We start from the raw sequence: 144179 nt of genomic DNA on the forward strand, positions 1-144179 counted from the left end.
CTTAGTGTAGTGTGTTTTTAAGGTAAGACCTAATGATTTTTCTGAATTCCATTGATATCTACTGTAATATCTTCTATCTCAATTTTAATTTTATTAATTTAGATCCTCTCTTGTAGTGGGAGCTGCAGGCTGTGTTCCTGCCGCCCCAGCTCCCGGTTGCCTGGCTGGCTTATGCCCCGAAATAACAACACACAAACTGTATTCTTTTAAACACTGCTTGGTCCATTATATCTAGCCTCTTCTTGGCTAATACTCACGTATTAATTTAGCCCATTTTTAATAATCTGTGTAGCACCCCAAGGTGCACTTACCAGGAAGATTCTAGCCTACATCCATCCTGGGTCAGAGTTTCATCGCGTCTGCCCTGGAGAGCAGAGGCATGGAGTCTGAGCTCACTTCCTCTTCCTCCCAGCATTCTGTTCTGTTTACTCCACCCACCTAAAGGCTGGACAATTAAATGGGCCAAGGCAGTTTCTTTATTAGCCAATGACCTTCCTCCATTACTCTCTCTTCCATTCAGTGACACACGCTTTGCCAATCTTGTTTATCTTTTAAAGATCCAACTCTTTGTTCCAGTGATTCTACTGTTTTTGTTATTTGTTCTCTCCATCTCACTAACTCCTGTCCTACTATTATTGATTTTGTCTGTCTGCCTGTTGAGCTACACTTAGTTTAATTTTCATTCTCTAGGGTCCTGAGCTGCACCATTAGGTTATTTATTTGAGAACTCTCTTATTTCCAGGACCTTTCTATGTAGCCTTGGCTGTCCCAGAACACTCTATGTATTAGTTAATAAATCTGAAAAAAGAAAGAAAAGAAAAGGAAAGAAAAGAAAGCATGACATGCTGGGGAGTTCAGCACATAGTAAGTGTGGTAGTTTGAATGTAATCTCATAAGCCAATAAAGTCAAAATACTACTCTGTGTGTGTGTGTGTGTGTGTGTGTGTGTGTGTGTGTGTGTGTGAAGGAGGAAACATAAAGGCAAAGAAGGAAATTAGAAAATGAAAAATCATTGCCCCTAAAAGGAAAAAAAATGCATGAACAAAATTAGATGAGTATTGGATGTGTGTCTGTGAGGGAGTAATGAATAAAGCATAAGAATTTTAAATACAATAAAGTAAAAATTCTGTTAAATGTGCAGAAAAAAAGAAAATGCTAAGAATCATATAAAAAATAAAAATTGAAGTGTTGAAGCAGCTTTGCTCAGTGCCCTCAGGATTCATGAAAGGTGTGTGTACAGAGAGAGTGAGTGGACTTCTAACCTTCCTTTGGTTTACACTGCTGCTGAGTTATATTGGGCAAGCACCCAATGCTCACTAGAGCTGGTGGCTGTGTATCCAGGGCTCTGCTGACCACATGTAACTCTTGCCTTCTCTCTCCTGTTGCTACCAGGCCCTGAAATGGCTGTTTTTGCTAAAGGGCACCTCTCAAGCACATTGGGATGTCAGAAGCAATCACAGCATTGAATAGTTGAGACAGAAGACCTGCCAGAGTACTTTCAAGGCCTCTTGAGTGTTAGTCACCCACAGTGGAGGGACGCCATGATGGGTATGATGTGCTAGCAGGGAGCTCTCTTTAATTGACTTGTTGTGAGTACTACCAAACAATTTCAGCTACATCCCTTTGGTGAAAACTGTGTCATAAAACACTGGTTTGGGTAATGAGCCCAAAATGAAGTTTTTGACTAGTCAGAGACAACCCTACGCCAGCATCCACAGACTGCTTTGGGAGTGGTGCTACTTGGATATCCCTTCCTCTGCAATGATTAAACTTGCAGTGAGCAAGTCTTGCAATGAGTAAATGCATCTAAAACCACCCCACGTTCTGAAATCAACACTTTCAATCTCTTCTAAAGGTGCCAGAACATTTGGAAAACAAAATTGTCAAGTGTTGCTTGAAAATAAGTTGGCAGAAACTTTTCTTAAGGCAGAAACAGAGAAACCACAAGGGGTGATATTGGGATTTCCCCAAGAAAACACAAATTTTAATACTGCCATTCACTAGTGAGCACAAATCTGAGTATTTCCAAATTGGAGTTGTGCGTGCTTGTTAGGGTTACGGATGCTGACTTCAGCTAAGAATAGTTTGGTTTTGCTTTGTTTTGTTTTCTAAATTATCTGAGGGAGATAAAGTCTACAGATGCACAATCCCTTCCTCACAGTTATAAAGGAGGAAACATCTTTGAAAAGCTTAGTAGTAAGTTGCATTCTCCTGTTTAGTGGGAAAAACTGACTCGGATTATTATGGTCTACCTGTCATATTTATCCCACTTGTCGCAACAGGCCATGTGCTGACTGTAGAAACAGTAATAAACTTGATTAGGATTAAAAGGTTTCTGTATCACCTCTTAAAAATAAAAAAAAAATGCACTCAAAAATATCTTCCTGTACATCTGAGTTCTGGGAGGAAAAGATTTTATTCATACACCAACCTGTTCCCAATTTGAAGTGTCCGAGAATTCTGGTTCTTGAGAGCATTCACCGAGTGACAGAACACTGGCTGTTTTCAATCTTAGTAGTTGAGCTGCTCCTTCTGCTCATGTACACATGACATTTTGGTTTGGTAGAAGTCAGATACCAAAGCTCCATGATGCAGGCAGGTATATGAGTTTTCCCCTTCCTGTGGGTCTGCGTCCTCTCAGCTTCCGTCCCACTTATACATATAGTCCTCTATTAAGTCTCAAAGCCTGGACAATTGGCTGAGGTGCCTATTTAACAGATCAAAGCGAACCTGGCTGCCAAGTTTCTCCAGCATCCCTCAGTCCTTACCTGTTGACATACCCATCCCCTATCCTAAACTTCTCCAGTCCAGGGGCTGGGCTGCCCTTCCCCCAGAGACTCTTCCCTATATAATCCAGTCATAGTTACCCACCCTTTTAGTACCTTTGGGCCTCCTGGCTGCTGCACCTGGTTCTCCACTCTCCCTCTCCAGCCTCTCCTCACATGACTCAGGGTCAGTTCCACTCTGGACTCTCCCAGAGGTCCCTGTCTCTGGCTGTGCACTCTTATCTACAGTAAACTTTCTCTTCACCATACCTTGGAGCAGACAGGTCCTTTTTTATTTTTATTTTTTTATTCACTCTTAACTTCAATCCTATAAAAAACCTCTGACCAAACATAGCCGTTTCCCTTTCTTTAGGTATATTCTGGCAATTCTGGCCTCCATGTCTCTTGTAGAACGTGCCCCTGGCATCTGTCTTGGTGACTTAGTATAAGTCATGCTGCTATTTCCCAAGTAATTTCCTAGCTTCCCATCTTTCACGTCTACCATCAATGTCATCTGCTAAGAGGTGCCTCTGTGTCCTCGCTGATGCATTCTCTGTGCTGCTGCAGTGTTTTGTAAAAGGCACTCACCGACATTTTTAATTATGTATTTGTTAGCTTGTCACTTGTCTGTTTGCCTCTGGATTCTAAGGTCCATGAAATCGGAGATAAACCACATGCTTATTCATTGATATCTGTGAACAGCAACCGCTGTGCCCAGCAAATGCTGAGCTCCCCAGAACTATAACAAACTCAAGGTTGCTTTTCTTCCATTCTTTTCTGAGAACTTGTCTATACTTTATCTTTCATTTTGCTATTTCATCAGAAAGTTTATAATTTAAAATATGCATACCCAACAAAGTGCTAGTCTAGCCTACAGGTAGTAAAAAGAGTAGTCTAGCCTACAGGTAGTAAAAAGAACCTACCTGTATACTTACATCAGCATTTACTCCTCTTTAGATATTTTCTTACCATGACTGCTCATTAAATATATGTGAATCCAGGCCTACCCCAGTTATTTACTTCAGTTGACTGTAGAACAGGGGCAAAATCTAGAAGCCGGAGAGGGTGCTCATACTCTTATTAAATGAGCCCCATGCCTGTGGTCACTACCTGTCTGACAAAATTCTAGTGTTGTCAACCTTCTGGTTTACTGAAGGTAGGCCCTGCTTATTCTAATCGTCTTGTAATTAATAATATTTGTTCTCTCATTCTCAGAGTCTTGTTATAGACAATAAGTAAAATAGTAACCCTAGCTATAGTTTTGTTTTCTTTTAAAGGTGGTCACATCTTAATACTAGCCAAGCCTACAGACCTTTGCGGGGGTGGGAGTGGTCTTGAAGAATGTAGGCACTTCGACACTTTTTCAGGCTTTAGTGGTTTTTTTTTCTTTCATCTCTTGACTCATTAGAAATTTAGCTGGCAAGGAATTGTACAGTGAACACGTTCAGTTCACACATAAGTATTAGTTAACTTTGGGACTTTACATTTGCAATTACAAGTGTTGGATTCCTTTAACATTTTTATGTTTAGTTTTTCAGACTGTCTTTATTAGAAAAGACTGCAGCAACCCTACTCCACTCACAACCGAAGAGAATCAAGTCTCCCAGCCCACTTAATTTGAAAGCCTGCCAAGATAGGTGAAAAACCTTATAAATATGTAAAGCAGGAAGTTCAAATTACAGTCAAGTAAATCCCTAATGATTGATGTTCTTTTCAAAACAATTAAAAGAATTTTTAAAAAGAACAAGAAAGCAGCGCGTTTCCTAGACACCCCGCTAGCACCCACACCAAAGCGTGGTCCGGAGTTCAGATTCAAGGGTGTACTTTAGTTTTGTATTTATTTTGAATTTTCACCACTTCCTGGAGGCCGGGTGGAAGGATCCAAAAAAACTGGGCACCTCAGCCATTTTGTTTGTAAGGCGAAGCAGTAAAACTGGGCCGGCCAGGAAGGGGTTTGGAAGCCGTGTTGAAATGGGGTGGGGGACGTGGGAAGCTGAATATGGTTTCAACTAAGGTCAGGATTCGGCTACTTTAATGCAGGGACCGTGGCGCTCGTGGCTGCAGGAGGCCCTAGGGGAAGTCACACCGAGCACACTCAGACGGGCTTCTCTTCCAAATGGCCGCGTCCGCATGCACATCCCCCACGGACGCCGTCTCGCGTGGAGCCTCCCCACGCGCCGCGCGTAAGGGCGTGCCCAGATGCTCCGAGGACGCGGCCGCTGCCATTGTTGTGCTTGTCACTTAATCCCGAGCCTCGACTCGGGCCCGGGCGGCGGCGCTCTCCCGAGCCCGGTAAAATGGCACAGTCGTGCATTCTTTCCGAGCTGCGGGAGGCGGGAGCGAGGAGCGAGCTGGGCGGCCGCCAGCCAATCAGCGCGCCCGCCCGCCCGCCAGCGCAAAGTTGTTAACCCCGAGCCTCCCGCCGCCGCCCGCTCCGCATCCTCCTGCTTGCTCCAGTCCCTCGAACGCCCTCGGATCCTGCGGCTGCCCGCCCCGCTCCGCCGCCCTCCATGGAGGAAAGTCTCACTTTTGATTTACCAAATATTTTCAGGATGTTTGAAGATCCGTACGCTACCCGGAGGCTGTTTTTTCTGGACAACCCAGTCCCCAGCCTATATTGTTACAATTTTTTTTTGAGGACTGGTTGCTGCTTTGCCTACACTGATGGTAAGTTTATAATTTTAAACATTCTTGGTGTTACTTCTTTGAAAGGAGAACCAGATAAGAGATTTTCATTGTGTTTCTTCTCACAAAACCAGTCTTTGTATTTTTCTTTAGCTTCGATCTGTGCACGTTCTACGTAATTTTGTCTGGTTAATTTTACCAAAAGAAAAAAAAAACAGTTTTTTTTCCATTGTTAGAGATAAACATATATAATGAAAATTATACTTTAATTGCTGTGAACTACAGGGGAACTCAGATGTTTCAAGATGGACTTTTTTGTGTGCCAGCAATGTTGGTAGTACCAAATATGTACATATCCTCTTTATAAAAATTATCTATTGCCTAATTTGTACTGAGTAAATTATCAACAAGCAAACTACCGTTGTAGTTTTTTGTTTTTTTGTTTTTTTGTTTTGTTTTTTTTAATAGACCTATTGTGATCCTCTTGATGGAGTACTTGAATACAAACTACAGAAAGCAGCTCTGGTATAGTGAAGGTGGAGATTGACATAACCGGGTTTAAGTTATGGCTGTTGCTAAATAGTGGCTCTTTTATTGCTGAACGGATCTAACTTGTGGTCTAGGATGTGATTTCTCTAAAGCTCTTTGTGATTCATCTCTGTAGATCTATCTTATGTTTTCTCCGGAAAGGTACATTTGGGAGACATTTTGTAATTTTTGGTATTTTTCTAGTTTTCTTCTTTTGCACACGGTGGGAGATTCTTTTTTTTTTTTTTTTTTGTTCTGCACTGATCTGTGTTGGTGGCGCTGTGGTGCTCCTCAACAATTTGTCAGTTTTACTAAAAGAAAAAAGGAAGAAAAAAGGTGGGGCAAGATTTTATCTATTATCCTTTAATTTTCATAAAGAAAGTTCAATTTGGTCAGCTATATTATTTAAGCGTTTTCTGTGCACTGTGCACCATGGTGAGAGCAGACATGTCGTCACATCCAATTCGGAGGACATTATGGGCAAGCATGCAGTTGGCAGTTTTGTTTGATCTGAGCTGATTTATTATCTCCACCAGATTCTTTAATAAAAAGCTGGCGTTTACCCTCTCTATCCTCACCAGCATTTGATATTTATATTTTTCTTATATTACAAACCGTGCCCATTAGTACCTTTCACCTTAACAAAATATGTGAGTATTAGTTCCTTGGACATTGTAAAAGTTGAATTTCATTTTGAATCAAGGGAATTCTCAAATACCTATTCTGAGCCTGTCTTGAAGATGTTCTAGTACCTTGTCTTGTTCATTTTGTTTTGAGCTGCTCCTTGAATTGAATTTATAGATAGCTTTGTTGTTTGTTTTTTTTTAAGCAAATATTTTTGGAACTAAGATTTTTTTTAAGAATATTACACACCTACTTTTAAGTTAAAAATATCGATGTGCACACATGTAAGGATAGGTTACATCTTTGTTCTTGAGAGTTATCTGATTAGAGAATATGGGATTTAGGCCCCAAGCCTGCTAGGAACAAAATATGTCACAATATGACATTGGTTTAACTGGTCTCTGTAAACATTTAGTTGTTTGTGGAGATAATAGGGGATGCCCTCAGTTCAGAGAGAAAGTGGGAGGAATTATACCTTGAAACGTATTATTTGCCAAATAAAATAAAAACAACTAAAGAGCATCAGGGTTCTCTGATTAATAGGTTCTGTCTTGAGAGAGTGACAATGTCGGGTTGTTAAATGTCTTTATTTACTCTGAAATACATACGTGCCTTTCTCGTTACCCTTTAGCCGTCTGGAGAGAAAGAATGTGTGAAATGAGCAGAAATCGTATTTCCTAGAATCTGTTTATCTCTTCCCTTGAACTTCAGAATGATTATGCCCAATGCCTGTATCTTGTTTATACCGTGCTCAGAGGTTTGTCCGCCGACCCATTTCCTCTCTTTTGTAGTCTAGATGCAAGCGTGGCTTCTGACAGTATAGATTATATATGGAATGAAATATTGCAGGTGTAAATGTGTTATTTAACCTGGTTGTGCGCAAGACTTTAGTTCTCCGAAGTTGATCAGCTGAATAAAATATACCTTCCAGCATATTTATTGCTAAAATATTCTGTTCTCCATAATGCAGCAATTTTTCATTTTGTTCAGGTTCTGAAACTAGCAATGTTTGCCTAATGTCACCTCTTTTAAGAGCAAACTGAACTGGGAAGTCCATCGTAGCTATGCACTCCTCTTTGTTCTCCTGACTATTACATCACTGATTATGAAGTAACCATTAGAGTTCAGTCGTTACTTCTGAAAATACCCATAGACATTTCTGTCACTCACACTCTCCTAGATGACCTTTTCATCATTGTGTGAGTAAAGAGCTTTAAATCTGTGAAGTAAAAACAATTCCCTGTTTTATATTATTCTCCATTTTAAAATGTACCTGGTGCTTCGTTTTAGCTCTGGATTCTTTGGGAATTAATTCTTCTTAATTGATGACATTTTATAGACATTTAGTGCATGAGTTTGGTGTGGTTATGCTTTCAATTATAAAACCAAATTTTTCTTTTGATCATTAAAAAAATCTTTATAAAATTTAACAAATAGAGAACTAATTAAATTTTTCATGACAGTAATTGCTAGATCATGGGCAATCAAAAATATTTTTTTTCAAAATTTTGCTATGTCATCTCAGTCAAATTGATACTTTTGCACATATTTTTATCAGAGACAGTAGTAACAAGTAACAAAATTGATTCTATTAAAATATCTCTGTGTGTGTACGCTGCCCATCCCTCTTGTGGAGGGAGAGATTAATGAACAGTGAAATGGTCAGGAAACAGGTTGCAGAAGGAAGGATACAGAAGACAGGGACAGTCTTTAAGTTGGATTCTAAACAATATAGCTCAGAAAAATGAACTTTGAATCTTCAATAATAGGAATAAACTGAAGATTATATTCAAATTTAATGTACTGAACCAATATAGTTTACTAATTCCTTACGATGTGGTCGTTGGTGTTCCCAGGCTAGCCAAACCCCTAGGTAATAGGTAATGGTAGGATGAAGCAGCAAAGGGAAAAGGTGCTGCCCACACTAAGGGCTAGGCTCCCTTAACTGGGGGGAACTTTTTAAAGGAAGACTATCTACTCTCTGAATCCACGTCAATCCAGGTCTGAAGCTGCATGTCTTAACTGGGGGGGGACTTTTTAAAGGAAGACTATCTACTCTCTGAATCCACGTCAATCCAGATCTGAAGCTGCATGTTTTAAATGCTGATGCTCTGTCCTTCTTGTACATACTCGCCTCTTCTCTGTTATTTCTTGAACACGCTGCAGATATTCTACAAAGGCAATCTACTCTTCTTGGCATGGTGTTGCCAAGGAAAGAAAAATAATATGCAAAATGGGTGTGTTGTGTTCTGACTTGGTTTTGATCTTTCCACAATGGCCCTCAAATGAAGACGCCAGGCAGAACATAATGCAGAGATAAGGATTTCATTCTTGAAAAGATAAACACGGTTTATGCATGCTGTAACACTGATTTCACCAGGGGTTTTGGATGCTCGAGATCAGGCTCTCTCCATCTATAGGACAAGATGTTGGGCCACAGTAGTGAGAAAGAGAAGGGAAAGATTCCTTCTCTTATGCACCCGAAAGCCCAACATGGCTCCCTGTTCTAATGATGGTTTAAATCTGAGGCCTTAAGTATGGGGTGTTCCCACTTGGAGCCACGTATAATTTCTAGAGGAAGAAAATGTTTAAATTTCGACCTGTTTGTATGGATCTGAAAAGGAACATCATTTGGGCACCACGTATTCACAGCCAGCTTACGGAGCTGGTCGTGGACCTTCATGTTTTAGCTATAGCACAGACAGATAACACAACTAGATAACAGCCTCGTGTCCTTTCCCGTTACAAAGCACTAAGTCCAACATTGGCTTATTTGTGTGAGAAAGCACTTGAGAGGATTCTCTGGTAGGAGGAGTTTGGGGTGTGTCTCTGAGCTCCATTACTTTGTTTGTTTGTATTGATGGTCATGATTCAACCCACAATCCTACATGTTAACTTGAAAAACAAAAACAAAAAACTGGAGAGATGGCTCAGTGGTTAAGAGCACTGACTGCTCTTCCAGAGGACCTGGGTTCAATTCCCAACATCCACATGGCAGCTCACAACTGTAACTCCATCCTACATTCCCACACAGACATACATGCAGGCAAGACACTAATGCACATAAAAAGCAAACAAAACAACAACATAAAAAACTTTTAAGCTGGGTTACGGTGACACAAGATTCAGGGTTTCAAAGCCAGCCGGGGCTTTAGGAAATCCTGTCTCAAAAAGAAAAGAAAGAAAGAACCCAAAACCAAAGACAGCAGCAACAAAAAGATATTATATAATGATTCTATTTATTTATTTATTTATTTATTTATTTATTTTCAAGACAGGCTTTCTCTGTGTAACAGCCCTGGCTGTCCTGGAACTTGCTCTGTAGACCAGTCTGGCCTCGAACTCATAGAGATCCTCCTGCCTCTGCCTTACTAGTGCTGGTATTAAAGGCGTGTGCCACCAGTCCTGGCTCATGATTTTTATTAAATGTATTTTGTACATTTTACTCACATAGCCATGACTCAAACATCACTGTGTTGGTTATCAACCGTTACAGTGTTATAGACAAATAAAAAGAGTAACCAAATACCACATTAGAATTCCAAATTTTTGAGGCAAAGTCTCTCACTGCAACCTAGTGTTCACCAATTAATTATTCTATGCTGGCTGGCAAGAAGCCCCAGGGATCCACCTGCCTTAGCTGCCCTCCTGTTGCTGAGATTCCAGGCACATGACCCCCTGCCTGGCTTCTCGTAGGTGTGCTGGTCATCTGATCCGAGGTCCTCATGCTTACACAGCGAGCTCTCTACTGCCCGAGCCGCCTCAGCACTCCTTTTAATACGCACTCCTATTTTTAAATCTTCTGTGGCAATCTCTGACATACAACAGGAATTTTAAAGAGAGAGAAAACAATTATTTTATGAAGTTAATCCATTAGACATCTAGCTGATGTTTAATTTGCCGAGCAACTGTGGAGCAGGAAAAATCAAATGAATGTTATTTCTGCACAGACAAACTGCAGAAAGAACAGTTAAAGAGTTGTAGTGATTTAAAACAGCAAACTTAGTTACAGAACCAGGTAGCTCAGTACTATAAGCTATGTTAATCACCTAATTTGTTTTGGTACTAACATTTTAACATCTGATAACGACGTTAAAATTAGGTGCATTTATTATTTAACTAAGTAATCGGGAGGAAAGCCAGCTCTCGGTCTGCCTGCCTAGCTCATCTATTTTATGTACCTTCTTGGGGGTTTTCTCCTTTGACATCAGTGATGTCAAGATGGGCTGCTGAGATGCAATCATCAGTCTGGGATCACAGTTTTCATAATCAGGAGACTTTCTGCTTTTGCAAAGAGAGATGTCCGTTCCCAGAAGCACAGAGGTCACTGGACACTCTTTACCTGGTCACTCAAGGAGATGAGACGAATTCTTAGAAGGTGGGTGCTTGCTGGGTGTCCAGAAATTAGTGTCATAAGCTTGTATTTGCTTTGTGTAGACATAACTGTGTGTACACTCTGGAGTGATGAAGGCTCAGTATCATCTGTGTTCATGGTGACCAGACTAGTCACAGGTGAGCTAATTTGAAAATGAACAGCCAGGGCTGGAGAGATGGCTCGGCAGTTAAGAGCACTGTGACTCTTCCAGAGGACCCACGTTCAATTCCCAGCCCCTATGTGGCAGCTCACAACCACTGTAACTCCCATTCCAGGCATTCTGACACCGCCTTCTGGCCTCCACAGGCACCGCCCCATACCTGGTGCACGTTAAACACGAACAAACAGCAGCAGCACTCAACTGGAGTGTGTGTCCTGCAGCTAGAGTTCTCTCTAAACCTCGCACGGAGTAGGATAGGACAGGTAAACCCACTTTTATGGAAGAAACAGGCAGAGAGAGTGGCGCACCTTGGGCTTGGCCCACATTACCTAGTAAATGAAAAACTAGAGCTGGTACTTACACACTCACCTCTTCCCCACTGCCACGTTAGATAGCTGTAAATTGACATTTTGTGAGTTGACATATTTTAAATGCATGATATGCTATAACTACATAATTTTCTAGTGAATTTATTTGTTATTTTATAACCAATAATCATTTCATGAGAGGAGTGATCCTCATTTAGCAGTGATATACATCTGAAATTTTCTTTAAAATTTTTCTTATTTATTACTTTTGTGTGCATGTGTGATTCCTGGTATGTACGTATGGAGGTCAGACAACAGCTTGTGGGAGTTGGTTCTCTCTTTTCATCTGGGGTTTTGGAATCAAACTCAGTCATCAGGCTTGTGGTGCAAGGGATCTTACCTGCAGAGTGAGCACCCCGGCCCTACTTCTGATGTTCTTTATGTTGAGTTAGTTTAAGGTACCCTTGTATGACGTCATTAAGCATATCTAATGAGATTCTTTCAGAAGCTGATTTTTACAAATTTTAAACTTATGAAAATGAATTACATTCAAAAAACAAAGAAACCTTCTTGAAATAGGAAAATTCACTACTCTTCAAATTAAGTCTAGATAGAATGATGGCTTCTATTTTATAACATATAAGGCCAGATTTAGGTTCTAAAATAACTCATCGGTTAAAGGTGTATGATGCACAAACCTATGGCTTGGGTTCGAGTCCTGGAAGACACATGTGGATGAAGAGAACCAGCTCCTGAAAGGTGCCCTCTGCATGTACACATGCTCTAGCATGTGCAATAGTAATAATAACTTAAGAAAAAAATAATAAAATGTTTCGGTCATTTGCATCTTCAGGTTATAAGAAAGCCTTTTCCTGGGGGACATTTTTGGGAGGATTTGCAATACTTTAGGTCAGTGGGTGTTAAATTTTAGCACCTGGGTGGTTTATGAAAATACAGAGTGCTAGGTTGCACCCCTCTGGTTCTGTATTCAGGATGTAGCGGGTGTTCTTTGAGAATCTGCTCTTTAAGCCAGTTGCAAATGACCTGTATGCACTCCTTCGAGGTACACCTTTAGAGAACACTGCCTGCCTGTATGCACTCCTTCGGGGTACACCCTCAGAGAACACTGCCTGCCTGTATGCACTCCTTTGGGGTACACCCTCAGAGAACACTGCCTGCCAGTATGCACTTGTTTGGGGTACACCCTCAGAGAACACTGCCTGCCTGTATGCACTCCTTCGGGGTACACCTTTAGAGAGCACTGCCTAGTACATTCAGGCTATAAACCGTGATATTTAATTAGACCTCAAAAAAAAAAAGTCACAAACTGTTATTTTAAGTGGCAGACATAATGAATGAATACATGTTGCTGTATTAAATAGGGTGGGCAGGGCAGCCTCAGGAACCACGATGGCTGACAAAGACTTGCTGCATGTTGATTTCCCAATTGGAAAATGTTTGGCTGCGCAATTCTCTCGCTTCTGTTGCAGCAATGGGGGGGGGGGGGGATCCCAGTCTGGATTGCCGCTGAGATTTATAAATTCATTCTTGCTCCCTCAAACTTTGTTAAATTAAAAAGCATGACATTTTTTGAATTTCAAAAAAGCAACCCACAATTTACAAGTCACTTTGGAAATCAGGTAAAAGCAGCTTTACTGATTTTGTTCAGTAGGAAGTTGCAGTGGGAAGAGTCCTCTCTCTGCCATCTCCCTGGCTGTCCTCATCCTTGTATCCCACCAGCCATGAATAACCCCATTCATTGATAGGACTTGGTTTCCAAGTGTCTGAGAAAGGGAAGCTGTCATTGCCAGCGACCTATATTTAGCCCTGGAACTCAGGCTGACTCCACAGATCACTGGAAATTCTATCTCGTCCAAGGCAAAGGTCACAACCCCCAGTTGCAAAGCACTGTATTGTGTCAAGGATTAAAGAGGACTTTAATCACCTTACCTCTCCATTAGGAAGCTCCAAAACTTAAAGAGCTTTTAGCTCTGAAGACCTTCACTTTTTAATTTCTACCTGAGTGGGGAGAAGGAGCAGCTAACTCACGGTCCTTACTTTTCCTCAGAAGCCAGTAGAACCTTCAGTCTGTCCTTCCATTCTGCTGGAGTTCTTGCCAGGAAAATGATGTGACCTTCAAAGAGGTGTGAGTAGTGTGTCCCAGAATCTAGAAGAGTCTGAGGACAGTGAGATGGCTTAGCGGGTAAAGGTGCTTGCTGCTAAGTCTCATGACCTGAGGCCAATTCCTGGGACCCACATGGCAGAAGGAAGAGAACCTGTTCTCCAAAATTGTCTTCTGACCTCCTCATGCACAACAGTGTGCTTACTGATGTGTACATGTGTGCGCAGTCACGCACAAACACAAATTCATCATTAGTACCCATTTAGTAATAGACTCGACTCACTTAAAATGGCATAAAACTCACGGACTGTGACTCTCCAGTGCACTAGTCTGCTTGCTGTGTGCATCTATAGATGCCTAAATTTGAATTAATTTAAACTTCGAAGTTCCAGTTTTTCAACTGTACCACCTGCATTTCAAGTGGTTACTTAGTAGTCACTTCTGTACTGGGCAGCAGGACTATGAAACATCCCTGTGGTTCTAGAAGGCTCTCTTGGGTCGCCCTGGTCCAGAATGTGTCTGCATCCTCCACACTGTGGCAGATTCACACTGTTATCAATGCTGCTCATGTATGTGCGTGTGTTTATTCAGTGTGTGGTGCTGAGGACGGGAACCAGAGCCTCGTCCTTACTAATGTCGGGGCTGCCCTCTCAGCCTGATGTCTACATGTGGGTCACCCAGAAACGTGCAGATCGAATGCCTAGGCCTTACCTCAGGAGATCCTGAGTTTATTGATCTGTCCAGGAGCCAGGCATAGCGTTTCCACAGGTTTTCATGGTCTAGGCAGCGAGAGGCTGAGGACCTAGATCAGTAAGCTAATGACTGTTAAAGCTAGCCGCGAAGCCGGAACTCCGGAACAGCTGTGAGTGGACCAGAGCTGCCACTCTTATCTAGTAACTAGATATCCTTCGCACAGGAGGTGGAGATGGAAAGGAAGGAGAGGAAGACTGCACAATCCAGCCTGTTGTGTGAAGGGAAACAGTAAACAGAAGGCCCACACCACACAGACTTTAGCCAGGGGAGAGACACATAAACTTAGTAGGTGTGCCACCTAAAAGTGTAGTGAACCGACCTCCATCCAGTTCGTCATTACCAGTACAGCGCTTTTCAGTGAATCACCTAGGAGCTGGGCCTGGGGGCACTTGGAAGGTGGAGACAGACAAAGGCTTGGACATTCAAGGACTACCTCAGCTACGTCGTGAGTTCAAGGCTAGCCACAGAAGACCCTGTTTCAGTGCATTCTAAGTCACCCTGGCTTGCGGTGTGCTCAGCTCCTAAGGAAACATTTATACCCTCGAGTACAGTCCCTGGGAGTTGCAAGCTTGCTGGAATTTGATAAGCAGAGATTTTAGTTAGACGATAGCTACAAACTTGTCCAGGACTTCGGAGCTATGCTGAGTCTCCCTTGTGTTCACTGTGGTTTTTAATTTAGAAGATAATCCAGAAGCACATTTCAGTTAGATATTGACCGGCTTTTTACCTATTTTTAAAGAAGACTAAAATCTTCCTTAATTTTTATTTTATTTTAAATATTCTGAGACATGTTCTCATTATGTAGCCCAGGATAACCTCAAACCTGTGAACCTCCTGCCTCAGTCACAATGCCACCATGCTCAATTTGGACTAGAATTTTACGGTCTTCACACATTGACAAATATTTGGATTTTGCCTTTCTTAATCTTTTAGAATATACAAATAGTGTTTTATATCAAAGCCTCAGAGACTTTTTTACTTCTTATTTATTTGTTTATTTATTATTTTTTGTTTTCAAGACAGGGCTTCTCTGTGTAGCTTTGAAGCCTGTTCTGGAACTCACTCTGAAGACCAGGCTGGCCTCGAACTCACTGAGATCCAACTGCCTCTGCCTCCCAAGTGCTGGGATTAAAGGCGTGCGCCACCACTGCCCGGTGCCTCAGAGACTTTTAAACATGGCTTCACCTTCTGTCTTGTAGAATAGTCAGCTCTTGCAGATGCAACACATACCTAGTGGACTCTGAACATCGCATGGGGCTTTGTCTGACTGTATGGCCACATTTCCAGAGAGCCCAGCTAACAGGGTAGTACAGAAAAGCCAACTAGACCCCTTCCCTTCTAGCTGAGAATGCTATCCAAATGAGTCACCCCGAGTGTGCTCACCTGTGTTCTGGACTGCACCCTTTACACCTGGATTATGTCAGGCCAGTCAGATATCACCCCGACCCTCGGTTTCCTGTGACAGGTGGTGTTGCTACCTCATGTTAGCAATGTGAGAGCAGGGAGTTAAAGCATTTGGAGCACCTAAGCCTACTGCTGGCCCGCAGTAAGCTCTCAATACATTCTGTGAACTCGCTTTCTGATTGCAGATGTCAAAACTCTTCTCCATGCTTTTCCCTTAATCACACAACAAATCATCGAAGATAATTAACTTGTAAAGTCAAAGAATTACTGGCTCAGTTTTAGAGGGTCTGGTCGCATCACTGTGTGGGGTCCATGTAGTAAGGGTAGGGATCCTCCCCCATGATCTAAAGTCCTCCCACTTGGCCCAATCTCCCATCTCCCCAGAGCACCACTGTGGGACCAAACCTTTAATGACTGTAGGAAACTTGAGATCCCAGCTCTAGGAGATAAGATGGGCACTAGAAGATCAGCCCACGTCTGAGCACTTAGCTTAGTGAGAGCACTTGCCATCCCCACCCTCACCCCCACCGCCTTTTTTTTTTTTTTTTTTGGATTTTCAAGACAGGGTTTCTCCATAGCTTTTGGTTCCTGTCCTGGAACCAGCTCTTGTAGACCAGGCTGGCCTCGAACTCACAGAGATCCGCCTGCCTCTGCCTCCCGAGTGCGGGGATTAAAGGCGTGCGCCACCACCGCCCGGCTTCCCACCGCCTCTTTTAAACACGAGTTTTCAGTATTAGAACGGCTCCTGGGATGGAGCGCCGTCTTCTCCAGGTGCTTTATTACAAGTCACTGAGGGACTGGGAAGATGGTCCGTGGGTAAGGCACATGTGCTGTAGGCATGAGGATGGCTCAGATCCTACCACCCAGATGAAAAGGCTGTAGGTGCCTCTGGCCTCAGTGTTGGGTGCTGGAGACAGGTTGAGCCAGCCAGCCTAGCCCAAAAGGCGAGTTCTTGTTTAGCCAGAGACCCTGTCTGGACATTCAACGTATTTCTGTGGCCTCTGCATTTGCACTCTCAGATGCTCACATGCACAGACTTATATGCAAGCACCCCATCCCACCCACACCCACTCACTATCAGCAAATGAACAGACTTTTCAAGAATTTCTGTATTAACTCTTTTCACCTATTAAGCAAATCTTTATTGAACTTCTACCACGTTAAAAAAAAAAAAAAAAAAAAACCAACCTGAGGTTTAAAGAGAAAACAGAAAGGGCAGGATTTGGGCATGGGGTAAGCTCTAGAGAAGGCAGCTTTGACTGGAGCCCTGTGGGCTTTGTAGACTTTGTACCTGCAGAAATTGACAAAAGGACATGCCATGTAAAGAAAGCAACATGAACATAGGTAAGACAGAGACACAACGCCTCTGGAAAGAACTAGAAAACAGTGGAGTGGTACTTGGGCAATGGAGAGAACTCAGTGCCCCCAGAACAGTCCAAATGTGAACCCACAAAATGGTAGAGACAGAGAGGAAAAATTGCCTGTGTGCATCACCATTTGCTCACCGCTGGCCGTGGGTTGGGAAGCTTCCAAGTCCCCGTCTCTGGCCAGTTTTGATGGAGGAGTAAAGAGGTGGGAAGACTAAGTAAACACAGGCACGGGCAGCAGCGGCAGCGTGAGGGCGCCAAAAAGTTGATAGAATTTGTAGGTTGTTTCCCTACCATTTCTTGTCAACTGTGAGTTTATATTTCTTTTTTTAAAAAAATAGGTCTTTTTTTAAGATTTATTTATTTTTTATAATCCACAGTGTTCTGCCGGCATGTATGCCTACATGCCAAAATGTAGGGCCCGGGTCTACCCCTGCTCCTGGGGTTCATCTTGAGGACAGTTTCTGCTCAGCCAGCTAAAACATCCTGTTTGTTCCTGTGCTCCCTCTGCCCCGCCTGGTGATAGCTTTAGGGCATTGTTTACTCCATCTTGGGTGTGGCAATTTCCATCTGGGGGGGGGGGGAGTTCCTTGTGCAGCAGTTAGGTATATAAGGGTTTCCCCAAAGTTAAATAGATGGCATTCAGCTGATCTCAAATGACCCAGGTCTCTTGTGCGTTCTTTCAATATCCAGGCCCTTGCCCAACTCGCGTACAGTGCAGTGGCGCGCGAACTGTACCGAGAGGGTAACACAGAATCGGGTGTTACACCCAAAGAGGGCTCCGAGCCAACGTGTGGTTGCTAGGAATTGAACTCAGAATATCTGGAAGAGCCAGTGTTCTTAACCTCTGAGCCTCTCCAGCCCCGAGTTTATATTTCTAATACAACAGCCTTTTTCCCCAAATGAATAAAAATTCACAGGTAGTAAAATATTAGCTTAACTGTGCTAGGCTAATGGCAGAGCAACATAGATGTTTACCTTAGAGAACAGAAAGCGTCCTGTGCCTAGGAACCAAAAGCTTCACACACGTGTGTTTCAGCTGCAACACACATTTATATGATTCTAAGATTTTGTCTTTTAAAATGAGTTTTATTTTCTTTTTATGTATACATGTATTTGGTGGGAAGGGTGCACATGTGAATGCAATTTTCCTTATTGGCCAGAAGAGGGCGACGAGTCCCGTAAAAGTGGGGTTAACCTGTGCTTGTAAACTATCAGATGTGGGTGCTGGGAACTGCAATCAAGTCTTCTGGAAGGGCAGAGCGCTCTCTTAACAGCTGAGCCACCTCTCCAGCCCCAGATCTTTCATTTTTCCAATATTCAGCTCCACTATTAAAAAAAACTGAATGGGCACAGTAACTCTGAAAATTAAACTGCAGGTTTTATTACTAATGAATTGAACCAGATGTGGCGGTCACGTAACTCCAATCACAGTAGAGGTGCGACCAACAGAGACTCAAGTGAACTTGAATTGCATGAGAATCTGCCTTAAACCCAAACGAATAATTCACTTTTAAATTTGTATGTACATATTATTTTACATAATAAATACATAGAATTCTAAATTTTCAAACATGTAACTGTGCAAGTTTTTAGAGTTATTCTTGACTGTTTTATACAGCATCTCACTTTGTAGCCCAGACTGGCCTCAAACTCAATTTCTTCAGCCCTCAGCTTCCTAGAGTGTACTGATGATAATCATGTGCCACTGTAGTTGCCATTTGTTGGACTTTGAATGAAACTTCTCATAATATCTACATTTAAAATTGTCTGTAATAAATTTATTCAGATACTTCCACTGAGATTCACCCGTGCTAATTTTTTAAATGTTTGACTAATTAGTGATGTTAGCTATAAAAGAATGAAAGTTTCCTCATATACCTTTAAAAATTATCTTATAAACCTATTTATTCGTGTGTGCACGTACGCGCAGGAGCACCCGCACGTGCGTATTTACATGCAGTGCTGTGCATGTGGGGGAGTTCTCTCCCTGCACCACGTCAAGCCCAGGAGTCACCTCAGGTGTTCTGCCAGGCTTGCCCAGCCAGTGCCCTCATCCCTCTCCATTCCCCCACGATTCTTGGCACCCTGCACCCTGCACCCTGCCTAGGTTTGGAGGCTGTCATCTCTGCGGGCTTGCTTTGCATTCTGCGCCATGTTTCTGTGTTACACCTTTCTCTGTGTATTGGAATGCTTCATATTTAACTCTTTTAAAGACCAAATCAATTAGTGCCCTACTACTCTGTGATTATTGAATATTGATTTCTAAATTTATTAAAGAGAACCAGAAACAATAAATATACTTTTTTGCCCAAGCTAGATATAAGTAAATAACTTTTGCTCATGTTTTATTTTGATAAATAATTTTGTAATCTGGAAGCATAAAGATAACAAACTATACCTTTCAAAATAGGTTATAAAATAGTGTAGCCTGTTTATGTGAACAGGAAATTAATTTACCAAGCTCAAAAACATCTTTTCCTTTGTTCTCCCCCCTGGTTGTCATACAAATATGTTGGCATGGGGTAGGGCTTGGTAAACAAAAAAAAAAAAAAAAGACCAGAACATCTTATTATATAAGACATAATCAAGCTTTTTTGTGAAGGTTTAAATTGATTCTTTATATATGTAACACTTGGTGAAGTGTTTATATCGCTGTTGTTGGTTTCTAACCTATACTACTGTGTTCATTGTTTTCTCAACCTATTACAAGGAAATTCTCCATCCTTTTTTGGGAAGAATATCGCACTAGTTGCAGATTTTTTCCCTCCCTAGACAAGTTTTTTGAATCATTTCCGTGTCAGCTTTTATTATGAGGTCTTTGTCATTTTCTTCATATTAACCCCATATCCTTATTCTCTACTGTTAAAGATGTGTTTGTGAGCTGCTTGGATCCCTAAATCACATTTGCACACACAGTGCAAAGCTACATCCAGCTGTACTATAGGAACCTTTTGTGGGGCAGGATGAGTACTTAGCATGCAAGAGGCCCTGATTTTCATCCCTAGTGATGAAGGGGAAAAAAAAGAAAGAAAGAAAAAGAAAACGAAAAGAAAATCAAAAGAAAAACCCTTTCGTCTGTTGTCAAGTATTAGGGGCTCCTAAGGCACCCTCTCCCTTGACTCAGACACTGAAATTCCTGCTCCTGGAGGATTAAAACTCTAAACTACTCTTTGCCCACCATGTAGATATACATACTAATAGCAAATACTGAAGGCATAGTTTCATTACAAATCACATATTATCTCAAAAGCTTTTTAAATGTTTTACTCATTATTATTGTGTATGTGTGTGTGTGTGTGGTGGGGGTTGTGTCCTGACCTTTGGGGAGCTGGTTCCCACCTTTGCCTTTATGTGGGTTCCCAGGGTGGAGCTCATGTCGTCTTGTTCCCATGGCCACGCCCTCCACCCACAGGGCTGCCTCACTGGCACCTGAACGTCTTTGATTAGCTTTTCTTCTGTTTTAGTGAACTAGAGTTGGGGATTTTATTAAAAGAATAACACAAGGCTTAGAAGGAAGAGGTACTCGAAGACAGGAAGGTGTGTTTGAGAATGTGGGCATGGCTTCTCAAAGAATTCTCTGTGCTTAGCTTCCTCTGTATTTCATTTTTTTAAATTTATTTATTATGTATACAATATTCTGTCTGTGTGTATGTCTGCAGACTGGAAGAGGGCACCAAACCTCATTACAGATGGTTGTGAGCCACCATGTGGTTGTTGGGAATTGAACTCGGGACCCTTGGAAGAGCAGGCAATGCTCTTAACCACTGAGCCATCTCTCCAGCCCCTGTATTTAATTTTTTATATGTCATTTTTTTCTGTGAACTGCAGGAGACTAGCATCACCCCCAAGAATTCAGCCTTTTCGGGGAGACCGAGGAGACTGAGGAAAGAATGAGGGTATGGGTAGCTCGGTGGTCACGCAGGAGGGTGGCATGAACAAGGCTGTAGGTTTGGTGCCCAGCAACACGGGGAGAGGGAGGAAATCACACAGCTGACTGGCAGCTTTAAAAGAAGATGCTCATGGATAACCACGAGACAAGAAAGGTAGGACTTTAAAGACTAAGTTTTAGCTTATTCTTGCGTCAGTTCTAAAAGAACGTTATGTGGCTGGAAATGCCCTCTACTTCTTAAGATAAGTCATTGAAACACAGCAGGAGGAGGTCATATAATGAAATCATGCTCTTTTAACATGTTTTTCTCTGTTTTTATTTGTGTATTTTGCCTGCTCATATATCTCTGCACTACATGCATGCAGTGCCTGAAAAGGTCAGAAGAGGGAATCAGGTCACTTGAGTGATGTTTGGGGTGGTTTTGAACCATCATGTGGATGCTGAGAGTCGAGCTTGACTCAGTGGTCACTAGGCCTGTGTCGAGGCATGACATTATGGCAGTGAGTGTGTGATGGAACTAAGCTGCTTACCTCATGGCTGTCAGGCAGCACAGGGAGAGGGAGGAAGAGCATTCTCTTACGATAGAGCCCTCCCTCACAAACCTGTTAATGTATGAACCATTGGTCCTCTGAAAGACCTGCCCATGTTCATAACCACTGAGCCATCTCTCCAGCCCCATGCTCTTCTTTTATACTTACATAAAATTATTCTTTTATTCCTACTGAGAATTAAGAATTTGAAGCAAGACAATTTTGCAGCGTCTGTTCCCAGTTCATTAACTTCAGAACATGGCCCTTCCCATAGATTATAAGCTTTCAGTGATCTGGAAAAGCATTGGAATAACTCAAGAAAACAAAGACAAGAGAGTTGTGTTATGACAAAGGACCCCTAGAAAGGCACAGTGCGAGCGTGGTGTTTCCCCAGATCTGGTGCATTAGTATTGCCTCAAATAAGAGGTTGCATCCAGGAACTAACTCTTGCTGGAGTACAGAATGCCTAACAGGCACAATGCCATGGGTTCCATCCTTAGTGAGGGAGACCGAGGGACAGAAACTGATGGGGAGGGAGAGAAGCATGAAGGGTGCAAGAGAGAGAAGAGAGAGGCTTAAAATTCGCAATTTGTGTTTAAGGTCTAGAATTTACAGTTTTCTTCAAGAGAAAGGACTGAATAGCTGAAAAGGTTAGTATAAATCCAGCCCGGCATTTATGTAATAATGAGCTTGATTTAGACATTCTCTAAAATTGTTTTAAAGATTTCATATGAAAGGGAAATGGGTGAGGGAACCTCTGTGCAGGCACTGAGCGGGGCATGGATTTACGCTCTGCTGTGTTATTCTGAGGGCTGTGGGCCCTTACTTCCCAGTTACCATGTTCACATTGAGTTGACTCATCTGCTCTTCCTTACATTGGTATGGACTTTGGAATCTGGAGAGATGGTTCCCACTGTAGTAACTAGGAGAAGAGCAGCAACAAGGAATGAAAGTAAAGCTGAGACAGTAAATGGGTACAATACAGGTGTCCTTTAAAAATAGGTGCTGTGATAGGTGGTGGTGGCACATAGGAGGGTCTCTGTGAATTCGAGTCCAGCCTGGTCTCTAAAGAGCAAGTTCAGGACTAGCTCCATAGCTGCTGGGAAACCCTGTCTCAATCCTCCGGCCCCAGAAAAAAAAGGAGTCTGTGAAGGTGGGCACTGGGGCACACACCTGTAATCTCAGCCTTGGGACAGCTGAAGCAGGAAGATCACTAGTTTGAAGCCAACCTGGGCTGTATGATAAAGTTCTAGGCTAACCTGGTCTACACAGTGAGGAGACCTTGTCTCAACAAAACAAATAAATAAATAAAGCTTGCTCGGGTCACTCTTTTGCATGAAGTATGTCATCAAATCCTTGGAGCAGCCTTACTGATAGGTTTATGATTCTTAGCTTTTGGAATGAGAAAGAGCAGCTCCAAGGGCTTAGACTAGAGTGAAGCAATTTCCCATCCGAGTTCCCTTTGAGAAGTGCTGAGGCTTAAATACAGTTGAACTCTTTTAGATACAGGGTGTGGAGTGTAGTGATCTGCTCCAGTTTCTGTAGGAATTCTGTCTTGTTCTTTGTTTAAATGTCTTAGCGCTCAGCAGTTACAAACACCTGCTGCTCTTGCAGAGGACCCCGTTCAGTTCCCACTTCCCTTGTGGGGTGGCTCACAGCCACCCCTAACTCAAACTTCAGGCCGTCTATGCATTCTTTATGCTTCCATGGACACCTGTGCACATAACACACATAACTAAACATAAAAATAAAATATTTTAAAAAATATCTTAATCAATGGTAATAAATATAATACTTTATGATTGTATACGTCTTCAAGGTTTTTAGAAGTTTGTTTATCAGGCATCTTAGATAATTAGATGCATAATGTGGTTAGAAATTTTATTTCCTTGAGTTCTCTTGACTAGAATTTGCTAGTGTGCTATAGGTACATTCAGAGACATTTGAGATATGTTATATTCTGCATTTCTTTCTGCAGGCTGCCTCTGAGCCTATACATCATGAACCCACAGCTTTTTAAAGGGCAAGGTGTAGTCCGTACTAATTTTCATGTGTTCTTTTATTTCTTTAGAGCCAAGGGTGGAACCAGGGTCTTTAGCATGCTATAGCATGCTAGTCAAGTATTGTCATGGAGCTACTCATCCAGTCCCTGCTGGCATTATATATATGTAGTAGGAGCTGCGGGCTGTGTTCCTGCCGCCCCAGCTCCTGGTTGCCTGGCTAGCTTATGCCCCGAAATAACAACACACAAACTGTATTCTTTTAAACACTGCTTGGCCCATTATATCTAGCCTCTTCTTGGCTAATTCTCACGTATTAATTTAGCCCATTTCTAACAGTCTGTGTAGCACCTCAAGGTGCGCTTACCGGGAAGATTCTAGCCTACGTCCATCCTGGGTCGGAGCTTCATCACATCTGCCCCAGAGAGGAGAGCTATCGAGTCTTTTATCTCAGAGTATCTGGACTGGTATATTATAAAAACATACTTTTGGAAAATGCCAAATTAATATCTGGAAAGACACGTTAGTATTTAAGACCAAGGGTTTTTTGCCCAGCTATTCAAGATGAAGAGCTGTTATCAACCGTAGTTTTTATAGATACAGAGTCATCTTTATTCAAAGAATCACACATTCAGTCTTTTCTGTCTTAAACCATGAAAAATTTTAAGTCATTTTTATAAGTGTTCTGTTAATATTATATGTGTCTGTCTGTCTGTTGAGACAGGGTTTATCTTTACAGTCCTGGCTGTCCTGAAACTCACTACGTAGCCCAGACTGGCCTTGAACTCTCAGAGATCCTCCTACCTCTACCTCCTGCCTACTGGGATTAAAGGCGTGTGCCACCACCGCCTGGTCTTATCTGTGTTTTTTATAGTAAACAAGAGTCAGTGTACGTGAAGGGTCTCTTAAGAGGCTAATGCTTAAGAAAACGGTGGTACATATGGTATATACAAGACTGAACAGAGTTAGCCAGAGTGGGATACTGTGGCAAGAGGTAGCAGTTTGAGGCCAGCTTGGGCTACACAGTGAGATCCTATCTGAAAAACAATCAAATACTTTTAAAAGAATATTTAGTAATAATGGGACATCCTCAAATTGTATGAAGGTACAAAGGCCATGAAGCAGATAGTAGTAGTGTTATCAAGAATACGTAGTGTTGTTCTGACAATGTAAAACAAGTAAAGAAAAAATAAAACCAAAAACTAACAAAGCAAGCCCAAAAAGATTGGCAGAAATGAAAATACCAAAATGCTAACCTTGTGAATAAATCGATTAAACAAATATATTACCACATCTCAAAGTGTCAACACAGCCCTACTTGTCTAGGCTTTGGGCCTGTGTCCCATATTTGGGAAACTCAGTTGTCAGGAAGTCAGATCTGGTTGTGCATCTGCAATTCCCGGAGGCAGATGGGTGTTTGGTGCAGTAGCTCCTGCATTTTTGGACCCAGAAGGAAGATGTACAATGCATGCATGTATGGAATGCACCCTTTTAATGCAAGAAATGTCATGAGGGTAAATGCCATGAGAACCGCGGGCTAGGGCCTCAACCTGAACCGATATTTCCTTTCCAGTTCTTTGGTAGGTGAATGAATCAGTTATTTTTCTTGTTGCTATGACAGAATGGCAGACAGAAGCACTTAGGGGAAGAACAGTTGAGAGGGAAAGATCAGTCTTGTGGCAAAGACATGGCTGAATTTATGGTAGCAGGAGCTGGTTATGTGGCGCTATCCAGAAGCAGAGAGCCACTCTAGTGTAGAATCCTCAAACAGTCCCGAATTATGCCTGCCAGCTAGACCCCCAAAATTCTGCGATTTCCCAAAACAGTGTCACTAGCTGAGCCCAAGTGTTCAAATGCTTAAGCCTGTGAGGGACATTTTAAATTCAGAAGATAACAAACTACAAAAGTCTAAATGGGGGGGCGGGGGGGCCAGGAGATGGCTCAGTGGGTGAGAGTGCCTGCTTCCCAGCCTGACAACCTAGTTCAGTGCCCAGAGTCCATAGGTGGAGAGAGTCCTGACAAGTTCTCCTCCCTCCAACACTAGAGAAATACATAAAAACTGAAGAAAATCATGATAGAACGGCACTTGGAAATGAGTTGAAATTTGCCCTCTGCTCTCTGGTGACAGTCTCCTTCCTTTGTTCTCCTGATGAGCTCAGCTTGTCCCTGGGCTCTTCTTCCCCTGCTCTCTGGACTCTTGGTGTTCCCTGGGGCTCCATCCTCTGCACTTGTTCCTCTTGCTGTGTGACTCACTTCTGACACCTGCAACCTTCCCTCTCCCTTCTCTCCTGTGGAAAGGACAAGGAACTGGATGCAGAGGGTATATGCAGGCGACATTACTCAGAGTGTCAGTCAAAACAAACACAGTGGAAAATAGCACTCTATTTTGCTGAAGTTAACTTATTTGTTGACAAGAAAAACAGTCTTGTACCCAGGGTTGAAAAGACACTGGAAAACATTCCATCCTGTTGCAGAAGCAGCAGCAGTTCCGTGCTCCTCTCGTCTCCCACCCGTCCAGACCCCTGTCTGATCACTCGCTTAGGGCATGACTTTACTGGCGGCTTTTTTGTTCCTTCAGATTTCACTCTGTCACCCCTCCTGTGCCAACTGTGCCTGACTGGCTCACAGGTGTGTTCCTCAGGAAACGGAGCCCGAAGCTTGTTCTCTGAAGCTCAGTCTTCCCCCTGCTCTGACTCATGGTCCTTCCTGGACCCCAAGCCTCTTGTGAGCACCCTTGTGGGCTGAGTGAGCCAACAGTAATTAACACAACTCGTGTGAGATACACTCTGCCAGATGTTTTGAACACAGTTTAATTCTTACATTTTTAAATATTTTTCTAGATGGAATTTTATTCTTCTGGGCCACCTAGTTGTTCAGATCCGTGACCTAGAAAGAATTCTGGTTTCTCAGCTGAACACTAAGTTGCTGCCATTCACGCTCAAGTTTCAATGGTTTCCACCCTTCTCCAGCTATTCTAGGTAAACACCCCATTAGAATGCAACCCAAGGGTCTCAGTTGCCTGCCTGTAGGAACTGAAGACAGTCAAACTCACTCACCCTTAGAGGGGTAGAAGTTCTGATTTTACAAAATCTGCAGTGGTGTTAAGTGGGTTTTCTATGACTTTAGACTGTAGTTTACGTAATAAGATGGACTGGATGAGATTTTTTTTTTAATGTCCATCTTGGTGAGATCACTTCATAAAGTTTTTAAATTGTAGGCATAAATCACAATGTAGATAACTCTGCATGCAGATATGATACTTTAGTAAATATATTGTAATATAAACTGTAGTATTTCCTTTCTAGCATTTTCTAGGTTAAAAAAAACCAACGTATCATAAAGGGTACTCAGACTAAATTTTGCTAAGTGTTAGTTGGAAGAATTATTTACTGTCATTTTTTTGTGGCTTATTGTGAAAATTAAAAAACAACAAGTTAAGGGAAATTATTGCCTTAAATAAAAACATGTTCATTCAATACTGCCTCTTTTGCACATTGCTCATTCTCGTTTAGTCCATCCATATTTAAAGATATTATTTTCCTATTTCCCCAATTACATGCAAAAGTAGCATCTCCCTTTGAGAGGTTATACATACTGTATTTTCTCATTTTTCTAGCACAGACTGCTTTGCCCTAACTCTAAATCAAATAGTTGGTAAATAAATATTAAGTGCTTACAGGAACAGCTAACTAACCTGCTATTGTGATATTTAATCTTGTTGTCCTATCAAAGAATTTAACTCTTTGTATTACTCTCCATTGCTGCTTTCACGTCTTCCTTCTTATAATTGAGAAGATTGTCCTAAAGTTAGTCCATCTGTACCATTCTTTGCTTTCCACCTTCCTAAAGAACAATGCCCGGCATGTTCTTTGCACCCTACTATCCTAAGGAACAATGCCCGGCATGTTCTTTGCACCCTACTATCCTAAGGAACAATGCCCGGCATGTTCTTTGCACCCTACTATCCTAAGGAACAATGCCCGGCATGTTCTTTGCACCCTACTATCCTAAGGAACAATGCCCGGCATGTTCTTTGCACCCTACTATCCTAAGGAACAATGCCCGGCATGTTCTTTGCACCCTACTATCCCTCCTTCCCCTTCCTGTTCTCCCTCCCCACTTAAATCTTATTTCTGAGACTGCCCCTCTAAAACCAAGATAGTAGAGATTCTGTTCTAGCCTCTGTAGTGTCTCTCACCAGCTTCGTGACAGTAGGCAGCTCCCCTGCCATCTCTAACCCAGCAGACACATCAAGTAGGGATAGATTGGAAGGAGTGGAGTATTACTGCCAAGAGTGTAGTACGTGTGCAGCAAGCAGTGGGCATTATTCTTGTTGATCAAAGTGGAGTTGACTTCAGAAAATGAAAGGTTCATGTAGGCTTAAGGATCTTTGAGTTTATCTAATTCCTTGTTTGGTTTTCAGATTAGAAAAGTAGAGTTTAGATGAATTAAGTTGTCAGTTTATGGAGGAGGTGATATTGAGTTGGATTTTGAAGGATAATAAAATTTTTCTTAGTAGCACTTGAAGGCAGAGACAGAAGGATGGAGAGTAGTTCACACCAACCTGAGTATGTAGGGAAAACATCTTTAAAAAAACAAAAAACAACAACACCAAAAAAAAAAAAAACAGGCAAAGAAACAAAACAAAAGAGAAACAAGGGCTGAGGATGATATATGAAGCTGAGTACAGAACACTGGGCGTGCGAGGTCATTACTTCCATTCTCAGTGCCATCGAGTGCAATAACTTGTATCTACAGACTGTGCTCTGTGGCCGGGGACCATTCTAAATGTTTTCGTGGATTGTTTTGTTCAATCTTCAAGACACTGTTGTAAGATAGAATTTCTGAAGGTAGTCTCGCGCTGGTCAAGAAGGTCTAAAAGCATGAGTAAAAACCTGGAGATAGGAGAGCTGTGCTGATTGCTGGAGTTGATGAGACTCAACAGGGAAGAGCTTGACTTGGGTAATAATGGGGAGTAATGTGAGCAGCATTACAGGAGGTCTTGACTTGCATCCTAAAACCAACTTAAGCTTTCCTTATGGACAAAATATGGAGCAATTACAAACACATGACTTGGGTAAAGAGGACATGAAGTAGAAGTTGGGTTTCAGGCAACTTGACCTGTGGTGTGTACTGTGAAGCCCTGCTAAAGGCACAGTTTGCACTATGTTCATAATATCAGGATGACAATATTATAAGTAATTATTATTTCCATTGATTAAAACTTGCATCTCATGGTGGGATGTGGGGGGCGATGGATAGACCTCTAACACTTGTATCTTAGCACTGATGAGGCAGAGGGAGGAGGATTGTGAGTTCCAGGCCAGCCTAAACTTCATATCAAGACCCTATCTGAGAACAAACAGCAAGAGCACCTGTAATCCCACTCCAAAGAAATAAGTATCTCTTTACTTTCTACTTTGATACTATCCTTCAAATGTGCTACTTCTACTTGTTACTTTTGTAACAAGATTGTTGCAGGTGCCTCCTGCTATCCCCTAGCTGAGTAACTCTTCCATTTTCCTGAGTACCTGGCAATCACTCCTCCCGCCTTCCTGTTCATACAGCTCAGCTCCTCCACTAATACCTTTCTTTCTTCTACTGTGTCATTCCCCTTGGCATCTTTCAGAATCAAGTCCCATACTGCCATCTATGATGTTTGCTCATCTTGTCTGCTGCCACACCTACAGAGAAATAGAGAGTTGCTGGCTTGCTTGTTTTTTTTTTTTTTTTTTTTTTGGACATGGTCCCCTACATAGTCCACGCTGATTGCAACACAGGAGGATAGCTCCTGCTTGGGCCTTCTGAGTGCTGGAATCCCAGGGGTACACACCTGCCCTGACTGCTTTCTTCTGCTGTGCTGTCATGTTTGTGTCCCCACAGAGATAGCCCATTATCACCTCTTTAGTATCTATTTGTGATATGGATTCTAGCTCTTTTGACGACAAATCTCTTTTCAAAGATGTTTCCATTTGAGGAAAATGAAGTGTATTCAGCATATAGCACTGAGAATTTCATATCGCTTTTGTTGGGATACTTAGAAAAAGATGGAGGTTTAAGTGAAAAATGGAATAAAATGTTAAAGATAGTGCGGGGCCCATGGTTTTTCCTAAGGAATCTTTGAGTAGGAGAGCTAAGAAAGATTAGATCTGAGGCTTCCTCACTGTCCTGCTTCTCAGGACAAGGATGTATGGAATGAATGTGGCAGAGGAGTGGAACTCCAGGGTGCTGGGACACCGAGAAGGGCCTGGACTTGGATTGCAGGATACAAGGAGATGGATGGAGGACTGGTTCGAAAACAAGTGCTCCTTAGCAGGCATGTTGCATGTAAAGGGCACACTGATTTGCATGTAGATCTAAGTTGGTTGTGGATGATTTGAGAGTTTCTAGAAAACAAAGAGATTATCTCAGCCATGCCCATTACTTATGGTGTAGGAGGTGGACAGCATATAGCCACAAGCTGCTTGGCAGTTTGTTTTGTGTTGCTGGGATTGGAACCCAGGCCCTCGTGCATGCTACCAAGGGTGAAGATTAAATAATTTATTTCCTTGGCTCAGTCAGTAGACACTGTTTTGTCTTCTAAAATCTTATGTTTCCCAACTATAAATTCTCTGACTAGGATTTTTAGTAACCTAATATTATAGGCCTGGGGACTGCTACCATAATGTTTAGCCAATGTTTCCCTAACTATTGAACCTAGCTAAATACAGAAGTTGTGTTTCACGGTGAATCCGGCAGTTCTTTGGGTTCCCGGAATGTGGTATGGTCTCCATGGCTCTGAGATCTGTCTATCCCTCCCTCTCTTCTCCCCTTCCATAACACATGCTTAACTACGTGATCTCACTGGGATATCATCTCCCAAACCTTTTGTGAATACTTAGAGCCTCACCCTAGGTTGCAGACTACTTCTTCCAGTTCCAATAATAGGCACTGGTTTTCATCCTAACTCCTCGGGAGAGGCAGTTAGCCAACCTAGATGCTGGAGGAAAGGCAGGTGAACGTCCCACTGCCTCCCAGAAATGATCTGTCAGTATTGGAGTTTTAGGGTAATCTTGGAGAACTGCAGTCTGTATTCTGCTTGTCTGCTTGCCCCTGGTCTAGTGTAGCAAAGCATGTTCTTTTAGGACAAAGGTCGTAATTAATGTTACATAGAAACAAACCTAAGAGAGAGTGCCTGTGCACGCTAAACTAATTAACAGTTCATATCAAACCCTGTATTTAAGTATGGTGATTATTTTTACTATGTAGCCCTCAGGGACTTACAACACGTTTTTAAATTGTGATGAACATTTGGAATTTTGCCGCCAAACTTTTAAAATTCACCCTAACAGCTTTCCCGGTTTATAAAATATCTCACTAAAAAGAGGTATCTGGATGCTTATTTTCATGTATAATACAAACCAAATATTAGAAGTCTTATCAACACCTTTTTTTCAATAAATTAACTTTTACTCTCCCGTTCCTGGTGTAGCCACCGAACTGCCACAGGTCTTTGATTCGATTTTACCAAGTTTCCCAGAGAACAGATGGTAAGAGTGTGAACCTACGGCTACATTGAAGTAACGTTTTTCTAATACAGCAGAAATGCACAAGCGAGCTAGCAATATTGGATTGGCTCTGGGATTTGCAAACTGTTTCACCAAAGATTGTTACAATTTGCGGTAATTATTCTGTTTGCTTCAACTAAACTAAAGGGGGTGAATAAAATGTAGGATTGGAAAAAACTACTTTGCAACTGAATATATCAGTAGGATGTATTTATAAAGACCCCTGGGTGGGAGATTGACCAAAGATTTGATGCAGAACCTGATCAGAATTATAACTCAAAGTTCGTTTGACTTAAGAGTAAGCTTGTGGTTTCGCGTGCATTTTTATTTCCAAGTTCCTGGACCTCCCGCACTGCGCTGCGCTCGCCCCGCGCGGCCAGCTCCGCGGTGACAGGTGCCCGCGCCCGGGACGCAGGCCCGAGCATCCCGGCCGCTCTTGGCGGCGGCCTTTCCAGGGCCCGCGGGGCGCCGAGAGCCCGGCGCACCTTCGCCCGTCCGAGGAGCGCGCAGGGCAGCGCGAGGCGGCCGGGCGGAGCCGGCGAGGCAGGCGAGGCAGACGAGGCCGGCGGCCGGCGGGCCGGGGGTTGGCGGGACGCGCGCTCCGTGCCGCGCCGGCGCCCGCTCGAGCCCGCGCTCCCCCCGCGCGTGCCCGCGCCGCTGCGCGATGCAGTGTGGGGAATGGCTGGGGTTGGCTGAAGAGCGCACAGTGGAGTTTTAATGTCCGCCATGTTGGCCATGGCGTATTGAAGAGAGCGAGCGAGCGAGGCGCGGAGCGGCACAGCCTCCCACCCTCCCGGCTGGTGTCAGGGCCCGGACGGCGGGCTTGCGCTCCGCCCCCAAGTCCCCGGCAGCGGCAGGCGAGTGGAGACCGAAACCCCGGTTCTCCATGATCCCGCTGGCCGGGGCCGTTTCCCCAGAGCGGAGAGGTATCTGCTGCGCCTGAGATGAGTAAACTGTCGTTTCGGGCGCGGGCGCTGGACGCCTCGAAGCCGCTGCCGGTCTTCCGCTGTGAGGATCTGCCCGACCTGCACGAATACGCCTCGATAAACCGGGCCGTGCCGCAGATGCCCACCGGAATGGAGAAGGAAGAGGAGTCGGTACGTGTTAACTCCCCTGTCCGACCCGCCGCCAGGCCCGCGCCCTCCGCTGCCCGCGGCGGCGGCGGAGCAGCAGACCCACACAAAATGGCCGCCATCTTCTCTCCGCCGCCGACTCTCGGTCGCCGGCCGGGCCGGTCCCCCGCCTCCCCGGTGCTCGGTCCCGGGCCGCTGCGGCCCGGCGGGGCCCCCTCGAAGGCCTTCCGCCGACCCCGGCCGCCGGTACCCGGGTCCCGCGGAGTTCGGGGGCCCGAAAGGCACAAAGGGGTCACGTGACGAAGCCGCCGGCAGCCATTTTGTGGTCTCAGTTCTTGGGTTGGGCCTTGTGCATCCGGAGAGGGAAGCGGGCTGGGCGGCGGTGGGGGTGCAGCGCGCCGGGAGTGGGCCGCGCCTGCAGGCCCTCGTCGGGCCGCTGGGTGGCGCTCCGGAGCCGGCGCTGGGTGGCGCGGCTGCGGGCGCAGGCTCCGGGCGCGCCGGCACGTGGAGCCTGCGAGGGGTCTGTCATGTTGACCGAGTCTCTCCCCTTCCTGCAAGTACCTGCGGAGGGTGCGCCTTGTTTGCCCGGACGCCTTTACTTTTAGAGAGGCTACAACTCTTGCTTCCCGACGCAGGGCTGGTTATCCTGGTGGCTTGAAATCAAAACAACGCCCCCACTTACTTTGAGACAGTGTTGCAGATTTGTTTACAATACGGAGGGGAAAAGAAAACAGTACTGTCCTCCCCCACCACCATCACCTACTTTGAGACAGTGTTGCAGATTTGTTTACAATGCGTAGCTCTCTTTTAAAGCCTGCAACTTTTTAGTTGTTTGTAAGTTAAATTTAGGTTGGAGAAGACCTGGTTCAATAACTGTTAAAACTCTGAAATTTTGGAAGAGCTAAAGTTGAATGAATTTTTCACAGACACCCTAACGGGTGGGCTGCAGTAGTTTCATTATTTATACAGCTAATAATAGATGATTTACTATAGCCGTGGCCTTTACTTTGCTGTAGAAATTGGGTCCGGACCCCGAGACAAGAGAATCTTCCTCTCATTTCCCCCAGATCTTTTTTTTAACATTATAACGTGATGCCCTCTGATTCTAAGGAATTGCATACGTTGGTTTCCAGGTCCAGCCACTTATACAGGGTGCAGTGTGTTGACAGTTCAAGGAAGTCGAGGAATCCCATGGACTTGTATGTTCCAATTTTGTTGTGGAAATTGTACTGTAATACTTCTGTTGGCACTGTAAGAATTTTCTATTCTCTGTAATGTTTTTCAAAATAAAACTCTTTAAACTGCTTGGGTTGTTTAACCTTTTAAAGTAAAATAGTTTTGGTAGTCAATTGTGACTTTGGGGAGGAGGGTCCCAGCGAGTGCTAAGTGTATGCAGTAGATGAGATGTGTGTGTGGGGGGTAGTGTTCTGACTTCTCAGGAGCTTACTGTCTGTGAGAGCAGTGCTCTGATTTTGACCTGTATCAACTTAGAGTAGATTGGCGCCATTTGTTTATTTTTAAAATAAGCTATTTGTCTTTTTTCTTTCAAAAAAATTAAAGTACTTGTGACTGCAGAATCTTGTCTTTTGGTTTTATTTTTGTTTCTCTATGTAAGTTTTACAGATACTATCGGGGTGCTGGTGTTACCCTGCTTGAGGAGTTAATTTGTAGCTCTTGTGCATCTGAGGTGGAAATCATTAATTAGGCAAGCGCAATACCCACAACAGTACACTTTAGAAGCTGAGTTAGGTCTTGCTTCTCTGAGTCTTTTGGGCAGTCCCGAGAGCTACAACCTAAAAAGAGCTGAGTTCAACCGAAGGGTCTGTCCGTGCATGTTAGCATTTACAGGTAATTTGTTCCCTGAGACAGTATTGGTGTTATGCAGTGACTGTCACTGGGCTTTAACAGGTGAAGGTACAACTTTTGTTAGATATGGGGATTTCTTTTTCCATCATCTGTTTAGAATTTTTCAAGTCACAGCCAACCAAAACTGTGTATGAGTAAGCCTAGGTCTCTTGCTAGAGAAAGATGAAATCCTTGGTAAACAGACTACTCCACAGTGTTGTGTTCAGCCGTTGGTGACAGGCTCTGTAAGTCACGGTGTTGGGAATAGTATGTTGTGCAGTACTGAAAAGTACCAAACATGATGTAATTTGGAGTTAATCTTTTGTACTTGCAAAAAGAAGAGTTAAGTTAAAGCAAAGTTCAGCCATGGGGCATGTGCCTCCTACCAGCTCCTATAGCCTAGAACCTGAATTGACTGTGGAGTTTAGAAAAGGGTGTGTCATCTTAATTTCGTGTCAGTCTTGAGACTATTAGAAATAGGATTTAGTTATCAAATCCAACTTCATGGACTACTAGGATTCTAATTAGACAAAACAGGTTTAGATGAGAGTGGTTTCTCACTGCTGAATAAGAAAGCATTTCATGATTAAAAAAATACATCCACAGAATTGTAGTATGGCATGTATCTATCTAAGGATATAATTGTTGCCTTTATAATATTTTTGGAATTAAAGAAATCTAGGTCTTGATCTGACTGTGTAGCCCAGGCTTGCCTTAAATACACTATCCTCCATCCTCAGCCTCCTGGATGCTGGGATGAAGTAAGTGGTAGTCACCATGTCAGGTTAGAAATCTAGCGCTGAGAGGATAACTTCTTAGTGTACTCTTACTCTGCCAGTTTTAGCAATAAAAATTGAATAAAGCTGTAAACCTGGTAGCACAAATCTGTAATCAGGCTGAGGCCAGCCCAGGGAATTTATCAAGACCCTGTCCCCAAATGGATACAAAAGCAAAGGACTAGGGCCCTCCCTGCTTTAGTGATAGAATGTTACCTTGTGTTAAGGCCCTAGGTCCATCTCCAGTACCTTTAAAAAAAAAAAAAAAGATGAATGTATTGGCCTAATTAGGTATGCTTAATTTTTTAAGGAACAAAATAATGTAAATGATGACACCCCCTCCTTTCCGGGAGGCGGCAAAACATCATTACTCCATATAAAACCTTTTTTAATGTAGAACTAAAAATAACGATTGTAGTGCTTGAAACATTTGACTAAATTGTAAATGTTAGGGATTAAATGTTTCAATTGGTTCAGTGTAATAAGTAGCAACTTGCTAAGTCAAAAATTAATAGTTAAATTGGGCAGTGGCGGCACACACACCTTTATTTCCAGCACTCAGTAGGCAGAGGCAGGCAGATCTCTGAGTTTGAGACCAGCCTGGTCTACAAGATCTAGTTCCAGAACAGACTCTAAAGCTACAGTGAAGCCCCGTGGGGGAGGGGTAACAGTTAATGGAAATTTTGTATTTAGTCACCTTAAATTTTAAAGTCCAGGGAAACAATAGTAACTTCATGAGGAGCAGTGAAGCAGTGGGGACTACAAAAAGACAAAAGTTTATCAAACAAATGAGAGGTGGATGACGTGTTACCATTTAGCATCTCTTGAATATGTAATTTCATTATAATACTTGAACTCCAATTTTACTTATAATTGAAGGGTACCTTTCCAAAGAGATTAGCACTATTAGATGGGTTTGTTACAGGTGACTTACATGATTAAAATGGGGACTTTACAGTTTTCTTATATGGAAACATATTTGCAGGTCTTAATTAACTGGTTGTTTTTAAAATGGTGTTTGACAAATTGGAGTTACTTTTACTTTTCCTGAGGGCATAGGGAACAGGCCATTATTTATGAGGAGTGGAGACTTAGCCTGTGTCCTGGGTTGACTGGGATAGTTGAAGAAATTGGAATGCAAGTGATACCACGTTGATATAAGCCACACTGTTAAGACTGGTAGAAATCTATCATAATCCAACTCTAAATTTATAGGATTCTAACGAGACACAACAGTCTGATAGTCCTGCCTTGTCTCACCTTCGTTCTGGCCTGATATATAGTAGTGTTACCACACCCATGTAAAGAATTCATAGACAGTTTTGGTTTTTTTCTTCTAAAACTTGTTTAACATAGGGGAAATTTGTAAGTATGCACATATTCCTAATATAAAAAGTTCTGCATTTAATTTTTTTAACAAAGATCTGGATTTTCAGTTTCATAAAAATAAGTGATAAGCTTGAGCTCTGAAGAAAAGGGGTTTTTGCCCTTAATATGCTAAGCCAAGTTTAATTTTATCTCTTGGGTCGAAAGCTGTAAAACTTCAGCCCGTTTTTCCATCCTGTTAGTGGTCTTGCAGATGAAGTGAAGATCTGTTGTAGCAGAAGCAGAATTTAGAAACTACGGACAGTGTGGAGTAGGAAGGAATTGGGGAGAGCTGGGCATTTTGCATTAGATAGCAAAAGATAATTTGAGAAAATAAAGTTCAGTTTCCACTTGCAGTTTGTCCAGGGTACTTTTCGAGATGATCTCTGGTCATCTGAGACAGCCTGTCGGGTGGCTGAGTCTTACCATGAAACTCCTGACACTTGAATCTACCTCCTGGGTACGGGGTCATAAGATCATGGAGTCACACCTGCATTGACTGAGTAAACATTTCTAGGCTGGGTTAGAGATTACACAGCTTCTTGGTAAGCACTCAACATTTTGTGAAGTCTTTCTTTGAAGAAGGCTCATACTTTCTTCAAATGGAGACGTCTTCATTTTATCTCAATATGGCAGTTGTTTTTATAGTAAATCTAATAAAGGGATAATAATTGAAAAATAGGACTCGGCAACCCAGAAAGAAACTGAAGAAAAAGCTACCAAAGGGACCCATGAAAAATTGCCATGCCTGGTTGCCTTAAGTGTTGTTAACTTTTTCTTCTAGAGCTTTTAATATATTTATTTGGAAACCGAGTTCTGTAAAGGAATGCACTCAGCAGTGATATATCATCTTTTCCAGAGACAAGCTGTTCAGCCCAGCACAGAGGCATGAGTTTAACATCCATTTTGTTTTGCAGTTTGATATTTGGAGTTAGTTTATTCTCAATTTTATTTTCTTAAGGAATTATGATAAAAATGGATGGCTTATATATATAAAGGAATCTTTGTGGGTTATTTTTAATCAGCAATAAAATTTTTTACCAAATTATATTTTTTCATTACTAGAATTTAATCAAAAGCACTGTTTAAATATAGAACAAGCAAGGAATAAAAGTTTGTAAGTCTCAGAAAGAATTGAATACTATACCAGTGTTCTATTAAAAACAGAATGGGCTTTGTATTTTGTGTTTCATGGCACAGTATTTAAGAATAGTAATGGTAGTGAAACAGCTATGGAAAGCACATAAATACACAAATTAACAATATTTGGTGGGGTCTTTAAGCACTTATTAAGTGTTCTGCTTACACATATGAAAACCCTGACTCTCTACTTCTTAGAATTAGATAATACACAAGGAAATGAAACTTTATATTACAGTTAGGTAGTTGTTTCTGGGCACACAAGTGACATGAAAGTATAATATAACTTAGAGGTAGAGAGTATGTGTAGCTTCTGAAGGAAGCTTTGGGAACATTGAAACGGTACTTCTAAAAGCCAGACCTGATGGCTCATGTAGTTCTACAGAGAGAGGGCGGGTGTGCTGAAGAGTAAGATCCTGTCACAAAAGGGAAAAGTGACAATGACTTTCTGGTGAGAGTAAGTCAGATTATAAGGAAATCACTGATTTAACTACCTTCACAGAATTACTTTCAATGCATTATTCAGTGCTGTTATATTCAGCATGTTCATAGATTGAAGTCTTTGCTAACTTTCTTAAAACTTACGGTGGTCAGTGACTGGACTGGTGAAGTATTTTTAATTTAGTGGAAGTCAGCTTTGCACCTTTAACTACAGTGAGTAAAGTCCATCCAACAGTCATTGTTTCTGTTGTAAGTAGGTAACATACTTGCTAGCCTTGAAGTTTGTGGCGTTCTGTCTGGGTTGTGGGCTTAATGAGTGCAGGCATGCATTCTTGATCAATATGACGTTAGCTTTAAAAAGCTTCCTTCAGCTTTGGTGTGCATTGTGACATGACATAGCTGACTGAATTGTGCAACAGGTCTCTGAAACAAGTCGTTTGGAGTATGTACCTCTGGGTATTAGCAGGTACACACATAACAACTTAAAATGTCCTGTGGGTGATATTTTTCTCAGTTCCAGTATTCTTATGTATTGGAATGAATCAGTTTAATAATTTAGAGCCCCAAATAGTTATATACACTAAGAAAATGCACCTAGACCGTGAGTCCTTTCCCAGGTCACTTAACCTTCCTGGGTGGAGCAGTCCGTGGTGTTTCAGCAATCTTCTGACCCACCTCACGGGTAACAGTGAGGAGTAAGGAAGGCCAACACACAAATGCTCTATTGCCAGGTACTCGTCAGTTTTAGAATGACCTTTTCATTGATGCTCGAAACTAATTTAACTTTTATGTAGCCTGAAATCTTTATCTGGTATAAAATGTGTTCTCTTTAAAGAATTCCACAATACACTTATAAAAACTGTCTTTAAGTTTAATTAGGGAGTTAGTTAGAACTAAGTCTAGTCCAGCCTCTGCTGTCGCTTGGGTACACAAAAGGCCATGTTTTCTGAGCTGTGGAACACAGGGTCCTGAGCTATAATAGTTTCCTGCTAAAGTGGCATTGTGCTTTAAATCTTGGATGAATTAATGGCACCATTTGCTTGTCATTTACAAAGAAGGTAGTCAGGGTTCTTGAGTAATTGCTTCTGGTTTAGTCTCGGTAGACTCAAGTTTAAAGCCAGGTTCTGAAGGTTCTACAGGAAATGAATGGATGAAATGGTCGCAGGGTAATTTGGTTGTTGTAAGATTTGAGGTTAGGACCAGAATTCTATAATCACAGTTTCAATTCATGTTTATCAGTACAGGAAGTCGGAAGTTTAAGTATATAGATATAGTAGTTTTGAAGTATTTTAAAGTAAAAATTTGGTTATTATTCTAGAGATACTTGAGTTGAAAGGCATTGTGCAGGTACACAACCAAGCCCATTTTGTTCCCTTAAGGAGCAAATGCTGCATTCTCTGGGAGTCTCATGAGTCGTGTGGATGCAGCAGTGACCACCTTACACTCAGCCTGTTGACTTTATGAAGGTGGGAAAGCTATCTGCTTCGGTTGCAAATGGTTTTGCGAGTCTGAAATAGTGTCTGGCATGTAGTAAATGTCAATATTTAATTAAATGACTGGATGAGATTGGAGTGTATAAAAGTAAACTTTTAGCATGATTTTTAAGTGGCAGTAAGATAAAAACACAGAACTCCAGATAGAAGAAAAACAGTTTTAAGTAGTGGTAAAGGTACCCTTACTTGGCACTTTGGTAGTAAGAGCCTCAGGGTAGAGAACTTTCCAGGTAGAAAGCCCAAGGGTAGAACCAGAAGACCTGTGTGACCAGAACACGATGGTGGAGCTGTAGAGCACCAAGAGGCCTGTGGGTGGGTCCTCAGGGTGAGGAATTAAAAGTGCTTTGAAATAAGGTTTCTTATAACGAAGCAACATACTCTGCCAGTCGTGTGTGTCCCCCCCCCCACCACCACCAAGATCATTCTGAAATACCATGTGGAGAATTTAGTCCTTTCGGAAAGAGTGGGAGGACTTTGTTTGTTTTTTAAGGTGGTATGATAATGGAAATGAAGAGAACTCAATGAATTTGAGACACATTTTGAGATAAAATCAGCAGTTCTGGGATGTGCATTTGAATGTACTGTATACAGAGAAAGGATGCCGGGAAGATGCCCTGAGTTTTAGTTTGAGCGGCTGAATACATGATGGGACAATTAGGAAGGAGGGTATAGAGAAGGGAGAGAGTTTGAAAAGCCTCTTAATCCAAATTTAATTAGGCATATACGAATGCAGTGCAGTGAGCAACTGAAAACGAGAAGGGTTTGAAAGCCATGGGTTGGTGCTTGTAGACTGGGTGGCCTGTGTATTTAGACTCTGGAACTCCAGTGGATGAAGCTGTTTGCGAGTTGTGAAACCTTTAGAAGGTGGGACCTAGCTGGAGGAAGTGAGTCACTGGGGCAGTCTTGAAATAGCCCTCCCTGTCTTACTTCCAGTGGACCTGTCTTCCTTGGTCGACACCTTGTAACAAGCAGCTATGGCAACATCCTCCAGTTACCCCGCTTTTCCCCTCATTGTAGTGTTATATCCCCTTAAACCATGAGGCAAAATGAACCTTTCTACTCTTACATTGCCTTTGCCTGGTATTTTTTAAAGCGGTGACCTACAACTCAGGCAGGACTGTTAGAGGTACCAGCGAAGACGATGGGAAATTCTAATGCGGTTGACTTTGTGCTGTTGGCTTGTTCCGGTGAAATGTTCATTCCTAGAGAAATAGTAAAAGGCTAGGGACATGGCAGGTACAGGGGATGCTTTGGAATGTCTTTGCTATGAGAGGGAAAGAAAAAATAGGGCAGAAAATGAAAGGGACTGAGGTCTACAGATGATCTCTAAAAGTTAGTTGCAGAGTCCTAACCCAGACAAGGGAAGTGGAGAAAGATGAACCACAGACCGCTTTGAGAGTCTTCGAGTCACATCACAGGGGAGAAATCGCAAGTACAGCCTGACAGCTCACTGTGGTGAAGAGAAAGAATTCAGAGTTTGGGTGCATAGAAGGGCTGCACACAAAGAGCACCAGGGATCCTGAAGTTGCTCTGAGCTGATGAGGAACTTCCAAGTGTGTGAGAGAAGGAGGGGAGGGTTCGAGAAATGTTAACCTGCCTGGCCACCAGGGACATCCATCTAGAAAAGCACTCGTGAATTATCACCAGTTTTATTCTAGGCTAAAAACTGCTCTGGGCTTGCAAGTATTGAACACTAGGGCTCAAACACATGTGGGTTAAAGCAACTTGAGTTCCAGAACAGAGACCACAACCCTTGGGAGGTAATAAATACACAAATACCCTGCAGCACAAAACGCAGCATTTGGCATCCAACTAAAACTACCAGAATGGCACTGGGAAGGATGAAGCACACCTGTAATTTTAACACACTGAAGCTGAGGCAGGAGGATTGGTTTGAGATCAGCCTGGACTTGATTTTTGGTACAAAGTGTAAACAGTGGGGTTTATCTAAGGTTGAAGTTTTTCAGCAAGTTTAGAAGAGGATGAGAGGAATGATGAGATCACAAGTATTTGTGAAGCAAATTATGATACTGAGCCATGGGAATCTAAACTAGGTAAGCAGAGGAAGAAGACGATACAGGGAAGCTAAGAATAGCAGAAAATTGACAGAGAACGTACTGGAATGGAAGGTTCCATTGAACTGATTGTGAAAATAGGAGTGTGCGGATATGTAAAGGGAACGGTCAGATAAGGAAAGAGCACGGTGCTTGAGTGTAGGCTTTAGAGGTATAGTTAAGCGGTGAAACCAAGCTCTCGGGTAGAAGAGCCTCAGGAGTGGTGGTAGAATTGTCTGTGAGAGTTTTGGTATTGGGTGATAATAGGTGTGGATACTCTTAAGAATGATAACAGGGTGTGGTATTGGGGATGTGGAGCTCTGGCTTACCAAAGCACGTGGCAACTCTCAGAAGAATATGGTCTTATTCGAGGACAACAAAAAAGCATGGTGTCGGGTAGCTGTGGGAATGAAGGAAGACAGTACCACACTTGTAGGTTTGTATGCTAAGGAAAAAGACAGCTACACAAATGCTCGAGACACTGCAGAACCACGTAGAGCAGGAAGGTGAGGGAACTGGAAATAGAAGAATTGGAGAAGTCATGAAGAGTGGAGAGGTTGAGTCACATTAGCCACTGTGAGGTCAGAATGCTGGGAAGAGCCAGAGTCACCCCGTTGTTCTGATACTCTGCAGTAATAGTTGATGTGCTGCCCCCCCGCCCCCGCCCCCGCTGGAGGCTGAGCTGCAAAGGGACCATGATGTGAGTCTGATGAAGGGCTGCTCATGGGTAAAAGTTCCAAGCTCCCTGAACTTGGAGTGATGCTTATCACTCCTCATGGTCAGTTATATCCTTCTGAGGTGTGCAGCAGTCCTCTTGCCACTGCCTCCCGAGTGTTGTGATTACAGATGTGCGTCACCATGCTTCATAAATACTTGCTGAAGAATTTTTATGTAGCACAGCTGTTCTAATGTCCAGTAAGTAGATCTTTATGGGTTGTTATGGATTTTTTGAGACCTCTCCTTTCTCTACATCGGTTCTTGACAGAGACTTAACTATTTTCCTACTTGGAGACTTTCTGGGAGCTTTAGAGGCTACTTTCAACTGTCACAATTACTGGGATATTATTGAGTTATTAAAAAGTGTCCTGTATACATCTCACAATAAAAAGTAGTCCTACAGAACATTTTAAAATATTTATTTATTTATACATACGAATGCTCTTTCTGCATGTATGCCAGCATGACAGAAGAGGGCATCAGATCCCATTATAGATTGTTGTGAGCCAGCATATGGTCGCTGGGAATTGAACTCAGGACCTCTAAAGGAGTAGGACGTGCTCCTAAGAGCTGAGCCATCTCTCCAGCCCCCTACAGAACATTCTAATAGATAAGATTTATATGTGAATTACCTGCATCTAGGCCCTAGTCCCATGTTTCTTGTGGAAGTCATGTCTCTGCGAGTTCTTTTTTTCATGTAGTTTTGAGGCATAACTGCATTTTCCAGGATGCAGTTAGTATGTAAAGTGCTATATAGTATAGTTAGTAGATTTTGTCAGAACTTCTGTGGGCATTATCACCTCATTGTAATACTTCAGTGTAAGGACTCAAGCATTTTAACTGCTTTTGGTTTAGTCCCTGAAGGCTAGAACTGCTTAGAATGTTGTACAATGTCGACAGCTTTCTATCACATGAGGACATGAAGGTTGGGGAATGCTTTAATAGACAATGGATTTGGTTTTTATACAGTCTAGTTAAGATTTAGTGTGGCATAATTCAGAAGAATTGCTTACTGGACAAGAAAATCAATTCAGATAAATAATTTTGTTAACTATGTGCTCTGTTTCCCATGGGATGTCTCAGGGGTGTAAATGCATTGTGAAAAAGTTATTAGCTGTCTAAAGGATTCACGGAGAGGAGGGGCATTCCGTGCCTTCTAACATGTTCTGTGTATTTTCATATTTTCTTATTTTGAGACAGGATCTCCCTGTGTAGCATTGACTGGTATGGAATTCACTATGTAGACCCAGTTGACATCTAACTCATGGAGATCTACCTATCTCTGCCTCACGCATGTGCTACCATGACCAGCTATTTTAGTAACTAAGCTCGTGAAACTACTATTCCACTGATATATTTAAGAATTTCTGTACAAAGGTTAAAGCACTTTCTCGGGAAGGATTATCATTGCTCTTTGTCTCGAGATGAAGATGCGAACTCCCCTTCCTGTCATGTCCAGGGTCTGGGTGATGTGATGTCCCCGCTGTAGTCTCTGCTCCTTTGCTCTTCCTGCCCCTTGTTTTCCCCTTTTTGTTTGTTTCATTTTGTTACTGAAGAGCAGAACTAGATTTAGGGAAGGTGAGAAAGAGGTCACAAGAGTGTCAGGGACTCCGAGGGAAGCCTGTACTAGTAGTTCTTTGCTCCATGACAAATTATTCCCAAATTTAGCAGCTTGAACCAATACTTATTTGTAGTCTTTAGATTTTTCTTTGGGCCACCAGCTCCCAGATAATGACATAGAGACTTATTAATTATGAAAGCTCAGCCTTAGCTTCGACTTGTCCCATTAGTTTTTATACTTAAAAGTAACTCGTTTATTTTCACCTGGCTTGTTACCTCATTTCTCAATACTACTCATGCTGCTTCCTCCACATCTGGCTGGCCTCATCGCCTTTTTCCAGAGTTCTTTCTGCCCCCAAATCCTGCCTATACCTCCTGTCTAACTATTGGCTGTTCCCCTTTTTATTACACCAATCACAGCAACACATTTTCACACAGCACACAACTATCCTGCAATACTTCTTGATACCGAGGACGGAAGATCTGGAAGTGGCTCACCTTCATGCTACTGGCCTGGAGAAGCTGTCTTTCCAACATAGCACCTCACTTCCTCCAGAATAAAAGTGTGTTGTTACTATTTACCACAAAAAAATAAAAGCACTTCTAACTTTGGTTCAGAAAATCTCCCAAGTTCCAGCACCCAGTTCACTAATCAGACAAACGAAGGCAGTGTAAACTTTGTGCCTGCACTTAAGGCTGTATGCCTTCCAGTGTCCAATACCCTGCCCCTTGCTTTTGTGTTCTCACCTGCACAGCCATGTGACACACTGCCAGGCTTTAATCAGGGTCCTCTTCACTAATGCACTCGCTTTGCTCCATGGACCAGTTCCAAAGGTATTCTGATATTTTAGGGGTTTTGTTAAGGAAGCAAGAAATCATTACTGTTACTGTGCAAGTACCCTGAAGTTAGCAGCTCGAAACTTCAGACATCTATAATCTCATGGTTTCAGAAGGCCCAGGAGCCACTTTCCTGGCAGTTCTGACTCAGGTTCAGGAGAGTCCCGCAGGACTGCCAACACTGCTTGCTGGCAGACTGCTTCCAGACTCAGATTCTAAGCCCATGACTTCCGTCCCTCATCACCCAGGCCTCTCCTTTGATTACATGACCTGGGTCACTTCCCCAAGAGACACTTAGATTGCACCCAACGGCCGGTCTTGGGTTACCTTGTCCTATAAATGGCATAGCGTCCCTGTTCCCCTGCTGCTCACACATCAGCCAGATTTTGAATACAGAAGCAGATGTGTCCCCGCTTAGTCCTGAAGGCTAGCGCTACAAACCTCTGCCCATTGGGCAGTGCTGTCGTCCTTTCCAGACATCTCAGATGACAACTATCTTACAGTTTCCAAGTGTCACAGCTCCTGAGCACTAGAGAACAAGTTAATGTATATAATTGCTCACCATGCTAAGCCCTTTGATGGGAAAAGCTGAATATTGAGGTAACAAATGTTTCTTGAACTAATGCTTAAATAGTTCTGGGAAAGCCAGGCTGTGTGGTGCACGCCTTTAATTCAGCACTTGAGAGACAGAGACAGAGGCAGGTGAATCTCTGAGTTCAAGACCAGCGTGGTCTGCAGAGTGAGTTCTAGGACAGCCAGGGCTTCATAGAAAAAGATATTTAAAAAATCTGGGAAAACTTAGGCACTCAACAACATCATATTCTAAATGATACTTAGCATTTGTATGTTGGGAGTGAGACAGGTGAAGTAGAATTTTAAGATTGGGTTACATGAAAGACAGGAGAAATATAATAAATCAAAACTGTAAGCCTGGGAGAATGTCATGAGCTTTCCTGAAGCATAATCTGTGAAGTTCTAAGCTGAGTGTGCTAGCTTGCACACGAAGATGCTCATGACGTGCCATCTGCAGACACATCTTCTCTCATGGGCCTCAAAATCCATGTGATGAACTGGGCAGCATGAGAGGTCTGTGTAAAGTCCCGATTTTTCTTTTTCTTTCTTTCTTTTTTTTTTTTAAGATTTAGTTATTTATTATGTATACAGTGTTCTGTCTGTATGTATGCTTGCTGGCCAGAAGGGGCACCAGATCTCATTACAGATGGCTGTGAGCCACCATGTGGTTGCTGGGAATTGAACTCAGGACCTCTAGAAGAACAGGCAGTGCTCTTAACCTCCGAGCCATCTCTGCAGCCTCTGAAGTCCCGATTTTTTAAAGATGAGAGATGACTTTCATTTGCAGCAGTTTTGTTGCCACTCAGTGTAAGGAAACTCAGTGTAAGCTTGCAGCGGTTCCTGAAATGTCAAAGATGAGAATAAATCACATATTCTCGAAGTTGATCTTTTACTTGGAATTAAAACTTTTTTACTTTAATTTCCATTTTTCTTTTTTTTAAAAAAAATTATTTATTTTTACTTAACGTGCATTGGTGGTTTTTCCTCCATATTATGTCTATATGAGAAGCGTCACATCCCCTGAAACTCGAGTTACAAAAGGTTGTGAGCCCTTACTAGACCTGGAAAGAAGTGGGAGGTCCTTGGACTTCCCACAGGGCAGGGAACCCTGATTGCTCTTCGGGCTGATGAGGGAGGGGGATTTGATTGGGGGAGGGGGAGGGAAATGGGAGGCGGTGGCAGGGAGGAGGCAGAAATCTTTAATAAAAAAAAAAAAGGTTGTGAGCTGTAATGTGGGTGCTGGGAATTCAACCTGGGTCCTCTGGAAGAGCAGTTGGTGCTCTTACCTACTGAGCCATCCAGCCCCTAATTTCCATTTTTCTGATCTGAAAATAAAAATTGATGGCAAATGCTTTCTTCCTACCTGCAATAAAGTTCCCATCTACTGTCTGGCAGTGGAGTGCCATACCTGAGAATTCTGTATAACATTTTTTCTTTTGTGGATTTTCCCCTGTTGTACATTTGCACTAAGATAAAACAGTGGTTTTTTTTTTCTTCTGTACACCAGAAACTATTAAAGAGTCTACTCCATAATTACATGTTTCTTGATGTCCTGTAGCTTTTGCAGGTGTTTGTTTGTAAACAGGGTCTGGCTGTATAGCCCAAGCTGGCCATGAACTCTTTGGTCTTCATAGCCTCAGCCTCCTGTAAGTGCTGGAATTATAGGCACATGACACCACTCCCAGTTTTATAAAAGAATTGCTAGCCCTTTGAAGCACAGTTAATAGAAACTCAGAGAAATCAGGTTCAACCTGAAGATCCAAAAAATAAAGCAACCAGCCACCTCAGTCTGAAAATGGTGATCCTGCCTCCAGGAATCTCAGAATGAGACTGTGTCTGAGAGCTGTCTCCTCCTGTTTTATAATCCTCTCTAGGGCTGGGATTAATGGCGTGCACCACCCAGTTTCTATAGCAAACTAATGTGGCTATGGGATTAAAGGTATCTGTTACCACTGCTTTGTCTGTAAGACTGACCAGTGGGACTGTTTTACTCTAAGATCTTCAGGCAAGCTTTATTTATTAAAAGACAGTTGACGTGCCCTTATTAGCGATATCTTGACCTGAATTCTGTTTCTTTCTTACCCAGCTAAACAGGTTGCTATTATGCTGCCCTTGCATCCAGTTCATACCCAGGTTTGCTGAATCTCAGTGGAGAGTTAGGCTGGCAAGAGGTTGAGAATTTTGTTGGGCAAGTTCAGGCAGGCTAGCAGACATTAAAATTACCCTGAATAAAATGCTAGTGTCTAGGTAATTTCCTAACTATTTCTAATGTTATAACAAGTAAAAGTGCTTGCCATGGATGCCTAATGACCTGGGTTCCGTCTCCAGAGGTCATGTGAAAATGAAAGCAGAGACTCTGACTTCACAGTGCTGCTCGATGGCATCCACATGCACACATATCACACAAAGAATGCTAATACAGTTCTTAAACCATTTTAATGTCGCATTGCTGTGCTACTTTCCTAGTTTAAGGGACAGTGTTTCGCACAGACAGAAGTAGTTTCTCACTGAGCAATCTCACATTCCAGTTGCTGCCTCCTCACTATTCAGAAATCAATTGTTCTTTGAAGACAGAAAATCCTGTTGCTGCTGGTTTTGAAGTGATGTGTGATGATGCTGTGCTGACTAGTTTTATGTCAGCTTGACACAAGCTAGCTACATCTGAAAGGAGGGAACCTCGATTGAGAAAATGGCTCTATCAGACCTAACTGTAAGGTATTTCCTAATGGGGGGAGGGCCTAGACTGCTATGGGTAGGACCATCCATGGCCTGGCGGTCCTGGGTTCTGGAAGAAAACAGGCGGAACAAGCTAAGAAGCAGTGCTTCTCCATGGCCTCTGCGCAGCTCCTGCTTCCAGATTCCTGTTCTGTTTGAGTTCCTGTCCTAACTTCTTTTAATGATAGACTATGATGTGGGAGTGTAAGCCAAGTAAACCCATTCTTCCCCAACTTACTTTTAGTCATGACATTTCATCACAGCAGTAGAAAACACTAGCTGGGACAGATGCTCAGGGCTTCGTATCATCTGGCCTGTTGCTTTTGCCTTCAGGTTCCCTTCGTCAGCAGGACCAGCTCTTTATTCTCATTATTAAAAAATTTCCCTACTGTTCCCCTACTGAGTTTACTAATCTCTCATGATCCTTAAGTCCCAGCGAGGTCACTTCCTTAGTTGTCTGTCCATTATGAGACTTTCACAGGCTGTCATAGTAATTGCTGCTGGCACTTGTTTTATGTAAGTTGGTTGGTACAGTCTTTACTATAAGATTCTGAGCTCCAAGTACTATTAGCGTTGAATTTAAATGCCTCCATTATTTGTGGCCAGGTTGGTTAATTTACTCATATATTTCTACCAAGTCTATCCCAAGGTTCTGTTTGCTCCTGTTGAACTTAGAGTTTTATCAAGACACTGGTTTTCCCATGTGATTGCTGTGCTAAGACAAGTTTCTTAACCGCTGGGTTTCACTGCCACGCACTTGTCTGACAGTAGAGATCCATAAGTGTGACTCTGACTTGACATCCCTTTCAGTTACCAGATAGGATAGGGAAGGCTAGACTGTAAGCAGAAAGCCTTTCCCCATCCTGGTGGCTTTGCCACAAAGACCTACTTATATCACTACAATGCCCTTTGGTTGACTTGGGGCTTCCATTCTTCATAACCTCACTGCGGGATGCAGACTGGCAGAGTAGTCTCAACCCTACATGTGACTGTGGTGAGAGTAAAAGCTTAGGAGGATCTGTGTCAAGTCAGCCGCTAAATGCTCTAGTCAGAATTCGGCTAGCAAAAATGATGTAACAAACCTAACCATAGAAGAATCCGTAATTACAGTCTTATTAGCATATGGCTGAAAGAAATGTAAATATTTGGAGGTAATACTAGTAGATCTTCCCTTAAGGCAGAATGAACTCATCTCCTCCGTGCAGCCTACCTGAAAGTCCCAGGTAACCACAGCGCTAAACATGAAGTCTTTATTTCAGATGATATACATAATTCTGTCTGTAGGTCTGGATGGGCTGCCTCTTGCCCTGCATATAAGTGAAATCCACAAGATATTCTTGTTCTTGGCACATCTGCCATTGTGAGGAAGCTCCCTGCTCCATAACTCTTGTGGCTTCTGTGTTGACATCTGAGAGATTTCTTTTGCCTTTCTCAGCTTCATCTGATGTGTGCTCAGGCTTTGGGAGCTGGAACAGTTCACAGCCTCCTCTCTGCCTATGGCAAGGCAGACACAGAAGCATGCCTCTGATTCGTGCAGGCTCTTGATGTCTGGTTGGTAGTTAGGCTTTGTGCTGTGTTGCTTCTTTGTTGGCTTCCACTGTGTTCTCCATTCTGCTCAGTGTGCCAGCTAGTGTTCTTGTCCAGAAGCGGCTCTTCTAAAAACTGCCTCCCTGCTGACTTTGTCTGTGTCTGTCTACCCATTGTCTCTTCCCACAGAGTGCGTGTGTCTTTCTGTCTGTCCTTTTGTGTAAGGCCAAACAGAACAACTAATGCACTGTTTTTTCTTTCTCATTTTTAAAGCCTCCCCCGGGTTTAAAGTATGTTATCGGCCTTTTCAAGTTGTTATACGTGATTTTCACCGTGCACACTATATATTGATTTTGTTCTTCCTGACTTTTGAATCTGTGGTGTCTATTTTAGTTTTTCTTTAATGTTTCAGGTTTTGTTTGTGCCCCCTCCCTCTATTTATATGTTAGGATAGGCATAGGTCAGGCTATGGTATGTCTGTAGTAACCGCCTCAAAGATCTCAGGATATAATAATGTCAGAAGTTTATTTCTTAGGCTGGCAGTGGTGGCACACGGCTTTAATTCCAGCACTTCAAGGCCAGCCTGGTCCACAGAACAAGTTCCAAGATAGCCAGGGTTACACAGAGAAACCCTGTCTCTAGCTTCCCCTGAAAGGGGATGGGGACTATTTCTTGCTCTTGTCACGTTAGGTCACCATGGGTTAGCCTGGGCTCCAGGCTGCCACAGTCATCATAATTTCAAACATGGTGATGCTAGAAAGTGCTTTGAAAGTCTCTGAATCTTAGCCTAGCAGTTAAATGCTGTAGTCCAGATGGAAGTCACATGGATTGAGAATTTCCTGCCAGAAAGTTTGGTCCTCCCAGAAGCATCAGAGGAAAAGCACTCTTGAGTGTCCCTGTTTTATTGGCTGACGAAGATGCAATGTACCCAACAGTGGGGGACAGTCTGCTAACTGTCCTGTTTTCAGAGAACCTTTTATTTGTTTTATCTTGAGGCAGGGTCTCTATGTATGTAGACCTGACTGTCCTGAAAGTCCTATGTGACCTCCAGCTCACAGAGATTAATGGTGTGTGCCATCACGCCCAGCTCAGTGAACCTTTCTGCAGATTAGAGGTGTGTCTTCAGATGACTGTATTTTATATCTCTTTAGTTATTAGTCTAGCCTCCCCTTTGTTTAAAAAAAGTTTGCATTCTGGTCATGATTTGATTGGGTTTTTAAAATACGATTTACTTACTGGAGGCTGTTTTGTGATCAAAATTTATAGGCTGAACAAAGTCCCTGATTTTGAACAGATGTTTAACACCACTCCTGTGCCAACATGTATTATTGCAATGTAGACTTGCCATTTTAGACTTCTAAAGATTGACTAGCACTGTCTGTTACAACTTACGTGTTTGGAATGAGATCATGGCTACTTTTGGTTTGTTTGTTTGTTTGTTTTTTTAATAAGATTGGCCTATAATTCTCACCAAATTTAATGGCATTCCTAAGTTCCAAATATAACATGGTTTACTTAGTGTTTGTAAGAAGTCTCTCTTAAATGCTACCTGAGCTGTATTTACTCTTTATGTGAACCAGAGACTTTTTTGGTTTTTCAAGACAGGGTTTCTCTGAGTAGCTTTGGAGTCTGTCCTGGAACTGGCTTTGCAGAATAGGCTGGCCTCAAACTCACAGAGATCCGCCTGCCTCCTGAGTGCTGGGATTAAAGGAGTATCCCACCACCGCCCGGCTAACTCAGAGATTTTTACTAGAAGAAATGTGTCATCTGTCACTGTACATATCAACTAAAGAGATGATAGTTTAATGAGGTAGATCAGGCCTGGAGCCACTGTGGTTATGTTGAAGTTTGCAGCTCTTTTTTCATTCTTCCCCATATTAAGGTGGTTAATGCATTTTGTCTGTTTTCATGAAAGGAGGTGACTAAATTATTTCAGGTAGCATTCAGAGTTGGAAAATATTCCTGAGCTTCCCCACACTGTGTGTGACATAAGTAGATTTGAAATGAGCAGCAGCTGTGTTCCGAAGTGTGCAGAGACCTGACTGCTCAAGGGGCAGAGTGGAGTCCCTGTGCCTTAGACCTGAAGTTCTCAGAGAAAGCCCTTGTCAGAAATGAACTGTGGACAGTGACCGTCAGCCAATAACAATTAAGTGGAAACATAAGCTAGAATAAACTTTTCCTCCAAAAAAGGAAAGAAACCGGACAGGGGTGTGACACACCTTTAATCCCAGCACTTGGGAGGCAGAGACAGGCGGGTCTCTGTGAATTTGAGGTCAGCCTGTTCTATAAAATGAGTTCCAGGACGGGCTCTAAAGCCACATAGAGAAAACCCTGTCTCAAAGAAACAAAAATAAAAATAGGAAAGAAAAAGTAGTTGCTGAGTTTTGTTTTATTGTTTGGGAGGGTTTTGTATATTTTGATTGCTGTAGCACTGAGGAGTGACTCTAAGGCCTTGTGTGTTTCATGTATAGGTACAGTAAGGATTTCTATGACTATTTCAGTCCGCGTATATCATAATGACCATTAGAATAATATGCAGCTTTAGTAAGGCTTCATTGATCCAACTTCTTAGAATTTGCAATTAAACCCTGTAAGTTAGGTATTATTTTCAGTCCTTTACCAGTAAGAAAACAGACATTAAATTGATTTTGAAGTGCTAGGCACTGTACTTAAGAGGTTTATATCTTTTGTTTCACTTTTGCCCTTATAATGGCAAATACCTGATTATGTTTTTTAAAGGTAATTGAGGGAGTAGTGGGTTGATTGATCGCTCAATGGGTAAGAGTGTTTGTTGTGTAAGCATGAGGATCTAAGTTCATGTCCCAAGATGACTACACACCCCTGTAACCTCAGTCAGGGTTGTAGGGTGAGACGGACAGATATGCTGGGAGCTTGCTAACTGACTAGCCTAGTTATTGGCTTAGCCGATTGGCTAGCCAACTTCAGCAAGACACCCTGTCTCAAGAAATAAGGCAGAAAGCTATAGGGCAAGACCCTGGAGACCCTGTTTTGGTCCACGTACACATGAGAAACTAAGGATAAAGACGGCTGCCCAAAATCCATAAACAGCAGCCCATGTTTCCTTTCTATGTGCCTTTCTGCTTTATTGTTGGAAAAATTCTACTGGAGTCAAAATTATTTTCTTTTTTGGTTTTTTTGAGACAGGGTTTCTCTGTAGCTTTTTGGAGCCTGTCCTGGAACTAGCTCTGTAGACCAGGCTGGCCTCAAATTCACAGAGATCCGCCTGCCTCTGCCTCCCAAGTGCTGCGCCACCACAGCCCGGCAGAATTATTTTCATATGCCATTAAAAACAAAAACAGCTTGATATTAAGCTTATCAATAATTTGAAGTTACCAGATATTTATTTCCTTCTGCATTAAATCAACAAATGAAAAAATGAGGATTTTTTGAGGCTGCTAGCCCTTTTCTAACTGCCGTGGGACGACACTGCTGTTTACACACATGAGAGGGGACTCTGAGAGGCTCTGCTTTTGCTGAAGCAGAGGGACTAAAAGGAAGAAAATTATGTACAGTTATTTTTAGTTTTAGTTTGGAAAAAATAGTAACTACACAGAACTGTCACTTTTTTTCCATCCAGGCCGTTGTTACACTGCCCTGGTTTCCTTAATTGCCTAGGTCTCAGCATTCAGGCACATTCTGAAAGTTTGATTTTTAGGTGGCTTACACAAAATGTGTAATAAGGTAAATGGAACACTAGCTGAATGCTGTTTGTAACATTAGCTAGCTGGAAAACAAAATAGATAAAACTAATTTTTTTATAGGTCAAATTTAATCACACTTGACACTTTGCTGTAACCAAATTTGTTCATCATACAAATCTTCTCTCTGAATAAGTTTTTTTTCTTTTAAACAGTAAAATTTATTTTATGATATTTAATTCTAAAGTCATAATAACAGACCTAGAAGTAAGGGTGAAGTGTGTGTTGTATGGTTTGACGCTGCTACTTGATAAGGGTGTCCTGCTTTTCAGTCATTTTTACCATGTAATAGGAGTGCTGCCACTGGGAGTCTCACCATTCTGGACCACTGATGTGTCTCAAAGGTCTGGAACTGGGTTGTAAAGAATCAGATAATAGATGCTGACTGTGCGTGCCTTCCGGTCTTCAGACTCCTCAGCTCTACTGTGAGGCAAAAGCATGCTTGGTCCGTCTCCAGAGGCTTGTCCAGACACTGACAGGCTGAAGTGACCACGTACACCCTCAGCTCTAGTTCTCTAATCCCTAATCTTTTTCCATACAGTGTGCTTCAGCATTAGAGCCTCTATGGTAAATAGAGCCTGCGTTTAAAAATGTAAACTTCATGGGAAATAGCTCATTTTAAATTCATCAGTGCCAAGCGGTGTTGCACACGCCTTTAATCCCAACACTCAGGAGGCAAAGGCAGGCTGATCTCTGTGAGTTCGAGGACAGCCTGGTCTACAAAGGTAGTTCCAGGACAGGCTCCAAAGCTACAGAGAAACCCTGTCTCGAAAAAACAAAATTCATCAGTGGGAGGAACTACATATCACAGCTTAGCATTATGACTTGATTTTGAGACTTATTATACATTGTGAATTGGGACTTGTCAAATTTTCAATATGTCATGCTGACCTAAATAAGACATATTAAGTGCTTATAGGACAGGCATGGTCTTTTGGGCAGGGCATGGCACCTGTGAGGACTCCAAATCCTTCTTCCCTGACTGCTTGCTGAGATTGTTGATGCACACGAGTCCCGTGTGGCTGAATGATACCTCCGAACTACTTTTCAAAGACAGTGTCTGGTTTTAGAACCACCCCCTCAAAGAGCGCTTTTTTAGATCACTTTTTCCAGGTGGGTCAGCACAAGTGTATACAATGACTAGGTGACTAATTCTGTCAACCTGGACTTTTCTTAGTCCATTCAAAACTGTATCCCATCATTCTGTTACCTACCATGCTATCTACCATGTAAGCTGCATGGCTGTCTGCAAAGCCTGGTGGCAAGAAAACAGGGTTCACAAACTGTCCAAGGCAGAGGGGAAGACACAAATACCCATTTCTACTACAAGTCTACTTGTTTTTTTTTTTCCTCTCTAAAGAATGATTATTTGGAGATCATTTCAGTTATAGAAAAGTTATGAGAAAAGAAATAGGACAAAAAATAATAATAATAAAAGAAATAGGACAGAGGCTGAGGAGATAACTCGGTCCATAAAGTGATTGTGAGAACCTGAGTTTAGTTTCCAGAACCCACATAAAAAAGGAAAAATCCACTAATGCTGGCTTGTGCTTGTAATTTCAGCACTGAGGAGGTGGAGATAGTGTCCTGGGGCTTATTGATAGCAAATCCCCAATATCCATGTAAAAAGCCAAGTGTAGCACCCCACATTCTAACAGCATTGAGGGTGCGGAAGCAGGAGGATCCCCCAGAGCTTGCTGGCTAGCCAGTCCTAGCCAGGCTTATGAGGTCCATGTTCAGTGAAAACCTTGTCTGTAAAGAACAGCGTAGAGAAAAGGAAACTTGCCACGCTCAGTCCTCCACAGGAGCTCACTTGGGTGCACACATTTGCATATACATGTGTGTACCACACAGAGAAATAGTGCGTAGATCTCTGTGCACCTTGGACCCAGATATAACTGTTTTACATTGTTTCATTTGCTTCCTTATTTTCTCTCTTCCTTGGGCCTTCCCAGTATCTTCACAAATCATTTCTTACATCATGGCCCCTAGCAGGGTCTTGTGTGGCCAGGGCTATCCTTGAACTCTTGGCCTTCCTGTTCCACTTCCCAAGTGCTAACATCACCTGTACCCCACATCTATTTGTGCTTCTTGCCTGTTCTGTCCCATCCCTTCTGACATTGTGATGCATGTAGTTTGGGGACATCAATTCATTGATGGTCAGGAAGTTTTCTCCTGTTTCTGCCTTGCTCAGTATTCTGCTTCATAAAGACTTCAGCCGAGTGTGATGATGATAGCCTAGTTTTCAAAGGTCATCTGACTGTATTGCCTAGGTTGGCCTCTAACTAATGATGCAGCCATCCTCCACTCAGTGCTTTCTAAGGAGGGAGACACTTGAAAATCTCTTCTCCCTGTTTTCTCTGTTGCTGTAAAAACTGTGTTATGTAAAAATGGTGGGCAAGCTCCAAAGGAAAAGTTGACATCTCAGTACAGTCACATAAAATAAAGAGGGATATGAATAGTAGACAGGGAACTACTGCATTCTGTTATTACTAGAAAGTTCTTTAAGATACTGACTCTGGGTAGGAAGTGATGGGGTATTGGCTTGGAAGAACTAGTTAGATACACATCACAAACAGCTTGCAGTAGGAAGAGTGTAGAGAGCCTCAGATTAAGAGTCAGCCTCTGCCTAACCCAGCAATTTCCCAGGCCCAGAGCCAGGATTATGACTTGACCCACCCCCACATTCACCCTGTCTGATCTGCTGGAGCATGTAAAAGAACTGGTCCTGCAGACCCAAAGTTGCAGGATCTCAACAACACAGGACAACAACAAGATATCCAAGAGAAGTCCAGCGAGGGTCCAGCATAGATGTTGCAGCAGAAACCAGAGACCTTGAACCAGACCAGTGACTCCCTGCAATGAACACTTGCAAGTAAAGAGATATGGGTAAGAGGGTTTACTGTGAGACTCACTGTGTCACACTGCAGCTTCCATGACAAAACTGGGTTTTTTTATGTTTGGTTTTTTTCTCTTTATTTTATTGTTGGGGGGAGATTGCAAGGGCAGAGGGCAGATAGGAAGGGACAGGGAAATGAATGAAATGGAATGTGAAAGACACAAAGAATAAATAAAAACAATATATTAAAAAAACAACAACAAATGAGTGCAGCCTCTTGAGAAAGCCCCCTGGAGTAGCTCCAGAAGAGAAGGTGGGACAACTGAATAAAGTCAGGAGAAACCATGGGGGGAGGTGTTCATGGCAAGAGATTGGTCTGCAGCTCTTGTGAAATCTCAGCAGAAATGAACATGTAAACCCACCAGCAGCACAGACACTGTTGAGGACAGTGGGGAGCTGAGTTTGCACAGGTAGCAGACCTTAGGTAGCTGTTCATGGCCATTGGACATGTTTGCCTTCAGTCAAGGTACTGCCTACACTGGCTGAACAAAGAATAGCCTTGCACTTTCTTTGACTGACTTAAAAGAAACCAGAAGCAAATGGAAAGAAGCCGTTGATGTGAGGTGTAGACATTAGCACTGTGGAGTTTCTAACCAGAAAAGGAGAGAAAGGAAGGCGCTGTGGGACTTGTTCTGATTAGATTGTGACTCCTATAAGTAGGGAACTATCATTTCACTCTTGCCCTCTCCCTATTGAGCATCTCATCGAGCCTCGCAGGAACTTGAGAAATACAGCACAAACAGCCCATTAGGGCTACAAAGAAGGACTTAAAGGCAAGGATCAAAATTAAACTTATTTTGCCTTTGAGCATAGTAGTAACTTAAGCCCTGATTGTTTTGTAAAGAAACCATGTGCCAGTTAAGTTAAAAGACAAGATGTTGTGGAAAGAAAGATGACAAAAGCTAGCTCACTGAGAAGCAGTGGATTCTCTGCCCATCTGTCCAACGAGGCCGGTTAAAAGGGGCTCGGGTAGGTTTGCATGATTGTTCCCAGACTGACAGGCCTCTTCCTTGTCACAGGAGAGCAGATGTACCTTTTATCATGATGGCTTAGTCTTTTCAGTTTCTGTGAGTCTCAGAACAAAGGTCGTGTGTCCTTTGGGGAGCTGCTGACCTAATATTACACAGTCCTGGTAAGAGGTGAGGTAGTTGCTGAGAGCTGCTCTTGCTGAGCTGCCCGTCATTGTCAAGCTTCTGGTAGACTGAGAACTTCTCCTGGCAATGGCTGTAAAACATCCTTCCTTGCCACAGACTTTCAGGCCACCCAGACATGCCCAGTGCTTAACTTTAGTAATTAACCAGCAAGTAATTCATACTTTGAAATAACAAAAAACTTCCATATAATCTTAAATTCTTGAAATAGAATTTCAGAATTTTGCATACAGAGGAATTTGCAAATAGTGTATCCGAATTGAATTTTAGCATTCATATATTCGCATCACCTAACCCCACATCAAAATGTAGAATATCACCATCATTCTTGAGATGCCTTTCCTCCAAGGGGGCTGTTGCCAGGATCTTTTCCTACCATAGGTTAACTTCGTGTGTTTAAGAACTCCACGTAGGTGGACTCCAGTGTCTGCTCTTGTGGATGAAGCTGGTTTTGAAAGTTGTTGTGATATTGTATGTAAAAGTAACTACTTCCTTTTTATTACTCACATTACACATTTTGACTGTACGATAATTTATCTTATTTGGGGTATGGGAGACTGTTGTTTCATAGTGGTGTCAGTGCTGTACACACGCTTTTACCCCTGAGTTGTTACTGTAGCATGTCCAGCTGTGGACTCTGGGTGCTCTTAGTAAGATGATTTGAGCAGGTTTCCCAAGCAATATCAACTGTACATGTTGGGTTCTATAAACTACTGTGACTTCTTCTCAGTGACAGGCTATCAATGCTGTCCTTCCAAATCCTTGGCAGCTTTGATGTCGGTCTTTTCAATTTTAGCCATTCTAGTGAAAGTATAGTGGAAGACACTTGATAAGCATTGATCTGTGTAGGAGAAGACTTGTGTACAAAATTTGAAGGAGATGCGGAAGGAAGCATTGTTGGAAGTTTGACCAACAGCAAAGACTCTAGTGTGACTGTAGCTGGATTATTACTCTTTTGTAGATTTTTTAACAAAATTAACCATCACTTATTTACCCAGAAGGAATTTTATATTGTGGCTACTTAGAACAAACTGTCTCTGCTTCAGTTAGAATAGTCTTAATAATTGTTACCGCTGTTGTTAGGTCATTACTTGCTTAAATAGAAATTTAGTGGCTTGTGGCATTTATCCGATTCTGTTATAGAGCAGAGGGAAACATTTTCCTTGTGCTTCGTTAAGATTGCTTTCTCAGCTTTCCTCAGTGATAATTTATAAAATCCTATCAAATAAACCAGATTCCTCAACTAGAATCTCAGTGATTTGCAAAGATTTCTTGGCTAGTCCTCAAGGTTAAAAATTTATAATCCCCAGCCTGGTCTACAGAACTAGTTCCAGGACAGCTAGGACTGGTACACAGGGAAACCCTGTCTCCAAAATATTATAATCCCCAAACACCATGAGGAAATACACCTTTTGAAGAAAAAGATAAAAAGGTAAATTAGACCCCTCTTCTGAAGGAGCTCACATTTTGGGTAAACATGGTGACAGCATGCTAGCCTAAGTATAGAACGTGCTTCCTTTAGCGTACCCATGAGGGGACATTTTTGTGTACATGTACATGAAGTGGAGAAGACTGCTTTAAGCTCAACTGTGAAGAACGAGTGGGGGCTTCCCATGGTGGAGTGAGCATGTTGAATATCTGGAACAGAGAAAGTACCATGTGAGTAAGGGCAGAAGCTCATGACACATTGACAAGCCCACCTTTCAGACAGGTTCATCTCCTGGGAGCTAATAGAACTCTGGGACTTTTTTTTTAAGGTATTTTCCGACTTTACAGAAATTAAGGGTTTGCCCGGTTTGAGCCATACACTTATTGGCGGTAGGTAGCTTCAGCCAGCTCTTATAATCAGACATCGATCTATTGACACAGCAGAGTGTGGGAGTCTTGCACCTTATTTGAAACAGGCTCTCTCATCATTTACTGCTGTGTGTACTAGCTAGCGGCCCTCAGGCTTCTGGGGACTTCTGTATCCACTCCCACTCTCGCTGTGGGAACACTGGAATTACAGATGCTGTGCAACAGTTCCAGTGTTTGAGTCCTCAGAGTGCAGGTTAGATTTGCAGGAGGACCCAAAATATAAACTTTGTCTTCCATGTTCATCTAAGCCCTGAAGGATGGCTAAAGGGTTCTGAGCTGGAAACAACTGTACAAACTGAGGATAGAGTGCCCTGCCTCTCTCCTGACTGGAGGGCGTCTAAGAGCAGAAGTGTCCCAGCAAGGATGCACCAAAACACATGTCACTCTTAGTCTCTGCTGTCTCCTAGGAGCCAGTAGTAAGCTGAAAGTTTCAACACAAACATTAAACAAAGCATTTGTTTACACACTATAGTTTTTAACTGTGCAACTTTTCTGAGATTAAGTGTGGCAAACTATAAATCGGCCTGTAAGTTTGACTTACAAAACTTTCTACACATAAAAAATCCAGAAGATAAAACTATAGCAGAAGTTTGTACTGTTATTTCATGAGACTCACTTCTTTAACATTAAATGGAGGCAGCCCTTCCAGAGTTCAGCACAGAAAGCAACAACTAAGGAAACTTAGCAATAACTTGTAAGGAAAATGCACACCTGTTAACACCAATATATATATATATGAAAATGAGAAGATAAAGGTTGGCAGGGTTTTTGTTTGTTTTTAACAAGATACTAAGCGTCTGCTTGGAACCCAGTACTTAAAAGGCTGGGGCAGGAACAGTGCCATTGAGTTTAAGGTCATCCAGGGTTGCATAGTGAGCTTCAGGTCAACTTGGGCTCCATAAGGAGACCCTGCCTAAAAAAATTAAAATGTGCAGGGTTGCTGAGTAATATTTTTCCAGAGACTGTTGAAATAGATGTTGGGTGTCTGTTTAAACACATTATGGCTGTCTGTAGATTGTTTCCCATGTCCAAAAAATACTTTTTACATATACAAAGATAGTTTGCTTTTATAGCATGTAAGGAGAACATGTACACATTCAGGTTGTTCCCAGGTTATTTTTTCTCCACTGTCTCTTGGTATTATGAAATTATCATGCACTTGACTTGTGCAGTGAAACCTAGGCCATCTACTGCAGAGATAAAGTCTCGGTATGGAAGCTCTTCAAGATGTCAGGTAAAACAAGCGTGTAGTAAGACAGTAAAGCTCTCTGTATATCAATCACTTTATAATATATTGCAGATTACATTTATGTGTACAGAAAAAGTATTTGGGAGAATATATACATTCTTAATGACTTTTTCATACAGCTAGAATGCTTTGTGTGTGTGTATGTATGTGTGTGTGTGTTTGTGTAAGTTTATGCTAAATTAGGCATTTGTAGGACTGGATGAGGACAAGACTTTTATAGCAGCTTGTGTTCTCTTAACTAATAAGAGCTTTCTGAGTAATAACTAAATCAAAACTTATTTTGCTCAGAGGTTATACCAAACCCTTCAGCCTCACATTTGTCTTATTAAATGCTAGCCAATTTTGTAAAGACACTCTTGGGCGCTCTTCCTTCTCCCCTCACTGACGGACTGGAACACTTGCCAGGAATCACAGACTGTTAGATGTTGGAGTTGGCTCTAATCCAAGCAGCCTGAGTCCAGAGTACATGTTTCCAGCCTTAGTCTCACTGTATGTCCAGAGGGGACTTTGGAAATTCAGAAGAAAATTTACTTGAGACAGAGATTGACCTTTTGAGTATATGTTCATTATGAAGATGATAACAGTTACTTTCTGTGAAAGGATTCTTCTAGTTGATCCCTATGAAAGAACCTTTTAAATTTATAAAACTATATGAACAGGATATTTGAATCATAAAATATTTCTTATACATAGTCTGCTGTCTTCATATATAGTAAGCTGAGCTCTGCTTTCCATCCTGGGTCTCTGAAAGTAGCACCAGCAGCAATTGGCAGAGGTGCGGTTCTGTGGTCCAGAAGATGCCTACAATGATGCCTCTTTATCCATCACTTGAAGATTTGAATATAGACAGAGTAATTCAGGCTCACACCGTCTTTCCTGCCAGCCAAACAGTTTTGACAGAAGCTTCTGCTCCGGTTACTCAGAATGGAAATCTCTGTCCCAAACTGTGTCTGGAGTTCTCTCTCAATATGTGGCCTGCACTCGGAGCCAGAGTCAGATGGAGCTTTGTGAGTTTGAGGCCAGCCTGGTCTACATAATGAGCCCCTGTGGCAAAAAGAATCTTATACTAGCTGTGCTGTTAGGGCTCCCCAAACTCCTTCATCTTTATGATGGCTACATTTTAGACCTTACACTGTGTTTTCCCTGTTTTTAGGAACACCATCTTCAACGGGCTATCTCTGCACAGCAGGTGTACGGCGAGAAGCGGGATAATATGGTTATTCCAGTTCCTGAGGCAGAAAGTAACATCGCTTACTATGAGTCCATCTACCCTGGGGAGTTCAAGATGCCAAAGCAGCTCATTCACATACAGCGTGAGTATTCTTTTAACGGTTGCTTTTGCTTCATTGTGTATCTCTTATTTGACTTGGAAAATCTGTTTCATTGACCACTATGGCCTAAGTTAGTAGAGTCTGTTTTCCACATTTAACATGATGTGTGAGGGTCTGGGACTGTCTCATCTGATGGCATACTAAGCAGCCACAAAGCCCTGCACTGCATAGACTAGTCACAGTGCCACCATCTATTGTTCTGATATGTGGGACATGGAGGTCAAGTCAGCCTTGGCTACATTGTGAGCTTGAAGTCATCATGAATCTTGTCTCCAAAAAAATGTTGTTTGAGATACCTGCCTAATAAAAAGATGGCATTTGTCCTTAGATAACTTCATCATATGCTGTTTCAGCCAAGTAGGATCTTAATATACCTCAGAATATAATCAGTTATCATTTTGTTAGGAATTAGTAATGTTATAGCCTCAAAGAACTTGCTGTAAGTCAGGAGTCAGATTATCCTGGGAAGGTTTTCATTCTCTGTCACAAATACTCATCTTTGATATTTGATAGTATAAAGGCAGCTATATTTTATTGATAATAAAGTTAACAAGCCAGAGTTGTTTCATGGGGTTTAGTTTGCCAACCTCTGACCTGTGCTACACTAATAGAAGATGCTAATGTTCTAGGTGTTGACATTGACTTGATAGTTATTCCACTTGATGGTGAACTAGAAATGATTGCTCAAATGGCCTACATAACTGAGAGCTTGTGGGTTGAAGATGGTGTGTATTGCATTATTACTGTAGCTTCACTTGCCTAGCCTCAAGTAGTTGGCAACTAAAAACAAATAGTTGGAAAGGTGAAGTAAACCAGAAACTAAGTAGTGAGTTAGGAATTAGTTAAGGTTACTTTGTCAATATTTCCTACAAGATCACTAAAGAGTAAGACAGTTTTATAATGTGCTAGCAAAAGTCTGTAGATAGTTCCTTAGAAAGACCTTTGATAGTAAAGGGGCAATAGGCCAACATCTGAAGAAATGAATGGATCAAAAGTCATTATTTTTGCTGAATAGAAACCCATGATATATATGTACCACTCGCTTTGTTCGTTAACCCATTGGGGTTGCTTCTAGATTAAGACAAGTACAAATAGGCCCACTGTAAACATTCATGCTGTATAAACTATTTTTTTAATCTATATATGTTCATTATTGAGGTGTACTAGCTAAAAGTGAATGTGAATAAAGTAATTCCACACTAGCTCAGAATTGAGTATAATAAAGGGGTTTTTATTTAAGGAAAACGCACAGATTACAGGCCTCTGTACAAATCAGGAACAAAAACCCAACCCAGCATCCAGGTGAGAGAGAGACCAGCCAGTGCACACCTTTCAGTACCCAAAGTCACACTCAACCTGGTCCAGCTTCTCAAAGGCTGAAGGAGGTTCCCCATCACCTCCCCCTGTTGTCTAAATAAGAGAGTTCAAACCCAATACAAAATTATATATAATAAAAACAGATATAAAGTATAAAATTAGAATTATAACCAGCATAAACAATATTCAGAAACATATGTTAAATGTTTTAATAATTATTGTTTTATATTTATCTGTTTTTATTGAGCTCTACATTTTTCTATGCTCCCCTCCGTAACTCTCCCCTCCCCTTCTACCCTCTCCCAAGGTCCCCATGCTCCCAATTTTAGGAGATCTTGTCTTTTTCTACTTCCCATGTAGATTAGATCTATGTAAGTCTCTCTTAGTGTCCATATTGTTTTCTAAGTTCTCTGGGATTGTGTTTGTAGGCTATCTTTGCTTTATGTTTAAAAACCACTTATGAGTGAGTACATGTGATGATTGTCTTTCTGTGTCTGGGTTACCTCACTCAAAATAATGTTTTCTAGCTCCATCCATTTGCCTGCAAAATTCAAGATATCGTAATTTTTTTCTGCTGTGTAGTACTCCATTGTGTAAATAATACCACATTTTCCTTTTCCATTCTTTGATCAAGGGGCATTTAGGTTGTTTCCAAGACAAACAATGCTGCTATGAACATAGTTGAGCACATGTCCTTGTGGCACAATTGAGCATCCTTTGGATATATACCCAAAAGTGGTATTGCTGGGTCTTGAGAAAGGTTGTTTCCTAATTTTCTGAGAAATCGCCACACTGACATCCAGAGGGGTTGTACCAACTTGCATTTCCACCAGCAATGCAGAAGTGTTCCCTTTACCCCACAACCTCTCCAGCATAAGTTGTCATCAGTGTTTTTGATCTTGGCCATTCTTTCAGGTGTAAGATGGAATCTCAGAGTTGTTTTGATTTGCATTTCTCTGTTGACTAAGGATGTTGAGCATTTTCTTAAATGTCTTTTAGCCATTTTAGATTCCTCTGCTGAGAGTTCTCTGTTTAGGTCTGTACTCCATTTTTTTTTAATAGATTATTTGTTCCTTTGATGACCAATTTCTTGAGTTCTTTGTATATTTTGGAGATCAGACCTCTGATGTGGGTTTGGTGAAGATTTTTTCCCATTTTGTAGGCTGTTGTTTTGTCTTTTTGATCATGTCCTTTGCTTTCCAGAAGCTTTTCAGTTTCAGGAGGTCCCATGTATTAATTGTTTTTCTCAGTGTCTGTGCTGCTGGGGTTATATTTAGGAAGTGATCTCCTGTGCCAGTGTGTTCAAGTGTACTTCCCACTTTCTCTTCTATGAGGTTCAGTGTGGCTGGCTTTACCTTGAGGTCTTTGACCCATTTTGACTTGAGTTTTGTGCATGGTGATAGATGTGGATCTATTTTCATTTTACTACATGTTGGTAGCCAGTTATGTCAGCACCATTTGTTAAATATGCTTTCTTTTTTCCATTTGGTATTTTTTGCTTCTTTGTCAAAAATCAGGTGTTTGAAGGTGTGTGATTTAATATCCGGGTCTTCTATTCGGTTCCATTGATCTTCCTGATTGTCTGATTTTATGTCAATACCAGGCTGTTTTCAGTACTGTAGCTCTGTAGTAGAATTTGAAGTCAGGAATTGTGATGCCTCCAGAGGTTCTTTTATTGTACAGGATTGTTTTGGCTATCCTGGGATTTTTGCTCTTCCATATGAAATTGAGTGCTGTTCTTTCGAGGTCTGGGAAGAATTTTACTGGAATTTTAGTAGGCATTGCATTGAATCTGTAGATTGCTTTTGGTAAGATTGCCATTTTTACTATGTAAATTCTACCTACCCAAGAGCATGGGAGATCTTTCCAGTTTCTGGTGTCTTCTTCAAGTTCTTTCTTCAAAGATTTAAAGTTCCTATCATACAAATCTTCCACTTGTTTGATTAGAGTGACTCCAAGATATTTTATGCTATTTGTGGCTGTTGTGAAGGGTGATGTTTCTCTGATTTCTGTAGTAGGAGCTACGGGCTATGTTCCACCGCCCAGCTCCTGGCCACCGTCTAGCTTTAAACCCAAAATAACAACACACAAACTGTATTCATATAAACACTGCTTGGCCCATGAGGTCTAGCCCTTACTGGCTAATTCTTATATCCCGATCAACCCATCTCTAATAATCTGTGTAGCACCAGTCTTACCAGGAAAGATTCAGCGTGTCTGACCTGGCGGCTTGCTTCATCGCTGCCCTGCATCTGAGCTCACTTCCTCTTCCTCCCAGCATTCTGTTCTGTTTACTCCACCCACCCATGTTCTAACCTATGAGGCCAAGCAGTTTTTTTTTATTAATTAACCAATGACCTTCCTCCATCAGATTTCTTTCTGTGTAAAGAAGGGCCACTGATTTTTTTTTTCCTGCTACATTACTGAAAGTGTTTATGAGTTGTAAAAGTACCTTGGTAGAATTTTTTAGGGTCTCTTATGTAAACTATCATATCATCAGCAAATAGTGAGAGTTTGACTTCTTCTTTTCCAATTTGTATCCCCTTGATCTCCTTTTATTGTCTTATTACTCTAGCTAGGACCTCAAGAACTATATTGAATAGATATGGAGAGAGTGGACAACCTTGTCTTGTTCCTGATTTCAGTGTGATTGCTGGGAGTTTCTCTCCATTTAGTTTGATATTGGCTGTTGGCTTGCTGTATATTGCCTTTATTATGTTTAGGTATGTTCCTTGTATTCCTGCTCTCTCCAAGACCTTTATCATGAAGGGATGTTGTATATTGTCAAAGGCTTTTTCAATATCTAATGAGATGATCATGTGACTTTTATTTTTCAGTTTGTTTTTATGGTGGATTACGTTGACAGATTTTCATATGTCCCTGCATCTCTGGGATGAAGCCTACTTGATCATGGTAGATGATGGTTCTGATGGTTCTTGGATTCAATTTGCCAGTATTTTATTTAGTATTTTAACATCAATGTTCATGAGTGAGATGGGTCTGTAATTCTCTTTCTTAATATTGTCTTTCTGTGGTTTTGGTATCAGGGTAATTGTAGCCTCATAAAAAGAGTTTGGCAATGTTTCTTCTGTTTCTATTGTTTGGAACAGTTTGAGAAGTATTGGTATTAGCTCTTCTTTGAAAATCTTTTAGAATTCTGAGCTGAAACCATCTGGTCCTGGACTTTTTTTTTTTTTTTTCTTTTGGTTGGGATACTTTTGATGACTGTTTCTATTTCTTCAGCAGTTATAGGTCTGTTTAATTTGCATATCTGGTCTTGATTTAATTTTGCTAAGTGAATATCCAGAAAGTTTTCTGTTTCCTTTAAGTTTTCCAATTTTGTGGAGTATAGGTTTTCAAAATATGACCTGATGATTCTCTGTATTTCTTCCATGTCTGTTGTTATGTCCCCTTTTTTATTTCTGGTTCTGTTCATTTGGATATTCTCTCTCTGCCTTTTGGTTAGATTGGATAAAGGTTTGTCTATTTTGTTCATTTTCTCGAAGAACCAACTCTTTGTCTCATTGGTTCTTTGCATTGTTTTCTTTCTTTCTTTCTTTATTTTTTTTTTTTTTGAGACAGGGTTTTTCTGTGGCTTTGGAGCCTGTCCTGGAACTAGCTCTGTAGACCAGGCTGGTCTCAAACTCACAGAGATCCGCCTGCCTCTGCCTCCCGAGTGCTGGGATTAAAGGCGTGCGCCACCATTGCCCGGCTATTTTTATTTTGCTGATTTCAGCTCTCAATTTGATTATTTCCTGCCATCTAGTTCTCTAGGGTGAGTTTGCTTCTTTTTGTTTTAAAGTTTTCAATTGTTCAATTTACTAGTATGGGATTTTTCCAGCTTCTCTATGTAGACATTTAGTATTTTGAACTTCCCTCTTAACACTGCTTTTGTTGTGTCCCATAAATTTTGGTATGTTGTGTGGTCATTTTCATTGAATTTTAGAAAGTCTTTAATTTCTCCCTTTGTTATAAGGAGAGGGCCTGCTTGTTTGTACCGGCCACCTGGCTAGCTTATACCTGAAATAACCACACAGAAACTGTATTAATTAAAACACTGCTTGGCCATTAGCTCTAACTTCATATTGGCCAACTCTTACTTCTTAGTTCTCCATTAATCTGTGTATCACTGTGTGATTGTTGCTTACTGGAAACCAGTGTCCGTCTGAGGCAGAGGATCCATGGCTTCTCTGACTTTGTCCTTCTTCCTCCCAGAATTCAGTTCTGTCTTCTCCACCTACCTAAGTTCTACCCTATCAGGCTCAAAGCAGTTTCTTTATTCATTACCCAGTGAAAGCAACACACAAACAGAAGGAACTCCTACACCATTTCCCCCTTTTCTGTTTAAACAAAAAGGAAGGCTTTAACTTTAATATAGTAAGGTTACATATAACAAAACAGTTATCAAGCAAGATTTGCAATTATAATATTTATATCTATTTTACCTTTATCATAACTAAAGAATACTATAACTATAAATTCTTTAACTCCATCAAAGACTCCAGAAGGATATAATATTACCTAAGTAGACAGGAACTATATTGTAAGCAACTTTCAAAACTCTAGAAACGACAGAGACATCCCACTGTCTGGACAGTCACCCAAAGTTCTTTTGTACCGTTGGGGCATCTAGTCTTTAGCCTACAGGCCCATAGTATCCAGCAGACTTTTCCATGAAGCAGAAAATTTCAAAGACAGTTCAGTCACTTTCTTCTGTATCCTGCAGAATGTCTTGCAGACTCTTTCATGAAGCAGGAACTCCAAAGGATCATTTCACCTTTAGGCAAGTTCAGCAGTCCTCTCTCTGCAGGTTCTTTATGTCCAGTTTATGTAGCAGTCCAGGCAAGGCAATTTCTTGCCCAAATGGCTAACCAACTCCATAGGGTGCCTCTTCAATGCCCATCTTCCTCTCAAAGTAGCTTGGTGCTGCCAGGAGCAGATATGTCTCACTGTCATGAAAAGTCCTAAGTTATTAAAGCTTTTTAAATGCCATATTCTGTAGTCTTTGAAAGATATGAAGAATGCCTATCCATTTGAAATATATCTATGCACATCTAGAAAATCTAATTAGCATGACTACAAACTTAACTATTATAGATGATTATCTACTAACCTATATTTTTAATTATACATTACATTTTTAAATGAGCTGTACAATCACAATACCTTAATCAAGATCAGAAATACATTTAACAAAATTGACTTTAAATTTATATTAATAAACTAAGATGAAAATTATTCATGTCTATATCATAACTTCCTTTAAATGTAAACAAACAATTATAAATAATATTTGGGAATATGGGCGTAGTACTGTCCATGTTGTTTTTTGCTGATTGGGGTGCTGTTAATTAGGTCTTTTTTTTTTTTTTGATTTTCGAGACAGGGTTTCTCCGTAGCTTTTTGGTTCCTGTCCTGGAACTAGCTCTTGTAGACCAGGCTGGCCTTGAACTCACAGAGATCCGCCTGCCTCTGCCTCCCAAGTGCTGGGATTAAAGGCGTGCGCCACCACCACCCGGCAAGATGTGTTTCTTGTATGCAGAGGAATGGATTCTCTTTTTGTATCCAGTCTGTTAGCCTGTGCCTTTTTATAGGTGAGTTGAGTCCATTTATATTAAGGGATATTAATGACCAGTGATTGCTATCTCCTATTAATTTAGTTTACACTGTTGGTGATGTTAATTTGTGCATTTTTCCCTTCTTTGGGATTTGCTGCTATGAGACCATCAATTGTCTGTTTTTGTTGATGTATAGAGCTGAGTTTGTGGCTAGATATTGGTTAAATCTGGTTTTGTCATGAAATAACTTGTTTTGTCCTTCTATGGTGATTGGAAGTTTTCCTGGGTATAATAGTCTAGGCTGGCATCTGTGGTCTCTTAATGTCTACATAATGCTTGACCACGACCTTCTGACTTTCATTGTTCCCAATGAGAAGTCAAGTGTAATTCTGATAGGTCTGCCTTTATATTTACTTTTTCCTCTTTCCTTTGCAGCTCTTAGTATATTTTTTTATTCTGTATGTTTAGTGTTTTAATTATTATGTGGCATGGGGACTTTTTTTTTTTTTGATCCAGTTTGGTGTTCTGTAAGCTACTTGTATCTTCATAGGCATATCTTTAGGTTTGGAAAGTTTTCTTCTATGATTTTGTTAAATATATTTCTGTGCTTTTGAGTTGAACTTCTTCTATACCTATTATTCTTAGGTTTGGTCTTTTCATGTTGTCCCATATTTCCTGGATATTTTGGGTTAAGCTTTCGTTAGATTTAATGTTTTCTTTGACTAATGAGTCTATTTCCTCTATTGTATCTTCAGCACTTGAGATTCTCAGTGGTCTCTGGCTCTGGCTCACTCACTCAGCGATTGCTCCCCTGGAGCTTGCTTTCTCAGGCCCAGGTAGCTGGTTCAGTCCTGCTTCTATGGAGCTTGCCACCTCAGGCCTGCTCTTGTGGAGTTCACTGTCTGAGGCCTGCTCTGACCCAGGTCACTGGCTCAGTCCTCTTTAATAATTATTTTAAGGAGTCTAAGTCTTGTATTAGAAAGGGCTTGGCTAAGTGATAAGAAGAAAGTAACTAGGACTAGCTAATCTTCAACCCCATCCAAGACCTGAGAAGGGAAATAATATTACATGAGTAAACAGGAAGTTCAATTAAGGAACTTCCAGAATATGCAATAAATGGCAGAGACAACTGGCTACCTGGGAAGTCACCCAAAAGTCTCATTTGCAAGGTTAGAGCAACCAACTTTGGCTAAGGTCTAGAGTAACTGATAGACCATTTTCAGGGGCAGGAAAATTTTCAAAACTGTCTTACCCTGTCTTAGCAAGGTTTGACAGTCTTTTTTTTGTTTTGTTTTGTTTTGTTTTGTTTTGTTTTTTTAATGTATCTTGCTTGTCCAGTCTAGATACCATGTAACTTGTCAATGGTTGAGTCATTGTTAGTTCCTTGCTCAAAGGCCAGTTTTACCAAGAAGAAAACAAGCTCCAAGTGAAATGTCTTCAGTGCTCAACATTCTCTCTGGAATAGATCTGTGCTGCCAGGAGCAATCATGTCTTATGTCAACTGAGCCCTAAGTTATTTAAATGCCATATTTTACAGTTTTTTGAAGTGGTTGAAGATTACCTATCTATGCGGAATACAATCTCTATGTATCTAAAGAACCTTACTCAGGTTCTCTAAGTATGTCTGACTATAAGTATGGCAAACATGGATGACTATTGACCTATAATATTTAATACCTTTATAACTTAAAGACTATGATTTTATATTAGAATATTAAACTTTCTTTTAACAACTGCAGCAAATGAGGACAATGACTTCAAAATGTCAACAATATATAAATATCTTAATCAGGGGTAGAAATGTATAATGCAATATGATAAATATGTCCTAAAATTATATCAATATACAAAATGTCTTAAGCATATGTAGAAACATGCATGCATACAATCTGACAAGATAACTTTGCATAGGTGTACAAATATTGTAAATAGGAGCATATTTAATATAGCAAATATAATTTGAATTTTATCAATATATAAGAATCTATACCAATGTAAATTGTCTATAAATAATAGTTCACAAGTATTCACTCTATTACTCATGACTAATCTACCTATTATCCCATTGGTTCCCCATCAACTAGTCATTGTTGTATATAATTATTTTAATCTGTTCAGTTTTCATGTTGACTAGTGTCAGAGTCCTGTGTGAAATCTGGTTTCATATTCTCTCCAGCATCTGGGTCAGTAGTTTTGCATTGTAGTTATTGAAAGAACTGTATGTAATATTATCTCATCTTACTTTTACTTTACACTTCCTGAAGAGACGAATAAATAGAAAGCATCATTTTATGGCTTTATTTGCCATCTGTTTGAGCCGTTTTCAGGACTGCTCACATATCTTTACCCATTTTCTAATGACTCCTGAGAAGTAATAAAAACCTATCCTAGACTTAAGAACATATTAGATAGATACATGGTGCAAATATTTTCTTCCACTTTGTCAAATATCTCTTCACTTCCCACAAGAGAAGTTATTAATTTCGGTGAGATCCAAGTTATTTATATCTCCTTTATACTACTGTTCTGAGACAGGGCCTTATTTTATAACCTTGAGTGGCATGAATTGCCACTCATGACTTCTAGAGCATTCTTTGTTCTGTTCTGGAAACCCGGCAGTTTTATATTATAGGTCTGTGGTTCATTTTTCAGTTAATTTTTATATAAAGCATGAAGTTGAAGTCTTTCCTTTGTATAACCAGTCACTCTGGTGCTGTTATCAAAGAAGCTATCTCCCATTGAGTTACATTTTGCTCCATGATCAAAAATTAATTGAACATATTTTGGGGGTGCTAGTTTGTGGCGGAGTGTCACTTTGTATCTCATAGAGACTCACACTTGGTATCCTCCTACTTTGGCCTCATGGGTGCTGGAATTATAGGCATGTACCACCTTGCCCTACTGGGTCCATTTTTGAATTCTCAATTCTATCCCATTGATGTTTGTATTTATCTCAATACAACACCACTATCTTGATTATTACAGCCAAATATAACCCTAACATTGGGGAATAAGTTTTGGGTGGTAAGAGGACAGGCTGAGCAAATCCTAGGGATCATGCCAGTAACAGCCTGCTTTCTTACAGCACCCCGCCCTACCTGTTCCGGGTCATGCCACCCACAGTGCTCTGAGCCCTCCCACATGAATCAGTTGATCAAGAATATGCCCCATAAAGCTGCCTGCTGGCCAATATGATGAAGATGTTTTTCTTAATTAAGGTTCTTCTTCCCAGATAACTCTTAACTTGCATTACATGAACAAAATTCTAACCAGCACAGCCTGCTAATCTGGTAGGTTATACTGCTTGATTTTCAAATGCTGGTCTGGTCTTCTACCCTTAATATAGCTCACATGGCTGTGGCGTGTTGTATCTTTCAGTACATTGTTGGGGGAGATGTTGTCTCTAGGAGTTTATTGAGGACTTTGGCATCTGTGTTTGTGAGGAGCATTAGTGACATCTGTGACCATCTGTACCTGACTTAAGTGCCATCAGGATTGATGTGATAAAACATGTTGGGGAATGATCCCTCTTTTTGTGTTTTGTTGAAGAGATTGAAGAAACATTGGTATTAATTCTTAAAGAATTATTAATGGAGCCTGGCAGTGGTGGCACATGCCTTTAACCCCAGCATTCAGGAGGCAGAGGCAGGCAGATCTCTGTAAATTCTAGGCCAGCCTAGTCTACAAATCGAGTTACAGGACAGCAGAGCTGTTATATAAAGAAGTCCTATCTCAGGAGGGGAACAAAAAAATAGAATTATTAGTGGTTTTTTTCATACTGTGATGAATGAAAAAAATTAATTGTATAGTATATTAGTTGGTTCTCTAAAGGAACAGGACTGGTAGAATATATTAGAGTGACTTACAGGCTGTGCAGCAATGACTGTCTACTGACAGAAAGTCCAAGAATCCAGTAGTTGTTCAGTCCATGAGGCTGGGAGTCTCAGCTGGTCTTCAGTATATGCTGGAATCCAGAAAAAGTAGACTCTAATACCAGTGAAGGAATAGACTTGCGAGCAAGAGTGAGAGCAAGCAGACAAAAAAAAAAAAAAAGAGTTCCCTTCTTCCACATCCTTTATATAGGCTGCCAGCAGAAGGTGTGGTCCAGATGAGAAGTGGATCTTCCCACCTCAAAGATCTACATTAAAAGTGAATCTTTCTATTTGGGATGATTTCATTAAGAATATCCCTCAATTGGGTGTGGTGGCCCAGCACTTAGAATGCAGAGGCTGTCAGATTATCTGTGAGTTTAAGACCAGCCTGGTCTACAAAATGAGTTCTAGGATAGCCAGGGCTATTACACAGAGAAACCCAGTCTTGAAAAACCAGGAAGGTTTAAAAAAGAAAGGAAAGGAAGGAGGGAGGGAGGGAGAGAGAGAGAGAGAGAGAGATCTCACAGCTACTTGGGTTTTAGTTAATTCCACATGTAGTCAAATTGATAACGAAGAATAGCTACCATACATAGTATAATTTCTTTCAAATGTAAAATTAACTCTTGACTCTGGTAGATGACTTAGTAATAACTAGTTTGGGAGTACATTGGTCCATTCCTCGCCTGGGCAGAGTGGGAGAGCTGACCCCAAGGGCATGAGAACAGGAGAACCGGCCCTGCGCCTTGCTGGCTGTAGCACTCTGGGAGAGAGGGGCACCTTGCCTGAGCAGCACAGTAGAGCTGGCCCTGCCCTTCAAACCAGTCCAGTCACTCATTGCAATGAACATTTGCAAGTAAAGCTGTTTGGGCCAAAGGATATAGTGACACATTGTGTGCACCACAGCTCTCACAAGCAGATTTTTTTAAATCTTTATTGTTATTTTGTTTTCTTTCCTGAGGGAGGTTGCAAAGGCTGAAAGCAGATATGGAAGGGCAGGGAGATGAGTGGGATGGGGTGCATTATATGAAATTCACAAAGAATCAATAAAAAGTTAAGAAACAAAAGAGTACATTGCTTTGAATTCTTAGGAACCCTCTCAATAGTTTATATATGAACCAGTTACATTTATATATAATATGTATATAATTATTTAGGAACTCTGGGGGGGGTGCGTGCACACCTACATTTTTCTTTCTAAACTAGGACAATATGTCTCACTGGGTAAAAATGCTTGGTTTTGCTTGCCACACATACCTGGTAACTGGAATCCCTCAGTGAAAGAGAGAACCAGCTTCCAAAAAATAGGCCTGTGCTTACACTTGCACACATCATACGGGTACACAATAAAATAAAATAATTTTAGTGGGGAAGCTCCTAAAGCTACACTCACTAATTTGGCTGGGCAGTGGTGGCACATGCCTTTAATCCCAGCACTCAGGTCGGGGGAGCAGGGGCAGGCTTGTACTACAGAGCTCGTTCATGGGACAGCCAAGGCTGTACAAAGAAACCCTGTCTTGAAACACCAAAAAAGAAAAGCAAAAAGTACGATAATTTTTCTTTGGAATTTCTGTTTTTGTTTTATATAATACAGGGTTACACGCGGCCATTTTCATGTAAATAAAATGTTTAAGCATCACACCCCCTCCTATTTCTCTCCCCTTTCCTACCCTTCTTAGTCCCCTTTGTTCCCTAGAAAGTCTCTTTTATTTTTTATCTTTTGCTTTCATGTCATTTGTAAATACATGATTCTATTATGTCTCTATAAAGCTTAAGACCCACAAAAAAAGAGAAAACATGCAACATTTACCTTTCAAACTGACTGAGTTTGTTAACATGGTCATCTCCAGTCACACATTGTACTGCAAAGAACCTGACTCTGCTGCTGTTTGTGGCTGAAAGGTTCCACTGTGCTCAGGCCCCGTTTTCTTATTCATCCTCTGCTGTTGTGAGTTAACACTTGTGTGCAGTGTGTCTGTGACATGCTGCTGTGGAGTCTTTGGGGAGCACAGGGAGTGGGCCATGTATTAGACGTATTTTTTTATTTGGGGAGAATCTCTGTGCCAGTTTCCACTGTGGCTAGTTGAGTCCGTTTGCAGGCCATTCACTGGCCATCAGCAGGTAGCAGGGGTTCAGTCCACTGCCCATCGTGGCTGAGAACTCCTTGCTTTCTCTCCAATACTTGTTGTTTGTCACCCTTCTGACTAGGGTGAGACCCAATCTTTATGTAATTTTCATTGCTTCCATAGCTAGCAATGTTGAGCATTTTCTCATGTTTATTAGTCCCTGTTTGATTTTCACCTTTGAAAACTGGTCATTCCATTGACCCATTTATTCATTGTGTGGTTTGATTTCCTATTCTTTAATTTCTTTAGTTGTATAATCTAGATATTCTGTCAGATATTCAGCTTACAAAGATTTTATTTCATTCTCTCTACTGTCTCTTTGCTTAGTTATCTATTTCCTTTACTGTACAAAGGGGTGGTGGCCGTGTTGTTTTTATGAAGTCCCATTTGTCAACTTTTGTCTGACTACTTTCATGAGTCTTTGTTTTAACATCATGTTTGTAGGAGCATGACTTTATTTCTGTTGCACTGGTCTACAGGTCTTTTTCTGTGCCAGCACTTCAGTGTTTAGACTGCCATGGTTCTGTAGTGCAGCTTGAAATCGGGTTGGGGTGAGATTGCCTTAACTGGTTCTTTGATGTTTTTAGGATGAAATGATTATGCCTTAAGAAGACCATGAACGAATGTATTTGGGAATGTCTGTCTCTCTGTCTCCAGAATGATAGTGCATATTACTGTTGTATAGTGTGTGCTATGGTAGCCTTGTGGTGTTAGTTTGTAAATCTGTCACTGAATGTTATTTATTAACATTTCATCAAACATTAGCTTAGGAAACTACTATTTTTATGCTGACGTGACACACAGGAACAAAGACATTATTCTCTCTTTAACTCTAGTCAGAATTCTGCAAGAAGAAACATTAAAGCTGTTACTGTCTTCAGCCCCATTCTCTAGTGCTTCTAAGCTAAGTTCACTTAGTATTGCTCAATTTCTCCTGATCCAGTCATCAAGAAGCAACAATATTCCACAGCAATTAGCACTCCGAGTACCTGTGTCATTAGGAAAGTGTCTGATCCCAGGGACAAGATGACCTGGAACATCTAAGTGCAGTTATTGGGAAGGAGGGGCCATAAACTTAGGGTGGTGATGCGTGTGCATGGTGAGTATCTCGTGCTTACCACTGAGTGCCAGCAGCAGAGAGTGCTGTGATGGAGATGATGTCACAGGGCTCCCTAGTGTCTAGTGGACTAACAGAAGTTTGCAGGGTAGGATAAGCTTTTCCCCTACATTGTTTATTACACAAAGAAGGGGAGAAATAAGTCAGCATTATAGTGGAGTCAGTGGGCAACATCTTGACTTGATAAATCAAAATTAGCAGATAGAGCCCAAGATGTGTCTCAGTTGATAAAGGTGCCTGCCACCGTGGTGAGATGATTCATTCCCTGGTTATGAATCATAACCAAGTTATGAAAGGAGAGAACTAACTCCTAAAAGTTGTCCTCTGACCTTCATGTGTATGCTGGGCAGGAGGTGGGGAGGTGGTATGTGTGCATGTACACGCGCACATGTAGCAAAATGTGAAATTTTTAATTATCAGTTTTGAGAAACAGGTAAATATTATGTGCCTCCGGGTGTGATATTCTGAGGACTGAAAATGGTGTATCCTATTGTAGTAAAGATAGAGGAACAAATCCAAAACTTCACTTTTTTTTAAAAGTGAAGAATGTGTTTTGTTTTATTACAGCTAGGGATTGAACCCAGGATCTTATTCACTGAAGTAAATCCTTCTGCCACTGAGCTATATCCTCATCCAACAAGGGGTGTGCTACAAGATGACGTGGTGGCAGCGATGGTGGTAATGATAAGAAACTCAGGAGGGCTAACAGTTTTAAAAGGTATCAGAGTCTTATCATAGTAAAAATACTCCACTTTACAGGAGAGAAACACAACAACTAAAATCACAACTTCTCCTGTAGTAGCTGGGACAGTCATTGAAAACTACTGATGAGTTAACAGAACTGAAATACAGGCTGCAGGTGAAATTATTGTCTTGGTCAAAGCCATTATTGTTGCTTACTCTCTAGTGACTTCGAAAATGAAAAAACAAATATGTTTACATGTAGCTTGCATAGCTTCAGGTACACATGGGAATGAGATAATAAAACCTACAGCTTTTACAAATATAGATAAAGACACTCTGGTATTCCAAAAGTGTTTTTATTTCGCAATGTGCAGAAATTTAGACTTTAAAAAGAAAAAGGGTGGGAGTGGGGGGCAGGGAGGGTTTAGTTTTCTTCCTGAGTGTAATGGCTCATACCTGTTTCCCTAGCACTTGGGAGGCTAAGGCAGGGGGAGTGTCAGCCTAGGCTGCATAGTGAGTGAGTTAGATAGTACTTATGTCAAAACCAGACTGAGAAATTTCTCCTCGGCCCTAGAAAGTATACTTTTCTGCAGGGATTATACTTGGTTCCTGCTTCACATAGAACTGTTTGGATGTGGGCAAACCTGCTTGTGCCCAGCTAATTTGAGTGTTTTCTTAGATAATAGATGCAGAGATTCTTCCTTGTCTGTGCTCTCACCAGTAATCAGAGAATGAAATGGGACATTTTAGAACCCACTGGATGAGATTTAAGTTTCTGAAGTGTGCTGTAAGAAGTGGAATGGAGACAACATTATGTTATCCACTGGAGACCAGATCTCCATACATGAGAGGATCTAGTGACTGTTCCTGTCAGTTTATATTCCCTTTTAAAATAAGTTGATCAGATTTTATGTGGGATTGTGCTCTTTGCACTTTGATTCATCTTGTAGCGTGTTCTTGTATGTAACATATAATACTAAGGGTTGGTTTTTCTGTGTTTTAGTTTTTGTGGTTTTGAAGATCAAACTCAGGTCTTTATCCATGTGAGGCAAGTGTTGGACTACCGAATTGCACCTACAGCATGGTGGTTTTGTTGTTGTTGTTGTTTTAAGATTTGCTTATTTTTATTTTATGTGAATGAGTATTTTATCTGCATATATGTATGTATGTATGTATGTATGTGCATAACATGCATGGCTAGTTCCCACAGAGGGGGTTCTGAATCTCCTAGAATTAGTTATGGATGGTTATAAGGCTCTTGTAGGTAGAAACCGAACTCTCAGGTCTTTGTAAGAACTGCAAGTGCTCTTATATGCTAAACTATCTCCAGCCATGTTTTGTTTTAGTTGTGCGTGTTTCTGGGCTTTTTAATATAGTCGAGATACACAGTGTGATGGTTATCTAGCAGCAGTTGATTAACTGGGAGTTCGCTATATAGACCAGGCTTGCCTCAAACTTGGAGCAAACTGACTCAGCCTCCTGATTACTGGGATCATAGGTATGGGCCACCAAGCTTGTGTGGTTGATGGAATTCCATTAAAGATAGGATGTACCTGTAATCCCAGCTAACAATCTGGAGGTAAAGGACGGGGCCACAGGTTCCAAGTCAGCTGAGCTAGACAGTAAGACCTGTGTCAGGCTCCTGCACACACGGTGTTTCCATGTGTTGTCACTGGTTAAGCTTTGTGGGCTGATTGCTCCTGTGGTTTGCCCTAAAGAACCACATTTCCCAGGGAGCTTCTCGGTGAGGGCTGTATAGATAAGAGCCTAGACGTGCATTAAAAGCCTAAGAAGGCAGAACTCAGTAGTGGCCCTTGATTATTTATTTGGTTTTCGGGATGATCTGGGTCAACCTTCTTTAATAGAACTTTCTAGAGTGATGGATATGTTTTCTAATTTGTACTTTCTGGAACAGCCCCTTATCATCAGATACATGTGGGTATTTAACACTTGGAATGCAGCTAATGTGTCAGGGGCCGAATTTTAGATTTTACTTGATTAGTATAAATTTGGTCAGAATGATTAGGGAATGAACATCATTTGGTTAGAAGCAGAAAGAATCAAACGCTTTCTACCTCTGTCCCTCCATACGAAGGACTCCAGAAGCCTGTTTATGGAGCAGTGACAGGCGGTTGGAAAACAACTGGACCAGTCGCAGCAAAGTCTGGAGTACGCAAGTGCTAGCACCCAGAGACTTCTGTGAGTCCAGACAGCCACTTGATCACTCCCACCACATTCTCAATTAAAATAAGTCAATGAAAAAGACAGTAAAATAATACATGTAATTCTCTAGATACTTAATGGAGTCCTCTGGGTACCCAGTGAGTGTCCCCTTAGTTCACAAGGGGCTGTTTGTTGAAGTGGTGGTTTTCCTCCCGTTTCAGTAGATTTACATAACGCTAACATACTTCTCAACTGAGGCTACAGACAGGTGGCACAGGAGAAGGGATGGCATTCAGAACATGTGAGGTACAAAGATGAGGTGTATCGGCGTCTGTTCAAGATCAGTCTCATCTTAGTAGGAAGCAAGCATGCTTAACAACTAGCGTGAAAAATAGTACAAAATATGGTGCAGAGAGAGGGAATGGTTGGCAGGATTTTTTTAAAAGCTATCTATAAGATTTTAGGATTGAGCCTAATGGTGGTGGCTCACGCCTTTAGTCCCAGCACTCAGGAGGCAGAGGCAGGCAAGGTCAACCAGGGCTACACCAGAGAAACTCTGTCTCTGGGAAAAGAAACAAAAGCTTTTAGTATTGCTTGAAATGTTTCCAGTTTATGTAGAATATTATATAACTTCACAGCCCATTTTTCTGTTGAGGGTTTAGTTTCTGAAACAGAAGAGATTAGGAGCCCCTTCCTGGGTGAATAATAGGCAATGGCCTTTGAAGGAGTGATGTCGAGCTGGATTTTTAAAAGATCAAGTTGGCATTTACCTGCTTAGTAGCTAAAGAATGGCTAATACGTAGGTCTGAAGTCATAAACAGTAGCATGCTATATGATGTGAAATTTGATATACTACTGGGTCATCAAATACTGACATTAGGGAGACAGTTTAATAAAATAAATAAAAAAGGCCTCACCATTCTAGGCATTGGATTGCAGAGTTAGAAATTAATAACCCAAAGGGAAAAAGTAGATGAGTTTTGATAACAGGATATTTAGTTTTCCTTAATATCACCCTCCCTCAGTTTTTGAAGACATTGAATGCTTTTTGATGCTGTAGAGTGGCAGCTCTTGACAGCATATACGAGAGCGAAGCACTCATCGTTGGCACCGTGATGGTGATTCTCTAAACCTGCACCGTGGGAGCTGTTACACTGCTGCTAGTGACTTCCTTAGTCTTTTGTAATAATAGCTAAATGATTTATAAAATAGGACTTAAATAATATAGAAAAATTTAGATTTTACTTGACTAGTATAAATTTAGTCAGAATGATTAGGGGATAAACATCATTTGGAGGCTGGAGAGATGGCTCAGCGGTTAAGAGCATACATAGCCTGCTCTTCCAAAGGTCCTGAGTTCAATTCCCAGCAACCACATGGTAGCTTACAACCATCTGCAATGAGGTCTGGTGCCCTCTTCTGGTCTGCAGGCATGCATGTAGACAGAATATTGTATACATACTTACTATGGTAAGTAAATAAATAAATATTTTTTAAAGAACATCATTTGGTTAGAAGCAGAAAGAATCAAACACTTTCTACCTCTGTCCCTCCATATAAAGGTCTCCAGAAGCCTGTTTATGGAACAGTGACAGGCAATTGGAAAACAAGAAAAATCCTATGTAAAGTGTGGATGATGAGTCCTGTGTTTTGTTTTTTTTTTTTATAGCTTTTTACCTACATTCAGTTTGTCTTGGCTTCCAGTGTAGAAGACATAGCAGTAAGCCTAGCTAGCATGTGTAAGACTCTGAAGACAGACTCTAGAAGCCTTTGTTCTTTAGGAAGCCCAGGCCTTGCTTTCTGCAGCCATCTGTGTGGCGTCTGCTGGTGAGGTCACTCGGTAAATGATTGCTTATGGTTCCTCTGTCAGCTTTTAGTTTGGACGCTGAGCAGCCTGACTACGACCTGGACTCTGAGGATGAAGTGTTCGTAAATAAACTCAAGAAGAAAATGGACATCTGCCCATTGCAGTTTGAGGAGATGATTGACCGCCTAGAAAAGGGCAGTGGTCAGCAGGTACAACTTCATTTCTGTGTGTTTGTGTGTTAATATAAATGCCTATATTATGTGAAACCATGCAGTATGGAGGACAGCGGGGCCAGCAGACTCTGAAACTAGAAGCATAAATTTATATCTGCCTAGTGTTAATCTGTATAATTTTGAGCACTATATTTTCAGTTTTTTGTGCCTCGGTTACCCCAGCTGTATGCAGAGAAAAAAATAATAAACTGGAGGGAATGTGGTGACACATACTCTTAATCCCAGCACTTGGAAGGCAGAGGCAGGCAGGTGGATCTCAGTGAGCTAAAAGCCAGCCTGCTCTGCATTTAAACTCCAGGTCAGCCAAGGCTGGCCCTATCTCCAACGCAAACAGTCTTCAACTGCCGCTTGTGTCTGGTGATCAAGTAGAGCGTGACTAAAGTCAGGAAACACAGCAAGCTGTGTGACCTGTGAAATTTGATAAGAACTCGTTGTAAAGACTGAACACACAAGGGGTCAGCTAGTACAATACCTGCCTAGCGTGCACATTGGGCTTGCTCCCCAGAACCATGTAAATCAAGTGTGGTGGTGGTGTGCACCTATCTTGATTCCAGCACTTGAGAGATGGCAGGAGGATCAGAATTGTGTTTAAGGTCATCCTCAACAAATTCAAGGCTGACCTGGGGTACTTGAGACCCTGTTTCAGAAAACATACTATCATTACTATTATTGGCTTTATTGTTATCATTTAAATGAAGCAGTAATGAGTAGTTTTTGAGTCCTTGCATATATTTTTTATGAAAGTGACGTAATGGTTTTACATTTAGCCAGTCAGTCTGCAGGAAGCCAAACTACTGCTAAAAGAAGATGATGAGTTAATTAGAGAAGTTTATGAATACTGGATTAAAAAGAGGAAGAACTGTCGAGGGCCATCACTTATCCCATCGGTAAAACAGGAAAAGCGAGATGGTTCTAGCACAAATGATCCCTATGTGGCTTTTAGAAGACGAACTGAAAAAATGCAAACTCGAAAAGTAAGTGAATTTTTAAATTTTTAAGAAAAACTGTAGTTATTGATGTATTTTATGGCTTAATCTGCGCTTTCATATAGCAGTCCAAAAATTACACTAGAAGGGTTTCCAGTGGTTCAGAGTACTTATTTTTCTATCAGAGGGGACATTGTTGTGATTCCTGTGCCCTTATCAGGCAGCTCATGCTCACCTGTGACTCCTGCCCCGCGGGATCCAGTGATCCACTTCTGACCTATGGGCACTTTAACACATACACGCACAAAGTTCCATTAATCCCACTGGAAAATATTAAATAAATTGACCTTTAATTTTTATGGGGGTCTCAATAATGCATATTAATACTGGCTCACTAAAAAAAAATTATGTATAGAATTGATAACTCTGTGTTCCCTTCCTGTGTCTTTAAACTGTAACCCTGCAGATGCATACATTCTATGTACAGCTAGTTAGAAGTACTTCTTGAAGTTAAGCAAACAACTTTATATTTTCAGAACCGCAAAAATGATGAAGCCTCGTATGAAAAAATGCTTAAGCTGCGTCGGGATCTCAGCCGGGCTGTGACCATCCTGGAGATGATAAAGAGAAGAGAGAAGAGCAAACGGGAGCTGCTGCACCTGACACTGGAGATCATGGAAAAGAGGTGACGTCATGTTCGTGTGTAGGGACTGATGGAGAACAGCTCGTGCGTTTCCTGAGTATTTGTGATTACAGGAGTAGCTTCTTTAAGTAACAGAGACTGTGATTAAACTTGGTGAAATTTTATTCACAATTCTGCCTTAATTTTTTCAAAGTAATTTGGTTCACAGGTGTTTCTATTGAGAAATTCTTTTCTTCTTTTGAGTCATTTCTGTGGTTGTGTGAGGCAGAGTGGAGTGTGTGTGTTGAATACTGGTTGTTCATTTGGGGGGTTGTGACTTTGTGGGGGATTTTTAAGTACTAGAGGTGAAACCCTGGGGGGACATTGTGCACTGTAGGCAAGCCTGTTGCAGTTAAGCACCAGATGTTCATAAATTTTAACACTCAGATGACCACTTGGTGAGGTAGAGAGTACAAAGCTCCAGGTCTCAGGGCCCTGCTTCTCAGTTCCTCTCCCCCCAGTAGGGGAAAAATCACTTAAGTTTCTTGTGATTCATTTAGAAAAAATACTTTGTAGCACAGCCTGCCCTAATTAGCAGGGGTTCCTCGGCAGTGCTTGAGGCACCTCAGCCTTGGGATTCTTCCCCCAGTCACTTTGTGCACCAACATAAGGCTGCAGGGCTCTGGATTTCGCTCCACCACTAAAGTGCTCTCCTGGCAGGCACGGAACTCTCAGTGTGAGCCCCGGCACCAGATGGTTCATGTATGGCTGCCATGGCCTGTAGGAGGTGGTGGACACAGGAGAGTCCAAAGTTCAAAGTCAGCACCTAGATGACATCTCACCACCTTCTGTAAATTGAGTTCCCAGGAACCCAGTGTCCTCTCTGGCCTCCATGGGGAAGGTACACACGCAGTGCACAGACATGTATGTAGGCAAACCACCCATATGCATTCAAGGTCACCAGTGCATACACGACCAGCCTAGGATACATGTCTCAGAGTAGTTCATCCTACCTGAGGCAGGTACACAAGGTAACTGGGAGAGGGGGGGTGTCTTGGATTAGTTTGGTTTATGGATCATTTCATAGTGTTTATGGAAACGATCCATTATATGTACAGCTAAGTTTCTTCTCTGTCATTTCAGGTATAATTTAGGTGACTACAGTGGAGAGATCATGTCCGAGGTCATGGCACAGAGACAGCCGGTGAAGCCTACGTATGCCATCCCTATCATCCCTGTTGCTAACAGCAGTCAGTTCAAACACCAGGAAGTCACGGACGGGAAGGAGTTCAAAGTTCATAAGGTGATTAGGACTTGGTAACAGGAGAAATAAGTCAGTTCTACAGTAAGGTGTGCTGTACACTGGAAGGAAAACTAGCTTCTCATGACAGTTTCATTCCTCCTTCTCTTACTCCTCACAGGCTGAGGGAAGGCCTTGTTATAGGTCTGACAAAGGGGGTTTGCTGTAGGGGATGTGAAGTGTCAGTGTGATTCACAGTGCGGAGACTTGGGGAGAGCACGAAGCCTCCTGTCGTAATATCTGTGACACATCTGTGTATGAGAGGGAGAATCAAAGAATCTTAACATGGGGAGTGGTGATACGACGAGCTGAGACTTACCCAGATAGTTCACCTTTGTGAGGGCTAAAATTGGTGAGAGAGAAATAAAATTAATAAGGGGAGACCAGGGATATAAAAGATGACTGTCACTGTGCCTTTCTGAAAATATGCCTTAGCACACTTTCCCTTTAACCCCAGCATAGGGGTAGCGAGGGGCACAGAGGCAGGCGGGTCTGTGTGAGTTTGAGGCCAGGCCTACACAAAGAAACCCTGTCTCAAAAGAGAGAGGGAGAGGGAGAGAGAGAGAGAGAAATGGAATAGTCCGTTTATCTTGAGCTTTTTTTTTTCCATTTTCATCTAAATTTCTTGGTGTTGGGTGGAGGCACGCACACAGTGCTCTTGTTCAGTTCCCACCTACATTGGATGACTTACAACTCTGTAATTCAGTTCCAGGGAACCTAACTTTCTATGGCCTTCGAAGGCACCTGTTCACACATACATTTTAAAAATTTTGTAAGCATATCTTCATTTTGAACAGAGAAAATGTAGATTATTAAAGAAAACTGAGAATGAACCTCTGAGAGTGGGAGAGACTGCCAGGAAGGGAAACCTGAGCCTTTTTTAATAATTTAGCAGTTGACTCCCCAGCTAATAATTAACTAAATTACTAACTGAGGTTGCAGGTTGTAGAATATGGCTTCTGGTGCGTAACCGATTCATGTCTGTGTTGCAGCAAGATAAGGCCGATCTTACTCGGCCGAAGCGCAAATATGAAAAGAAGCCCAAAGTCTTACCACCGTCTGCCAGCGCTCCTCAGCAGCCAAGCCCCACTGCACTGCCAGTCTTCAGTGCTAAAGACTTAAACCAGTATGACTTCCCCAGCTCAGACGAAGAGCCTCTGTCCCAGGTAAACAGAAGAGCAGCTCCCTGCATTCAGAAGAGGAGTGTAGAAGCCCAAGTGTTTGACCTCTCATTGCTTTATTTCAAGGTTTTGTCTGGCTCTTCGGAAGCCGAGGAAGACAATGACCCTGACGGCCCTTTTGCTTTCCGCAGGAGAGCAGGCTGTCGGTACTATGCTGTAAGTGTCAGACTTTCTGTGTAAAGAACAGACAGCAGATAAACTGACAAAATACAATAATTTGGATTTTTTTTTTTAAGCCTCATTTAGACCAAACTGGCAATTGGCCCTGGACTAGCCCTAAAGATGGAGGACTGGGGGATGTTCGCTATAGATACTGCTTAACAACTCTCACCGTCCCCCAGAGGTGTCTTGGATTTGCACGAAGACGGGTTGGGCGCGGTGGAAGGTAACTCGCTTCTGCTTTCCTTGCGTCACGTGCTTTAGACATTGAAATCAGAGTTTGAACTGAGGCCTCCTTGTTAAGCAGGCTGTAGCCGCTCCAGCCTGCTGTGCATGCTCCCCTCAGTTCTCCCGCCATCCTCACCTACTGCGCAGTTCTGATGGACCCCGTGTAGGTTCTTTTCTCCCCCAACTTCTTAACATCTAAACTCAGTTATCACAAGCTAAAATCCTAAGAAAGGACAAGTGTAAATTGTGTTTACACACTGAGGATTTGGTTCAGGAAACTACAAAAAAAAAAAAGTCGTTGAATTTTGGGGAAAAGTTGGCATTAACTACTTCAGTGATTAACTCTTCTGTCCATGGCCTCGGTTTGTCAGGATACGGTTCTTGGGTCTGAAGTAGAATACCTTCATGCATAGAGAGGAGGAAAGAAGGAACCGCAAAGCACAGGAAAATTTTGGTTGAAAGACAAAAAAGAAATTTTAATCCAACACTGAGATTTGAGGCTAAAAGAACCAGAGCCAACAAGATGGCTCAGTGGAAAGAGGCCCTTGCCACCAAGATGACAGCTGAGTTCTATGCCAGTACCTACATGGTGGAAGGAAAGAACCGACTCCTGAAAATTATCCTCTGACCTCTGCATGTGTGCTGTGCCACGTGCCCTGTGCCATGCACACTCTGTGTAAAAGAGCTAAATACTTCAGTGATGAACAGTATGGCTTTTAAATATTCAGTATACTTTTATTCAGCTTTTGGGGCTTTCGGGAAAGGAAAAAACCTCTTGATGTAATCTCTGACGTCTGCTCCTTGTGCAGGGTCCTGCTGGACAGAGCGCATTCAGACTATGACAGTATGTTTCACCACCTGGATTTGGACATGCTTTCCTCACCACAACCTTCTCCAGTCAATCAGTTTGCCAATACCTCAAAAACCAATACCTCGGACAGATCTTCCTCTAAAGACCTCAGTCAGATACTAGTCGATATCAAATCATGTAGATGGCGGCACTTTAGGCCTCGGACACCATCCCTACATGACAGTGACACTGATGAACTCTCCAGCAGGAAATCACACAGGAGTATAACTCGAGCAGGAGCAGCACAGCCTGGGACCCACACTGGCACCTCCACGCAGAGTAAAAGCAGCAGTGGCTCCACACACTGTGGTACGTTCCTCTGTGGCTTCCATTGCTATGTCAGGGCCGGGTACTCCATCTTGTTGACCGTAGTCCGTTATGCTGTAGATGCCTTAAGTAGCGCTTTGAATTCTGCTCAATGGCATTGTTGCTGTGTGAGTTTGTGTGTGTGTCCTTCCTTAACCACAATCACAAAGAGATGGTGTGTTATAGTTAATGTTTAATTGGTTACCTCGAGGCAGTCCAGGAACCACAAGACTCCTAAATTTAATTTTCAAGTAATAAGAAAGTAAAAGGGACCCCAAGTTGTTGTTGGTGTGTATTTAAACACCTAATCTGCTCTAAATTTAGGGGCCAGTAGTCAATAGCTACACATAACTTGCTGACATAGTCATTCGGAATACATGCGAGAGATACTTAATTTAATCCTTTGGAATGACTTTTAGATAATATTTCGGTACGATTTGAGTAAAATACTGAAAATACTACAATGTCCTTGACTTTCTTTTTTAAATCATTTGAGTCCTTATTATCTAAATTATGTAAGTTCACTATCAAGATGATGGCTCAGCTGGTCCAGGTCCTCAGCATCACGCGTGACAACCTGAGTTCAGTTCCCAAGACCCACACAGTAGAAGGAAAGAACCCATTTGTTCAGGTTGTCTTTTGGCTTGCATACATGTATGCATGTACACACACAAGTACATAAATACAGTAAAAGGGGGCTGGAGAGATGGCTCAGTGGTTACAAGCCCTGACTGCTTCTTCCAGAAGACCTGGGTTCAATTCCTGGCACCTACATGACAGCTCATAATTGTCTATAATTCCTGTTCATAAGGATCCAACACCCTCGCACAAGCAAGCCAATGTATATGAAATAAATATAAATAAATTATTTTAAAAATAAATACAATAAATGAGTAAATATTAATTGTTTATTTTGATTTTAAGATAGGGTCTCTGGCTATCCTGGAATCCACTGTGTAGACCAGGCTGGCCTCAAACTCACAGAGATCTGCCTGGCCTTTTAAATTATGTTGTTAAAGCTCTTCTAGGCTAATTTAGATACAGATTTTTTTTTTAAAAAAAAAAAAAAAAGAGGATTGCTTCCTTAATTACCTATTTAGGTTACAGTTAAAGTGCTTTCTAAACATGAGAATTTCTAGGCTAATTTTGATACAGTTTTTTTTTTTAAAAAAAAAAAGAAGATTGCTTCCTTAATTACCTATTTAGGTTACAGTTAAAGTGCTTTCTAAGCATGAGAATTTGCTGTCATTTTCAGAAGTCTTCAGAAAATGCTTCATAAACTAATTTACTTGTTAGTTATTTTAAAAAAATAATTCTGTGAACTGACCAAACTTGAGAATCAGTTGGAAAATATGTTTCTGGGGTTTAACTGATTGTAGTTCCACTAATTTTAGTGATTGTTTCTCTGTCCTGTATAGTCCTTACCATCAGGCTGAAGGGCTGTTTGACGTGGAGGCTTAATTAATAAGCACAATAGGAGAGTTTAAAAGTGTGAGCTTGTACTAATTGCCCAAAATATAGTTTAGAAGATGTATAAATTTTTTGGAACTTTATAGAGAAAATAGCCATGTTCCATCAATCCATATCATGTCCCTCCTAAAGTGCAGACACTGAAGCGTGTAGCAGACTCCAGTCCCATTCTGACTGTTCTATGGAGGTAATTTACTGCACGGTGCTTATGTGGACATGGTGTCAGGTGCAAACTTTCCTGGTTTTTTTTTCAAGTATCATTAAAAGTTGAACATCAGCTGTAGCAAAAGTTCACCAAAAAACAAAAAAAAAACTAATAATCATGTAGTTTTGCATCTTAATCACTGTTTTTTTTGTCAATGGGGCTTCTTTAAATGCTGTATTTTCACATATACTTAGAATAAACGCCAACAGACTACTACACTCTGCTTTCATGCTCGTGAATATCCATGAAATCTTGGCACTCTTTCTGTGGCTCCGTAAATTACGTCAGGTGTACATTCAGCATAGAGAGTTCAGCTAGCAACCCCCCCAAAACGGAAAAGAAAACCTAGCTGTTGACGTGATCCGTGGGAATTGGAGCACATTTCTCCTTAAAGCGTTCTCCAGACGGGAATCTCATTGATAGTGGCCTGCAGAGTCCCGATATGGCCTCCTAGGCCAATCATCTCACTCCATTATACTTGTAGTTTTAAAAATAATTTTCCTTTGCACCATAACCCCCAGATGTGAACCACGTTTGGTCCCAAAGAAGCCTGATTTAGTCGATGCCGGAGGAAACACTGGCTGTACTGAGAGACTGAGTCTCTTCTAGCCATCCTGTCAGATGGGAGTCGGTCAACAGACTTTCCTGCTGCTTAGACTAAATGATGATTTAAAATGTAATCACTTTTTCATTATTCAGTTACTGATTCAAGTAATTGATACTTACAGACAGCACCACCAGGCTCCTTTTCTAAGTACTTATTTTTGAACCAGAAGCTCTGAATGGAGGTGCCATGAGTCCAGTCATTTCCTTGAAGAGTGCCCAATTGTATAGTTTGTTCCTGCTGCTTGGGATGGCAGTCTTGGCCGTTTCCCAGGCTGTGCAAGCCTCGGGCCTGAGTAGGACGTGTGTGATGTTGGGTAGCCTCTGTGGCGATGTCAGGGAATCCTGTGTCCCCTTTGCTCCGTGTAACAGAAGGGGCATCGTGGAAAGACTTGCTGGTTGGGATTTAGAATTTCTAGGACTAGCTCTACTTAAGGATCAATTATTTCTTCTTAATAATCATTAGTTAATATGTGATTTGGATTGTTTCCAAATAGCTTTCTAGGCTTTTTCATCTATACCAGCACTTTTCAAATTCAGTACACATTCATTTTGTGCGTTTGAAATTGAAAGGATATCAAATTACCATAATTAGATGAGACTCTGTTACAGAGGCTATCAACAAGGCTGCTTGCTGCCAAGACTTCCATCCTGAGTTCTATCCCCAGTACCCACGTGGTGGAAGAAGAGAATCAATTCCCACAAGTTGTCCTTTGTCTTCCTGGTGCACTTGCATACTCTGTCTCTCTTGTAGAGAGCAAGAGAGACGCAAACACACAGAGACAGACAAGAGGGAAGGAAGTGTCTGTGTGTAGATGTCCCCCACTCCATTGATGCGCCCTAAGATCCTAGCTTCAGTGGAATTCAGCATCATTGGAAGTGGTTTATCTAAACTCACACCATCTGTAAAAATCTGCTTTATTTCTGTGACAGACATTCTGTGCATAGAATTATTATGTTTGGCTTAATCTGTGTGTGGAAGGGACTGTAGTCTTTGCACTGATTGGTATTACATTTGTAAGTCTCTAGGACTCTAAGCTTTATTCAAAGACTTGCTAATCCAGAATCTGTTGTGGAAGGTGCACTGTGAGTCCAGCAGGTGTATGTATATATTGCAAGGGCAGTCACGGCAGAGCAGCACTGGGCTAGAGAATTGTCACATAGAAGTCATCCATAACCAGGTGTACTCAGGTCTAACACGGCTTGCCATCAATTGAATTACAATACACCTTGGTTTTCCATTTGGGTTTTTTGGTAGCTAAGAGCTTGGGAATCCTTTGATTTAATTTCCTTAATGCAAGGGTTCTACTAACTAGAATCACTCTACATTTTGCTTGGGTTTTTTTCGTTGTTTTATGCTTGTTTGTTTTTGTAGGGCTGGGGCGGGGGTCGAATCTGTCTCCTGCATGCCAGGCATGTGCTCTACCACTAAGCCATATCCCCAGCTTTTGTTTTAATCACCTTTTTTGTTAGGCCTGTTAGAATCAGAAGTTTCTGATTCAAAGGTGTGTTTTAAACAGATTTGTGACTTTGTTTGTTTTTAATGGAGTATAAATGCCTTTGAATAATCCATACTCCATTTTGAAGTGGTTCATTTCTTGCTGGTATCCCTTCACCCCTTTGAGCGCCTCAGTTAGATTGCCGCAGCTACAGGGGGTGTGTGCCTGTGACCTTGGACCATTCCAAGCACTGGGTCACATTTCCATGTGGTGGTTTCTGACATCTGCTTGGGTATTTCTAATGAGGGGAAGTAGAACAGATCAAGTTATTCTACATTGAAGGATCTTGCTTAGAAAGCTTATCCATATGTTGTGCCAAAAGCTGCCTCAAACAAGTTCAAACTCGTGTTTTCTTATGGGAGCATGCTAATTGTCACACTGTCTCCACTGTCACACCGTCTTCCAACAATCTGAAGTCACATCCCACATCCTCCTCTCGCCCAGGTCTGCTTTTATCCCACACGATTACCTTCCCACATCACATTCTTGCTGGTCAGGTACCCTACATGTGAGGATTTCTTTTTTTAACATGTTGCTCATACAGGTGAATTGTTAAGGGTTTTATTATATCTTGTAGATTCCAAATCTAAAGTTACTTTTCTCTGTTTTAAATTTGAAGTCCAGCTAACTTGTGATGGTGGTGGTTCTTTCTCTATGCTTTGTGACTTCAGAACCTCAGTCTTCATCTCCACTGTGAGGTTACAGGAGGAAGTCAGGTACCAAGGGCCTCTCCTGGTCGCAGCCCTTTTGTTTCTGCAGAGCAGTTGTGAGTCTAGATTTGCTTGGTTGGGTTTTGCCCACCATTTGTAAGTGAGTTAAGTTTGATTGCTACACTTTATCTGAGGCAGATATATACTGGAAACTTTTTGCCTTGGTGCCCCTGTTCATTAGTAGAAACTTCAGAAAGTATGGCCACTTTGGCTTCATTCCATGGAGTGCTTGTTCAGACCTTGGATATAACATCAGCTCACGTTTTAGTTATCCACGTTCGCTACCTCACCTTTGTACAAACTCACGTCCTTTAATTTATTTCTGAGAGGGGCTAAGGCGACGTTGGCCGTCCTCTCGCTCAATTCTCGTCACATCTAATGAAGACGCAGACCCACAAAAGGTGGCATGCTCTTTGAAGATTCTGTTTGTGATGGGCTTTTATCGCTCCACTGCCAGTCTGTTTGTTGCTCTGTTAATTACAGAACATTTACCAGAAACATCCAGGCCAGATTTTACAACTAGACTCCAGACAGAATAGCTTCCTCAAGAAACAGCCATCTCAGTTGTGGAGTTGACTGACTAAATCTTATCTCTGCATCTGCATCGGCGGGAGACAGATGTTAAAATGAGATTGACTTGCCTACCTGCAGAAACTGGGTGAACTTGATTTAACTAGGGCAAAAGCATTTGTTAATTACCACTAAATGCTCAACTAAAACACAAATATCAAAGATACACAAAAGAATTTTACCGGAAAAGGGTGTTGTAATATGAACATTTCTGTTTGCTTTCATTCATATCGGAGGTCTTGAGTGAATGCTGAATTATGATTTTTCTAAGTATGTAATGACCTGATCCTTCTAGAAGTATTTTTTTAATTACTAAATATTCCCTATTGGAAAAGTAAAGGAAGTTAAAGTATAACTTTCAAACCCATTGGTTAAAAAAAAATCTAATAAATTAGGTATCTTAAGGTTTAAGCAGTTGTTTTATAGAAAATAATCATGTTCACTATGAACCTTCATTTCAGGCAGCATTCATTTTTTTAGGTTTTTCATGGCTTTGACCCAGCTCACTTCTCTTACATGTTGATGTGTTCATGACTTATGTCAGCATTTAGGGAACATCCTAACGTAAGTAAGGCCTCCCATAGAATATTGGCTTGATCTGTAGCTTACACAAGGTGGAAAACTCACCAGTCGGACACCAATTAAATGGAGCTGTAGCACACAGAGGAGGACCAGCAGGAGCATTTCTCCAGTGAGAAGACACTTTCTTACCCATGTGGCCCACGAACTCAGTTCAATTCAAGAATGTGTGTAGGCGCTAATAGTTGTACAGGGCTTTCTCAAGCCCTTGGCTTCCAGGTCCATTCCAAGTGTGGTGGGAGTGTTAGCTGTCGTCTCCTGGTCCTGGAGGTTAGTAAAGATTAGAAAACTGGATGGGCTGGGAGGCTGACATCATAGCAAACTGGGTTAGTGTGTCTGCAGAGTCGGGCTCTGGAACTTTGGATAGGTAGTAGGTGCCCTGGTACCTGGGGATAAACTGGTTTTTGTTTTTTGTTTTTCCTTAAAATAACTCCTCCTCAGACAGGAAAGGTGTCTTTAAGGAAGCCGTTACAGTCAGGTGGTTCTGGGATTGTGTGCCTTTCTTTTTTTTCTCCCCTCCCCCTTTTTTTAAACTGACAAAAGGAAAAGAATAAAGAAACAGGTTTCCTTTTTAAAATTGCACACACTTTTGGGGGTAATAAATGAACATTTTTTTGTTTGTCTTTTTTAGAACTGAGCTCTCCATAGACACACATAAGTAGCATAACACAGTGTCTTTCCTCAGCCATCACTCTGTACAGTAATCAGCATAACTCCGTTCTTATTGACTGGATTTTGTCCAGGTGGGTTAACTGGGTGGGGAAAATTCATTAGCTTAACATTGGAACTTCTTTTCTTCCTGTTAAAAGATTCGTTCTCTCTCTCTCTCTCTCTCTCTCTCTCTCTCTCTCCTTTCTCTCTCTCTAAGTCATAAGCTGTCCAACTTACCTTTTGTTAATGGAAACCTTTGTAATGACTAAGATAAGAAGCTATGTAGACAGCGCTCTTGGGACGGCCTGGGCGCCTTGGCGTGGCAGTCTGGATAAAGCAGAAGTGGAATGGTGGTCACCAGGTCTCTCCTCATGCTCAGTACAGAGTGCATCTCCAAGCCTGTGGACTGACAATGCAAGAGCACTCTCTGCACTGTCTGGCACGGGTGTCACAGCTCTAGAAAAGCTAGTTTCCTGTGTGCGACTCGGGAAGCTTCGTTTTCTTTCTTTTTTTCTTTAAATTGAAGCCACTTTTGTTAAATGTGACGGATAAAGCTGGGGCTTTCATCTAGAAGTGATCTCTAGCAGGATCATGTCTATTCAGATGCTTCAATTTTGCACAAAACCGTCCTTTTCTGCTGCTGGATTTTTAGTGTCGTAAGGTGTCTGTGTGGTGCCTGCATTTCTGTGAATCGTCTCCTTGTTTTATGTTCAGCATTCACAGCCGAACAATACCAGCAGCACCAGCAGCAACTGGCACTGATGCAGCAGCAGCAGCTTGCACAAACTCAGCAGCAGCAAGCAAACAGCAACTCCGCCACCGCCGCACCACAGGTGAGGGCTTGTGTGTCGTATGACTGTCCTCACTGAGTGTTGTCCTAGAACTTTGCATCTAACCAGCAGAAAAGTGGCTTTGGCCTGAATGTACAGGGTTTGGGTTTAGAAAGAACATTCCAGGTGAGTGTGGAAGCTGTTCCTCCTGCTGCCCATTGTAGAAAGTAACACAAAAGCACAGTTCCCCTAACTGGAAAGTTGCTGCGGCCTGCCTGGAGTCTGTACCGGCCCTGTCCGCAGCCTAGAGCCCTGAGCAGCTCACTCTGCAGTTTCAGAATTAAACCCAAACCTCTTCTACTCTTTAAAACCACTTTTAAACTTAAAGCATGGAAATCATGCATAGATAAATTTGGGACTAAAAGACTGAGAATTGAGTTTTCTAAGCATCTTAAAGGGAATTTCCCAAGAGGCTTCTTAATTTTTAAATTATATCTTACTTTTTTACTAAGGGATGATTGTCTTACTATTTCAAAGATGTCTTGGCTGGGCAGTGGTGGCTCATGCCTTTAATCCCAGCACTCGGAAGGCAGATCTCTGTGAGTTCGAGGCCATCCTGGTCTACAAGAGCTAGTTCTGGGACAGGCCCCAAAGCTACAGAGAAACCGTGTCTCAAAAAAAACAAAACAAACAAAAATGTCTTTGGTTATGTATAGGTTGTATATGAGCAGGGAGGATGGGTAAGGGGAGAGCAGGAGATAGAGAATAGGGGCAGAGGTCACACAGATGCTCTTACATATTTGCCTTACGTGTTTGTCTAGCACTGAACTATTTGAGAAATATATTTCTAACCTCTCAGTTGGACTTTTTGCTGTTATTGCATTCTGTACTAAAGGGCTTATTTTGATAATTGCCTTATGTATTCTATATTGTCTTATAAGATGCTCAGACGTACACACCTTTAGACAGTGAGCTTCCCTGTCTACTAGAAGAGACTAAGGTTTCAGTGGCTATCCAGCTCTTAGTGCTGTGGAAGCTGATTTTGAGGCCAATACACTGATGACCTTTCTTTGGTGTTTTCCTTCCAGGGTTTTGTTTCTAAGACTTTGGATTCTGCTAGTGCACAATTTGCTGCTTCTGCTTTGATGACGTCAGAACAGCTGATGGGATTCAAGATGAAGGATGATGTGGTGCTTGGGATCGGGGTGAATGGCGTCCTTCCAGCCTCAGGTGAGGACAAAGGCTCTGCATGGCCCCGTGGAATTGACATGCGTACGTGCTTATACACATAGACACAGGCACCAAATGCAGTGTTGACGTACTTTGTTTCTCTCCCCAGGAGTATACAAGGGCTTACACCTCAGCAGCACTACACCAACAGCGCTTGTACATCCAAGTCCGTCGACAGCAGGTTCAACTTTGTTACAGCCTTCAAATATCACACAGACTTCAGGTTCCCACAGTGCACTGAGTCATCAAGTAACTGCTGCCAATTCTGCAACAACTCAGGTTCTGTTTGGGAACAACATTCGATTAACTGTACCTTCATCAGTCCCCACTGTAAACTCTATCGCCCCAATAAACGCACGACATATACCTAGGACTTTAAGTGCTGTTCCATCATCTGCCTTAAAGCTGGCTGCCGCGGCTAACTGTCAAGTGTCCAAGGTCCCTTCCTCATCCTCTGTAGATTCAGTTCCAAGGTGAGTAGTTATTCTAAGCTTAAAATGTTTGAGCCCTAACTTCAGCCCTCTGGAATGGCTAAGTTTTTTCTTCTTTCCCTTCTGTGTGTGGAAAATGTGTGCATTTAAGTATCCCTTGTTTGTTTAAGACTTAAATAAGTAGATGTTGTGATTCTGTGTTAGTTGACTTCAGCTCTAGTTGAGAATGAGCCAGTCCATTTTTTTGGGGGGTTTAACCATTTATTGTCTCTTTTATAGTTTGGGGTGCTAGACACAGATAACTTTGCAGAATACTCAATATCTTTTGGAATAGCTATTTTTTTGTCATTACAATTTTTTTATTGATATTGAGCTCTATATTTTTCTCTGCTCCCCTCCCCACTTTAAACCCTCCTCCAAGGACCCCATACTTCCAGTTTACTCAGGAGATCTTGTCTTTTTCTACTTTCTACTTCCCATGTAGATTAGATCTGTGTGAGTTTCTCTTAGTGTCCTTGTTGTTGTCTAAGTTCTCTGGGATTGTGGTTTGTAGGCTGGCTTTCTTTGCTTAATGTTTAAAAATCACCTATGAGTCAGTACATGTATCTGGGTTACCTCACTCAAAATAATGTTTTCTAGCTCCATTTTCCTGCAAAATTCAAGATGTGGTTATTTTTTTCTCCATTGTGTAAATGTACCACATTTTCCTTATCCATTCTTTGGTCGAGGGGCATTTAGATTGTTTCCAGGTTCTGGCTATGACAAACAAAGCTGCTATGAACATAATTGAGCACATGTCCTTGTGGCACAATTGAGCATCCTCTGGATATATACCCAAAAGTGGTATTGCTGGGTCTTGAGAAAGGTTGTTTCCTAATTTTCTGAGAAATCGCCACACTGACATCCAGAGGGGTTGTACCAGTTTTCATTCCCACCAGCAATGCAAAAGTGTTCCCTTTACCCCACAACCTCTCCAGCATAAGTTGTCATCAGTGTTTTTGATCTTGGCCATTCTTTCAGGTGTAAGATGGAATCTCAGAGTTGTTTTGATTTGCATTTCTCTGTTGACTAAGGGTGTTGAGCATTTTCTTAAATGTCTTTCAGCCATTTTAGATTCCTCTGCTGAGAGTTCTCTGTTTAGTAGGTCTGTATTCCACTTTTTTTTTTATTGGATTGTGTGTTCTTTTGGTGACCAATTTCTTGAGTTCTTTGTATATTTTGGAGATCAGACCTCTGTCTGATGTGGAGTTAGTGAAGATCTTTTCCCATTCTGTGGGCTGTCATTTTGTCTTGTTGACTGTGTCCTTTGCTTTCCAGAAGCTTTTCAGTTTTCAGGAGGTCCCATTTATTAATTGCCAGCACCACTTGTTAAATATGCTTTCGTTTTTCCATTTGATATTTTTTGCTTCTTTGTCAAAAATCAGGTGTTCAAAGATGTGTGGATTGATATCCGGGTCTTCTATTCGGTTCCATTGGTCCTCCTGTCTGTTCTTATGCCAATATCAGGCTGTTTTTAGTACTGTAGCTCTGTAGTAGAGTTTGAAGTCAGGGATTGTGATGCCTCCAGAGGTTCTTTTATTGTTCAGGATTGTTTTGGCTATCCTGGGTTTTTTGCTTTTCCATATGAAGTTAAGTACCGTTCTTTCGAGGTCTTTAAAGAATTTTGCTGAGATTTTGATGGGCATTGCATTGAATCTGTAAATTGCTTTTGGTAAGATTGCCATTTTTACTATGTTAATTCTGCCTACCCAGGAGCATGGGAGATCTTTCCACTTTCTGGTGTCTTCTTCAATTTCTTTCTTCAAAGATTTAAAGTTCCTGTCATACAAGTCTTCCACTTGTTTGGTTAGAGTTACTCCGAGATGTATTATGCCATTTGTGGCTGTTGTGAAGGGTGTTGATTCTCTGATTTCTTCCCCAGCCCTTTTATCATCTGTGTACAGGAGGGATACTGATTATTTTGAGTTAATCTTGTATCCTGATACATTGCTGAAGGTGTTTATGAGTTGTAGAAGTTCCTTAGTAGAATTTTGGGGATCACTTATGTAAACTATCATATCATCAGCAAACAGTGAGAGTTTGACTTCTTTTTTTCCCAATTTGTATCCCCTGGATCTCCTTTTTGTGTCTTTTGCTCTAGCTAGGAACTCAAGTCTTTTTTTTTTTAAATAATAATTTTATTTTGTTTACATTAGCGTTTTACCTGCATGTATGTCTGTATCACGGTGATACAGATCTTGGAGTCATGGACAGTCATTAGCTGCCGTGTGGGTGCTCAGAATTGAACCCAGGTCCTCTGAAAGAGCAGTCAGTGCTCTTAACTATTGACCCATCTCTCAAGCCCTTGGGCCCTCTCTTAATACAACAATAACTTTGAATGTTCCCGCTCCTCCCCAGGCATTGGGTGAAAGGTGTTTTCTTTAGGATATTAGTGTTGTTGATTTTGTCTGTAGTTTACTGTGTGATTAGGATTGGTAAACCTTCCTTCCCTAATCTTAATAGTTGAAATGATGTCAGTGCCTAGTAACATTTAATCAAGCCATTGTTTCTCTGCTCACTTGCCTTCTTGAATTTCAGCAGATACCTTAGTGTTTTGTAAGTTTCTATTACACTTTCAGTATCAACTATAATACTATAATTAAAATCCTGCTGCTGCAAGGTATTAGCAGAAAAAGAAGCAAAGACCTGCGTTTTTCAGATTAGAAGAAATAAGCCTACAGTGAAAGCTAATAGGAGGAAAGTGCAGGTAATAGTGAAGACCGTTCTAGATGTGAAAGCTTTGTGCCGTCCAGTTTGTAAACAGTCACTGTCATTTCACAACGAGGGAATCCTAAGTATGCGCTGCAAAGTATCAGCTTCCACCTGGAGTACTGATCGATTAGATGAAGAGAAGGGGGCATGTCCAGAAGCTAGAGTGGGCTAACAGAAGAAGTAGAATTGGGGAAATACAAGCGGTTAACAAGTACTTCCTAGGGACTCAGGAAGCTTAGTATAAAAGGGATGACAGGAGGTGGGCAGGCCGCACAGCGGCTGTGTTCGGCCAACACTGAGACTTCAGCCGAGAGGGGTGGGGCAGTTCCGCAGCGGCTTGTTGACAGCCTTTACCCTGCGTGCCCCAGGTCTCTGTCTGCTCGGCACCAGTGTCCCATTGTCTAATCATGGCTGATCAGTCGAGTATAGCCCCTCTTCCCCATCTCCAGCCATCGTGACTTTCATTGCTGTAGAATTGTACAAGTACAGGAACATCTACAGTCTGTGGGACTTCAGAGCCACATCTGTCTCCCTTAGTGAGGCTCATTAGGACCCAGATTTAAAGTCCTGACCTGAAGTTTAGTCGTATTTGTTTGTTCTTTGTTAAATTACTAAGAAAAGCTTTGGGGTTGGAAAGGGGAGATGGCACTATGGGTAAAGCTGCTTGCCGTCAAGACTGACAGCCTGAGTGTGACCCACAGTGCCCACACAGTGAAGAAGAGAACCAAACCTGCAAGTTCTCCTCTGACCTCCACACTGGCACATGTGCCTACGCACATAGACACACGGTTTATATAAAGATTTAAAAATGGTTCATAGCCTAGAAAGATGATTCAGTTGGTAAGTTGCTTGCCAGTACAAGAATGAGCAAGTGAGTTCAGATCCCCCCAAATCCCACATTTTTTTTTTATATGCATTGGTTTTAAGGGCATCGGATCCACTGGAACTGGAGTTGCAAACAGTTGTGAGATGCCATGTGGGTGCTTGGAATTGAACCCTGGTCTGCTAGAAGAGCAGCCAGTGCTCTTAACTACTGAGCCATCTCTCCAGCCCCCAAAGCCCACATTTAAAAAAAAAAAAAAAAAAAAAAAAAACTACATGTAGTGTTGAGTACCTATAACCCCTACACTGTAGGGGGTGTGGGAAGGATGGGGCTGGGAGATCCTAAAGCTCCTTGGCAGCCTAGCCAGCTCTGTGATCTGCAGGTTAGGTGAGAAACCGTATCTGATAGGAAAGGTGCCGTCCTCTGTCTACCCCGGGTCTCCACATGCACTCATACACAACAAAGAAGAATGAAGGCTTAGGGCCGCCAAGGTGGTTCTGTAGGTAAAGGGACTTGCCACCAAGCCTCATAAGCTGTTTGATCCCCAGAATCTACATAGTAGAAGAAAACTGACTCCCCAGAAGTTCAGCTGTGGTATACTCATGAGCACACTTGTGGATGCACACATACAATAAATAAGTAAACAAACGTAAGAAGAGAAGTTGAGTGTGGAAGACAGCTGCAGCTGGAACTTGAGAGCTTGAGAAGTTTGGACGGTTAGTGTGCTGAGTCACTTGGACTCTTCTACAGTCTTTTGGCAGTCCAGTTGGCCGTGGAACTGACTGTTGACACCTGCTTTCTGCTTGCCTGTTTTTCATAGTTATAAAAATTCATACTCGTCTTTACCCCACTGTTCCATAAATAAAGTTTGTTCCCATCGTTAAAGATAAATAATGCTTTTTGTTTATGGTCTCAGTTCGTCCATGAGAGTTAAGTAACTGGATTCTTATTCCGACAGGGAAAATCACGAGTCGGAAAAGCCAGCACTGAACAACATAGCAGACAACACAGTCGCCATGGAGGTGACGTAGCTTCCTGGGAACAGGACTGCAGCCTGGGGACATGATCAGGTGCTATGCATCAGAGGCGTTGGAACGCAGGGGAGGATGGAATGCACACGCGTTTCCATGGCAGCTGTGGGGACTCGGCAGCACTGCGCATCTCTCATGCTTCAACTTTTCTTTTCTTACTGTTAATAGGAAAAAATCAACATCTGTAAATTAAGAATGCAGCAATTATCTGTATAGTACTGCATATTTGTAATACCCTTGTATATATGTTACTTGAATACAGAAATGTTCATTTGTGATGCTTTGCACTTGGGGGCGGGGGGTGGGGAACAAATTGCAACAAGAGTGTGAGCTGTGAGCTGTGTAGCTGGTGTCATCACATCATGTGCATGGTGCGGAACCTGCTGTCTATTTATTGTGCCGTGTTTACAGGTTTTGTACACTGTACCCTCATTGGTTCCTGTGCTGTAGTAAATGTGTTAGGTAGCTGTGGACTCCTTGGTATTTTGTAATGGTATAACATAACTTGGTTCCCTCTGGGTCCTTGAGTTTTTTGTGTATCATGTGAAAAAAAAAATGGTGACATACATACATAATTTTACAAAAAAAAAAAAAGCATCAGTTTTTTAAACGGGGAATGTACTGTTCAATGGGGATCTTCCGGTCTACACCATTAGGATGCGCAACAAGCTAAAAATGAAGTCTCTTGAACCCTCCCGTCCCCACCGCCTGCACACGTGGGTGGCCCCTGGTACTTAAGCACTAATGTTATGTTGCTGCTCTGCAAACAGCCCAGTCGTCCCATTTCCTTCCACACCAAAAAGTGTTAAATCAAGTACGCAAACGGAGTCCTTACAACTGGAGTTTATGTTGTCTTGCCCTTTTTTTAGCACAAAACTATGTACTTTTTTTATCGTGGAATCGTTTAAGACTTCATTCTTTACTTGTTCTTACAGAAAGGGTATGGGGGAAGAATGCAGTAATTGCTGTCCGCGTATCGTCATTCCAGTTTGTAAAACAGCCAGCCAGCTTTTTTCCTTTTAAGATTCTCCAGAAGGCTGCGAGGCCAGAGCCACAAATATCGGGTGCCTTCCTTTGGAAATATTTGACCTCTCTTCTGTGAAGAGAACGGTACTCTCCAGACTACTACCAGTGCTTTGTCAGTGCCGAAGTCTGAATGCCCAGTCCAATGGCATACGTTATCCTTAAGGTTTTTAATCCCACCTGGAAAATTGTGATAGAATTCTCACAAAATAAACCCAGGGCATTACATGTTGACAAACTAACGTGCAGTGGTCTTTGGCTTTTATTTCCAACCCCAGAACTCTGTGTGACTTTCTGTTATTTCAGTAAAGGGGCTTGCTTAGAAAAGGGGGGAGGAGGACTTAAAGTTGATGTTTTCAGTGGTTATTTTGACATGACTGTTTGCCTACATCAGTGAAAGAAATCCCCGCCCTCGATTTATAATCTCATGGAGGTGAGAGAAACTGAGATCTAAAATGTGTCATACCTAATAGGAAGCAAAGAGGGAAAAGGCAGGGCCAGTGAGTGAGACTAGAAAGCTGAGGGTGCTCACCCTATCAGGCTGGGTCAGAGACAGTGGCTGAAACTGCTGTGCGTCGGGTTGAGAGGGAGCAGAAGGCAGGGACAGCAGCAGTGTGTGGCACAGAAGGGGGCTGGAGATGGAGCTCTGCATGCAGGCGAAGACTCTGCCTCTCTTCTGCACAGAAAAGAACTCAGCAGAGGAGTTCTACTGCCTCGCTGACCAGACTAGGTTCCTGGGGAGCTCCTGGGAGTGACTGCATGGTTCAAGGGATAACCTGAAGTGGTTGGGTCTATTTCTGGTTTTAGAGGGACCTGTTAGAAGTTGCTTACTGGCCACATGCGGCACATGCCTGCAGAGGCAGAGGCAGGAGGCTTTCTGTGAGTTTGAGTCTAACGTGGTCTATAGAAAGAGATACTATCTCAAAGTAGAAAACACTTGCTTAATGAATCCGTTCAGTAAGGAACTTAAGAATGACTTCAAAGGTGCAGTAAGGACAGGAGTTTGGTTCCCAGAATTCAGGTAGTGACATGTGCTTGTCATCCCAGGCTCACTGCTCAGCTGGACCAGCCTACTCTGGGAACTAGGCCATGGGGACTGAGAACATGAGCCCCATCCGAGGGAGCCCTCTGGCCTCCACATGGACATATAGACAAAACTTAAGTTCAAGGTATTTTACCTGAGCAGATGACCATGGTTTAAAATAATTTAAGAGAAAGTAGGTCCAGGGAATTAGGAAAGTTTGAGACACTAAACATGCAAGTCAAGATGAAAGCATGGTGTGGAAACAAGTGGGTTAAGCTGGAGAATCTCTGTGGTTGCAGTCGGAGGCGCAAGGGGCATGAGAGGACTGCAGCCATAGTGGCGAGGCAGTTTGGAGTTGAGTTTACCTCAAAGGAGAAAGCAAAGGTTTGCCTTTCTGTTCCGGTGTCTAGTCAGTGTGCTGCGGAATAACCGAGGTCAGGATCAGTATTTCTCAAGTCACACTGCAGATATGATGAAGCCAAGGTCCTCAGAAGCCTGTCTGCTCTGTCCACAGGCAAATTCGTAAGTGTTCTGGAGAACGAGGAAATGAGTCCTAGCTCTTGGGCTGCTGCTTGACAGGTAGTGGTTGTGGTCCACACAGCATCAGTGCATCACAACTGAGATTCAGGGGGCATACAAACTAATATGCACATTTTCTTAAAAGGAGATGCCTTCAAAACAAGTTTGGGAGACCCTACACTGTTTCCCGCACTTCTGCCACCATGTTGTAAGAGCACAAAATAAGTAACACAGTGGTAAAAGAGCAGCTTAAGCAAGGGCCCTGGGAGAGCGACGAAAGTCACAGTGACCCATGGTCCCAGGCTGCAACTCACTCCCGCCAGACCCCAAAGGTGGCAGTGTTCGTCTACAGCTGTTCTGTGGTTAGACAGATGCAGTTTCCCTGGTAACCATCCTTACCATGGTTACCAAGGTAACCGCAGAGGACACTTATCACTAAGCTTTGGTCTGATTGATGAACAAGATCCCCAGATACCTCAGACACTGGGTTTTACCTAAGTAAAGTAATTTTGTTCTCTTTTAAACTCCAAATTATAAGGGTTTGAGGTTTTGTTGTTTGTGAGGTTTTTTTTTTTTTTTTTTTTTTTTTTTTTTTTTTTTTTTTTTTTTTTTTTTTTTTTTTTAGGAGGGTTAATTCAAAAATAACAGCAACAGAGAACTAGACAAACAGCACATCAGGCCAGCAATTGCACAGTCACTGTGTCAGGTGCTCCTGCAGATGCTGAGACAGGAGTCAGCCCCAGCTCCCACGCTGCCTACATCCTGGTAGGCTCTGTGACAGATTAGACAAGGCCAAGTAAAGCGCCATTATATTAACATTACTAAGTTGAAATCAGAATATTTTAACACTATCACTTTCTTAAGTTTTTCCAGGTAAATGCAATGCCCAACCTCTCTGTAATTATGGACTGAATAAAACAGGTGGTAATTCCAGAATATTCTGAATAGGTACAAAAACTACAGTGGAGGTGGTCTACATCTGTTGTTCTATAAAAGAGTAGGAACTCTAATATTGCAGAATTCTGGTGTTACGGAAGGCTGTCTTGCTTTTCTGTGTGCGGGCAGGTGTACATGTGGTGGGGTTCTGTATGAGTGTGGGTACATGTGTAGTGGTATTTTGTTTGTTTTAACAAATAAAGCTTACCTGAAGATCAGAGTGCAGAGCTAAGCCACTAGAGTCCAGGCAGTGGTAGCACACACCTTTAATCCTAATACTTAGGATTCCCGCACCTTTAATCCCAGCACTAGGGACATGGAGACAGGAGTGATGTGACTGGGTGGAGAGAGGAGACGCAGTCTGAGGGCAGATCACCCCTTTGGTCTGAGCATAGGTAGAGGTAAAAGGGCTCTAGTGGCTGGCGGCTCTGCTTCTCTAATCTCTCAGCTTTCACCCCCTAATATCTGACTCCGGGTTTTTATTAAAAGTAATGAGAATTCATGCTACAGGTATGGGTGGAGGAGTGGGCATGCTGTGCCTATGTGTGCAGTGGGCATGTAGCAATGTACATATGCACGTGGAAGCTAGAGTTCAGTGTCCTCTCCAGTATTTAGTATTACTTCATTTGAGTGTGGGTGTGGGTGTGCGCGTGCCATAGCATGTGTGTAAAGAACAACTTGAAGACTGCGTTTCTCACTGAACCAAACACTCGCGGATTGGCTAGGCTGGTGAACTCCAGGATCTCGTCTCTGCCTCTCTGGCATTACAGTCTTAGGCCACCACATCCAGCTGTTACATGTGTGCTGGGGTTTCGAACTCATGACCTCATGCTTGCATGGAAGGCCTTTCCTGACAGCCATCTAGCATGCTGACACCTTTATTTCCACCCGCAGTAACATGGCTACACATTTGATAGCTTCCAGCACTCCAGCCAAGGAAAATTGAAGACAACTCAACACAAAACAGTTTTTTGGTAACTTGATTGCACCATGTGTATGAGCTTTATGAGTGGCAGCATTGTGTCAGGACGTCAAAGGTTGGACATGCCTCGCAAAAATGTGTTTTCTTTGGGAGGCAGAGGCAGGCGGATCTCTTGTGAGTTCGAGACCAGCCTGGTTCATGTCTTGTCCAGCTGCTGGTGGCTAACTGGCATCCCTGTATTTTCCCATCGCCTTTTCTGGTCTCAAAGCTCCCAATGCCTAGTCTCCTCTGTAAATAACCCCCACCCCCTCTCTACCCCAGCCCTGTATAGTGCTGCTAACTGGGCACTTGGAGAATGTTCTCAATAATCTTCATGTCATCTCAATCAATCAAGGCCCTTGGGGATGATTCTGCCTACATGTTAGACCCTTCACCTGTGTGGTCCTAACATCCCACACACACACACACACACATAGTGGCACCTTCACCTCAATTCATGGGTCACATACATGAAACTGACAGCCTTGCTGATGGATGTGCTGTTTGGCCATTCCTGTGGTTTTCTTTTTTAAATATTTGTTTATTTATTATGTATCAATATTCTATCTGTGTGTATGCCTGCAGGCCAGAAGAGGGCACCAGACCCCATTAGAGATGGTTGTGAACCACCATGTGGTTGCTGGGAATTGAACTCAGGACCTTTGGAAGAGCAGGCAATGCTCTTAACCTCTGAGCCATCTCTCCAGCCCCCCAAATGGGCAGGGCTAACCCTACACACATACCCTTGCCTTTGCCCTTTCACCGTGTGGAGGGTGCAGCCTTCATCAGGTGACACAGCCTGCTGACACTAATCTTAACTTGCCAGTCTCTAGAAATTTAAAAGCAATTTTCTATAAAATTTCCCCAGTCTCAGGTATTTTGTTATAGCGGCCCTGACTGGACTAAAACAGCCATCTCCACGCTGGAATGTCAAGTTGACGAGTCAATCAGCTGGCTAGTTTTTGTTGTTGTTTTTGTTTGTTTTATTTTCGTTTTTCAAGACAGGGTTTCTCTGAGTAGCTTAGGACCCTGTTCTGGAACTTGCCTTGTTGATCAGGCTGGTCTCTCGAGTGCCGGGATTAAAGGTGTGCGCCACCATGGCCCAGCTTGCTGGCTAGTTTTGTATCGGCTCCACACAAGCTAAAGCCAAGAAGTCTAGAGTAAAGGATGTGTTAATATCAGACACAGATTACAAAGTAAAGAACATGGCTTGGGAGCTAGGTCAGTTTATAACAGCAAAGATGGCTTCCACCGTGAGGATTGCCAGTTTGCTTTCTTTCGCCGTGAGGAAATCATGACAAAAACAATGTGGGCAGGAAAGGGTTAATTCATCTTCCAGCTGACAGTCCATCATGAAGGACATCAGGGCAGGAGCCTGGAGGCCCGAAATAACACAGAAGGCATGAGAAACAGAGGCCCAAAGCTAAGTCTTAAATAGATCTGTAAGGTAGATAAAACTATAACCAGGCTGATGGGAATAAAAGGAAACACAATTAGGCCTTCTGGAGGATTGGAGGACACAGTATTACAAATGTGACTGAAATAAAACAAGAAGAAAATACCAAAAATATACCCCAATAAATCTCACAGCTTAAACAAAACACGGCTTCCTTCAAACACACAAATTAATACAACTCTTTCCAGTTTTTTTGTTTTTAGTAACAAGAATTTTCTTTTAAATGCTAGGTGCAAGCTCGGGAGATGTCTCAGCGGGTAAAGTGTTTGGCACGTAAGTATGAGAGCCTGAGTTCAAATCCTCAGTGCCCGCATGAAGACAGATGTGGTAACCAGCATCCTACTGTTCCTCTACAGTCAGGAGAATCCCGGGAAACCTGTGGACCATCCATCTTGGTGTGTGCAGCAGCCAGACACAACACTCTGCCTTTAGCAAGGTGGAAAATGCAGATAGACCACCCAAGGTTGTCCACATGTGTGCAGCTGCATACACACAAACCACAAAGGAAAGAAGGGTCAGCCAGGTTGTGCTGTGTGTGTTTGTGATCCCAGCCCTTGGGAACAGGAGGCCAGAGGACCCTGAGTTCAAAGCCAGCCTGGACTACGTAGCAAGATGCTGTACTAAACAAAATAAAACAAAATGATTACAAGAAAAGAAAAACAGAACGGGGTGGCGCATGCCCTTAATCCCAGCACTCGGAGGTAGAGGCCTGCGGGCCTCTGAGGTGGAGGCCAGCCTGGGCTACAGAGTGAGTTCCAGGACAGCCAGGGCTTCATGATAGATATTGTCTCAAAAACCAAACAAACCAATTACAGAACAATGTGTCCATAAGTATCATAGCATCCATGTTCACATGGGCACATACACACAAACACCAAAAGCTTTAACAATGTAACAGTATGCACAAACAAGGCTGATTACTAACCATGTGTCTAAGCAGTTGGAACTTCCCGCCCAGCTCCCAGACCTTAAGGGAGAGAACTGATCCTGGAGATCATCTCAGTCACCAGTGGCTAATGGCTCAATTGTTCCTATCTACTTAGTAAACCTCCATAAAAACCACCACGCAATGGGGCTCTAGGTCGGTGAATGTAAGAATTGTTAGCAAAAGTTACATGAAAACCGTATATGTAAACAGCTAACTAGATAGATACATGAGTTACATATGATGCATATATAACAAATCAGTTTACTGCTATTTGCCAGTTTCTCATGAAAAGTGGGGCACAGAAACAGCTAGCCAAAGGAAGTGCAGAAGGCAAAGGGTGGTTGAGAGAGCCGCAGCAAGCTACTTCTTTAAAGTGGAGAACTGATGGAGAACGAATGAGCAGAAAGAGTTCGTGACAAGCTGTCCTCTCCCTTCCAGCGAAGCCACCCACACACTGACGGTGTCTGCACACAGGCAAGGCTGCAGCATCCAAGAGCGCATTTGACAGCCTGGCACAGCCGTTTCACATGGGATGGTGGGCTCTGCATTGCTCCATCCTTCCAAAAACCACACACCAGTAAACTGAGACCTGTGGTTCTGGTGTCGGTTCCCTCTGCAGGGAATGAAATTTGAGCTAACTACTCTCCAGGACAGCTTCTGGGCATGGGTTATCAGTGGCCCTGTCCAATCCATTTCTTCTGGAATAAGGGCCCCTATTGGCATGTTTCTAGCATCCTAACACCTCAATACATTGCCTGGCATACTGGCACTTGACTTTAAAAACAAAAGCAAAAGCAACCGTGCACTATCTTGCATCTGTTTCCTCTTGTCTTGCAGTAATTAAAGAACACAGAGTGTGTCCCCTGAATCCAGGTCTGGCTGCTTGCCCCACAGTAAACCAACCCAAATTGAGAATGCTGAGGCAGAAAAAAGCAGAAATGCAAATTGTCCAAAGCCCTTGGGGGGGGGTTAGAAAGAGCTGATGATCAAGGGGGGACTTATAGGTGGCCAAGGTGCTTCCCAACTGGTGGTGGCCTTCTTGAAGCAAGAGGGCTAAAAGGTAAACACTGGAACCGAGACAAAAGAAGCTCACTATTGATTCTTGATGTAGAATGGCTACATAGTAAACAACATCCTCAGTGGCATGCTACAAGGAGCAAAAGCATCCCTGATGCTCTGTTTCCATGGTTACTGCTTTTTACTCCTCTCAGAGTGAGGACTTTTTACAATCTCTTTGAGCACCTGGGTGTGTGGTTCACCCAGGCTGAGTGTCTTACCCAGCCCCTGGTCAGACTCTTGCAAGCTATTGCTGTTTCTTTCTTTTACTAGGAAAACCTCATAGCTGGGAGGTGACTTGATAAGAACTCTTGTTTGTAGCATGAGGGCCTGAGTTCAAACTCTCAGCACCGTGCAAATGGCTTTGTGTAATGGAGGGAAGAGAGGTAGACCTCAAGACGTTGTTGGCCTGCCGGCTTAGTTGAAATGGCCAGCTTCTAGTTCAGGGGGAGAGGCTTTGTTTCAAGATAATATACAAGAAGATACCCAGTGCCCGGCTCTGCCTTCTGCAAGAACTGGTCCATGTTCCCACACACCCACGTGTATGTACTACAGACCGGAAAAACCTTTGGAGGTCATAAAACCATTAAAAATACTCACCAGTGAAAATGCCAAAACCCACAGCACACAGCTAGGCCACATGGAGTTATTGCAATAATAAAATAAAAAAGTTTTTTTCCCTCAAGATTATGAAATGGATGTGGCAAGTACTAAATATTGATGTAGACAGTATCATGCAGCTGCCCCCGTACTGGGAGCCGGTGGAGCCCTCAGGGCTGTTCCTGAGTGGATCCAGACAAACAGGACAGTGCTGTGACTATAGAAAACAGTCTTTATGGACGTCCATACAGTCCAGAAATATAGATGCCCGTATTTTGTCACCCACTGCAACAGAGCATCATCCATTCCATTGTCTAAAAGATGTTTATAGACACATGTTTATAGCAGCATTATTCATAACAGTCAAGAGGTGTGAGCAGGCAGATGCCCCTCCACAAAGCAAAGGTGGAATTCGCATACACACCCAGGAATATTACTGAGCCGAGAGACTGAAGGCAGTCCCGAGTAACCCAGAGCAGCTCTGAGCACATCATACTGGTGAAACAGTGTGTGGATATATACTATCTACAGCCTTCATCTCACGGAGGTAAAGTGGGCGTCACCACAGGGTGGTGGAGGGAAAAACCAGAGCCACTGGTAGACAAAGAGTTCTGGTCAGTAGTCCTGTGACAATGTGTGATAAACTGAATTAAGCAATTAAAAATGGTTAAGATGGTAAACTTTGTTACATTTTATCACGTTAAAAAATTTAAAAGCAGTGACCCTAAGCAATCAAAACTCATCATTTCCTAGTCGTCTCATTGCATTTATTATGAGCAGGGCTCTTGGGGCCACACCCATGTTTGGATCCTACTTTGTACACACAGGCTGCTGACAGCCAGTCCTGGCTCAGGGCTCAGTGGAATCACATTGATGCTGACTTGCCCCACAGAATCAGAAACAGGAAAGACAGGTTGTTGTGTGAAGAACTGGTCATAAAACATTTACCAATGTCCCATACAGACTAAAGCAGGGACCCCTGTGGGGCACAATAAACTAAGCAGGGATGTAGGAGGTGGCTTCCTTCACAGGCACTTTTGATGGCTCTGGGAGATTGGGGGTTTGGTATAGGTAAGGTTATTTCTGTCCCTGACTTCTTTCGGAGCAAGACACTTAGGAAGGAAAATAAACAGGATAACAAAAACATGCAGGGAGTGTATCCAGCCTGTAGCTCTGCATTCAGACCTCAGCTTAGCTGCTGCATCAGTCACGGCTGTCCTTTCTACCTGTGCAGGGCTGGAGAGATGCTGGAGAGATGTCTCGGTGCTTAAGAGCTAAGAGGACACACTGTCCCCCAGAGGACCTGAGTTTTGTTCCCGGTACCCACACTGGGCAACTCACAGTCAATTGTAACTAGAGCTTCAAGGGACCTGATGTCTCTGCCTCCTCAGTGCATGTACTCATATGCACATACTCAAACACACACACACACACACACACTTTAAAATAAGCAAAAATAAATCTCTAAAAATAGGAGAGTTGGGTGGTAGTGGCGCACACATTAGTCCCAGCACTTGGGAGGCAGAGGTAGGCGGATCTCTGTGAGTTCAAGGCCAGCCTGGTCTACAGAGGGAGTCCAGGACAGCCAGGGCTGTTACACAGAGAAATCCTGTCTCGAAAAACAATAAATAAATAAATAAATAAAACAGAAGGGTTAGAGAGATGGTTCAGTGGCGAAGAGCACTTGTTATCTTGCAGAAAACTCAGATCTAGTTCCTGGTGTCCACACAGTGGCTTATCACTATCCGTGGCTCCAGATCCAGGGATCCAAAGACAGACAAGTGCTCAGGCAAAACATTCATACACATAAAGTAAAATAAATAAATCTTAAAATTTAAATGAAGTAACATAAAGCCCTTAAAATTGATGTTTCCTATCTGGGCACCTTTGTGAGCCCTCAGGCAGACGTCTAGTCTTGTTCTTGCATACCGCACATCAAAGGCAATCACGCCTCTTTACTTACTAGCAATACAGAGATAACCCAAAACTGAAATTTCTGGAATCCATTCCAATCAGAAGCAACAAGATCCAGATCTCTGGAACCGCTGGCAATAACTGGTTGATAAGACACTCTTTGCTATTGCTCTTAGCCAGCCAGCAGCCTATTGCTGTCTGGATCAGCCTCTCCAGCCCACTGTCAGCGGTAGGTAACCACGGATGCCCTCTGGTGGCAATCTTGAGGATAGAGCGAAACCACGGGGCTGCCGAGAAAGTGAGGAAAAAAGCAAAAGCAGAGGCGTCCTGTGTGTTACGAAGCGGGCGGGGCCTGCGTGGAACAGGCGTAGACCATCTCCAGGATCATTACCCTGTGAACCTGATACTTTAAAACGTGTTTTTAAGGACTAGAAGATAGGCATAGCCGCACCCATCTGGAATCCCAGCACTTTGGAGAGTGATTCAGGAGGGTCAAGAACAGGTGGTCAGCCTGGGATACATGATAGACTCCGCCTTGTAAAAACAAAAGGGGAAGAAATCAAAGTAACCTGTCCCTGCACAAGATGTCACCCATTGGTGCCTGGCTCTGTGCAGATGCGGCCTAAAGTGACTTATCAAATCACCTGGCGGGAGTCAAATGCAAGCTCCCTGACATCGCCACACCCTACTGAATAAACTCAGAGAGGATGTGGACGTGAAAAAGGAGCCCCTTTGGGTGCGACTGTGAGACCTGGGACCCACGCAAACCCCAAGAAGTGCACGGAATTCCCGGGGTTGTCCTGGTTACAACTGCCTTTATTGAAGACCGTTTGTAAAAATCTACCCACGTCACAAGAGACAAGGACACAGGACTACAAAATAGAGCCTATGATGTTGGATAGAACATACATAGTTCAGAAAAAGCATATTAACTGCAAAATTGATATTTCATTACAGAAGATTAAAGCTGTAGTTCAAATACCAACTTCCTTCCTTAGATGGCTGTCCTAGGCCGTGCTCAGCCTGTTACAGGTCAGCTGGGTGGTTCTGTTTGAGGGAACCCAGCACGGCGGCATGTCTGGGGTAGGATTCCGGTAATATTGTCTGGCAGAGGTGTAGAGTTCGGCAGACACCCAGTCTGGGTCCTTGTGTCAATGAACTGGAGAAGTGCTTAGGAAAAGATACAGAGGCAGGGAATTAAGCAGCAAGCGCTCTTGACGGGGGGCGTGGGCTAGAGAGCCAGGAAAGATTTGTGGGTGCCAGCCAGCCTTTCACAGGACTTCCCACCATCTTGATGTCTCTGCCCACAACGGGAATATCCCAATACCTCCCACTTTACACCTCTCTGGGCTGTAGACTAAGTGGGCAGAACAGACTGCTGTAATTTAGAAAAAGCGGCATGAGAGAGAAAGATGACCATGCGGCAAGATTCACATAGGTTTATAGAAGAGGAGAGAGAAGGGGCAGAGAGGGGAGCAGAGACTGGTGCCTGGGGACAAGAGGGGCAGAAGAGAAAGAGAGAGAGGAAGAGAGCGAAAAGAGGAAGAAAGAAACAGACAGACAGAGATAGAGGGAGAAAGAGAGAGAAGGGAGGTGGGCAAGGCCTACTTTGTAAAGGGGAACGTAGCGAATGTGCGCAGGAGGTGCTCTTAGTGGCTGCAGCTGAGGACATATCCTGTCAGGACCCCAAGGGCAGGCCAGTACAGATGCCTGAATGCTAACACAGACTACGAGAGTCTCTGCGTCCTGTTAACTTCAGCTCACCTTTGCCAGGTAGTTGGGCACCTGGGGCAGGGAAGCAAGGTGCCCATTGTGTGCCGGTATCTTCCCAAGCTTACCGGAGTCTGCCTTCATCTCCTAGGAAGTGCTTCGTCGAGGCTCCCGAGGCTCCTTTTCCTAGGACTGGAATCCCACGCAGGACTTTCCTTCCAGAGCCTGCCTTCTCTGAGATGACACACTGGCTGTTACTCGAAGCTGACAGATAATTCACACTGTTGCATAAAGTGCGAGGAGTCTTCACAGGCATCCCTGGACCTCTGGACTATATTGCAGCCCCCTACCCCAAGAAAAGTCCAGAGCAAGTCTGAACTGCAGGTCAGCCTGGGACTGGACTCTGACGATTTATTGGCACAGATTGTCTCCCCTGGGTTTCTTTCTTGTTTCAAACTTTACTGTATTTGTGTTGAGATGGAGAGATGAAGCGAGAAGGCAGACATCCTTGAAGGTCCATTCTACCTGGGTGTGGGAGTCACCGGACCCCTATCCCCACCAGCACCGGACTTGGCTGCTCATAGCCCTCTAGCCCCCAGTGCATGGCGTTGAGAAAGCCTGCCTCTTAGAACCATCCTGGGAAGCCAAGCCTGGTACCCCATGCCTGGAATCCCAGATACTTAGGATGCTGAGATAGGAGAATCCCAAGATCAAGGTCTCTCTGGGATGTAGAAGGAGCTCAGTATCGGCGTGACAGTTTACTGTCTCAACGAGTCTGGTTTGGAGGTGGGGGGGGAGACATGCGCTGGGGATATAGTTCAAATCCTTAGCACTGCACAACAAAACAAGCCATACAGGGCAGCTTTTACAGATGCTGGGCAGGATCCAGAAAGATGCGGTTTTAATAAGTAGACTAAAATGTCATCTGAAGGGTGCCTGAAACTCGCTCCAAACTTTACTAAGCATTCCAAAGTTTCAGAGGCTTTAGTTAATGGCAGACTGGGTGGATCTAAGATAAAGCAGGACACTGTGGGGGGAGGCAGAGGGAGAGAGCAGAGACTGCTCCCCTCATTGTGGCTGAGAAACAGAGACAGGGCAGTAAGGAATGACTACAAGACCCCCCTTCCAGCTGGGTGTGGTGGCGCACACCTTTAATCCCAGCATTTGGGAGGCAGAGGCAGGTGGATCTCTGAGTTCAAGACCAGCCTGGTCTACAGAGTGAGCTCCAGGACACTCAGGGTGACACAGAGAAACCTTGTCTTGGAAAAAAAACAAAATAAGAGCAACAAAAAGACCCACCTTCCAAGGCACGTCCCCAGTGTCTACTTTCTCTAAGGCCACCACTTGATGGGCAGCTCAGCAAGAACTCATCAGTGAATGAAATCCACTGAGGAACTAACTGGATGGGAAAGAAATAAAAAGAAAAGGACGGAGCTGCTCCTAAGAATGGTGGAGGAGAAAGTTACTGTGGATAAAAGAACATAGCCAGAGTCAGAGAGATCTGGGAGAGTTCAGAGTGGACATGACCCTGAACCACGTGAGGAGAGGAGGGAGGAGAAGGGAGAGAGGAGCAGCCAGGATGGCAAAGGTACAAAAAAGGGGTGTGTAACCAAAATGGCTGTACTATATAGGGAAGAGCCTGCAGGGGAAGGGCAGCTCAGCCCTTGGGGAAGGTTTGGGGAAGGCAATGGGTATGTCAGCCATACCCTGAAACAGGTAGGGACTGAGGGATGCTGGGAGAACCTAGCAGACAGGTTCACTTTGATAAATAGGCACCATTTTGTTAAATAGGCTCCAAACCGGCTGCACACAAGCCTTCGGGGAATGTGAAACATTAGGGGAGTGTGAAAATTCTGGTTCTGTCAGTCGTGCAGGCTGTGGGTGAAGGTAAAGCTCATAGTTGTTGATTCTGGTTCTGTCAGTCGTGCAGGCTGTGGGTGAAGGTAAAGCTCATAGTTGTTGATTTTGTTTTGCTTTTGGAAGCAAAGTTTTATGTAGTCTAGGCTAGCCCCAAACTGACTGTACAGTGGAGGCTATCCTTAAGCCTCCTGACCCTCCTGCCTCTACTTCCCCAGTGCTGGGGTTGCAGGTGAGTGCCTCTAGCACTCCCTCCTCTGAAGTCACCTCTCCCACCTCCTGAACTGTCAAAATGGTAAGTCAGTCTAGCAAAGATGGAGCCTAATTCTGTGTATCCCTCTCCCTGCTGGTAAAGACAGGAGTAAAATCTCATGTGATTGTTTGAGCCTGGGTAAGCTGGGGGCGGGGGAAGGACAAGCACATGTACCCCAACCTTGCAGTCAGCTAAGATTTTGTCTATTTTTGAAAGCTGTATAAAATTCAACAGAAAGTCTGCTGGGACCAGGTGTTTTCCCATCTCTTGAGACAAAACTGCAAATTCAGGCTCCAGCTGTGGGCATTTTTCTTCTTCTCATTTTTCCCCTTTTGGGAAAGAGTTTTAAACTCATCAACAGCAGAGATGAAGATCTCATCTAATATGAACTAAAATGTCCTCCAAATTGTTGTCTGCTAAACTGTGTACAGACAGCAAGGCTCTGGCCCAGAGGGACATCACCATCATGCCAGTGGCCAGGAGATGGACAAAGTGATGGCCTAGGTGGTCACACAGGACCAGGGGTTCAGAAAGACCTTTCTTTGTGTGTTCTTCTTTTTGGTTTTATTTTAATTTTTAGGTTGTACTAAATATTCATAATATTTTCACCTTTACAAGGTAGGACCTGGCTGGTAGAAGTAGGTCATCTGCCTCTAGCTTCTTCTGTCTTGTCTCCTGGGCTGCAGCAGGTGAGCAGGTGCCGCACCAGCGGACAAACACACCCACTCCCCCTCGCCTCCCTCACCATGATAGACTGCCACTGTGAGCCAAGACAAGCCTCTCTCTCCCTTAGGCTGTTTCTGCCAGGCATTTTGTCACAGTATTGAAAAAAAAACAACCAGTGCTTCATTAACCATTCTTGGTCCTGTCTCTCTAACACTGTCCTTACCCACAGGGAATAGGGAGTCTTCTCAACAGGAAGTTATGTCTCCATCTCCTAACACAATGATTGTGGCTATACCACAGCTACCTCCTTCCTTATTCCTCCTTTAGATCAGTCATGCATTCATGTGGTGGTGCACACTTGTAAACAGAGAATGCTTACTCATTTCCCAACTGCTCAGACCCAACTGCTCAGACACAGAAACTATATTAATTACAACACTGTTTGGCCAATAGTTTAGGCATATCTCTTACATTTTAATTTAACCCATTTCTATTAATCTGTGTATCACCACAAGGCTGTGGTCTACCACTATGGTTCCAGTGTCTTTCTCCTTCAGCAGCTACATGGTATCTCCCTGACTCTGCCTTCTTTCTCCCTGCATTCATTTTAGTTTTCCCACCTAGTTCTATTCTGCCCTGTCATAGGCCAAAATAGCTTCTTTATTAGTCAATGGTAAAAAAAATCTTCACAGCATACAGACGGGAATCCCACATCACACACTTTTAATCCCAGCACTCAGGAGGCAGAGGCAGATGGATCTCTGTGAGTTTGAGGTTAACCTGGTCTCCAGAGCGAGTTCCAGGACAGCCCGTGTGGTTACAAAGAGAAAACTGATTGGTTGGAACCTCCAACTCACTCCTGCTTGATCTGGAGAGCCCCATCCCCCCCCCCCGAATTTCTAAACAAAGGAAAGGCACCAAAAGCCCAGTTCCGCATCCTTGGTGGCTGTGGTAGCTTGTGACAGACAGGTCATCACCCCTCGCTACAAGCTATAAAAGCTCCCTGCCTTAGTTTGGGAGTGTGACTTCCCCTGCCTCCATGTCCATGGATGGAGAGCTCACTCGGGAGTTGCTTTGCTCAAATAAACCTGTTCTTTCACCTTTTCAGTTTGCCTTGATCTTACTGCATTGTCAAAGAAACCTGTCTCAAAACAAAACAAAAAAAAAGAGTGGTTATACGTTTTAAACCTTCCATAACAGAACCTGCTCTGCAATTCTTTACCAGCATGAGAGTGTGACACAGGGCACCCAGCACATGCGTGAACTGATATGATCGTCAGTGGTCACATGCTGAGCACATCTGGGGCAAGAGCCACAAGGACTTGCTCTGTCCACGTTTCATCCCAAGGTGCAGCCTGTATGAATACTTCATAACAGGAAACCCTCAAATGCCTGAAGGTGCAGAAGGGTGTGCAGGTATTTAGTGCAATGGTGTTAATGATCAAATCTGTTCTCCTCTCCAGGCACTGGGGCCAGTTGGTTTCCCAGATGCTCATCCAAATCAGGAGAAAGGCCTTCCGCCTCTCGCAGCTGCAGGACTTTGCAGATTACCATCCCCTGATGCACATGCAGCTGCGGGACTTTGCAGATGACCATCCCTGATGTACATGTGCTCACTAACAACCTGACTCCATTCCCACACAGCAACATTTCCCCAACTGAGGCAAAGTAAGCACCCTTCATAACATAGACAAGGGACACCCACTTCTTCAGAGTCTGGGCCCCGCAAAGCCACCAAGAGACCAGATGCAAAGCAAAGAGTCTTTAATTACAAGTTTGCTTATGTCCTCCTTCTGACACAGCGGGTGGAGGAGGAAAGACCAGGAACTGGAGCAGGGAAGAACGTACACTGGGGATAGAGCAGGGAGGCGGTCTGGGGGTCTGGGGGTCTGCTAGTTGCGTAGTAACGTTCTCAGGATTGGTGCACCTCCGGGCTAGGGGAACCTGTCCTGAGTTGGTTGCTCAGCTGCAGATACGGAAAGGTTGCTGTACCTGGAGGCCATCTGAGAGCCATTGCTACAGACTGCATTCCATCATTGTCAATAAAGCACATCCTTCTGATTGGCTCCTTACCACGTGGAGGATGCCTGACAGTTTCTTCCCAGTAATTAGGGCAAGGTCAGGGTCTCAACATGTCCTGCTGAGTCAGGGGCTGACATCTCGCTGGGTCTTTTCTACAGCCTGACATGGCTGCCAAAGCAGGAGGCTGGGTGAGTTCTAGGACAGCCAGGGAAACCCTGTCTAGTCTGGAGAAACTAAAACAAAACAAACAAAAACTAACTCAAAGAGTTTCATTTAAAAAGTAAACTATATAAGCATATCTGGTAGCACAGTCTTTAAATCTTAGCACTCAAGAGTAGATAGGGAGATTCCCATAAGTTTGAGGCTAGCTTCATTTTGTTGTTTTGTCTTCTTGTTTTTTGTCTTTGTTTGTTTGTTTGTTTTGAGACAGGGTTTCTCTGTAGCTTTGGAACCTGTCCTGGAACTCACTCTGTAGACCAGGCTGGCCTCAAACTTACAGATCCACCTGCCTCTGCCTCCCAGGTGCTGGGATTTACAGGCGTGCACCACCACTGCCCATGGAGGCCGGCTTCACTTACACAGTGAATGCATTCAAGGCTAGTCAGAGCTACACACACAAATGTGGTAAAAAAAAAAAAAATCCATGTTTTTCAACCCTGTTGGCAGACTCACATAAGTCAAGAATATTTCTCCATCACTTTATTGTCATTAAATAATTTGACAAAAGCACAAACTCTAGCAATCAATTCAGACATCTCTTTTAACTGAAATTTACTGAACAAAGTCTCTTTAGGCATTTTGATTATAAATGTCAAGAGTAAATTATACATAATTACCACCAAAACTGCGAATGTACGTGAATCAGAACTATTGGTACAAGTTTACAGAAAGCAGTCCCTCTCCCTGTGAGCACATCCTTGCAACCTTTTTTTGCCTCCAGAGATTAAGCTGGAAGCTTTATTTCCTGACTCTTTCATTTCTGTTGGAGAACAGTCCAGTAAATTGACGAAATACTCAGTCACATTGCATAATTTATTTTATTTGTTTTTTGCAGGTGCCATTAGTATCCCCTACACATCAGTGAGCTACAGTTTTACTTTAAAATACTGGGTTTTTACAGTTTTTAAATTTTTATGTGTGGGGATGTTTTATCTGCATATTTTGTCTGTGTCCCACATGGGTGCAGTGCCCTCAGATGCCAGAAGAGGGCACCAAATCCCCTCCAACTAGAGTTAGAGATGATTGAGACTCATTCATTGTGTAAGTGCTGGGAATCAAACGCTGGTCCTCCCCTAGCACTGTACTCACTGAGTGCACTCATTTTGGGGGCCCAGGCCCCTCAGATATTTTTCAGCCTCATTGCTTCCCATAGCTAAAAACATGAGGGGACCACTTGGAGTGCTCCTCGTGCTGATCTGTTATTTTTGCTTTTTGTTTTGTTTTGCTTTTGTTTTTGTTATTCTTTTGGTCTCTGGTCCCTTTAAGGGACAAGCCACGCCCACTCCCAGTGATTTTTTTTCCCCCCCAACCCCGGCCCCTGCCATCTTGAATCTCTCTTCCTGTCCTCTCGGTACGCACGCACGTGTCTCCCTGTCTCTCTTTCGTCTCTCTTTCTCTCCCTCCCTCTCTCTCTCTCCTTTAAGTAATAAATGTTTAGCTTTATGCCTATTTTCTGTGTCTGTGTGCCTTTTACCCGCTGCCTGTTCACACCCACCCGCTTGGCTCTCCCAGACCAGCCATGGGCTGGCTCTCCCAGCCGCATGGCAGGACCATCCCGGCCCGGATGAGCCACCAACCGGGCATCTTGCAGGGACCTACAACCGTCTCTGCCAAGCCGCTGGGGACTCGCCAGCATTCCCCGCCCACCCAGGGATTTAGGAACATTAGTTTTTCCTTTTCAGACCTCTCATAAGTGGTCCTCGCTGCTGTAAGGACTGCTCAGAGCAGTCCTAGCCCCTGGTTCCTGAGCCCACGGCTGGGAATCAGCTTGGCTTTATTATCAACCCCTGTGCTAGCCTGGACACGTCTAGCTCGTTGCCCTGGGGTTTGCACAGTTTCACTGTTCTCACATTTTTAGCAGATGGCTAAATTTAAGTCGTCACACCACATGGACAACCATGGCTGCTGCCATTTTCTTTGAGCTTAACAAAAGGAGGAGCCAGAGATCCCGCCCCTAGACAAAGAGTACAGCAGGAGGCTCTCCACTGAGGTCCCTCCCCTAGCAGCTTCCTCTTGCTCACTTTTCATTTAACTATAAGTGTATAAAACTTAAATTCAACTTGGTGTAGATGCCTGATAAATGTTAAATAATTGTTTGTTCATTGTATCTCATTCCAGACTACAAAACCATAAGTCTCATGTTTTAAATTGGTATATACCTTTAAGTCTCTTACAAAAATACGTATATGTAATCCAACCCTGCTTTAAATATATTAAGCCATTCTCCTCTCTTGTCAGTTCCACTGTTAAGCAGTTTTTTTCCTTCTTTGTCTTTCCCAAGTATCTTACCTGTTAAGTTGAGAGCCAGTACAGTCAAGCTTGGACCCAGCTCTTCAGGCAGATTCTATACTGTAGTTATAACTCATCTATACCCAATAAACAGCCTTCAACTGCTTGGAGATCTGGGGAATATGGCGTTTCCATGTCTAATTATTAAAAGATTTTTCATAACAGAGAGAGCACAGGCTGGAGGAGATGGGAGATCCAATTGCCTCAGCAGAAGGGGAGGGTTGGGAGTGAGCAGGGCTTTTCTCTTAAAGGGACAGGGTATTCAGGTGACAAACCAGGCCAACAGATCATAACGCCAAGACCTGGGGAAGTTGAATGAGACTTATCTTGTGTGGATCTGATCTGCTCGGGTGGGTCCAATTCGGCTCCCTGGAGCTTATTAGAATTTTTAAGTTTATAAAACAGATAAGTTTTAGACACATTAAGAAGCAACCAAAGGGAATTTAAAATTCTGAGCTTGTGGCTAGTGTTTTGTACTCTGCTAGAGTGGTTGTTGTAATCTACTGGCCTGTCACTTGGGTATTCTGTCCCTTTAAGAGAAAAGTCCCACCCACTCCTCAATGCCCCCCCCAAAGCAAGCAGATCTCCTACCCCTCTCCAGGCTACTCAGTTTCTCTCTCTCTCTCTCTCTCTCTCTCCCATCCCTCTTCTGAAGGGATAACTACTGCCTCTCTCCCTTTTCCCCTTCTCCCTCTTTCTTCTATCTCCCCTCTCTTTCCTCTTTCTCTGACCCTCTTCTCCCCCCCATAACCCCTTACTCTTATACTGTTCCCAATACTCACTCCATAAACTCTATGCTTAAGCTTTCTCCACATGGTGTATCTGTCTGTCGCCTGCCAGGGAACCTGCCAGGGTTGCGCCACCATGAATAATAACAGTTGTGCTATCAGAATTTTATTGGTTAGTGTTAAGATCTCTGTGGACAGTCACAGAGGGGGGGTATTATCAATTAAACTTTTTAATTTTTACCTGAAACAAACTTTATGGCACCTGTTTTTCTCAACACCATTGTACGTCGAGGAGACACAAATGGCTAATAGCTGAGGGCAGTCAATAATAAGCCTTTTATATTAAAATCTGTTTTGTGAGTCTTTCTCTTGAGTTTGGGGGTGTGAATGTCTCTGGAGTGTTCCTTACCACCTGGGCATCTCTGAGAGACTTTGCGGCTCCAGCTCTGTGGCTAATGGTGGTCCCTGTAACAATAGCTGAGCAGTTGACCTGATATTTGAATATGTCATTGGAGACGCAGAGGGAAATTGGTGAAGCAGGGTGTGTTCAGTAGAGACAGGAGAAAAGGGAGAGAGGATCAGGAAGGAAAACGTTTAGGGTTCCCAATCTAGGAGAGTTGAGTATGGTTGTGGGGTGAGACTTCATCCTTCTGGAATTGGAGATGAAGCAGTTGATCTCAGTGTCCTCTGGAACTTAAGGGAATAGGGCCCTGTTTGAGTCGCTGTATATGAGGAGAGATAGGTGAATCTAATGAGAGAGGCCCTCCAGCTTAGCAGCTGTAGGAGTTACAAGAATTACCTTAAAGGGGCCCTGCCATTTAGGGGAAAGGGGAGAACGGTGTTGGTCTGGAAGAGCGAGAATGACCTGTTGACTGAGGTTTCTGTTTCGTAGTCCCACACGAGACTCTACATTAATTATAAACTGGTTGGCCTATTAGCTTAGGCTTCTTAACTCCTACATCACAAATTAACCCATAATTCTTGTCTGTGTTAGCCACGTGGCTTGGTACCTTTTATCAGCAAGGTATTCTCATCTTGCTTCCTCTGTGTCTGGGTGGTGACTGTAGACTGAGCCTTTCCTCTTCCCAGAATTCTCCTATTCTGGTCACCTCACCTATACTTCCTGCCTGATCACCCTGCCTATACTTTCTGCCTGGCTACTGGCCAAAAAGCATTTTATTGAACCATTACAACTGACAAACTTTTACAGAGTACAAGATCATTGTCCCACGGCAAGGACCTGGTCCCAGAGGTTGATTGGAGATGGGCAGGGGTTGGCACATGGCTGAGGTAGAGAGTGGTCAGTGAAGTTCCATAGGAGGAAGAGAGATGGTACAATAATGGGGTAAGTCGGTGGTCAGTGAGGGGTGAGGGTTCAGATGAGAGACTAGGAGGCAGAACTGCCCACCAATACATGAATTCAAATGGCGAGATGGAAAGAGGTCTTTTGGGGAGAGCCCTGAGCCTGGAAAGAGCCAAAGGCAAGAGCTTTACCTAGTCAAGGTGAAGTTTCTGTGACCTTTTTAATAAGAATATTTTCTAAGGAGCAGATAGTTCTTTCTACCTTCCCTGAGGACTGCAGGTGGTATGAGATTTGAAAACACCAAGGGATGTTGAGATCTCTAGACAAAGTTTGAGAGATCTGAGAGGTAAACTCAGGAACATTGTCTGTCTGAAGAGAGGTTGGAATTCCAAACTGGGGAATAATTTTCCATAGAAGGATGTTAGAAACTGTCTGGCCCTCTTGGTAGAGGCTGGAAAAACTTCTACCCACCCAGATAGGGTATCTACTAAGAGCAGAAGATATTTAACCCATCTGACTGGGCATGTGAGTAAAATCAAGTTGCCAGTTAGTCCCTAGAAGGGAGCCTCTGGCCTGGTGGGTAGGAAAAGGGAAGCTACGATATTTGGAATTGGGATCTGACTTTTGATAGATTTTACAAGAGGCAGTGATAGTTTTTAGAACTGTAAGTCCTCAGGAGTGAACTGGAGGTGAGCCATGACAAAGGGAGACAGAGCCTGGCTATTAAGATGAAGGAGCAGATGTAGGTAGAATTTGCCAAGTGTCAGGGGGTAACTGTGAGGATGTGGGTTATAGTGTATAGACTCCCTGAAGTGGGTGAGGTGAGTCTGGGCCCTGGAGTGCTGCTGCTCTGGCTCTCTGGTCAGCTCAGCTATTTCCCTTAGATATGATGGAGCTGTTGGTCTGATGAGATCAGCAGTGAATAATTCCAATAGCATTGGGGAGATGGGAGGCTTTTAGCATGGCTGGAATGTGATCTGAGTTGGTTATGGATCCTCCTTTTGATGTAAGTCCATGCTTTCTTCAGATAGCAGTGTGGGATGGGAAGATATGAAAGGCATATTTGGAGTCTGTGTAAACATTTAGGGATTGTCCCTGTGCCAATTGGAAGGCACGTGTGAGAGCTATTAGTTCAGCCTGCTGGTTAGTAGCGTGGGCAGGGAGTGCGTGTGCCTCTATCACCCCAGTATCTGACAATATGGCATAGGCCACCTTATGGGTCCCCTCATGTAAAAAGGAGCTGCCATCTGCGTACCAGGTATAGGTGACCTGAGGCAATGTGCCCTTCTATGTGTGTGAGGGGTGGGGAAATACTTCTAGGGTTTCAATGCAGGGATGAGATGGGGAAGAGTCAGCATTAGGTTGAGGGAGAAGATTTGAGATATTGAGGGGTTGGCAAGATTGCAAAGTAAGTGTGGCATCTTCCACTAGTGCCACTTGGAGAGAAAGAACTCATAAAGGAGGTAAAATTTGTAAGCCTTTATAAGTTAAGAGGTGGGACAGGTGGTGATGGGAGAAGATTGGTGACTCAAAGCTTAGTCTCTTCAATTTATGAATAAGGAGTTCAGCAGCTGCTAGAGCATGCATGCAGGGTGCCCATCCCTGAGTGGTCAGATTTCTTTGACAGGTATGCTACAGGTGCAAAATAAGGTCCCAGCTGATGACCTAGGACCCCAAGAGCATATCCCTCTTTTTCTGATACATAGAGGGAGAAAGGACGAGTTAGGTCTGGGAGATAAAGCTGGAGCCTGAAGAAGAGCCTGTTGGAGCCTCTGGAAGGGCTTAGTAATGGGATGGAGGAGGGGCTCTGCCTCATATAAGGGGCAAGCAAGTAGAGAAAAAGAGGGGATCCAGAAACACAGGTGTTAGGGACTGCGGACTTTCAGACCCTGAATTTTCTGTGACCCCTTGCCTGCCAGAATAAACAACTTGTTTTCCTGTGCTTGCAGCTGCTCTGGGCACGAGACCTTCATGAGTTCCTGATGGCAGGGGAGTGGGCTTGCAGCTGAAAGACCCTGAGAGCTTGGACATGGCCATTAGTCAAGGAGACCCTATATACAGTGCTCTGGAACACAATAAAAGTGGCATTCTTGTTTCAAGAGTGACTCCTCTCTCTCTCTCTCTCTCTCTCTCTCTCTCTCTCTCTCTCTCTCTCTCTCTCGTGTGTGTGTGTGTGTTTCAATCTCCAGCCCCTTGCCCAACTTGCAAACCGTCACACTGTAAACAGGCGGTAAGGTACAGGTAGACTGTATACACAGGAAGTCAGCTATTCCTAGGAATGATAAAAATCTCCTCCTTAGTAGAAGGGACTGCAAGAAACTGAATTAGGTTCTTTCTGTCTAATGTAATAGCTTTGTGAGTTGAGATGATGGTTAGTCCCAATTAGATGTGTTGTAAAAGGAGTGGCGGGCTGTGTACCACCACCCAGCTAGCTTAACCCCCCAAATAATAACACAGAAATCTGTATTAATTAAATCACTGCCTGGCCCATTAGTTCTAGCCTCTTATTGGCTAACTCTCACATTTTTTTTTTTTTTTGGTTTTTCGAGACAGGGTTTCTCTGTGGTTTTGAAGCCTGTCCTGGAACTAGCTCTTGTAGACCAGGCTGGTCTCGAACTCACAGAGATCTGCCTGCCTCTGCCTCCCGAGTGCTGGGATTAAAGGCGTGCGCCACCACCGCCCGGTTAACTCTCACATCTTGATTCAACCCATTTCTAATAATCTGTATGTCACCACGAGCTCGTGGCTTACTGGGAAAGATCCAGCATGTCTGACCTGGCAGTTTCATGGCAGGTGGCTCTCTCTGACCGTGTTTTCTTCCTCCCAGAATTCAGTTCTGTATTCTCCGCTCCGCCCATCAAAGGGCTGTCCTATCAAAGGCCAAGGCAGTTTCCTTTATTCAACCAATGAAAGCAACACATAGAAAGAAGACCCTCCTACACCATAGGTAGCTTGGGGAGTAGATAGTTGGCCTTGGAAGGTGAGACTCTATAGCCCCTGCTGGACAAGAAATTTAGAAGAGTGGAGGTATTCATTCGGCTAATTTCTAAGGACAGACTGCAAAGTAAAATATCATCTATATACTGTATGAGTTTAGCTTTGGAGAGAGTAGATCAGAAGCTAGAGCCTGACCAAATAGATGTAGGTGTTGAAGGAGGCTGCTTGTTGGTTCCTGGCTGCTCAGCCCCAAAATAATCACACAGAAACTATATTATTTAGATCACTGCTTGGCCTATTAGCTCTAGCTTTTTATCGACTAACTCTTACATATTAATTTAACCCATTTCTAGTAATCTGTGTATCACCACATGGCTGTGGCTTATTGAGTGAAATTCCATCTGGCTCCAGCAGGGCTACATGGCTTCTCTCTTACTCTGCCCTTCTTTCTTCCAGCATTCAGTTTAGTTTCCCTCCCTGCCTACTTAAGTTCTTCCCTATCATCAGGCCAAGGCAGTTTTCTTTATTAATTAACCAATAATATTCACAGCATACAGAAGGGAATCCCATATCACCTCCCCTATTCTGTTTAAATAAAAAGGAAGGCTTTATCTTTAACATAGTGAAATTACATATAACAAAACAGGTATCAAGCGAGAATTATAGTTACAATATTTATATCTATTATATGTTTTATTATAACTAAGGAAAACTATAACTATCAATTATCCAAATCCATCAAAGACTCCAGAAGGATATAATATTATTTAAGTAAACAGGAAGTACATCATAAGAAACTTCCAAAACCCTAGAATTGACAGAGACATCTTGCTATCTGGACAGTCACCCAAAGTTCTTCTGTACCTTTGGGGCATCCATCTTCCATAATATCTGGCAGACTTTTACATGAAGCAGGAAATTTTAAAGACAGTTCCACCTATATTGGCAGTTTGTCAGTCACTTTCTTCTGTGTCCTGCAGAATGTCTAGCAGACTTTTTCATGAAGCAGGAACCCTAAAGGACCATCTCATATTTGGGCAAGTTCAGCAGTCATTTTTCTGTGGGTTCTGCATGTCAAGCAGTCCAGGCAAGAGCAGCTTCTTGTCCAAATGGCTAACAAACTCCATAAGGAACCTCTTCAATTCCCATCTTCCTCTGGAAGTAGATTGCGACTTCCAGGAGCAGATGTGTCTCATTGTCATCAAAAATCCTAAATTCTTAAAATATTTAAATGCCATATTCTGTAGCCTTTGAAAGGTTTGAAGAATGCCTATCTATCTGAAACACAACTCTGTACACCTAGAAAACCTAACATGACTACAAGCTTGACTATTATGGATGATTATCTATTAAGCTATATTTCTTAATTATATGTTACATTTTTAAATGAGCTATACAAACACAATACCTTAATTGAGAGCAGAAATATGCATATAACTAAATTGACCTTAAATTTGTATCAATAAAGCAAGATCCATACCAATGCAATATCTCCCTTTAAATATGGGCATAGTTCTCTAGACTACTTCCTGCTCACTGGGGGTGCTATTAATCAGGTCTTTTGTGGTATATCATGTGTTCTAGGTTCATCTCAGTCAGCAGTTAGGTGAAATAATTTTTAGGGGTATTCATGGTGACCTTTCAGGGGGTCTTGGTCCATCAAACCACATTAGTCTGGAATGAATCCACAGGTTCTCATCTTCTATGGAAACAAAAGAACAACCTCTCTTCCAAAGCAACATATCCTTAGACCCATATTTTGAAGTCAAGACACCTTTAAGATATATAGGTTGGTTTAGCTTAGCAGTCTGTACAATGAAATGTCTCTCTGTACTTAGCTCATTCACAGTAATATATACATAATCCAGACTCTCTGTGTATTCTTCACCTTTATGTGGCTTTTAAATTTATTAGTTTTTACTTCTTTTTTATAACTGTCTATATTCTTTTTCTTCTCTCTCCCAAGCCTACATATATTTATTCAACACCATGACCCATTTAGAGTTCATTTCCATCTGAATTTGTCCTTATTGTGTATTTATAATTATTTTCTGGCCAAGAACTGCTTCTTAAAATGCTAAGCACTTCTAATGAACTGAAGTGGCACTATCACTAGGGGAAATATGGCACTGCCTGCTTGCCCTGCCCAGTCTAGCATGGCAGAGCTGCTTGCTGCCTCTGAGAGCCATGTTCACAGCCCCAATTTTAGGCACACAGCCAGTCTATGTCTCCATTAAGCAAGTTGTAGCGGTCTGCTCACAAACCCCATTTATTTTTTTTTAATTTATTTATTTATTTATTTATTATGTATACGGCATTCTGCCTGCCTGCATGCCTGAACACTAGAACAGGGCACCAGATTTCATCATAGGTGGTTGTGAGCTACCATGTGGTTGCTGGGAATTGAACTCAGGACCTCTGGAAGAACAACCAGTGCTCTTAATCTCTGAGTCATCTCTCCAGCCCCACAAACCCCATTTAAATGATCCATAGTTGGACCTCCTGAGAAAGAGTTTGCACTGGCAGCATGGCCCAGAAAGCTGGCATTTTAAAAACTGCAACTTGCTTTCTGCTACCACTGAATCAGAAAAACCTCTCTTAAAGGAAATGCAGTATGTCACCAGCAAGCAAGCCCATTCAGGGAAAAAATGTGGCTAAATTTTGTTTTTTAGTGTCTAGAATTCCTTTGCAAGTCCTTTCAGATTTTAAGTGGATTTTAGTTGGCCACGTGGGACCAATCTGGGGTAGGACAGTCCAGGTGAGCTGTCAGAGAGGTGAGTGTCAGGGTCAGTCCAGGTGAAAACAAAGATATTTTGAGACTGGGAGCAGAGAGGGATAGAGAAAAAGGCATCCTTGAGATCCAGAACTGAGAAATGGGAGGTTCCTGAAGGGATAATCCTGCAAGTTGTCCCATGAACTCTGAGCATGCGTGCACGCACACGCACACACACACACACATATACAGGAGGAGAGGGAGGGACGGAGAAAGGGAGGGAGGGATGGAAGGAGGGAGGGAGGGAGGGAGGGAGGGAGGGAAAGAGCATAAATGAATGAGGAAGTAGATAATGGTGAAGGAAGAATGTTTGGGTTTTATCCCATGGTTACCTGGGAATCATCCAAAACTTTGATCTGTGAAGTAAAACACATTACAACAGTCATGCAGGTGGAAGCCGTGACCCAGGCCAGAGACAGGGAGAGCAGCAGGCAGCTGTGGCAGAGCTGTCTGAAGGTCAGGCAATGGCTGTGTGGCAGGCTGCAGGACATCACATGCATGATAGAAGGCCCTTGCCATTCCTACCCCCAGAACTCCAGAGGTTCCTTCAGGTTCCGCTTTCTTTCACTTCAGCCAGAGCAGCATTCCTGGCCGCCACACACTCTTACACTGTCATGCAAATTGACGGAAACCATTTGGTTCCCAGTCAAGCAACTGTGATTCTTTGTCTTAGGAGAGCAGTATTCCATTCACAACCCTGCAAATGCTGCTAATGACGTCACTGCAGCAGACATGGAGAGATTGCTCCGAGCAGCAAGGATACTCTGGTTAGAGGTTGGAACTTCCCATTACATGCTTCTGCCATGTACACCTGGCCTCTTCACTAACTACACTGTTCTACACTGTTTGAACTATTTGCCCTTATCCACCTCCTATGGCTAATGAAACATGACATTATGACAACCGGAATAAGACATCATTTCATTAACTCTGGTATAACTAGTGAGTAAGATAGTGGCTCTGCCCACGGAGGATAAAAGCAGGGTTTAATCTTGGGACAAGTGGCAGATATAGTCCCCTATTTTCTTCTTCTTGCACAAGATAATTCACAAATTAAATCAACTTTCCCTAAATGACCGACCCTCTGACTATAAAGGTAGTAATAAGACTGTTAGGTCCCCCCCAAACCCCCCCCAACACTTCAACCCCCTACCCCTGCCCCAAGATAGCAGCCTGGGCTCAGCTCAGGAAGGACTCTGACCTGGTGAAAGACCCTACAGACCCCCTCCTCAGAACCCACAGCTAGCATGCTCCCAGGAGAATGTCCTGTTTGCTTGTTCCCCCTGCCGGAGGACGCAGAACCCCATGACTGCCTCCAGATCCTTGTGGAAATGCACGGGACCAGACTGGACCTGACTTATCAACCCCTCTGAGATGCTGACTACACTTGGTATACGGATGGCAGCAGTTTCCTGGCAAATGGGGAACTGCGGGGGCGGCAGTGACAATGGAGACTGAGGTAATTTGGGCAGAAGCCCTACCAGCAGGCACCTCCGCCCAGAGGGCTGAACTCATCACTCTGACCCAGGCACTCCAGATGGCAGAAGGTAAGAGGCTAAATGTTTATACGGATAGCCGATATGCTTTCGCCACGGCTCACATACATGGGGAAATTTATCAAAGACGAGGGCTGCTGACCTCAGAAGGAAAGGAAATTAAAAACAAACTTGAGATACTGGCACTCCTAAAAGCCTTATTTTTGCCCCCAAAATTAAGTATTATGCACTGCCCTGGGCATCAAAAAGGCCATAGCCCTGAGGCAAAGGGAAATAGACTGGCAGACAACACTGCTCGAGAGATTGCTATAAAATCAACCAAGACCTCCCAAGCTCTCCCCTTGATGAACCCGGAAGAGGCCCAAGCCTCCAGTTCGCTACCCTATAGTAAAGAGGACATTGATCTCCTAAAGAAAATGGGGGCCACACATGACCCCAAAAAGCAACATTGGGTTTTCAAGGAAAAGATTGTTATGCCAACAAAACATACTTATAAAATAATAGACTACTTGCATAAATTGACTCATTTGGGGCCAAAGAAGATGAAAACCTTGTTGGACAGACAGGAGTCAGGCCAATACCTCCTGAACAGGGACAGAGCCCTGCAAAAAGTGACTGATGAATGCCAAGCCTGCGCTCAGGTAAATGGCAGGCAGGAACCAAGCGTGGTCCAGGAGTTCAGGCAAGGGGACATCGTCCCAGAGTACATTGGGAGATCGACTTTACGGAGGTTAAGCCAGGTCTCTATGGGTACAGATACCTCTTGGTGTTCATAGACACTTTTTCAGGATGGGTAGAAGCCTTTCCCACCAAACACGAAACCACAAAGGTGGTGACCAAAAAGCTCTTGGAAGAAATATTTCCCAGGTACGGAATGCCTCAAGTCTTGGCACCGATAATGGGCCCACCTTCGTCTCCCAGGTAAGTCAGTTGGTGGCCAAACTCCTAGGGGTCGAATGGAAATTACATTGTGCGTATAGACCCCAAAGTTCAGGACAGGCAGAACTCATGAATAGAACAATTAAGGAGACCTTATCCAAATTAACGCTTGCAACTGGCACTAGAGGCTGGGTGGTCCTCTTACCACTGGCCCTGTATAGGGCCCATAACATTCTGGGGCCTCATGGACTGACTCCTTTTAAAATCCTATATGGGGCTCCTCCCCCATTTATAAATTTCTTTGATTCAAACATTGCCGATTTTGCTAAGAGTCCTTCTCTGGAAGCTCATTTACAGGCATTACAGATTGTGCAGAGAGAGGTTTGGAAGCCACTCGCAGCTGCTTACCGAGACCAACTGAACCAGCCGGTGGTACAGCATTCCTTCCAGATAGGAGATACTGTTTGGGTCCGCAGACACCAGACCAAAAACTTGGAACCTCGGTGGAAAGGCCCTTACACTCTCCTTCTGACCACCCCAATGGCACTGAAGGTTGACGGCATCGCAGCCTGGATCCACGCCTCACACGTTAAGGCCGCCCATACAGCTGAAAAAGCGGAGCCTGCCGCAACCCCAGCATGGAGAGTCTAACGCACTCAAAACCCCTTAAAGATAAGGCTTAGCCGTGGGGCCTTTGGATCATTATATGGGCCCTACTAAGACTGGGGATGGCGACACAAGAAAATAGCCCACACCAGGTTTTCAATGTAACCTGGAGGGCTACAAATCTCATGACAGGAAAAGTAGCCAATGCCACCTCCCTGTTGGGAACGATGACGGACGCTTTCCCAACCCTGTACTTTGACCTCTGTGATTTGTTGGGAGAGTCCTGGAACCCCTCAGATCAGGAACCATTCCCGGGATATGGCTGCCATCACCTGGGGGGCAACATGGGACCAGGAACAAAGACTTCTATGTTTGTCCAGGACAAAACACACAAAAGGGGTGTGGAAAGCGGGGGGACAGTTACTGTGCCCAATGGGGTTGCGAAACGATGGGGGAGGTTTACTGGAAACCCTCCTCCACCTGGGATCTAATCACGCTCAGACGAGGAACCATGACTGGGTACTTGGGAAGGGGACCCTGGACTTGTGGGGGGAAAAGCTTGTGGCCCCTGCTATGATACCGCTACCACTGCCAATGTCCAGGGCGCTACCCCAGGAGGTAGATGCAACCCCTTAGTCCTAGATTTCACTACACAGGGAAAAGAGGCCTCTTGGGACGGGCCTAAATCATGGGGATTGCGCCTATACCGTTCTGGATATGATCCTGTCATTATGTTTTCATTAACCCCGACAGGTGATAAATGCAGGTCCTCAGCTATCGATAGGACCAAATCCAGTCCTACCAGAACAAAAATCTCCTTCCCAGCCAGCACAAGCCTTACCCCCAGCAGCACCTCATAGTACCTCAATAACCTCCTTAGCCAGCAATAGTACCCATAGCACACCTACCACTACTATCACCACCCTGTCTCCCCGTCAGCCTGGAACAGGAGATAGACTACTCAACTTGGTACAAGGAGCCTATCTGGCTCTCAATTTCACAGATCCGAACAAGAACCAAGATTGCTGGCTATGTCTGGTTTCAAAATCCCCTTACTATGAAGGAGTGGCCGTTCTAGGTAACTACACCAACCAAACCTCTGCACCTACCAGCTGCACTTCCATCCCCCAGCATAAGCTGACCCTGTCTGAAATATCTGGACAGGGACTTTGCATAGGGACTATTCCCAAAACCCACCAGGCCTTATGTAACTCAACCCAAAAGGTGTCCAGAGGAACCTATTACCTAGCTGCCTCCAACGGGACCTATTGGGCATGCAGTACTAGATTAACCCCATGCGTTTCAGCTGCTGTGCTCAGTGAAACCTCTGATTATTGCGTTCTAATTGAATTATGGCCCAAAGTTACATACCATGATCCTGAATACATCTATAGTCATTTTGAAGGGAGACCCCGATTCAGGAGAGAACCAGCCTCCCTAACTCTGGCCTTATTGCTGGAAGGCATCACTATGGGGGGAATAGCGGTGGGGGTAGGCACAGGGACCACAGCTCTTATGGAGACCAGCCAATTTAGACAACTTCAGGCAGCCATGCATACTGATATCAAGGCACTGGAAGAATCGGTTAGCGCACTTGAAAAGTCATTAATCTCCCTCTCAGAGGTAGTCTTACAAAACAGGAGGGGGCTAGACATGTTGTTTTTGTGAGAGGGAGGGTTATGCGCGGCACTCAAAGAGGAATGCTGTTTCTATGCGGACCACACTGGGCTGGTGAGACACAAAATGACAAAGCTTAGAGAGAGGTTGATGGAGGTGGGTCATCTTTCTATCTGTTGTTTCATTGGTTAAGTAATAAAGAAACTGCCTTGGCCCCTTTAATAGGACAGAAAATTAGGTGGGTGGAGTAAACAGATAGAATGCTGGGAGAAAGAAGCCAAGTAAAGGAGTCGCCATGATTCTCCCACTCCAGACAGACGCAGGTTAAGATCCTCCCTGGTAAGCCAGCTCGTGGTACTACACAGAATATTAGAAATGGGTTAGATCAATATGTAAGAGCTAGCCAATAAGAGGTCGGAACTAATGGGCCAGGCAGTGTTTAAAAGAATACAGTTTCTGTGTAATTATTTTGGGGCATAAGCCATGCGGGCGGCCAGGTGCCTGGGACGCAGCCCCGCCGCACATATTACTACAGAGTGGCACCCAACGTGCTAATGAACTCCACGTAAAACCTGAGAGGGCTTAAAAGGGACACAGAGAGAGAATTTAAGACAGCTTTTTGCTGTTTGTGGGTTGCGTGCGGCAAAGAAATTGTCCTGACTCAGCAACAGGAAAAAACTGGCTGTTTTAAAATTGCCTGCTTTCTGGGCTGTGCCGCCATCGCGATCTCTGTCTGGCTCCTGCGGGAGACAGAGTCTTTGAATGGAGCATTTGGAGTAAAGTGCTACGGCTTACTTGATGGCAATGTGGACTACTGTGTGCCTGGAACTGTGAGTGGTTCAGGGGCACCAAACGGCTCAGAGGCACATGCAGCTCCACCACGCTACTGGTGCAATGTGCAAGGATCAGAGGCACGAGCGGCTCCGCCATGTTGGACTGGGCGGGGCAAGCAAGCAGTACCTGTTTTTGTTAGCGATTTAAAAGCACAAAACAAAGTGCTCCTGGATAGTAAAAAAATTACAGATTCACAATAGAACTGATTCAGACACTGTTGGTTGAATGTACGTAGGCTTGAGAGAGAGAAAAAATATATATAAAGAATAAAGTTAATGTCTTAAAAAAAGGGTAAAGTCTTTAAAGAGACAGAGTACAGATAGTTGTAGATTAAAAGAAATAAAGAAAAATAAGCCACGTAACAATGGAAAATTCACAGAGAGTCTGGATTCTTTGTATTATTGTGTTTTCTTTAAAATTTTTGACTGTGAAGGAGCTAAGTACAGAGAGACATTTCATTATATGGGCTGCCAAGCTAAACCACAATGGATATAAGGGTATTATGATTTCAGAATATGGGTCTAAGGATATGATGCTTTGGAGAGGGTCTTCTTTTGTTTTCACAGAGGATGCAACCCTGTGGATTTCTTCTATCCCAATATGGTATGATAGACCACGCCCTCCTGAAAGGTTACTGTGAACCCCTTCAAAAAATTACTTCACACAACTGCCAACCGAGATGACCCTGACACACAGGTCACACCATGAAAGATCTGAATAACAGCGCCCCCATTCAGCAGGAAGCAGTTTGGAGGGAAATAACTACGTCCATATTCCCAAATATTGTTTATAAATGTTCTTTTTTACATTTAAAGGGGGAGATGATATAGGTATGAATAATTTGCATTGCTATAGATTTTAAGGTCAATTTTGTTATAGGTATATGTATTTCTGACCTTGATTAAAGGTATTGTGATTGTGTAGTTCATTTAAAAATGTAATGTATAATTAAGAAATATAGATTAATGGATAATCATCAATAGTCAAGCTTGTAGTCATGTTAGTTAGATTTTCTAGATATATAGAGATATATTTCAGCTAGATAGGCATTCTTCATATCTTTCAAAGACTGCAGAATATGGCATTTAATGTTTTAATAACTTAGGGCTTTTCATGATAATGAGACACGTCTGCTCCTGGCAGCACCAATCTACTTCAAGAGGACGATGGGCATCGAAGAGGCTCCTTATGGAGTTTGATAGCCATTTGGGCAAGAAACTACTCTTGCCTGGACTGATGCATAAACTGGACACAGAGAACCCACAGAGAGAGGACTGCTGAACTTGCCTAAAGGTGAGATGGTCTTTCGGGGTTCCTGACTCATAAAAGAGTCTGCAAGACATTCTGCAGGACACAGCAAAAAGTGACTGAACTGTCTTTGGAATTTCCTGCTTCATGGAAATGTCTGCTGAATACTATGGCCTGAAGGCTGAAGATGGATGCCCCAACGGTACAAAAGAACTTTGGGTGACTGTCCAGGCAGCGAGATGACTCTGTCATTTCTAGAGTTTTGGATCTCTTGTTTGCTTAGGTAATATTATATCCTTCTGGAGTCTTTGATGGAGTTGAAGAATGGTTAGTTATAGTTATAGTTTTCCTTAGTTATGATAAAAGATAAAATAGATATAAATATTGTAACTGTAATTCTTGCTTGATAACTGTTTTGCTATATGTAATCTTACTATGTTAAAGTGAAAGCCTTTCTTTTTTGTTTAAACAGAAAAAGGGGAAATGATGGAGGTGGGTCATCTTTCTATCTGTTGTTTCATTGGTTAAGTAATAAAGAAACTGCCTTGGCCCCTTTAATAGGACAGAAAATTAGGTGGGTGGAGTAAACAGATAGAATGCTGGGAGAAAGAAGCCAAGTAAAGGAGTCGCCATGATTCTCCCACTCCAGACAGACGCAGGTTAAGATCCTCCCTGGTAAGCCAGCTCGTGGTACTACACAGAATATTAGAAATGGGTTAGATCAATATGTAAGAGCTAGCCAATAAGAGGTCGGAACTAATGGGCCAGGCAGTGTTTAAAAGAATACAGTTTCTGTGTAATTATTTTGGGGCATAAGCCATGCGGGTGGCCGGGTGCCTGGGACGCAGCCCCGCCGCACATATTACTACAAGAGGTTAAGACAAAGACAACAGCTGTTCGAATCACAACAAGGATGGTTCGAAGGATGGTTTAATAAGTCTCCCTGGTTTACGACTCTATTGTCTTCTCTGATGGGTCCCTTGATTATCCTCCTTCTGATACTCCTGTTTGGGCCCTGCATCTTAAACCGCTTGGTCCAGTTTATGAAAGACAGGCTGTCGGTTATTCAGGCCCTAGTACTGACCCATGAGTATCATATGGTACAACAACAAGAAACCGAGGTTCCGTAACTGCTTAGAGTAAAAGATTTAACTCTATGATAAAAGAAAAGGGGGGAATGAAAGACCCTACAGACCCCCTCCTCAGAACCCGCAGCTAGCATGCTCCCGGGAGAATGTCCTGTTTGCTTGAAAGATTCTCAGGATCAGCAGCTAGCCTACTCTCGTGAGAACATCCCATTTGCTTAGGAAAACAGGATATCTCTAAGATAGGACATCTACAAAGCAGGATGACTGCAAAGTAGGATATCTATAAGATAAGAACAGGATGTCTGTTGCCAAACATCCATGCTGGGAGAGGAAAAACCATTCATGCCCCCTGCCTCATTCCGATAACCACACTTCTGCTTCTGTAAACTTGCTTTTGCTGCCCTCTTTCCTATAAAAAGACCTCCTCCCAGTCTGCAGGCGCACAAGTCTTCCGAAAGACTTTGCCGCCCACAGGTACCTGTGTTTACCTAATAAACCTCTTGCGATTTGCATCCGTGTGGTCTCGGCCTGTTTCTTGGCTTTGGGGAGGTCTCCTTCCGAGGGAAGGTTCTCTTCGAGGGTCTTTCACTGGAAATGTTCAAAATTCCTCAGAAACCTTGTAAAGTGGGTTTCTGTTTGGCAGGAAAAGCCATCACAGTCTCATCAGCTCCTGCAGCCCCAAACCTCAAGAAGGCATCTGGTTCTCTATTAACAAGATTGTGGGGGTCAGCCATGAAAGCTAAGTCTGGGCAGGTTACCTAAAGGAAGTTCTTTACTTCCAACCATTATCACCTGGGACTCTGGCCATCGATAAATTTAAATGGAGTCTGGAGTCTCAATAGTTTACCCTGAGACAATGCCTGGCAGGCCAAGATTGCCCGACCCCCACCCAAGAGCAGACCATTCGAAGGAAATGCCTGACATTCCAACTGCTGTAGATAGAATCACCTGCCAGCACACTCACCAGGATGCCATAGACAAATGTCAGCCAATCAGGGGTCCTGAACCTCAGAGACCCCTCACCCCCACCTTTACTACTATAAAAACCCAATTCTAATTGAGCCCGGGGCTCTCCAGATATTCCAATACATTGGACATGCAGAGAGACTGAGTTTGCAAACTTGATTGAAATAAAGGCTCTTTGCTTTTACATATGGGACTCAGTCTCCTTTGTTGGCTTTTGTGGGGATCCCACAGATTTGGGCATAACAAAAATCAGAAACACATCCTAGTTCCCAGGCTGTTCTAGCTAACCTGCCCTCCTCCCACCACAGAATAGTCACTTATAGTTGGCAGGAATCTTCCACCCTTCCTTCCTTCCTTCCTTCCTTCCTTCCTTCCTCTCTTTCTTTCTTTTTCATTTTTCAAACAGAGTTTTTCTGTGTAGCCCTGGCTGTCCAGGAACTAGCTCTGTTCACCACACTGGCCTTGAACCCACAGAGATCTACCTGCCTCTGCCTCCTGAGCTAGAATTAATGATGAGCACCACCACCACCCAGCCTCTTCTACCATTTTTGCTATCTGTGTTATCTGTGTTAAAGGAATAGTTGCCAGCCTGTTCCTTTATCTGCCTTTTCTCTCTGTCTCCAAGAGGTAGTAGCCAAGGCAGACTCCCTCAGATGCCTCTGACTATTCTCTCTCTCTCTCTTATCTACAATAAAAACCTTCCCCCAACCATGAATCAGCCCAGTCAGTGGTTTCTTTATTACACCTCACCCCTCACTCACACAGACCACATAAAGAACCACACTGTTATCAGCTCAAGTCAGCTGGCTGACAAAGAACAAGTGGAATCAGCCTGTATCTGAGCTCTAGGGCCCTCACTAAAGATTCTAGGCTCTTATGTCCCAGAGCAAAGAATTCAACCAGTGGGATACGATTAGAAACAGAAACAGAGACAGTTTATTGGGAAGGGAAAACTATAGGATATTTACATAGTACTGTCAACATGACCATTCCAAGGTACGGCTAAGAGGAAGATTGTTGTTTGAAGTGCTGCTTGTTAGTTCCCAGCTGCTGAGCCTTGAAATAATTACACAGAAACTATATTATTTAAACCACTGCTTGGTCCATTAGCTCTAGCTTCTTATTTACAAACTCTTACATCTTAATTTAACCTATCTCCATTAATCTGTGCATCACCATGAGGTTTCAGCACATTTGTCTCTGGTGGCAGCTCCAAGGCTTCTCCCTGACTCTGCCTTCTTTCTCCCAGCATTCAGTTTAGTTTTCCCTGCCTACCTTAGTTCTTCCTTTCTATAGGTCAAAAGCAGTTTCTTTGGTAATCAATGGTATTCACAACATACAAAGGGGAATCTCACACCAGAAGATTTCTCTCTCTCTCTCTTTCTCTTGGTTTTTCAAGACAAGATTCTCTGTTTAACAACCTTACCTGTCCTGGATCTAGATTTGTAGACCAGGATGGCCTCAAACTCGGAGAGATCTATTTAACTCTGCCTCTCAAGTGCTGGGATTAAAGGCTTGCACCACCACCACCCGGAAAGGGCAAGATTTTTTATTTTGATATGAGGGAGAGTACAGGGCAGAAAGAGAATGTAGTAGGCTAAACTTGGCCATGAGGAGGGCAGAAGTGGTGAAATAGAAATAGAAAGAGGCAGGGACCAAGTGAGAAGGAACAAAGACAGCCTGAAATCGCAGGGTTACAAGGGAATGAGGGACTGGGGGAAAGGAAGTCCATGAGCTGGAGAAGTTTAGGGTAGAGGGCAAAGTGAGAAAGGCTGAGAGGAGCCACAGGTTCTTTTTATACTGAGGGGCCTAGAGGTCAACATAAACTTTAGTACGATAATAGGCACCACAGATGTCTGTGCTAAGTTTCTTTGGGACCAGACAATGAATGACCACTTTTGTATACCAAAGACATTTCTTGAACATGATCTATTGTGTGAAGCCCAGGAGAGAGGACATTGTGTCTTTCTCAGACAACAGGTCTCCTTCATATGTTAATATTGAAACTTCTATCTTCAGCCCATGCTCCCCTATTGTAATAGGTAACATTTCCCCGGATTTCCAGAAGCCAGCATACAGATCATTTCTCCCACTCTCTATAAGTGTGAGTTGTCCCCCAGGGATACACAACTGATCCATCCTGGATAGCCCTTCTCCATTTCTTTGCTCTCATAGGTAATTCTAAATAATGTCATTTATTGAATATTTACTGTATGTAGTGGTTTGAATAATGGTCCTAAAATGCTCGTGTACTTAATGTTTAGTCACCAAGAACTGGCACTATTTGAAAAGGACTAGAAGGTGTGGCCTTGTTGGAGGAGGTGTGTCACTTTTGGGGTGAACTTTGAGGTTTCAAAGAGTCTCTCTCTGCCTGCAATTAAGGTTGTGACTCTCAGCTACTGCTCCAGCTCTCTGCCTGTAAGCAAGTCAATTAAATGCTTTTTTATGAGTTGCCTTGCTCTGCTGGGTGGTGGTGGTGCATGCTTCTAATCGCAGCATTTGGAAGGCAGAGGCAGGCTGATCTCTGTGAGTTCGAGGCCAGCCTGTTCTACAGAGTGAATTCCAGGACAGCCAGGACTGTTTCACAGAGAAATCCTGTCTCAAAAACAACCAAAATACAAAAAAATAAAAAAATAAAAATAAATAAAACAGGGGCTGGAGAGATGGCTCAGAGGTTAAGAGCACAGACTGCTCTTCCAGAGGTCCTGAGTTCAATTCCTGGCAACCACGTGTGGCTCACAACCACCTGTAATGAGATCTGGTGCTTCCTTCTGTCATGCAGACATATATGCAGGCAGAACACTGTATATATAATAAATAAATCTTTTAAAAAAACAAAATAAAACAAAAATAAATAAAAAAAAGAGTTGCCTTGTTCATGGTGTCTCTTCACAGGAATAGAACAGTCACAGGGGCACTATTGTTACAAGAGAAAGTAGCCCTCCCCTTTTATGGGTCCATTAATAAATGAATTCAGAAATGGCCTTGGCAATAGGTCTGAGGGCAATCTTATTAGAGTTTGGGGGTATATTAGTTAGGGTTTCTATTGCTGTGAAGAGACACCCTGACTATGGCAACTCTTATAAAGGAAAACATCTAATTGGGGTGGCTCACTACAGTTTCAGAGGCTCGGTCTATTATCATCATGGTGGAGCATGACAGCATGCAGCAGATGTGGTGCTGGAGAAGGAGCTGAGAGTTCTACATCTTACAGTCAACAGGAAGTGAACTGTGTCACTCTCAAAGCCCACCTCTGCAGTGACACACTTCATCCACTCTAACAAGGTCACACCTCCTAATAGTGCAACTCCCTTTGGGGGCCATTTTCTTTCAACCACAACATTCCACTCCTTGACCCCCATAGACTTATAGCCTTATCATAAGGCAAAAATGCATTCAGTCCAACTTCAAAAGTCTCCGTAGTCTATAACAGTCTCAAATTTAAATGTGCAAAGTTCAAAGTCTTTTCTGAGATTCATGCAATCTCTTAATTATTTTTTAAAGATTTATTTATTTATTATGTATACAACATTCCTTCCGTGTGTGCCTGAAGGCTAGAAGAGGGCACCAGATCTCATTATAGATGGCTGTGAGCCACCATGTGGTTGATGGGAATTGAACTCAGGACTTCTGGAAGAGCAGCCAGTGCTCTTAACTGCTGAGCCATCTCTCCAGCCTTCAATCTCTTAATTATAATTTCCTACATAATCAAAATCAAAAAGCAGATCACATACTTCCAATACATAATGGCACAGAATACACAATATCATCCAAAATGTAGAGAAGGGAGCATAGTGAGGAAATACTGGACCAAAGCAAGACCAAAAATCAGCTGGGAAAACTCCAAACTCTACATCTTCATGTATGATGTCAAACGCTCTTCAAATCTCCAAATCCTTTCAGCTTTGTTGACTACAAACAAAGAAATGTACTTCTTTCTCTTGGGCTGGTTCCACTCCCTGTTAGCAGCCTTCCTCAGCAGGTATCCCACAGCTCTGGCCTCTCCAACATCTGTGGTGTTTCCAAGGCCATGCAGGCTTCAATTTCACAACTTCATACAATGGCCTTGTTAGGCCTCCATTCAGGGACACCCCTGACACATGCCTAGCCTCAAGGCTTTCCTTGGGTGCAGAGGAAGATTCCATGGCCTCTTTCTTATATTCTTAACTCCAAAACCAAGTGGCTGAAGCTGCCAAGTTATGCTGCTTGCTGGGCTGGAACATTGGCCCCCCTTTCCAATTACGTCTTCACCAGCTTTCTTTTTTCAATAGTTTCCTCCACTACCTAAGGTTGGCTGTCCTGGAACTTGGTCTGTAGACCAGGCTGGTTTCAAACTCAGACATCCACCTGTCTCTGCCTCCCCAGAACAGGGATTAAAGGTATGTGCCACCACACCAGGCTCTAAGCTTTTCTTTAATTTTTTTTCACAAGTTGGAAATTTAGCAGGGTGGGCTCTCGCTCCCTTTATTCCATTTCTTAATCCATCTATCTCCTTGAACACAGGACTTAGCTCCATGCCACTTCCTGGTGCTCCTTTTCTCCTCAAATATTTTTCCTTGCTCAGCTTGCTCCTTTTCATTATATATTATCTTTAGAGTTAACACTAGTAACCACATTACAGAGTCTATGCTAGACTCTTTTAAGATTTCCTTTATGAAGGGAATTAATCCAAATCTCTTCACTTTCTCAGGCAAACTTTTCAGACAAGGGCAAAAAGCAGCCAATTCTTCACCAAAATATCACAAAAATGATCTCTAGGCAACATACTAAAAATCTTCTCCTCTGACTTTTGAGCCAGACCCCCCATGGTTCAAATCACCGTCAGCACCACTGTCTTCCATACTCCTTCTAGGATGGCCCATTCAGCAACACTTAAAGCATTCCACTGCTTTTCTAATCCACAGTCTAATCTTATAAAGGAAAACATTTAATAGGGTGGCTTACATTTTCAGAGGTTAGTCCATTAATAGCTTTGTCTTAATGGGCCTCATAGAACTAAGACACCTTTGCCTTTTCATGTGATAAATTCTAAGAAGGGGAGAAGCTGACCTTCTGGTTTCTCATACACTAGGGAGGGGCAGAGAAGAGGGAGGTTTTTCACTAACTCCTCATAAGTACTTGTTTTATTTGACATTAAAATTGATATGGTTTTTAGCTTACTTTTTGGAAATTTAAATATTTGCTAGATGAATTCAGGCAGGCCAAGTAACTTAGGAAGGTCCAGGGTGTGCATCTACAGACATGGGTAGTGGCTGTGCTACTCAGATGCTTCTGGCCTGTGTTCCATCCACAGGCCCCATCATCAGCCGTATCCATCCAGGAGGGGACGTGTTTGTTTAAGAATAAAGATGTAATGCCCTCATAGGTGTGCCCCATGGCTGCTCTCTGTTTGCACAAAGGCCCTGATGACTTGGTAGTAACCTGGTACAGGAGAATTATCTGTATTTTGTCAATAATGTTTTAAATAAATGCTGATTGGCCAGGCAGAAAGTATAGGTGAGAAAATCAGACAGGAAGTAGAGATGATACAATGAGAACAGGAGAATTCTGGGAAGGAGGAAGTTGATTCTGCTCACTCCTGCCCAGATCACCGAAGCAGCTGGATGTGATCTGCCCCACTGAAGAAGGTACTGAGCCACATGGCTAACATAGATCAGAAAAATGGGTTAATCAAGATGTGAGAGTTAACCAGTGAGAGGCTAGAGCTAATGGGCCAATCAGCTTATAATTTATGGAGACTTATGTGTGGTTTTCTTTGGGGCTAAACAGTTGTGGGGTACCAGGCAGAACAGAAACCCAAACAAGCAGGCCTGGCCCCCCTCCATGTTACAGAATGGCACCCACGTGGATAACTGCATCCACACAAAGCTTAAGAAAGCTTGGGAAAGACTAGAATAAAGCATTTCGGTTTTCAGCTGTAGTAGGAAAAAAGCTGAGCTGTTTTAAAATGCAGGCTTTCTGGGCCGCCCTGCTAGGGAAAACTCTGACTCTTTCAAGCAGGCGGTCTGACTATGGAGCTATGGACACAATGTTGCAGCTTGTTTCCTGTTGAAAGGCCATAGAGTTGTGGCAATAAACATGGCTTCGGCCAGTACTTCAGCCACGATTGCTTACTGAATTAAAGGCTCATGTGGTCAGAAAAAGAGAGATATACAGTAAAGAGAGATTCAAAGAGGAAGACAACCTCTAAATGGTTTACAGTGTGTTAAAATATACATACAGGCTAAAGGTTAAAGTTCTCAAAGTAAAAAATAAATAAATAAAAAATAAAGAAAGAGAGTAGTCAGTTGTGGGGGCACACACCCGTAGGATTTGCCTGGGAGGCAGAGACAGATCTGTGAGTTCAAGGACAGCCTGGTCTATAGAGTTATTCCAGGACAAAGATATACAGAGAACCTGTCTCAAAAAGTAAAAGTAAAAATAAAAGAAATAGAGATTAAAATAAAGCCACGTAAAGATGGAAAATACACAGAGAATCTTGATACTGTATGTTATTATGCTCTCTTTAAATTGTTTGAATGCTGAGGAAGGAGCAACAGCTGCTAAAAGATATTTGCTAATAATGCTGTTAAATTAATGCAAGATAGGTATTTCGAAAATACTTTGGCTTCAAAATTGAAGTCAAAAGGTATATTACTTTGGAGAAGAGATTTTGCTTTTGTTTCCACAGAAAATGAGAGGCTGTGGATTCATTCTGAGATAAGAAACATCAGCTTTGATCAAGGAAGACCACCTGAGAAGTCTCTGGTAGGACTAGATGGCCCAGATGTCTGAGTTCTTCATCCAGAACAGGTTCAAGACTGCTTCCTGAGATGATCAAGACTCACAGGATACTTCAGTCAGGACTTGATCATAACTCTAAATTTTCTTTTAGGTCCCCATAAGATTATCAGTGCCCCCAACCAGCTGGAAGTAGCCTAAAATACTATGCCCACATTCCTAAAAAATGGACTATGGATATTTTCCTTTTTTTTTTTTTTTTTTTTTTAAAGAGGAGGACAAAAACCCAAACAAGCAGGCCTGGCCCCCCTCCATGTTACAGTAACCCACAAATGCAGATGTCAAAGTAACAAAAACATTAAAAGTTTATAAGGCCCAACAAAGCAAAAAGTACTACACAAAAGCTAGCAAAAAAAATGTGCTATAGGGGCTGGAGAGATGGCTCAGTGGTTAAGAGTTTTGCCTGCTCTTCCAGAGGTCCTGAGTTCAATTCCCAGCAACCACATGGTGGCTCACAAACATCTGCAGTGAGATTTGGTGCCCTCTTCTGGCCTGCAGGGATACATACAGGCAGAATACTATATACATAATAAATATTTTTTTAAAATGTGTTATGGATAAGCTGGAGTGATAGTTGATATTGACTGTCAACTCAACGGGATCTAGAACCACCTGGAAGACGAGTCTATCTAGATCAGGGTAACTGGGGTTGAAGAGCCACTGTAACAATGGGTGGCACCATTCCTTGGGTTGGGATCCTGGACTGGAGAAAAAGGAGGCTCCAGTATTTATCTCTGTCTGCTTCCTGGCTGTGGATGCAAAGTGGCCAGCCTTTGCAGGAGACTGCCACAATGATGTCCCCACCATGGTTGACTGCACCCTCAAACTGTTAACAGGTGCCCATCAGAGACGACTACTCAGACACAGTTTATAGAACAATTGAAAGTTTTTATTCTAGCCAGCTGGGACTACACTCAGATATTCAGAACCCAAGTGTTTAGGGTAAGGGGCTTTTAAGGGCAAACAAACAAAAAAACCCAATAAATAAATAAACAAACAAATAAATAAATAAAACAAAAAAAGCAAGACAAAACAAGCAAACAAAAAAACCTAAAAACAAAACCTGGTATTTTTCTCTGCATTCCGGGGGGAGGGGGGAGGTTTTGTGCAAGCAAGCAGTTGAACAGAAACTAAGATAAACAGTTAGTTGGAAGGGAGGCTGCACAAGCTGATGTTTAACAGAGGCTAAGTTAGCTGGGGTGTCTTGACCTTGGATTCCTAAAATGAGTAATTATCCATTTGAGTCTCTATCAAGGAGGTCAAATTCAGTTAAATGAATTTAACTCTAAACTCTAATTCTAAAAATGGCCCGAACAAGAATACATAATGAAGGTGTAAGCCCTGGTCTCTGGCCTCCATCTTTGGAGGCCCCGTTCCTGTGCCCACCAAGTCTTGACCCTTCCCCAGAGTAGGGTCAAGATGAGCCTGCCAAAATCTTGACCATACCCTCACTCTATTTAAACTGCTTCCCTGGAAAGTTTTCTTATGGTCTCTTTCCTCTCCCCACACCCCGTGGTGGCATTTGTGGCCTCCTGGTTCTCCCTCAGGACCCCCTGAGGGTGCAGGAATCCCATTAAACCTGGATATTTCTTAATTTGGCTTGTTATGATTTGGCTTGATTGGGATTTTTGTGTTGGCAGAGAGCTTGCATTAGGAAAAATTCCTAACATCTTGGAGGCCCCACTGGGATGGGCAGCCTTTCTGTGTGGCCCTAAGCCACACATCAAAAGTTCCCTAGGCCACAACCTGAGCTCTCCACACCACACTAAAACTAAAAGGGCTACAGCAGCTGTGTCTTGGTGAGTACCTTTTTCTTGTCTATGCTATAGGGTTTTTAGGGGACCCGTTCATACTTACTTTTGTCGATTATCAGATTCTTGTTGAAGCCATGAGCTCATGCCAAGAGTTTGGTCTCAGCAGCAGCCAGACCGGCAAGACAGGGTCTGGCTGGGGTAGACTTTGTTTGCTCCAGGGACATCTAACATTCAATTTCCATGACCCCGTTAGGCCTGAGAGGTATTTTAGTGGACATGCTGTAATAGGCTACTTGGTTGGGCATAGACTTTAAAATGGGCACTAGCAGTTCAAAGCCAGATCTGCTGTTGCCCCTGGTATGCCTCTTACAAAATCTTTATAAATTGAGACTGTCTGATATAATCTGTCCCAAACGGGTAATTTCCCTTTTTTAATTTTTTTAAAAATGCTGTAAGATCCCTGGTGGCAGTAGGCAGCAGAAATACTGTAGGTTCCAAATGGTGGTAGCGACCATGTGATGGCAAACAATGAGCCCTGAGAGCAGCCAGTCCCAGGCAGAGATGACTGCCGGTCCCCGAGCAATGACTGGTCCCAGGCAGGGAGACACATGGCAGGCAGACAGGAGATAGAGACAAGGATAGACAC

The 144179-nt window shown here is 42.8% G+C and overlaps 1 protein-coding gene across 3 annotated transcripts; it reads left to right on the plus strand.

The window, feature by feature from the left end:
* Window positions 1-5029: 5029 nt before the first annotated feature.
* On the plus strand, window positions 5030-100570 carry Epc1 (enhancer of polycomb homolog 1). Of its 3 annotated transcripts, none has more exons than XM_057787252.1 (14): window positions 5030-5432; window positions 61145-61304; window positions 80027-80172; window positions 80964-81170; window positions 81659-81807; window positions 82888-83047; window positions 84037-84210; window positions 84292-84381; window positions 84462-84610; window positions 85422-85771; window positions 92770-92888; window positions 93914-94055; window positions 94165-94528; window positions 99019-100375. In XM_057787252.1, the coding sequence occupies exons 1-14, from the start codon at window positions 5430-5432 to the stop codon at window positions 99089-99091; spliced, it is 2286 nt and encodes a 761-aa protein (XP_057643235.1). In that variant the 5' UTR covers window positions 5030-5429; the 3' UTR covers window positions 99092-100375. The 3 variants fall into 3 exon arrangements, with proteins under 3 accessions (XP_057643235.1, XP_057643234.1, XP_057643236.1); XM_057787251.1 differs by lacking the exon at window positions 5030-5432 and adding an exon at window positions 31682-32097 and having other exon boundaries at window positions 99019-100570; XM_057787253.1 differs by lacking the exons at window positions 5030-5432; window positions 61145-61304; window positions 80027-80172; ... (9 more) ...; window positions 94165-94528; window positions 99019-100375 and adding exons at window positions 31682-32097; window positions 33207-33373.
* The last annotated feature ends 43609 nt before the right edge of the window (window positions 100571-144179 follow it).

Source organism: Chionomys nivalis, chromosome 13 (genome assembly GCF_950005125.1).
Source record: "Chionomys nivalis chromosome 13, mChiNiv1.1, whole genome shotgun sequence".
In the NCBI taxonomy this organism is placed as follows: domain Eukaryota; kingdom Metazoa; phylum Chordata; class Mammalia; order Rodentia; family Cricetidae; genus Chionomys; species Chionomys nivalis.

What these genes read in the sequence shown, in the direction of transcription:
- Epc1 (XM_057787251.1), top strand. Translation starts at nt 31,945, where the DNA reads ATGAGTAAACTGTCGTTTCGGGCGCGGGCGCTGGACGCCTCGAAGCCG. An exon ending in AAAAGGGCAGTGGTCAGCAG is followed by an intron (nt 80,173 to 80,963) that starts GTACAACTTCAT and finishes TTTTACATTTAG; the next exon opens with CCAGTCAGTCTGCAGGAAGC. An exon ending in TCTGTAGATTCAGTTCCAAG is followed by an intron (nt 94,529 to 99,018) that starts GTGAGTAGTTAT and finishes TTATTCCGACAG; the next exon opens with GGAAAATCACGAGTCGGAAA.